Here is a 131,474-nt window from a genome sequence, read left to right on the forward strand (position 1 = left end):
TTGACTCTGGAGAGAATTTCCAACACATAATTAATAAAATAAACAATTAAGCGAGAAAGTAGCTATGTTTGTTTTTAAATACCCTTTCCACAAAAAAAACACACAACACACACACAAATTAACAAACACACACGAAAGAAAGACAAAACAAAATGGCGATTTACAGCTGCAGAAGTAAAGAAGAAACAGAATTTATCTCCCCAACTTCTGCGTAAGTAGGTTATTCTGGTGAAGATTTACGGTAGTCACGTGATTTTGTCATGTAATGTGTATAACATAACATAATCAGTAGAAAACTTGGGGGTTCTCCTGGGATGCATTATATTCATAGCCAAGGCAAATATATCTGTGTGGGGACATATGTAAAGAAGACAAGTATATATGTTTTAGATTCTACGGTCCAACGCAGCTATAGAAACCGATATCATGCAGTAGGCCCTACGGTTTAATGCAGGGAAAAGGAGTAATGAATAATTTAGCACATTATATATGCGTGTGTTTTAACTGAAATAGCCAACAAATTCAAAGAAAGAAAACAGGATTAAAAGCGAAGTACCTTAATCAGATTATTTCTTGCAAGAATATGTACAGTATGTATGTTTATCACACTGGAAACATTGTCGGTTTATGTAAAGACATGTGAGTTATAAAATACTGTCAATCTGTCTAATAGCGATAACAAACTGAAAACTGTGTCAACGAATCAGTTTCAGTGTGTATAAAAACACAGCATCGTATGTTTAACTAAATGTGTTTTTTATCAGATTGCTTTCAGATAGTTCATTGTAACTTTGAAACCAAAGGTTATAAAAATAGAAAATAAATTAAAATGCCTACTAGTTTTACCAGATGTTTTATATCTTCATAGCTATTTATAATCTTCTGTTTAGATATTACTTAATTATGAATGATGTGCCAAGTAGAGTGTTCTAATTGTTTCTTTTATATCTTTCCATAGATTAGATATAACCCTTTATGTACCCTTGTGTAGGACCATTAACTGATGCTTTCTTTAACACAAGCTACTCCGATAATAGAAATGATTTATTTCATCTATAATTCACACGGAATGAAGTCATAGGGTAATTTTCTAAAACTTTGAACACATGTGAAAATATATGTGATATAGTTTACAAAAATTAACATCACGATATTCTACTGAAGGAATAAGGAGACGTGAAAACTAGTTGAAATGACATGGCGTCAAAAAAGTGTTTGTGCTTTCTACGTTTCAGCCACATCTTGCGGTTAACACAGACTTTCAAAATTTCTAAAACAATATTTCAGAGTGTGTAACAAGAGGAGTAATGAACGACTTTAAACAGTTTTTCCATAATTTTAATAAATTTTGGTAAAACAAATCTGCTGGTTGATGCTGGAGAGAACTTCCAACATCTAATTAATAAAATAAACACATCAGCGAGAGATTAGCTAGGTTTGATCTTGAATACAAAACAACAAAGTCATTAGTTGCAGAGTACTATATTGTATTTACGATGTTTCTAAAAGATGAAAAGCAGAAACATGTTTGGTGCCCCAAGTTTTCCCAATGTACGACTGGAGGAATGGCTGAGATTTTAGTTATGGATGTTTCTGTCATATGGAGGAACTGTACATTGAAAGTACAAGCAGAAATATCCTTCCTTTGGGGAGATATAGCTACTAGTTCCTGCGGAAGGCTTCTGGGCCTGAGGCCTTTTCTGGAATTGTCTGACGGTTCTACAATAATAGGGCCTGGCATGGCCTAGCGCGTTAAGGTGTGCGACTCGTAATCCGAGGGTCGCGGGTTCGCGCCCGCGTCGCGCCAAACATGCTCGCCCTCCCAGCCGTGGGGGCGTTATAATGTGACGGTCAATCTTACTTTTCGGTGGTAAAAAAGTAGCCCAAGAGTTGGCGGTGGGTGGTGATGACTAGCTGCCTTCCCTCTAGTCTTACACTGCTAAATTAGGGACGGCTAGCACAGATAGCCCTCGAGTAGCTTTGTGCGAAATTCCAAAAGAAAAAGAAAGAAATCTACAATAATATACTTATACTTTACATTTAGTAATGTTCACCACCCATGAGCAAAAATATTTTATTGAAATTTTAGTGTTAAAAGGAGCTATCACCACAGCAATACATCATAAAGTAGAATTCATTGAAGTATTTTTTTGTAAACACTGTTACCAATGACAGTGCCTTGGTTTTATGTTCAAACAGTCATAGGATTTTCACTAAATTAAAACAAATATTTTTTGTTTATTTTTTGATTGTTTTATATTTAAACCTTTCTCCTTTTTGTAATTTTTATTGATTAAATGCGAAACATATAATTTTTGTTGAAAATTCAATTGTTTTATTTATTGCTTACCTTTAAAAATACTGTCTTGTTATAAAAATAGTACCCAGTTATGATTAGTGCCCGAGATCCGAGTTTTGGACGTATGCATCGCAAGCTTCACTATAATAACATGACTGAACTAAATCCTCCAATATTGCAACGTACAATGATAGATATGAACAGAGGAAGATATTTAAGGTATGATTACACAGGTGGTTCTGAATATTTTTATTGCAGTGAGCAGAATAAAAAAATGATGCAAGTTATTTAGAATGTATAAAATCTAACATTCTGAAGTGACCTTTATCCACTCTGCTAAAGTGTTTTTTAAAAGATACAATGTTCGTTTTCTGAATCGTCTTTTATATTCTTTGCTAACTTGTTCTTTAGAAAAAAGAAGATTTACCAATGTCTCTGAACTGTTCTGTACCCATTGTGCTGTTTGACCTTCAGAGGATGGATTATTTACCTATATGAATTGTTCTGTACCACTCTGCTGTTTGACCTATAGAGAATGAATTACTTATCTGTATGAATTGTTCTGTACCACTCTGCTGTTTGACCTATAGAGAATGAATTACTTATCTGTATGAATTGTTCTGTACCACTCTGCTGTTTGACCTATAGAGAATGAATTACTTATCTGTATGAATTGTTCTGTACCACTCTGCTGTTTGACCTTTAGGGGATGAATTATTTACCTATATGAATTGTTCTGTACACACTGTGTTGTTTGACCTTTAGAATATGAATTATTTAACTATATTAATTGTTTTTACCAACTGGGCTCTTTGACCTTTAGAGGATGAATTATTTAACTATATAAATTGTGCTGTACCAAATGTGCATTTTTACCTTTAGAGGATGAATTATTGAACTCTATGATTTTTTCTGTACTCACTGTGCTGTTTGACTTATAGAGGATAAATTATTTACCCATATGAATTGTTTTGTTCTCACGCTGCTGTTTGACCTTAAGAGGATGAATTATTTAGCTATATGAATATTTCTGTACCCACTTTTCTGTTTGTTCTTTAAAGAATGAATTATTTACAAATATGAATTGCTTTGTACCCACTGTGCTGTTTGTCCTTTGCAGAGTGCACACTATTTACCTTTTTGAATTGTTCTTTACCCATTGTGCTGTTTGATATTTAGAGAATGAATTATTTACCTATGTTTTTGAAATGTTTTGTACCCAATTTTCTGTTTGACTTATATAGGATGGATTATTTGCCTATATGAATTGTTTTGTACCCATTGTGCTGTTTTACCTTCAGAGGATGGATTATTTACCTATATGAATTGTTTTGTTCCCATCCGGTTTACCTGTTATACCTTTCTGAATTATTTTTTATCCACTGTTCTGATTTCTTTTTATATGATAGGATCTCTCTCCCTGTCCTGTTTTGTATCCATTCTGATAGTTTATTCTGAAGTAGATAAAGTATTCAGCTCTATGAATAATTCTTTATTTGCTAAGCTGTTTTTTTCTTTGTGTGATCGAATATTTATTATTTGCCCTCTTCTATATGCATTGTACTGATTTGTTCTTTAGAAGACAAAATATTTATTCCTTTGAAATGATTTTTATTTTCACTGCTGCATTTTATAGAGGTTAGAATATTTATTTATTTAATTCATTCTGTATCCACAGTGCTGGTTTGCTCCTAAAAAGATAAATTGTTGATCTTTCTAAATTGTTTTATATCTACTTTGGTGCCTTTTTCTTTTTAAAATATAACATATCTATATCTATACTTTTTGTTGCATTCAATGTACTCATTTGGTCTTAAGAAAATAGATTAGATGCGTCTATTTCCCTAGTTCTTTGTCTATTCTACTGAATAATATGGGTATCTATATTACTACATTGGTTTCTCTTTATTTTCCTTACTTCTTACAAGAGATATATCTTTTAGTTTCATGTTCGTCCTACATTGATTTGATTTTTAATTGATACATTTCCAAGGAATCTGTTCCTTCTCTTTTGTTCAACATTTATCTAACTTTTCGTTTATTTAGAATAGAGCACCTGTTTTTTTTTTTGTGGCTGTTTCTTTAAATGGTGGACCATACTTTTTTCCTTGCAAACAGATATTGATTCTTTAGAGATTATTAGAAAATAATCTAAAATAACTAAGAATAATTAAATTTCATGTTTTCTAAATATATTTAGACCGAATAATGAGGGAAAAATATAAACAAATATCATCAGAATATAGAGACCTATTAGCTGTGTTATTATTAACTACTGTTATTTTTATACTAATAAGAAGAAATGGAAATTATATAAATAAAACAGTCACTTATTTAACTATTCTCCTACCAAACCAGTTTACTCAATTTTTGATGTTCCAAACATATTATTAAGAAAAATAATCTGATGCTTGTGAATAAAATTATTATTTGTTTCGTAAACTTGATTTACCAACATTACTTTACAATTGGTGAAAGGTCTGATTAGCGCACCACCTGTTCTCAAAAAAATGTAAGTTTGGACAAACTGTGACGCTCATGAACCATTTTGAAAACTGAAAACAGCTTGTCTCTTGTTAAGGAGAATTTAAGATAAAAATTTCCGTCGATATTTATCTGAGCACAGGATAAGTTGATGACTGGGGCGGGACCAGTGTCCAAAAAGAGAAAAAGAAATACCATTTCCCGATTCTTGGTTTAAACTATAGGTTATGAGCAATGCTTCATCATCATTTAGTATCGCTTTCTGCTGCTAGAAAGGAGAAAACGCTATTAGTATACGACAGAATATCACACACTATTCCTCGTGTACTTAATGTGACCAATCAACAAGCGGATCGCCATCAACACGTGAGATACTTAGGAAGATCGTTTCTACAGCTAGAAGATAATTCCAACTGTTTTTAACCCCTTGTTATTAGACGATGACCTGTAACCTGAACAAGATTTTCCTCTAGTGCCTCACCAATTTGGTCTGTACAAGAACGCAGGTAGTTGGGAGAATAGGTACTTGTAACATGAGAAATGACGTCTATATGTTTAACGTTATAAGAATACTCTACAAAAGGGTTAAAAAATAAAAACAAGAGCCTCTAAAACGTCACGCGCGCCTTGCAATTGAGTATTTAAGGGTTTGACGCTTGTATATTGACTTTCAACACCAGTGTTTATTTTATCTAAGAATTTCGCGTTCTAGAATATTTTCATATTAGAATTTACTCAGTTTTAAAACTTACATCTCTCTGTTTTCTTTGTTTAAACCATTGGTTCTGAACCTTGAAATCGAGTGCTGGGAGATAGATCTTAGGCGTTTATCGTGAAAAATAAAATGTATTGGAAATGGCTAAAAACACCTTTTCTTAAACAAGAAAACAGAAAAGGAAACAGATTTTCTGTCGTTATTATAGCTCAACTGAAATAAGTTTATCTTGAGAAAAAAAGAACCACAGTTATTGTGTGTAAACATACTATTCATTGAAAAAGTTCATTATAAAATTTGTAAAAGCTTAAACCTCAAAATAGAACTATTGTATAAAACCCTAAACAAACTTGTCTTACCTGATATTACTACAATAAATTTGTAGTTAACCGTCACTCATCGTTTACTAATCTTTGTCCTTATGGGGAAGGGCTAAAAAGTAATTGATACAGATGTTAATTTTCATTACGGTAATCTCACATTAAGCGAATGATATGTAAATACCTTTTGAACCTTTCAAACACTGTTTTGAAACCATAGTTGCAGTACAATTCTACGGTGTACGATTAACCAAATACTTAAGAAATTTGATGTTGTTGTTTTAGACAAAAATTAATTTTGTTACATTACGATTAGAAAGCATACTAAATGATGACAATAAGTTTATACGTTATTTAATCTCCACCTATGTATATATATATGTATAAAATTATATTGATTTATTTAGCTTTTTGTGAAAAAAAAGGATTTATACAAATTAATGTACTGTCAGTCCTTGTAGTAAAGGCCAAGCCTAGGGAGAAGAAAGAAAATTATTTGGAAAAGTTTTGTTCATAATGACCTTATTGTTTGATCTTTACCTAAATCACACTAAATCTGTTATTAATGAAAGGAATTGTGATTGAAAATTATATATAACTTAGCATAAACAAATGCTTTATTGACTCAAGTAACCTTAAAAGGATTTGATGCACAGCTCTTTCCTTCGCATCAAATTGATATCCAACCATATGATTAGTTTTATATTTTAACATGGATATTGTACATTTACTTGGATAAATAAGAAATTTTATTTACATTGTTGTAATAGTTTCTATCGTTAGGTGGGTTTTTATTATTTGGTAAAATATTTGTAACAGGTTATGTGTTTCTTTGACTGTATCATACAAGTTCTACAAATTTATAAATAACAGTTCACAGCTATAAAAACGTATAGCACTGCATCGGCTGAACAGTTAACTCACTGTCTGATGGTTGACTGACACACTCAGTAATCTATTAATAACATGGTAATCAGATTAATTAACAAATAAAACAAACAGTTGATTGATTTTCTTGTGGTCCCCCAGTGGCACAGCAGTATGTCTGCACGAACTTACAACGCTAGAAACGGCGTTTCGATACCAGTGGTGGGCAGAGCACAGATAGCCCCTTGTGTAGCTCTGTGCTTAATTCAAAACAACATCAAAAACAACGACTTTCTTGTGTTTTCATATATCAAAATATCCCCCCACTTCAATATTTTCCCGAGACGTCTCGTTAACTTTAGATGTTTAGGAAACTTCTAGACATAATACATCATCATTAAGTCATGATAAAACTCCATCAAGCAAAGAGGACAGAATATCTTGATTAAACTATTATAAACATACGAGGTCTGTTCAAAAACTACGCGGACTGACGTCATAAAACAAAATGTACTTTATTTAGAAGTTACAGGTAATGTAATTGTAATGTACAATCCTAAAGTTGTATTCCTGAAGCTTTTGGGCCACCTTCCTACATGGCCTCAGAATTGTAAAAATTCATCAGTTTATTAAATTCTGCATGATCTGTCCAGAGCGTAAACTGTTGCTTATATAGAAAAGGGTGGAAATGACTCATAACTCAAACAATACTTAACAGCTCTTTCAAATTTGCACAAAATATTCTTTTTGCAACATTCACTTGCCTTGCTATGGTAGACAATCACGTGGCATGTTATCATTGTGATAATACTTATATCTGTATAATACTTATATCTTATAAAACAGAGGTGTCTTCAAACGTTGAATACGCTAATACAAGATTAGTGGTTAATTATTTTTTATCAGTTTGTTGAACGCTTATTCGTAATCAGCAGTCCACCAAAACTTATTGTTGTTGTTTTTTTAAACAACTTATGTAGAGAATGAGTTACGTAAGTGATTGATTTTATGAAAGTAAGAAATCCTCTTATCTGAAACAATTTTTGTGGTGTTGGTCAATTCTGGAAACATTCAGCCTTAGCTGAATCTGTAGATTATTTACAGATGTGCTTCAAGAAATTCGCCTATTGACAGAATTATTCACACTTTTTAGTATTTAGAGTAAGATTATCTTTACTTAACCAATAGTGTTTTTTAACCCAGCACAAGTATCATCAAAAGTATTTTGATGTGTGATTGTTCTATCCAAGTAGACAAATACAACATTTTAGGGTAGTCCAAAGAGAACACATTCTTTTAGTTAATGAAATGTAGTACATGCATTACCTAATACAAATGGAAACACAATAAATTGTTTCATCCCATTTATAGTACTAAAGACTATCTTTTCTTTACTTGCTTCATCGACTTGCGCCTGCTAATATCCACTCTTTAGATAGAACAATGAAATTACTTTAAATAAAATATACAAAGTAGAGTCAACTCATGTATCTTTGCTAGTTATCCTTCTTTGTGACATCTTCCAGTAGTTCATGCTGAATTTTATATATATACCATTCTTTGCAATTACAATGGGTGATTATCTCCAGTATTAAGTTGATGAGGCCTTTTTTTTTTTGTCTAGCCTAAATAACAAGGCTATGATGGTCTACTTCTGATAATACTTTGTTGTAGATAGTCAGATTCTCGTAGTTTTCAACTTTATTAAGGTTGTACTTATACCTATAAGAAATTGACTCATACTTATAAACTCAATAAGAAACAGATTTAAAATTGATTTTGTTTTTCACTGACAGCATGACTTCTTCCTTTCTCTCTCCCTTTGTTTGTTTGCTCCTGCATCTACTGGTCTTTTTTTTCTGTTAAACGACTGTCATTTATATTATTTCTTAAAATCTTGTACATCTGTTTTCTGTAATTATGATTATAATACTCATTAACATAAATGATTTCATAAACCTCATAAGAGATGAACAAAAAGGGGATTTATCTCTAAAAAAATTTCCTAACCATTTAATACTGTAGTTTCACATTCTATTAAGCGTAACTGAACGTTGTTTGCTTTTTCAACTCTTTCAACCTCAATATTTTTTTACACCAATCTTAATAAAATTCACGGAGGAAGACACCTTGGTTGTCCTTATGCAAATCATATAATCCATGGGATTGATCAGGTTTAAGACGTCTACAGCTTCAATTGTACAAGTCTTGTAAGTCAGTTGGTAAAATGCTCTCTTTAGGTGAATATGCTCTTACCATATTTTATCTTGAAAGCGGCTATTTCTGACCTTTCATACAAGGATACTAGCTGTACAGCTTATTTCTTGCATTGTCTCACCCAGAACTGATTCGAATGTCACAGTTGTGTTTACGACCGCAGTTATGACATTCTTGTTTTTCAGATCCACGAGAGTTCTTCCAATAAATAATTCCCATGACACACTGAAGCGTTAAGCTGTACTACACTTCATCACTAGATCTGAATATGTTTCAATAAATCTTGGTAAGAAGACTTATCACGAAGCAACTGAGGACCGTTTCACTTCTGGGTAGTAAAATATACTGTTCTTCTTGTTGCCACCGGATGTTCATCCTCTGATGTTGCAATTGTTGGGAACTGCACAAAGCTTTCTTTGCCATGGACTGTGAAACTGTTTGAAGTATCTCTCATCTAACATTCATATTTCTCATGAAGGCTATTCATATACACATTCCTCCTCGATGTCAGTTACATACGTATCATGTTGTATAAAGAAGCTTCCTGTAGCGAGGGGGAACTTCCAATATTCTTCTTGCTGACACTTTGTGTCCAGTTGTTGTTGGCATCAAACGGAAAAAATGAAAGGATTACCACAGGAAAACTGGCTTCGAACGAGGAGCGATAAAGGCTAAGGAGAGAAAAAAGTTGTGGGAGTAAATTGTTGTTTAAAATGCTTTACTAGAAGATACAACTGTGTTAACCGCTTACTTGATAGAGCATAACATCCAAAATCTGCTGCGTTCGAATACGTACCGAAGGAATAATACAATGGAAACTAAGATATTAATGCAATTTAACAATTTTTTATTAGTATGTTGTGTCAAGACGTTTCTCCTTTCGTGTAATATCAAATTCTAACAGAATTGTATAAGTAACAACTAACAAATACAGATTAGTTCTTAAGTAACAAAATTTAATCGTTTACCATTGATCAGGTTTTGTTTACATATACTCGTATCTCTGACCATGGTGATGTAGAATTTCGGTCATCGTGATGTATTAAGATACGAATTTGTCGTTCCTTTTTCCTAGTGTATAAATACACTTTGGATATTAGTCTTCTGATAATACTTGATCTCCCAGTGAAATCATACTTAATCAAAGTAAGTGTTCTAAACACTAAACATTAGTTCTTGTTAACGTCATAGAATAAAATATTTTCAGGTTTTATAATTTGTAATTACAGCAGTACACAGTAAAAAATATAAAACTCCGGCAAAGTAAAAGCACTGAATTTTGAGAAAAGTTGTAGAATGTTCTTTACCGCAGCAGTAAATATTTTAAGGAACCTGATTAAAAAAATATATATATTCTCCGTGATTTAGTAAAATTCTGGAAATATTTTTTTTTAATGTGAATAGGAAGCTGAAAAACTACAAATCACTTCTCAGAAAATTATATTTAAAGGATAATATTTTCATGTGTTAGTATGTCAGAATAATTTTATTGTGTATTAATGTAGTACAAACATTTTTACTCATATTCTAGCAGCTTTACTGGACCATTAGCTTTAATATGTCATTTATTGCATTTAATCTATTTAATCTTTTTTATTACTTGAGATATCACTGACTTGTACTTCTATAGACAGCACAAACATGGCTTGGTTTATATTTATATAGAACTTTGAATCGCAGAATAATACAACACAAAACTGTTTGGTATTGCATGGTAATATAATGTTACTACACTGGGTAAAGTTTAGTTTGTTTGTAATTAAGCACAAAGCTACACAATGCGCTATCTATGCTCTGTCCATTATGAGTATCGAAATACGATTTTTAGCATTGTAAGTCTACAGACATACACATAATCCGTGTCACTAGGGGAGCATCGGGTAAAGAATGGACCTAACTGTCAAATAGAGGATGAAAAAACCGATTAGCTACAAATGAGCCGATTAAATAATTAGAAAATAACGTATAACAAGTCAGTAAACAGATGTGCACAAGGAACTAACCTAATTACCTTTGAACTCAGTGAAATGTTTTTTTGTGTGTAACGAAACCACATAGAACGTCAGTTCCGGACGTTTCATCAACACATGTGTATATCAAACAAAAAATAATTAAAATGCTGTTTTCTACTTCCAGATATCAACAACGACAAATATTTATAACGATAAAAAATTTCATTCGACATGAATCCACGTAGTATCCTTATATATGTATACAGTGTAGTTAGCAGTTAGTAGCTTAAATACAACAAATTATAGTAATTACGTCTTTAGGTTTCCGTAAGCTTTCAAAATCTTAGGTAGGAATAGTCGTTATTCTCACCTCAGTACCATTGACAATAAGTAAGTCAGGGCATAAATATACATTATAATACAGCCATCTGTTAAAGACAGAACACGACATCTGAATATAATAGTGCCTTCGTGAAAACACTGACACGATTTAGACACCCAGTAGGATCACAATTTGTTAAGATACGTGTTCGCTTTACTAAACAGATATATATGTAAATAAATGTACACAAAATATGCACATAATTTTATGTGTACGATTGCACTATATATATCACAGATTACTATACAAAACATGTCTGCGTTGCACTATCATGTATGTTTAGGAATTGCTCTAACTGAAGTCCGTAAATGGCAGTCTTTCTGAGAGTCATAACCTCTGACCTCCATACAGTTAAACATCAGAGTTTCATATGCACTTTAAACACCCCTACCAGGTATATTTGTTTTTCTTCCGCCTGCGTTTGCACTTACGTCTCTAAGGTAAGTCTTGTTTTATCATTAATTTATTTTCACCAAATAAAAAAGAAAAATTACATCTAAAGACCGTAAATTGTATTTTGTGCCCAAACTTTTCACGTTTTCAAAATCTAAAATTGTATTTTATGTGCCACGAAAGTTCAATCTTACATTACTGTTTCCGCTATTCAACTGGTTTTAGTTTACATAAAAGCGTGCAAGATGGAATCTCATTTTCTACGAAGCAATCAAGATAAAATAACCAGGGCGTCAGATTAAAAATGCGCACAGTGTGACAACTTTCGTAGAATGTGCGGTAAATTACATTTTACTCTGAACGACGAATATTTCATAGAATCGAGGATAGTTTTTGGGAGAAAGCGGCAATTAAGCCACGCTTATCAGTTCAAAATTAAATTTCTGGTAATCATGCATTCTTTATTATGTAAGTCTTGTAGCTAATTCTTTTCGAGAATTGATCATGTCGAAGTTCTGTTTGTTGCTCTTCCATTCTTGAGCTGAAAATGTGTTGGATATTAACGCCTTTCATCTCTGTACCATTCGAAACTGTGTTTATTTATCCTCCTCTGTGCGAATTTGTTTATATTCAGAGAGTACTGCTGTGTTTTAAAAGTACGATTAATCATCGTTAGGCTGCGATTCTATAAGGACTTTATTTGGTCGTTGTCGTGACGACGAAATGACCGTTCCCTAACAAACAGATACGTAATCGATATCCATTGATAAAACTAAGCAAAAATAAGGTCGTGTCTTTCACCATCATAGTTTAAAAATTCTAAATATATGAGGATAGTTGTATATAGGCTAATATGTAAATATGTCGAGCGTGTTGTGTGTACGTGTTGCAACAAGGGTCCACACAAATGTGTTAATCAATCATAAAATACAGGAATGCCCTTTATAAGAGAGAACGGGATATAGAACTAGTTTTATTAGAATGAGGTTCTGCCGCTCTGACATGTTCTTATGATCTCACTTCGTAGATGTGATGTGCATTTTCAAAGAATTCCGTAACTTTATAAATTATTCTGCACTTTGTTTTTGTGCTGAGATAAAGTCAGATATAGTCCTCGTAATGTTAACGTGACGTGTATTTTAAATTGCTATGTGCAAGTATTTCACCAATAAAATACAGAATGTCCCTCAGTTTGTTGCGTTATAGAATCCGTTTATGTGCGTATATAGACGCTTATTAAAAGGAGTACACGATTTAATGCTATATGGGCTGGCTTTGTGAATATCCATTACTGATATATATTACTGTTGTTTCTGAAAAACTGACCATATAATGCATTTATTCAATAAAGACAAAAATGATCATTAAATTAGCAAAACTGTGATTCTGTAGCTCTGAAAGAGATAAATAAAACAATGTGTATATAAAGTGTTAGAAAAAATATATAAAGAATAAAGTACCCACGACCCTTCAAATCATTTAAATGTTAATTTATATTTCAACTTCATAAGATTTAGGCCCGACATGGCCAAACGTGTTAAGGCGTTCGACTCGTAACCCGAGGGACGCGGGTTCGAATCCCGGTCGCACCAAACATGCTCGCCCTTTCAGCCGTGGGGGCGTTATAATGTGACGTTGGTAAAAGAGGAGCCCAAGAGTTGGCGGTGGGTGGTGATGACTAGCTGCCTTCCCTCTAGTCTTACACTGCTAGCGCAGATAGTCCTCGAGTAGCTTTGCGCAAAATTAAAAAACAAACAATTATAAGATTTAAGTTGTGCAATGATCTACATATCAATGAGTTTAAATCAAGCTTATGCATCTACATAAAAACATTAAACATAGATTCATGTCAATATACCGAAAATAAAATTACTTGCATTAAATATTTTAAATTTAATCGAGTAAGATTTTCTCACAGATAAAGAGTACCCCAAGGTAATGTTTTCCCACATTCATACAAATATATCAACTGGTTGTATCACGAGATTCTGAAACTGAACAGAAATCAACGCAAATAAATGAATCCAACAAACGGCTGTGTCACGAAATCTTGTGTATATTGAACAGAAATTCACAGGTTTTGGTGTATGTTTACTATCACATCTTGTGGAACGTGCGAGAGTTATTTCGTACGTACGAGAGTCTATTCACAAGGCTATTTAGACATGGTTGTGAAATGCAGGATATTCTTGACTTAGTCACGAGAACTTAGTGCCCAGTTTACACATTAAATACACCTATTTAGGTCTGCACATCCCTAAGGCCTTCATTTATGCGGTGCACGAGCGGTTTACCGTGAATGACTTCGGACAGAGCGGCGTGGCGATGCCGGATGATAAAACTCAGACAGAAAACACTATCCTTTGTTTAAGACCAGCCGGGTCCGTCTAAGAAACGGAGATGGCAGCGCCTAAACACCTTATAGTACACAGTTCTTTTCGATTGTATCTAGGCCTAATTTCTGGCCTTTATCGGTTTGTAGCACGGCACTTTCCCATGGTAACTTACTTGAACAGGATCTGGGGAAAAGTAGAGTTTTGGTTGAAACTCCGTGTAATACCGCTTCGGTATCATCTCGTCACGTCATCTCGTCCAATATCAGGAACAGTAAAAATCACGACTAACAGCGACTCCTGCAGATGAAAGAGAGACAATTTACACTTCTATCGCAAGCAAAGTTTAATAACAAGCTTTTTCTAACATACAAATAGATATTAAGACGGACAGAAGAAAAAAGATAGATACAGGTAAAGCAAATAAGATTATCAGTTTTGTTGTGTATTCAGAAACTACACTATCTTTTTACTTTATAAAACCTAGAGTTCACTTTACGCCTGTACAGCCTATGTTTCGGTATAAGGTATCTGTGCACTACAACGTTTTCTCTGCGTAATATCTGGCTTATTGCGTAGCAACTATTACCATGGCTAAAAAAAGGTGTGCACTCCTATTGCTCACCACATAGAATCTGCAAAAATACATGTAAAGAAACATACGTAGACTGTTTTAAAATAGACAATGTGAACATGTGGCAGAACCAGATTTTACATTTACCACTTGAAATTTTGAACCAATTCAATTTATATATGACTTTTTCAGTAATTTAAATGTATGTTTTAGTTAAGATATATTATTTGGAATTATGCATATCAACTTTATTAAAATTAAAGTATTTTGATTTTTAAAATTATTTCTTGAAAACAATAAAAGAAAGCTGATAAAATGATAATCTGATAGACATTTAACTAAATGTATAAAAATGTACTTTCTTATACTCTAGAACAAATATTATTTCGACATTTTGCAGAAAAAAAATAGATGTCGTTTTATACATTTCTTATATCTATCCTTAGTAATTTGTATAGATTTTGTTAAATGTTTGTTGTGTTGTGCTTTTTCTCGAATTTCGCGCAGAACTAAACGAGGACTATCTGTGCTAGCCGCCCCTAATTTAAAGTGCAAGACTAGAGGGAAGGCAGCTAGTCATCACCACCCACCGCCAAGGCTCCTCTTTTACCAACGAATAGTGGGATTGACCGTCACATTGTAACGCCCCCACAGCTGAAAGGACGAATATTTTTGGAATGACAGGGATTCGTACCTGCGACCCTCAGATTTAGAGTCGAACGCCCTAACAACTTGGCTATGCCGAGCCATTTTATAGAATTATATTTTTACGTTTAACAATTATTAACGTTCTATAATGCTGCTGTGAAAATTAAGGAAATTATGCCCAACAAATGCAGACAAAACCACATGTAACGTGGTGGAATCGGAAGATATAGCTACACTTATAACGAGCTCAAACATGTGTACCTATTCATAATATTTACATTAAAAATCAATTAGAGAATGTTAATTTAAAAGGAAAAATATGGAAAGATAATTTTGATACAAAGAAATATGCTATGATTCACACAAACTTCGTTTTTATTAATGTTGATTATACGATCAAAAGATAGACAATTGAAACAAACAAGGTGTACAGCAAATTGAAAGTTGAATACAGCAAAAACTCAGTGTTTTAAGAAAATAAGTTTATTTAGTGCATTTCACGGACTTCACTCAATACCAACAGGCCTCAATAAAACATTATATTTTAGTTAGATAAAAGTACAAAAGTTTCGATTTAAATGACTAAAAATCGGACGCATTAAACAGCAATAGGACTAAGGGCTGACTTTTGTGATAAAGATCACGTTAATATTCACGTAAAAGGTAGCTTTGCTTTTCACATTTCTCTTAATTTGTCCACTTCGGATTCAAAATTAACGACGATAAAAAAATAGCATTTCAGATCTGTCTTTTGTCTCCTATAAGTCACAGTCGAAGAGTTGTATCATAATTCGCTCTTTAGGCTAGATGATGAAAGACAAAAAGTCTCTACGAAACGCTATTTATATTTGCAGTATAATACTTTAAAAGTTACGGTTTAACTATCGAAAGCTGGCGAAGTATTAAAAACCAATAAAAGTGACAATTGTGATAAAAATGACCATAACTGCAGAACTGGACGAATGGTGAGCTTGGCAGTGATTTGTGGGAGACATGAATGTTATTTTCATACTTCTCTAAATTTTCATTACAAATCTAGTCCCATGTCAAAAGATAAGCAAAATGTACAACAAAATAGCAAGTAAAGTAATACTCACTTCCAATTTCAATTGAATCAAAATAAGATCACAAGTTTGGTTACAAAGAACGTAGTTGCAGAAAAACAAAGTCGTGGTGAGCTGTAAGTGAACACAACAACTTGTTGTATTAAGTATGAAATATACATTACATTTTAAGCCTTAAAATCATCATGTAAACGTTAGTATGATGGTTTAAGTATCAAATGATGTCACCAAAGTGGTCAATCATTATAAATTGGTTGAGAATTGCAAATACATTTAATGGCAACAGCTCAGCACTCAAGTGTCGGTAAATTGGTTTTATAGGGTCAGTATATGGTGTTAGCCTAGTTGTATTCTTAAAAGTATAAAGGGGTGGCCGTGATGTTGGTCGGAGGTGTTATATGTTTTTTACGGATGGAGTTATTAAGCTAGTTAAACACTACAGACTAACCTTATGAAACTGGTTCATTGACTCTTGATATTTAAACTATAACCATTAAATTTATTTATAACTCTCACTTAATTTATAACGACTGACCACTTTGGTTCTTCAGCTATTACACTGAGGTTCCATTACCCTTCTTACGGTTTACACTTAATATTACTGTTTTTATTTTGCTCATTCATAGCGTACCATAATTTTGTTTTCTTCAAATACGTATCTCAACATCTAAATATCTTTTTATTCAGATGATATTGTTAAGTATTTGTTGTTTTACGTATTTTTCAGTTTATTAAAATTATTTCTTCTTTCACCACAATTACAAAGTAAAGTTTTATTGCCCTATTTGTCTGATGGAGCTGAGTTAACTAAGTGAGTCCTAGAAAATAAACTTATTTGGTTCCAATCCTGAATTTTAGCCGTGTTTAAACAACGTTTAGTAAAACACGGTTTTTGCTGAATCTTCACCTTTTATTAGGCTTAAATGACAAGCACAACATGTATAATTGTGCTGTGACAACAGCACCTGACTGTCGAAGGCACTATGAAAAAAATGAATCATTTTGGTAAATAAGAAACTAGTGTTTCTTGGAATGTGAAAAATAAATGTATATTCTTTATTCAGTTGCGCCTTTTAAATAGAGCTTGTGAACAACAGATGTTTATTCTTTATTTAGTCGTGCCTTGTGAACAATAGATGTATATTCTTTATTCAGTTGTGTCTTGTGAACAAACTATGTGAACAATAGACGTACATTCTTTATTTAGTCGTGCATTGTGAGCAAACTATGTGAACAATAAATGTACATTCTTTATTTAGTTGTGCCTTGTGATCAAACTATGTGAACAATAGATGTACATTCTTTATTTAGTTGTGCCTTGTGATCAAACTATGTGAACAATAAATGTACATTCTTTATTTAGTTGTGCCTTGTGATCAAACTATGTGAACAATAGATGTACATTCTTTATTTAGTTGCGCCTTGTGATCAAACTATGTGAACAACAAATGTTTATTCTTTATTTATTGAACAATAATCGAGAACAAATCAAAACCTAAATTTCGGTTATTGATTAAATACCCATTAAAAAACTGTAAATATTAGGTCTTAGAACTGAATAACATAAATTTCTTGAAATAGACAAAAATTGTATACACGGATTACCCTAAAAATAAATATAAAACCAAATGTAGTTAAGTGAGCTAGAATGTGCAGACACTGAAGTCTAATAGTAAGTATCAAAGAAAATCCTTTTTCGTTGTCTTTCATAAAACACCAAGACAAAGGAAACTCAAAGTAAGTAAACAAGTTGTTAACAGCTGGTAAAGGTGACCAGTAATGAATATTACTTCCCTAACTATTATCAATTGATTGATATACTCCGATGTCAGCAGAGAAAAGAAAACTTTGGGCTGTTTTAATCAGATAAGTTTTATCAAACAGTTTAAAATGATGAATAAGATTTCATTAATCATTTTAATTAGATGAAACTTTCCGCTAGGTTTGTACGGGTAGCTAATGATAATAAAAGTAACATCTGTGTGATTTTAAAAAGATGAAACCTCTCAATATGTTCACAAGATGTATGGGATTGAGCGTGATAGCGTGGTTAGCACGCCGAATTGTGGATCCGAGGATTCAAGTTTCATGTCCCGTTATCACACACACACACAAAATAACCTGAAACAAAATGGCACTCTGCACTTTAGGGTCTTGGGTGCGTTGTATGAATGCGTTTAAATTCCACTGTTCGAATGGAGTAGCCCACGATTTGGCAGTAAATGGTGTCGATTAGTTGTCTTTCCTCTGGTTTAACATTTCAAAATTAGTGATAACCAAAGCAACTAGTTATCGAATAGGTATGCGCAAATTCAACAAACAAAGTCATAAGATTAACCAAAGTAAGACAAAAGAGTGTTTAATTATAAATAGTAATGCTTAGGTTTCTTTGATCGGATGATGACTGTACTGACATCCACAGGAGTAGGTGAAATAAGAAAAGATATTTTTAATAAGGTATTTGTATGAATGAGTGATGCAAAAAAAACACCATGAGATTTAAATAAAGCAACCAAAATTGAACAAGATGAAATATACATTCTATGTTATTGAAAGAGAGTGACCGAGAGAAAACAAAAGAAACATTTGGGTTTCTTTAAACATATATAAAGTGGCACGATGCTAAAAGAAAGTAACTAAGGAAAGAGAGGAGGAACGCTTTTTTAACAAATGAAATATATCACAATGTTGGAACAATGGATCTCGGGTAAGACAAGAATAATGTTTAATTTTTATTTGGGGCCGGCATGGCCAAGCGTGTTAAGGCGACTCGTAATCTGAGGGTCGCGGGTTCGCATCCCGGTAGCGCCAAACACGCTCGCCCATTCAGCTGTGGGGGCGTTATAATGTGACGGTCAGTCTCACTATTCGTTGGTAAAAGAGTAGCCCAAGAGTTGGCGGTGGGTGGTGATGACTAGCTGCCTTCCCTCTAGTTTTACACTGCTAAATTAGGGACGGCTAGCGCAGATAGCCCTCGAGTAGCTTTGTGCGAAATTCAAAAAACAAACAAATTTTTATTAAAATTTGATGAAACAAATGAAACATACCGCAACGTTGAAAGTAAACAGCCAGAGAAGGGAGGAACATTTGAGTTTCTTTAAACAGATGAGATATACTTTGATATTGAAAACAAAGTAACTTAAAAAAAGACGAATATTTAGGTAACTAAGGTAAGATAAAACACTTTTGATTTGCCTTAATACAATGAGAACTATAATGCTATTCGCAGGATAGTTTGTAAAAATAGAGACACTTTGGTCAAATCTAATTATACGAGATCTGTCACGACAATAAAGTACCACATATTATACAAGCGGAAGTTAAATAGATGAAAGTTACCACTATGTTGGAAGTGAATAACCGAAGTAAGACATGGAAAATATTGGAGCCTTGTTAAACAAATAAAGCATATTAAAATGTTAAAAGACAATAATTTGGATAAAATAAGAGCAATTTTGAGTTATTATAGTCACACGAAACATTTAATGTTGGAAAACAATAACTAAGGAAAAACAAGAGAAGCATCTCTTGCTTGAATAAGTGCTCTGGAAGAGGAGTGTATACTTCAAAGGCGTTGCTAATCGACATCACCAGCCTAGAAAACTTTGGACAGACGTTTGGTGCTGTTCGTACAGTTCAAAACGTTCTCAGCAAATTTCTAGATAGATGCAGACCATTAAAAACACCTTTTAAAAGGAGCATTTCTGTTTTTTAAACAGCTGAATAGGATAGGAGATATTTGGATAATTCTAATCATATGATAACTACCAAGATGTTTATAAAGGCACAAAAAATAATTTTAATAAACAAAAGTTAAATTAAGTACGGAATGAAATCTTTCTAGTGTTCTGGCTGTAATGTTTTTTAAATGTCCTAGTGTGCATTCTTCACTACCGTTATTATGGCTGAAAAAATGTACATGACCTATATAAGAATACAATATACCACCTAAGAAAAAAATTTAACATTTTAATCTGTTAACTAATTTTTTGTGATTTTTACTCTAAACGGGCATATAAGACGCAGTGTTGGTAAAAATAGTAATTCTTAGCTTCTTATCGCATGAGCTTTTCTGTCACACAATCTGACATAATATTTCCAGTTTTAGAAGTCGTATTTGTGTTTTTTTGTTATAGAGTTTGCAAAAAGAAAGAAAAGTAAAAAGACAGTCTTCCAAAGCTACCAAGTTTTCTTGAATAAACGAAAACCTTACTTCTTGTTTATCTTGTAAGGGACAAACATTGATCAGCTATGACGTCAGACAGTCTCTAATCAGTATCAACAGATGGTAAACAGGTAACGCCTGACGTCAAAGTCACATTTATTGCATGGATCATAGAACAACTTCTCAACATATCATTAATCCTTTTTAAACAACTTCTTTTGTTAAACAAATGAACACAATTAAAATCAAAATGCTTCATTAATAAAGATGAGTGGAGTTAAATGTATTCATTCTATTTATATGATTTTTTCATAACGTTTAAAAATCAAATAATTAAATTGTACAAAAATGAAAGAGACCAAGTGGAACAAAATGTCTTGGATAAAATTTCCTTCCACCTTTTTGATCGAAATGTGTAAAGATAACTATGGTTAACTTTCAATAACAATTTAACTACAATTATCATTTTGAATATCTAACATAGTAGTTATAATTTATTTTGCACTTATATATATTTTGAACGAAATAAAACAAACAAAAAGAGTAATGTTGATAAGAAACACAATTATCACTTCAAGGTAATATCTTTTTAATATTTATTAGGGAAGTTAAAAGAAAAGTACAGAAATATAAAAAAGTATTTTTATCAGTAATGACATAAAACCATGACATTTGCGATCTTCAAGAAAAGAGAAAGAAAGGGAAGGAAGAAAAATAATTTCCTTAATAAATAACTCACCTAAACAATATATTCGTAAAAACAACAGCGTTGGCAACTCGACACAAGGCCTCGTACAATTCAATAATTCATCTTTATAAGCAAATTTTCATATGCAAGTAATGACCTTTAATAAATATCTTCAGATGGTTAAGGCTCTCGACTTGTAATCAAGGGTCGTGGGTTCGAATCTTCGTCACACCAAACATGCTCGCCCTTTCAGCCGTAGGGGCATTATAATGTCACGGTCAATTCCACTATTCTTTGTTAAAAGAGTAGCCCAAGAGTCGGCGGTGGGTGGTGGTGACTAGTTACCTTCCCTCCAGTCTTACGCTGCTAAATTAAGGACGGCTAGCGCAGATAGTCCTCGTATAGCTTTACGCGAAATTAAAAAACAAACGAAGAATATCAGACAGTTACTTATTCAAAAAATTATTTATCATGTAAAATCAAATATTACCGTTATATGTGTATGTTTAGAGAAATATTTCAATATGTGAGCATTATATGGTTCTTCTACTCATTAACATCATAATGAATGTTTCAACACGTACTTTAAACAAACTGAATAGTTTGTGACGCCTGTATAAATCTTCCAGTGGGTACTTTATCTGAATTATGTACTTTGTGAGTTCTACATGAATCTTTCACTCAATAATGTATGGGAATAATGTACATTGTGGCTTCTATTGAATCTTCTACTAGATACTTTATATGAATTATTTACCCTGTGATTTCTATATGAATATTTGACTTGGTACTTTATATAAATTATCCACTCTATGACTTTTGTATGAATATTTCACTAGGTATTTTGTATAAATTATCTTCTCTGTTACTTCTATATGAATGTTTCACGAGGTACTTTACATGAATTATTCACTTTATGACTTGGTACTGTATATGAATTATCCACTCTATGACTTGGTACTGTATATGAATTACCCACTTTATGATTGGGTACTGTATATGAATTATCCACTCTGTGACTTTGTACTTTATATGAATTATCCACTCTATGACTTGGTACTGTATATGAGTTATCCACTCTATGACTTGGTACTGTATATGAATTATCCACTCTGTGACTTGGTACTTTATATGAATTATCCACTCTATGACTTTTGTATGAATATTTCACTAGGTATTTTGTATAAATTATCTTCTCTGTTACTTCTATATGAATGTTTCACGAGGTACTTTACATGAATTATCCACTTTATGACTTGGTACTTTATATGAATTATCCACTTTATGACTTGGTACTGTATATGAATTATCCACTCTATGACTTGGTACTGTATATGAATTACCCACTTTATGATTGGGTACTGTATATGAATTATCCACTCTGTGACTTGGTACTTTATATGAATTATCCACTCTATGACTTGGTACTGTATATGAATTATCCACTCTATGACTTGGTACTGTATATGAATTATCCACTCTGTGACTTGGTACTTTATATGAATTATCCACTCTATGACTTTTGTATAATATTTCACTAGGTATTTTGTATAAATTATCTTCTCTGTTACTTCCATATGAATGTTTCACGAGGTACTTTATATGAATTATCTAGTCTGTGACTTTTGTATGGATGTTTCATTAACTACTCTATACTAATTCTTCTCTGTAATGTGAATTGAAAGTCCTGCTCCGGATGCTTTGACATCAACGTAAAACACCATGACTTGTGTAAAAATCGTCGACAGTATATTTTCAATGTGTTCTTTGCTTTTATATTTCTATATCATTTTCTCTTTCAATGAGAATACATGACAATTTTCAAAACTGTAAAACCTGTATGATCTTAAATAACAATGTCTTATTTCATCAAATAGTTGTGAATTATTGATTCTGAGACTTTCACATTACCCTTCCGTTATGAGACCTTTACATGAATTTTCAGTCTGTTAATTCTACACAGTTCTTCCACACCATGCGTGTTACTATATTTTCCCATTCTGTGAATTTTGTATGACTTGTCTACACTGTGATATATTACAGAGATTCCACCCTGATACTCTTTCATTTTGTTATTAACATACATATCATGCAAGCAGTGACTTTTAAAGGAAGTTTTAAGTCTTTATTTGTCTTTATACATAATAATGTTATATATAGTTTGTTACAACCAAAAAACATTTTGAAACCAAAATAAAAAAAAAAAACGTTGCACCAATTAAAAGGATCCCAGGGTACAAGCTATAATGTGAGACAAAAAATATCATCGGTTTTGGAGGTGGCTCTGAAAGTAGGACCCATAATGTGGTGGGGATTATGTGGTAGGACCCATAATGTGGTGTTTATCAATTTTTAACCTCCATTCGCCAGTCTCACATAAAGAAATAAAATAAATGAATAGCAATAGAATAATAGAAATAGAAATTAGGAGAGCAAAATATGGGTGCTCAAGCCCACAACGTCCCGCATCTATATCACCCTTCACTGCCTGCATACAGTTGTGGGAAGGTGAGTGTTCTCCACAGTAAAAAAAGAAGAATAAAAATAAATATATGTGATAAAATACATAAAAAATAAAAATCAGGTACTATCATTTGGGGTAAGTAAGTTAATTAAACTTACCTCTTGAAGTTAGCATTCCAGCCCCCATTATGATAGTAAGGCACTAATTGGTATATCAGTAAACGAATTATAGTAGTATGGAGGTTCCCATCCACTTATCTAAACTAATTAGTATAACTCCCACCGTATATAGACACCTCTATGTTAACTAACTTTGTTAAAGAACATGTTCAAGCATAAGATTTGCAGTGAATATCTATTTACGTGTATTTGTTCCAGTTTATTGTTGGAAGGCTTGTAATAAAAATATATCGATATTTGTCGATTAAAACAGTGAATCAAGTAACAAAACCTACGAAAGCATTCTTATTCACGATGAAATTGGATCCGTTTTTATTAATAGAACAAATTACAAATTTTTACCGATCTTTACCTCGAGGGAAATTAAGTAGGTGGAAAGATATCTTTGAAATACTATACCTGTAAGGCGCGTTTGAAACAGCGACAACAACCGAACCAATAAGATTTCAGTTTAAAGGCACGTGGTGAGCACGTGGAGCGCAGATGATGTGCGTGTTTGGAGCTCTTGTTTGTGCGCGTGGGATCAATAGTAGTGCATATAGATAGGTATGGTTGTTGTTTAAACAAAGAAAAGTCGCTAAAAAAGTAACGTTGAAAGTATAAATAGATATCATAATCAAAGTTATTAAAATATATCGACCGCTAAAAGACAGCAAATGGAGTAAAATGGGAACAAAAATTATGAAACACCTTGAAAGCTGACAGGATGTTGCAAAACATTTTACCTAGTCATAAATAGTTTGAATATAAAAGAAAATTTACAGTCAGGTAAGAAATAAAGGCGAAAAACTAAATGAATAAAAAGTACATCATCTTTCGTTATGAAACATATGATTATGAATGAGTTTAAAAAGTATGACATTTGTTTTGTTATTGAAATTTTGACAATCTATCCAACTGGACACTTGTTGATGACAGTACATGTGCTTAGTCATGGTATTCGTTTTTTAAATGATTGAATAAATAGAAATAAAAGAAATTAAATAAGAAGTAGATAATAATATAGTACACATTTCAGTTAAAGACAAGTAAATTGAAATATAAAACAAATGGAAATATATATTTGTTTCACATTCTCTTCCTCTTAACTATATTATCGTTTGTGGAAAGTTTAATGCCAAACTCGAACCAAATGATAACTCGACCTTTGAACAAAATTACGAGAGAAGCTCATGGTGTTATACATATAAATATATATATATATATATATACACACATATGCATCATCTGGTCTAATTATAATAATATGAATACAATAACAGATATTATCCTATAATGAGAATCTGTTTCAGTTACTTTGATTCTTCACGTATAAGCGTATATTAATTGTAAGCTAGTTCCTAAGAGAATTCAATACCGCTAGATGTAACTATAACTGAGTTGTTTCTTCGTCCATAACTACGGTGGGGGCTCTTAAGTCTTTGCAACTGTCAAACAAGTAAAGGTGTTGTCCCAGAGTAAAGTTTATGGAAGTCTGAACTATACCAGAGAAAACTCTGATAATTGAGTGAAAAAGCTTGAACAAGGTAAATATACTTAGACTTCGAAAACATAGTATTATATAATCTATTCACACCTTTGTATGTTATAAACAAAACGAAACTCCCATCGTTGAGACATTTGTATACTAGATACAGAAAATCAGATAAACGTCCTTTAAATCGTATCTGAAAAGATTTTTCAAAAGTTTATTAACTTTTGAAAGCCTAAACCAGAAGAAAGATGAAGAACTGTCTATCACAAAATTTTATTTTATTGGTGAGAAGGAACTAAACACTGCTTAAACCCTAGTTGTTAGATAGTTCTCTCTGTTATAAGAATAAGAAAAGTTCTTCCAACTGTATAAACATACGACGAACCAAAAACTGACTAGTGCTGCAAATATGACTCCAAAACGCATGGTATCAAATAGCTGATTGAATTTTAAAATCCATTTCAGTTTATTTAAGATGAAACAGCAGGTAGATGGCAGCAGTTGTTATTGATCATTGATTACAAAATGTCCCTAAATGGTGGGTAAAGGTGATGAAGTCGGATATAATAATAAGGTAGTTTAATAATAGACATCACCATTGGAAAACGTATAAGAGTAATGAAGTGGACAATGTGTGCAAACAGGTTTATTTCTGATACTAATGAAAAAAGCTTCTTATTACTCTTTTTTTTTTGTAAGTTATATTGATCCTTCTATGACCCAGTTAAAAAGGAAGTTGCTAAGGCAGAGGCTCAAAGCAGAATCAGGTCTGATCCTGGAAAGGTCAAGTGTGTTTTTCAGATTCGTAAGCTTGTAAGCTTTGTTTATTTGTTTGATTGAGATATTCGCTAGCCGTTACAAATTTGATTTACAGCGAAAAGGAAAGACAAGTAGACAACAGTACTCACTGTTGACTTTAGGTATATTGTAATAATGAGATTTTACCATTACTCTTATAACGCACCCCACACTTAAAGTGTAGAATGCGATTCATGGACTCTAGGATTCATAATTCATCAATTTCGTCCAGATTTAAAAAAAAATTAAATTTATTTTAGTTTCCTATTTCAAGTCAAATCTTAATAATAACCCACTTTCCTTACTCGAAACTAAAAATTACTAATAACCCAGTCTCTCAAAACAAACCTTAATAACAACTATTTCACCTAATCCAACACTAAACGATAACCCACCCTCTTTCAGAGTGAAAATTAAATGTTTGTTTGTGTTTTTATTAACACAAAGTTACTCAATAGATAATTTGCACTCTACAAACCGCAGAGAATCGAATCCGGATGCTAGTATTGTAAGTCTGTAATCCTATAGTTGATCCATCAGGGGACTCGAAAGTTTATAATGATTTCCTTTCCCAAACCAAAACTTAATACTAACCTACTTTCCATACCTGTAACTAAATAACAGCCTACTGTCCTGAACAGAAACGTAACTATAACCCACTCTACCAGGTCAAACCTTAATACGAACCTACCTGTCACCAAAACTTAATGATAAATTGATCTCTCAAATCAAAACTTTTTCAATTCACTTTCTATAATCAAAACTGAATATTGTTATTTGTACTAATACGGTTCTGAATATTGTTATTTGTACTAATACGAATTTGTTCTGAATATTGTTATTTGTACTAATACGAATTTGTTCTTTCTGAGAGAATAATACAAACTTCATGCTCAAGTAACGTGCATTGTTGCTCAGATAATATTACCGGAATGTTTTTATTTTATTTTATTTGGAGGATATATGTTTGTGTTAAGTATTAAAACACAAATGATTATAAACTTTAGGAACTTACTCAGAGTCATCGTACATTGCTGAGAGAGTCGTTTCGTCTTTCCCACCTCTTCAACCAGTTTATTTCTTTTTCCAGTGAAGGAGCAATACATGTATATTTTGTGTATTTATTAGCATATATTACATATTAGCGTAATTTTTTGTTGTTATCGGATGTGAAACTTGTTACTATCGGCTGTATATCACGTACTTGAAACACAAGAAAATGATTACATGTTCAAACCCCACTATCTACATTCAAAAGTCTAAAATTACCAATAGGGTAAATCAAGGTCTTTGCTCAATATTGAAAATAAATAGTGGAAACGAGACCTATTTTAAAACTGTTTACAATAGCATGTTTCGTGAAAAACTGGGTTTAGCACGTTGAAAGTATGTATGGTTTCATATTGTTTATGTCTCTCAGTGCCAAAACAGAAGTAAGCCCAGGTCGTGGCAGCTGTCCAAGTATATTAAATAGATTACAACAACAAGTATCTATTCGTTTGTTTCAGAATTTCGCGCAAAGCTACATAAAAGTTAACTGCGCATTGCTTTCATAATTTTGAACTGGTATATAAGATGAAGGCACCTAGTCAACAGCAACAATCACCAGCTCTTCGGCTATTATTATCTGATATAAGAATAGGATTTCATCGTCATTTGGTTAGAGAATCTACATTTCAGCACCAACGGATCCTAAACCATGAATTCTCAAACTAACAGTACATGCATGGCAACACTGTGTCACGTGTAACCAGTAACTAATAAATATCTGACAAAGTACTAGTCTTAAAATACATACTTGTAAAATATAAATATTTGTTTGTTTGTAATTAAGCAGAAAGCTACACAATGGATTATATATGTTCTGCTCACCACAGGTATTGAAACCTCGTTTCTAGCGTTGTAAGTTCCCCAAAATACCACTATGCCACCTGGGGGCAACGTAATGAAGCAATAGGTGTTAAAAAAAGTAAATATTTAAAAATGTTGTTACTGTTTAGTTTTTAATAACAATTAACAATTCTAAAAGTAAATGTAAAAATCATTGTTTAAATAAACATTTTTTTACAAATGACAATAGATGTCGATTACTATACTGTTATAAGAAATCTTAGCCATAAAGCTATAAAAAATTACAAATTTTCTTACATAATGGAAATGATATGTTCAAAGCATTAAAGTCGGGTTAAACAATTTATCACGATCTTTTATATTCATTATAAGCTAGAGTAGCATTGAGCAAATGACGTAGGGATTTTGTATTCAATAGAAGATGATATCCTCAGCAATATTTCTGTTTTTTTGAAAGTTTTACACAATTTTGTAATAATACCTAATATATTCACTACTTAAGTTTCTATGGTTATAAGGTTTTCATTGTTTTGGTTTTTTCTGTTTTAATCAGTGGTTACATTGGATTTTGAAAGAGATGGTATTAATTTCTATGATCCAATTTGACATTTTAACCAGAAAACCTGGAATACTAATGGATTACTCAAAAGGCAGAACTCCCTACCGAACAATTCAAGTTTAATCCCTGGTTGGAACTAACGGCTTTGAAAGGTGGATACCGAAGAAGATTGACTGTCAGAGGATTGGAAATGTGATACTAGAGACACTGCTGTCAGGTTTTCTACAGAAAACTGATGTTCGTCGATTTTGAATGACATGTAACTTTCAGGAAAATAACTTATTCTGAGTAAGAGGACAATGTAATGGGAAGAGGATGGTACAGTTGCAAAGAATCGGTTCTATCGCTTGGTGAAAGAATAACGTTGATGATTGCTTGGAGATTACCAGGGTGAAGGCTAAGAAAGAACTAAAGACAGGGGTCTCTGGCATTGCACTGTTTATACAGCAACATATCAGACATGATTACCCTGATCTTACCGTTATCAGCTCCATCATGTATTTGAAGAAAACTTAGTGCTATTCTGATATAAGTCCTTTGAGGAAAAGTATTATTCAATAGAAGTTATAATAATTTACATATATATGTTTCTGTTACATATAAATCGGTGGGATAAAGATCGACATTTAAGCTTAACTTTTCTCGTTTAAGCTGTCTATCATCAGATATCTCGGCTTACTAGTCGAGATCCCAGCGCTGTAATGATTGGGCTAATAACAAATAATGAGCTTTACTTATCGAGTGAAATCAGTTGAAGCCCCTCCCACAGATTACCATTTTCTTTAAATGCTTTTGTTTGTACTCGGCAATTTATGTAGCACTTTTGGCTTCGAAGATAATCTCTCTTAAGAGGTCACGGATTGTATGTATATTCATCACAATGGCTATGAAAGGCCTTTAGCATGTGATTTTGAGAACTTTGCCATGAATTAACAAAATAGCCTCGAAAAAAAAAAGATTCTTCAAAATAAACTACTAGATATAATTTTCATCAATCACGAGGAATGTTTTAGCTCGTGTTTATTTAACAGTTACTTCTATAATTATCTGAAGATGGGTGCTCTTGATACACTGCTGGTGGATCTATCCTCTCGTTCATCTGGTTCCTAAACAGTTTGAAGCTCTAGCCAAAGTTTCTAGAATACAGATTATATCTGTAAACTATAAAGACCGAATTCGTGCTATAACGAAGAAATGGACTGCACCAGGTTTATAATACACAAGTGACTGTTTTATTTAATATGTATGTATATAAATATATGCTGAAGTGATCTCATGATGAGAGACTTGTGAACATGAAACTTCAGGAAAATTTTGACAATTGTCTATTAATTACATCGTAATAGAACATTTGAGAATTTATATGCAATGGAAGATTATAAAATTTGGCATTGTTAATGTCATTCTTAGTGCAAAGTTAACTGCACTATTTACCGCAAAGAATCAAACTCCGGATTTTAACTAAGTCTGTAAAGTTAGCTCTTACCTTCCGAGGAACAATCTAGTAGGTCGTGCCATATTCAAGGTTAAATTATTCGGGTAGAAAACGCGAATGTTTCTTTGCACCTGAATCTATACTAACGATAAGCTATGTTGAAGAATATATTCTTCAATAAGAAGAAAACATATGTCTATACATTTTCGAATAGATACAAAGTTAGTGTTAAAACTTTTGAGGTCAAGTAAGCTTAAAGAACTGAAATAACTTTAGTTTAAAATTACAAAAATAATTCCAGGCCCAAATATAAAATACATATATTGTTTGGACGTTCATTAAGTTTCAGTAATAACAAATGCTTTTTGTCTGGGAGATTTATTAGTATGAAGTGTTGCCTAATTTATCACGTCTAATTTATTTTCAGTATTATTCAAATGCCATTGTTTATCGAAAGTAAACAAGATTTATTTATTTATAAATGGAATGTAATCATTATAGTTTATAGTTTTCTTGCGAGTATATTTTGTAACATTACTATATCTAGTCTGTTTGTTACACTGGACACCCTTCATAAACATATGCATTAAGTTAGTTCGGTTGTTGGTTTTATAAGCTCTTCTTAATTTACCAATGTATGAAAAAAAGATCCTAGTAACCGAGAATTATATTAACGTATTCAGTCCTATATATAAATTGTATATTTATATATATATAATAGCCTTATAGTGGCACAATGTGTCTTCTGCAGACTTACAACACTAGAAGCCAGGTTTCGATACCCGTGGTGCCATGGTGGGCAGAGCACGGATAGTTAAGCACTAAACTACATAATGGTGCTTAACTACGAACAAAACAAACACATATGTATATTTAGATATGAAAATTATCACATTATTATCAGTGAAGCAGACAGGTGGTTCAGTTTTTGGTAGTTTATAATTTTTTACTTTTGCCATCGAAGATTATGGAAAACATTTTCTCGTTGGTCTTTTCTCTTAACTTTATGTTTTATTAAAAATATGGTACAACTACTCAAGTCATGGAAAATAAAGAAACAATGTTAAAAAATGTTAAAACACGTGTTTATCACCAAACATTTTTTATTATTACTTACAGTGTTTCGTGCAGCAGCTCTTCTTTAGTCAGTATAAACAGTGTAACATGGATCAAAAGGTTTAGACAAATTCCCAAGTCTTATTTTTTTCATGTAATATGGTTCGCACTACTTGACGCAGGGCTTCTGCCCAAAATGTTGCAAAGAATAATAAAAAGTTTTGTGTTAGACGTACGTTTTATCATTTTTGAACATTTTTCTACGCTTTGAGGTATTTTCTAATTTGTTTGTTTGTCTGTTTTCTGAATATGGAGCAAAGTTACACGAGGGCTAGCCGTTCCTAATCTAGGAGTGTAAAACTAGAGAGAAAGTAACTAATCATCACCAACTCTTGGGCTACTCTTTTTAATCAACGAATAGTGAAATTGACCATTACTTATAACGCTCCCACTACTGAAAGGGTAGTTATATTTGGGATGACGGGGATTCAAACCCGGTATCCTCAGATTACGAGTCGTGCGCCCTCACCACCTGGCGATGCCAGTTTTGCTTTTTCTTCTATGGAAAATAATAACAAACCGTTACATCAGCCAAATAAACTATTAATCTTTATACTTTTATCTCGATAAAAATATTTAACAACATTATCACACATTCTAAAACACACATATAAATAATATAAATACGAATAACATGTGGAAGCAATGAGAATTTTGTTTATTATAGGGAATTTCAGGTAAGCTACCTCCGCGTGTATTGAATAGTTCTATTGATTAATTTATAGAAATTCTGCTGGATATATGCACTTAAAATGTGTCACAATTACACATTTACAGGGAACCGTAAAGCTGTAGATATTATGAGGTCAAACAACAGGTTTTATCTGTGCCAATTTGCATTCTGAGAATTCAACATTAAAGACGCGAAAACTAGGCAGTAAAATTCTGGATCTGAAATACAGAGATCTGAAGTATACACAAGAGACGCATATGGAAATCTGATGGCGGGAACTATCGATAATGTGAAGTGAGTAATTTGAGTCAGTCACGTTGCGGGTTTCTTGTAATGTATTTTTCATTGCTGAAAATTTCAGCAATGTTAAAGTTCCAATACATGATCTTAGCAAGTACTATATTTATAACTACTGCAAGAAAAGAAATTACTTTTTCCAATACTTTTTTTTTTGTCAGCTGTTATATATAAAACACAATTAGTATTCACATGGACCGTCTGAAAAATAATTTATATTTGTAATAGAAGATAAATATAAAATACTCTGTAAAGTAATTTAAAACAACACTAAGATCCACAATTACGGAACGAGTTTTGACTTTTTTACGTGCCCTCTGATTGTTCCGTTATAGTGGATCTTTACTTAATTTAGACATTGTGTTTGCAATTATGGCAAAAACTACTAATGCTATCCGCTCCCTTTCTAATTTTGAACTACTGACCACATGGAAGACAGGTAGTCAATAGTTTCTTGCTATCTATAATCCACATTAAGAGATTGATTGCCACCCTTATAAAGCACCAACATTTTAAAATTCCAGTTTAATATTGTGGTATCAAATAGATTCGAACGCAGATCTAAAATCCAGAGATTTACTACAAGTCCAGTCCACATTCTAATAAAAATAATGAACTTTATTATCCTTCTCATAATTCGTAACGAAGCATTGAATTTTCATTTTCCCTAAAACTACACAATAACAATTACACGGTAAAATATCGAACGTCAGATAAACAAAAGCTCGGAAGTAAAATTTTTATTTCATTTCATTATGCGTGTATTTTTTTTTCTTATTGAAAAGTCACATTAGGCTATCTGCTGAGCCCACTTCATTATGAGTATATGATTTATACTTAAATTGTTTGAAAATTTTGACCAACATTTCCAATTTTTGAAACGCTAAACATTTTCTTAAAATATGGATCCAGAACGTTTTTTGTAGTTATGAGTACGTATTGTCATTTTGATAACGTTCTTACTTTGTATTTAGTGTTTGGAAATTTCAATTTAAACCTCACCTGATGGGCCTTTGGTTTAAACGGCCAAGTCAGACACTCATAGTTCCAGGCCTAACCATCTCGAATATAGAACCTTTGACCAGAAAGAAAGTCAGTGACAACCGACGGTAACTTTAAGGAGTTACAACTCTAAAATTCGTAGTTCGAGTTACCGTTGTAGACACAGCAGGTATCTCAGTGTGGTTTCGCTCTATAAAAACGAACAAACAGTTAATCTCCGTTTTTTATTCGTATGCGGAAATACATTAGTATAAAAATTCAACAATCATTAAAACTGAAACACTGATAGGCAGTAAGTAAGATACTGAGTATACGGGCTACAGTTAATTTGTGATTAAATGATTATTAAATATATGTAACGCAACACGAAAGGAGTTATAATAATTTTGATCACGTCATTCGTTACTGACTCGAACAGGCTTCCTTTAAGAAAGACGTGATTAAACTTATTATTTCATCTTGAATCAGTAGAGAATGGAGAGGCTAAAATTATAAAAGACTTGTTGTGATGCTTACCAAAACTTAATTCTAACATAGATCAGAATTCAGTATTCAACATAGTGATTATGAAACTTAATTAAAAAAGTGATTAAAACTTATCACTGAAGATTCTGTTAAATATAGTAATTACGGTCCTCACTACAGGTTGCGTCAAAATCATTTAAGGTACCTAATACATCCATTTATAACATTATTTGATATAATCCTTTAGAGAGCTTATTGTCCCTCACATGCAATACTATTAAATATATTATGATTTGGTACACAGTACGCACAAGAGTATTAAGTAAGTGTTTATTTGACACTCGGTGTTTGTAACACATTTAAGTGATTCATAATTTAATTATTTACTACATGTGATAACCAGTACCTGTAATGGTGATCTAAGTACTCAACAGGTGTAACTCTGGTAAGTTAGCAGTAATGTAGGTACTCAGCACATATAAGACTGTTAAATAGATGATGATCTTAATACACAATAGGTGCTATACTAGTAAGTGAATAGTAAAGTACATATAAGACTATTGAATAAGTGGTGATTTAGGTACACAGTAGGTTTAACAAGGATAAGAGAATAGCAGTGTAGGTACTCAGCATATACAGGGATTGTTAAATAAAGGATGATCTGGATACACAGTGGGTGTTATCCTTGTAAGTGAATAGTAAAGTAAGTACTTAGCACGTGTAGGAGCTGATTAAATGGCAATTTAGGTACATAGTGGGTTTAACATTGGTAAGTTAATAGTAATGTAAGTACTTAATACAAACAGCACTGCCAAATAAATGATCTATATACACAGTAGATTTAACAGTGGTAAGTTAATAGTAACGTAGGAACTCAGCACATGTAAGACTGTTAAATAAATGGTGATTTAAGTGCACATTAGGTGTTACACTAGTAAATGCACGGTAAGTTAATACAAGTAAATAAATGTTAAGTAAATGGTGAATTAGGTATACAGCAAGTTTAACACTGGTAAGTGTATAGTAATGTAGGACTGTTAAATAAATGGTGATTTAGGTATACAGCAGGTTTAACACTGGTAAGTGTATAGTAATGTAGGACTGTTAAATAAATGGTGATTTAGGTACAGTAGGTGTTATATCAGCAAGTAAAGAGTAATGTGTATATGTAAAGATGTTGAACAAATAAATAGTGATTTAATTTTTTTCTTAACTCCAAAATTATAAATCTGGACAAGAAAGAAACTTAAAACTCATTCCAGCACCAGGTTCTTTACATGCATAAACTATGCTGATTTTACGAAATGCCAACTTTTATTAATAAGCAGTGCAAATACAGACCCGTTGTAACAATTAAGAGATAACTTAAATGCTTTACACAAAATTAAATGTTAACTAAGATATTCAGCTCATACAATAATGGTAAGTGGACAGTATAAAGTAGACATTCAGTCTTTTTAACAATATTGCAAAAATAAAATAATTAGTAATTTAGGTACTTAATATATGTCATGCCGTTAAAGAAATACTGACGTACTGAGAGAAATAAATATTGTTAAAAGATAGGGATTTATAGTATATACTATGCTGATAAATAACAATAACTTAGCAATTATTACATTAAATATCCCTAAAACATGGGTTTGTTTGTTTGTTTTTGAATTTCGTGCAAAGCTACTCGAGGGTTATCTGCACAACTCGTCCCTAATTTAGCAGTGATAATGGGATTGACCGTAACTTATAACGCACCCACGGCTGAAAGGACGAGCATATTTAGTGCGAGGAGAATACGAACCCTCGACCCTCAGATTACGAGCCAAACACATTAACCCACCTGGCCATGTCGAGTGTAAAACATGGGATTTAGGTTCTTTTGTCAAAGAAATGCGAATGCAGAAGAAACACGTATTATATGTAACATAATCAGATATCAGTTAATTTCATAATCATCCCTCATTAAATAAGGGAAAAATGTTTTGCATTTAATGCTTATATCTTAGTGTAATCATAAATCTCTGTGGACCAAGATTCAACCTACTTTTTCAGAAGTTTACTTTTTACGGTATTTTCATATCACAATTCCTTTGAAAGTACAGCATCTGTTACCATCATAAAATAATTCCTCCAGATGGTTATCCAATTCTTGTGGTTTTCGTGGCTTTCTGTATTTTTCTTTCACTATCCTGCGCTAAAACATTTAAACCAACCACTATATAATAGTTCGCTTACTTAGGTTTTTACTGAGACATAACTATTGTATATCATTCTTCTCGTACTTTTCACTCAACAGTTTAAGCAAATTGAGTTCATTTTGCGGCATTGATGAACAAAACCATAACGTTGTAATGTGATTATAAATACGATAACCACACGTTCGGATCCTGTCTGATTATTAGGGGATTGCGAAATTAAACACGTACAAGCCAAAAACGAAATCAGTGTGGTGGCCTTACTTTAAAATATTGACTAAGGAAGATGAAAAGGTTTACAAATTGTACACTTGCAAACAATTTATAAACGTTGTAAAATGTATTTTTAAACAAAAGACAAAAAAATATTATGATTTTTCCCTCTCTGTCAGCATGTGAAAATTGTCAGTGTTCATTAAGTTATATGTTAATTTTATCTGAAGCATTTTTGTAGTATTAAAATTATATGTTTTTCGTTATTCTTACTAAACGCTGAATCTATAAGTAAAGTTTAAATATCATGCAAAAATTAAGGAAGGCATTAAATGGTCTTATTTTAAATAATATTAATATATATATCAATGCCACCTTAAGAACTGACTTAGTGCGCCCTCGGCCAAGTATAGACTAGGGGACCGCCCCACTGCTGATAAGAAAATACCGTGCACTTTGATTAGTTTTTAGTTTTGTATTTCGCGCAAAGCTACACGAGGGCTATTTGCGCTAGCCATTCTTAATTTAGCAGTGTAAGACTAGAGAGAAGGTAACTAGCCATCACCACCCGCCTCCAACTCTTAGGCTACTCTTTTTATCAATGAATAACGGGACTGATCGTTACATTATAACGCTTCCACGGATGAAAGGGCGAGCATGTTTGGTGTGACGGGGATTCGAACCCGCGACCCTTAGATTAAGAGTTTAGTGCCTTAAACACCTGGCCATGACTGAACGTGCGCAGTGGAAACTGGGCATTTGCTCACTGAATGAAACGGTTCTTATGTATATCAACTTATATTTCTTGAAAACTTTAAAACATTAATGACGTAGATAAAAATTGTCAAACACTTGCAACAAATATATGTCCTCATTAACATCCTTTTCAAAGGCTTCGTCGAGGAGATGAAACTAAATATACACTGTATTATGATAATTATGATGCTTGTATAATAATAGAAATTCAAAATTCTTTCCAGAGTTTATCGGGTATGCGTCAGTTTCTGAAGTTAATACATATTTATGTAGTATGAGTTCTTAAACTGTTTACGGATCTCTAAAACACTTAATTTTAAATTATTTATTTTATTTTTTAGAATAACATGCAAAATATTAAAGCTTGAAATTTTTCAAGCATGAATTCGATAAAAAAGTACTTCTTTTTCAGATGAAAACGTTATTTCTATATATAGTAATGAATAATGCCTTAGGTTTGGAGAGTTACTTGAGTTAATTTAAATTTTATATTCATATATGATCATATCTTCACATTGTAAAAACTAATTAAACGTTGTTGTTGCACATAATGAGTTATCATTACGTTATGAATCATCAACGTTTCATGCTAAAAATAAACGGCGCATTCACGCGGAATTCACTTTTATATTTGTGACTTGTTTACATAGATTTTTCATCCGTTATTTTTATTTGAATCATATTTATTATAATATATATAACCCCAGGAGATAACAAGAAAACCTAATTTTAAAACTGATCTAAGTGCAAAAAATATACTGGAAAATACAAAAGTTCACCTAAAAATAAACGTATAAAATAACTTAAAACGAACAGCATTTCGTCTGAATATTTCTGGATGACCGATCATGTCGTATTCTATTATTTCCTTTCGTATTTTTGGCCCGGCATGGTTAAGGCGTTTGACTCGCAATCTGAGGAACGCAGATTCGAATTTACGTCGGACCAAACATACTCGCCCTTTCAGTCGCGAAAGCATTATAATGTTACGGTCAATCCCATTATTCGTTGGTAAAAGAGTAGCCCAAGAGTTGGCGGTAGGTGGTGATGCCTTTCTTCTTGTCTTACACTCCTAAATTACGGACGGCTAGCGCAGATAGCCCTCGTGTAGCTTTGCGCGAAATTCAAAATTAAAAAAATAAACAAACCTTTCATATTTTGTGTTAAATAATAACCATATAGATGTTTTGTGGTACTCGCTGGAGTTTCGGTGTATGTTTGTTACAATGTAGATTCACACATCTCTTTTAATTTATTTAAAATATCTCGTGCATTTAGTGAAAAAACACACAAATTAATACTCTTTCTTAAACCAGAATTATCACCAGTTTTGCAATAATGCACCTGCCCCTCTGTTTATTTATCGTTTAAACATTACGCCATTTATCATTTGAAAAGTTCGAGAAAACATGATGTTTCTGAAAATTCAAAGTGTTTCTTCAGCTACAAGTTTTTCTGAGCAGTACATACTTGTTTATCTTACCATATCTTAGGATATTCTTAGTCGTAGGCAGAATAAGATGTGTCTTTCTAATTAGAAATATCCAAACTGTAAAATGCAAGTAAATAGCGTTAGATACTGTGTGGTCACTATCTATATGATAAGAAAAGAATATTATTGTACTAGATGAAACAATTGTATATAAATAGCACGTAGAGATGGGAAACAAACTGTTTTCAAAATAAGTAGATCGACAAGAATGAGGTAAGTTATCCAATAAAGTTTCATCGCTAACTTGAATCTATAGAAGGTTTTTTGGCATATACCTAGACAAGTGAAACTCCCATATTTTAATGAATTACGTAGTATTGGGTCTAAAACATAAAACTTTTCTTAAGTTATTCAAACTGCTTTCATACTCTTAAGCACATTTACACTCATTACGTATCTGGTTCATCAGTGCCAGTCTTTGAGGTTTTTCTCTACCAGCTCTGGAACTCTGTCAGCTACTTTATATCACCTTAAACATAAAGAACACAAAATTTGAAACTTACAATTTGTGATACTGTGAAAACAAATAATTAAATCCCACAACAATAAACAAGGAAAGTTACTATTCCATAAACGTGGCTATCACTAACTTGCTTCAAAGAGCTGTATAAACTATGCCAGTAGTATGAACACAGGATCACTCATAATAGCACCAGCTTCATTACGATCAGAATACCGTTTGTCATCACCTACAATCTTCGTAATATTGAGGTCACTGACATACTTCTAATGTTGAGCGTGGACTAATGCTTAACGTATGCGGACCGTGAATTCGAAGATTCACGGTTCGAGTTCCATTATAGCAACAAAGCACATTCCATATTTTGAAAAGTTGAATTTCACTGTTCAGACAGAAACGAGTAGCTCAAAAACTGGCGCCTGGTTTTGTTTTTCAGCTCAATAATATATAGTCTATCAGCTTAAAATTAACAATGATTAAGCGCAGACAGCCATTTCTAAAGTTCTTTTTGTTGCGAAAATGATAAAACAAATGAACGAACAAACAATTTTACGTGCTTCTCAAAATAACTCATATTTTTCTGTTGATTGAGTATGCCACGAGACATAATTTTTATAGTTTTCTGCCCTAAATGTTCTATAGAAACATTCAATCAATACTAAAACTTTATTTAATATCAAGATACCGTTAGGAAAATGACCTGCGATAAAGGTGCTAAACTCCATCCATTCACAGTGACTTCAGAGTGTCCACACAGAGTTTATAATCCATCTACTACAGTAAAAAACATTGTGGTTTCACATACAATTTTATGACATGTTCCGAAGAAAAACCGATTTAGAGAAAAGAGAGGATTTTAGCTGAATGGGTTGATGAACATACTTAAGACATAGAATAACTCTATGTTTTTTCTCGCGATCCTCATTAACATTCCATAAAACTCTTCAAAATCTAAGAATTATCTTTATGTCTAGACAAGTGGATAAACGAAGAGCTTCTTCAAAATAAAATTACTTTTGCATTTGACACCTTCAAAAGGAATATTTAGAGGAAAGCCTTTTTTTAAGCGTTCATTTTCTCTCAGCTTCTTCCACCTGTATATTTTTTCGTTATATCTTTTAATATTTTGAATAACGAGAAATATGCCATTTTAAATAATTTTCGTATTTTTAACATAACTATTTTTACTTAATTTTTGTTATATTATCTAATAACAACGATGCAATTTTAACATATTATTCAAATGTATGACACAATATAATATAATTTAATATATATATTTTATAATATAATTTCTTTAAAATAATTTTTATTCATCGTATCGATTCCAATGTTATTTTCTCCTGTCCTGAATATGTGTTTTTCATTTATTATTATATTTACGGCCAGGCATGGCCCAGTGGTTAGTTGGATTAGCTACAGACTAAAAAGCCCAGAGTTTAGATATAATGTCACTAAACACGCTTCTCAATTTTAGTTGCGGTGTTTTATATCACGTGACAATAAACACTGTTATTTAGGTAAAATAGCAAGATAAAGCTTTGATAATTACCAATTTGAACTTGTGAGATAACTGATCCGACCCTCCCGTGTCATAGTCTATTATTGGTTCAACTAGCTGAGGTAATATTTTTCTCTTTGGGACATCGCGACCAGCATAGCCCGAAAGTGGCTACAGGATTAACATATTTATTAGCCGCGGCAAAGTGGCTCGTAGAATGTCTCTGAGTTTGTTTTTTCGAGTACATACTTTTGGCTCATAGCTCCATTTCTTGACTAATTTGAGATATAAATACACCCTCGGCTATTGAAAATTCCCTCTTGTTTGACTTTAGTTTCTGAGTTTTAAATCTGCAAGCCCAATGCGCCTAAGGTTAATTTTATTTGTTTTAGCACCTAGTTTTCCTCGATACCGAGTTTTAACTTATCTACTGTTTACAGTGTTCGTGTACTGTTACTTACTGTTTGATTTTGTTTATTTTGGAGAGGAACATAGCTGAACAGTTTGTAAACAAACTTATGGAATTATTAAGGTAACAAGATTTCTTATATGGGAGCCATTAAGAGTTACTACTGTGAAGATGCAGCCATCGAACTGCCTTATGTGGTTTCTTTGTTCTGAATTTCGCGCAAAGCTACACGAGGGCTATTTGTGCTAGCCGTCCCTAATTTAGCAGTGTACGTCTAGAGGGAAGGCAGCAGGCATCACCACCCACTGTTAACTCTTGTATTACACTTTTACCCAAAAATAGTGAGATTGACCGTCACATTATAACTCCCCCACGGCTGAATAAGCGTGCATGGCTAGTGTGACGGGGATTCGAACCCGCGACCCTCAGATTACGACTCAAGTGTCTTAACTACCTGGCCATGGCGGGCCACCTTACGTGATAAACGTAGATATCATATGCTACAATAACTGAAACGTCAAACCGTCTCAGCTATACTTCAGTTATCAAATAGTAATAGACGAAGATAGCTTGAATTGCGATACTTGAACTACTAAACTTTCTTATATGATAGACGAATAGTGAACTCATAAAGTATAAACCTTCCTTAAATGATAAGTTAAGTCAGTATGAGCTTCAATACCGAACAGTTAAACTTTTTTATATAATGAACGAAGATAGTTTTATCTCTAGTGCTCGAACTTTCAAGCTTTCTTATATTATAAGCGTAGATAAATATTCGGTGATAACCATATTTAAATCTGTCGTATTCTTTTAAGCTTCTGGTTAATTGTTTAACTGGTTTACGCGCTAATCTACACGAGAGAAATCCACACTAGCCATTCTTAGTTTTGAATCAATAGACAAGAGAGAAATCAGCTAGTCAGTATCACCTACCAATATCTTTCGGAATACATTTCTACAAACCATGTAGTGGTATCTAACCATCGCTCCTAACAGCTCACCCATGGCACTGTTTTCTTTTTGTTGTTGTTTTCAGTAAAGGGACCGAAATCATGGACTCTTGGTTTGGTGGTACAGCTCACTAACCACTGGGTCGTGCTCAGTCAGATGTAGGGTTAATTACTATTTTGTTGGTTTTTGTATTAAATATGTTTAAACAATAGGCGTAACTATTCTTATTATAAGAAAAGAGAAAGTTCGTTTATCTTTTAGCATTAGGATGAATAGTTTAAAACAGGAAACTCAAAAGACGCATCATTGAACAGATAAGGTAAATTCTATATTAATTTAGCTAATGTTTAACTTCTAAAGTGTTAATTAAAAAAGTCTCTCAAAAATTCATAGATTGTGTTTTTTTGCGCAAAAACACTGTTTTTTTTCTCCCAAAATAAGCATATAACGTTTTTATGATTATGTTTCTAAAGTAGAAGTAACAGGTGAAATTGTTGTGAACATATCTGAAATAACAAGAGGAAATCTTCAATAGTAACAGCAACTGAAATTCTTTTAGACATAATTAGAATAAAGTAACATATGATACCTTTAAATCCATATTTTTGCCTAAATATAAGTCTAAAAAGCTGCCAAAGTATATATTAAATTTTACACATTTGTGATTGTGGATTTTTTGTTTGAAGACAAGTACAAAGCACCACAATATGCTATCTGTGCTCTGTCCATCGCGGGTACCAAAACCCAGTTTCTAACATTGTAAGTAAGCAGACATACCACTGTGCCGCTGGGGGGCGATTATGGTTTTAATTCTTAATTCATCACTCTTTATAGCAGGACTTCTACTTCATTTTAAAATTCTTAACTTTTCAGTACTCTTGTTATATGTATTTCTTACCTATATATACTAATTTTGGGGATATCTCTCCATTTATATACATTTGTGGAATATGTTTGTTAACTTACACACTTGGCGTGAACTGTCATTTTGTTAGCAGTTTATTTCAACGTTATTATTGAAATCACACCTTTTGTGCTTAAAATGTAATTGTATACCTAGTAGTTAAACTTTCTTTGTTGTTTTTAGAACAATAGTATACAAAAGGGTATCAGAGGTCTGCTTACTACGGGGATCGAACCAAAATTTTACCAATGTAATTTCACAAACTTACCGCTTACATAATGATTCTGGTTTACAAAAGGTCTGATAAGTAATTTAAACTCAAATATTACGATAAACCTAAATTATACATTTCCTATTTAATTATTGTAATTTTTCTAATTTTATAAAATAGTTGTTTTAGTTTCAACAGGTAATGAGTTTGAAAGATTATCCGAATACCTAAAAACTGATAAATTAACATGACAACTAGGCACGTCTGGAAAGTTTCATACACGGTTTTGTTTTGCTCCTAAAATGATTTATTAACAACATCCAAAGTCTAATCAATACGACTCCAATGGTAAATTTCCGAGTCACACAAATGCCACCATACGTTAAACATGTGTTGGCAACATGATTAACGGTTACTCTTACATCCTCATTTCATTAAAATAGGATCAATATAACACGCGACTTTATGGTTTTATGGTAGCATTATTGATAATTTGAAAAATTGTAAAAAATACAATCTTAAAATTGTTGTCATATAAAGATATTTATTTTTAGCTTGCAAAAAATCAACTCAGATTAGTCTGACTACAATATATAATTCGCTGAAATGACCTTTTACAGATGACAGTCATTTCAGCGCAAGAACTATTGATAGAATTAATTACAGTTAGATGATGTGCACAAAAATAGAAACCAATAATAAGTTTATTGTGAATTTTAGGTAATATTTACTCAAAATTAAAGTAGTATTAGGCTATGCATGTGGTTTTATGTATAAAACATGACACTTAAAATTATATTTTTATGAATATCAAACTGGGATATCACTGAATCAATCGACTGGAATAGGATAGGAAGTAAGAAAGGCAAATCGCTTTTTAACTTTTTTCAGGCATGGATTGTGATTATTTATTAAACATAGGTGGCGCTAGAAAGTGACAATGGCAAATACCTGAAGCTGTTCAAGAGCTCTGCGTTTTCAGTGAGACTTATGTATGTCGAATCCTTTTCAGTCGGATAGCAAACTGACATTAGAGGAAGTGAGATAGATATAAATGCAATAAAATCTGTTTATTTCTGTTCTTCTGTCAATATTCTAAATTTGAAAAGTAAGCTTTAAAGGATACAAAACTCATGTAAATCTCTTATTAACCCTATCGCTATGAATTTCAAAATATTAAAAACACTGAGGCTTAAGGAAGAAACACTCAACCATTGTAAAAATATAGTGTATTTTCATGCCTTAATAAAGTTAGAAGAATTGGAAAACAGAACATATATACAATGAAATAAAGGGTTCAGACTCTGATGGCATTAAAAATTGTGTTAGAATTCGAATTATTGTGTAGTTATTTAGAACTATGTATACAGAAAAAATATATAATTTTGCTTCTTTTTTGTTCTCTAATATTGTTTTCTTACGTTGCAATAAGTCAGCATCATGAAAATGGATTTACTCACCTTTCATTCACGAGTTTTAGTAACTTTGGATTTGATACAAGCCCATAGGATTTTACAATTTGTTTGTAAAGTAAATGAAAGGAGTTCTTAATTATAAAAATCTAAGTCGAACTACATAGAGCAGACTAATATTTTGGTTGAATTACATAAACAAGAGAGCATTATTTTGTTCTTAAAAATATATATGAGACGCAACTCTTTTCCTTCACTTGCAATTTAGATAATTTCAAGATGTCTATCTAACTGACGTGATACCTTTTAAGCTCTTTGGTTATTCCTTTTACTATTATAACAATAAAAACAGCTTTTCTTGTTGATTAGATATTTTAATTTCTCTGAAACATTTTTTGATGATACGATTATTTTTGTGTGTGAAGAAAGAACAGAAGATTTTATATCTTTTGTGTTGATTTTAATGTTATTTAATGTTTTCAAAATAGTTTCGTAAATCTAGAAATTAATTAACCTAAATTAAATATTTTACTTTTTATTTGTTTATTAAATAAATTTTATTTCAACTTAGTTTTCATTGTAACGAAACTATTTTATTAAGAAAGATTTTATTTAGTGAATAGAAAAGATACAAATTATACGTTTGAAGACTTAACCTGTAATTTCGAAACTAAATTTTGAACAGGCGCTTATAAAACAAGAAGCATCATATGTTTTTATAATGATGAAAAATTTCCAAATTTATGTTACGTTCAAAAGCTGTTAATTTATAACATAATTACATTATTTTATTTATTAGGCAGTATATAATGTGACTTTTTGTTTGATTCTTCAATTTTGCACAAAGCTACTCTAGGACAATCTGTTTCCAATTAAAAGTGATTAACTAAATGGGAAACATCGCCTACCGCCAACTCTTGAGCTATACTTTAACACGAATGGTAGGTTTCTCTGTCACATTATGATGCCATTACGGTTGAAAGTGTGAGTGTATTCTATAAAGAGATTCGAACCCGCAGATTGCAAGAAGCATCATATGTTTTTATAATGATGAAAAATTTCCAAATTTATGTTACGTTCAAAAGCTGTTAATTTATAACATAATTACATTATTTTATTTATTAGGCAGTATATAATGTGACTTTTTGTTTGATTCTTCAATTTTGCACAAAGCTACTCTAGGACAATCTGTTTCCAATTAAAAGTGATTAACTAAATGGGAAACATCGCCTACCGCCAACTCTTGAGCTATACTTTAACACGAATGGTAGGTTTCTCTGTCACATTATGATGCCATTACAGTTGAAAGTGTGAGTATATTCTATAAAGAGATTCGAACCCGCAGATTGCAAATCGAGCGTCCTAACCGTCAAATCTCATGTGACGTAACCAATGAAATGTTAGTTTTAATATCTACCTTTAAATCAAAACTAAAACATAGTTTTTTATCGTGCATTTTTCAAACATTTTGTTGTTTATTACAGGTGAATCTCACCTATTATAATTTCATTCAGAATTATTTCATGTTGTTATCACACAATGGGCTATTTGCGCTCTTGAACCGTGGGGAATTGAGTTCCTAATATTATTGTTGTAATCCCATAAACTTAATGTTGACCCACCAGAAGAGGGCGTCACATAACAGCTTGCTTTCGTCAGACTTACATTTAGAACCTTAGAAAGTTGGTATATTATCTTATGCCATTTTATGTACGTCTACATAAATGAAAACGTATACCCAAAATAATTCAAGACCATATCTCTGTTTGTTGCGCATGCTCTGAAGCATATGGGTCGTCAGAGATTTCGTGGTTTTCTCAAGACGGTAATCGACGGGTTTTTGAAAAATGCTCGTCAGCCTTAAAAGCTTAAAATCGGTTTATTATCATTTCGTGACGTGACAGTTTTAATGGTAACTAAAGGAAGAAGCTAAAAAAAAACATATTTATATGCTGCAGTTTCGGAATTTCACTGAAATAGTCTTAAATGCATCGAGCTAAAGCAATCATAATGAAAGTTCTCAGATAATTACTTAACTAAGCAATGAGTTAATATTGAAAGGATATTAACAGAAAAATGCTCCAAGATATTTCATCATTAAAAACATGAATTATTTTGCATGAAAGTTTAATAAACCATCCGTCTGTTAATTAAAATAACGTAAACACTTCATTTAGAAACTTTGTGTTTTGGTACAAGCCAAATAATTTGACGGAGTTTTATTTTACGGATAAATATATTCAGATATGATGATTTTTTTCAGTCTACACTAATGTATTATATCCACTTCGTACATATTTTCAGTGATTATCTATATAAACTCTTTTTAAGCTCAAAAAGTTCAGTTACTAACGTAACACAAAAACTAGAATCACCTTTTGTAAAAAAAAACAAAAACAAAACAGCTTTTTAAGCATTTGTGTTCGAATCAAAAACAAATAATCACTTGGTGTCAGCTACCTTATCTCGATCTCCAAATTTTGATTTTATGGGGTTTTTAACTAATATGTCAATATCTGTATAAAATAAAAGGTTCCAAACAGTTATGGCCAGGTGACTAAGGCGCTCGGTTCGTAATGCGAGGGTTGCGGGTGCGAACCTTCCTTACACCAAACATGCTCGCTCTTTCAGCTGTAGGGGCATTATAATGTGACGGTCAATCCCATTATTCGTTGGTAAAGAGTAGCTCAAGTGTTGACGGTGGGTAGTGATGACTAGCTGCCTTCCCTCTAGTCTTACACTGCTAAATTAAGGACGGCTAGCGCAGATAGCCCTCATGTAGCTTCGCGCGAAATTCAAAACAAACCAAACAAACCTAAATCTAAAGGTAAGACTAAGGTCATATTTAGTTTTGAGAGAATATGTTCCAGGAGCTGAAATGTTCTTTCAAATCAGAGAGTTTTATTGAGTTAATAACAAAATAGTCTCTTGAACCGACTTGTTAATTAGAATATGAGTATGAGGCTGACGATGTGATATTTTCAACTCATGTGTAAGAACTTGGTTGTTTTAACTGTTTCAGATCTAAAAAACATTTCTCTAATTACTGTTGTTGCATCTGTGTCGAAACACACAAGCCAAAATAGATAAATAAAATTACTTTACTAAATGAGTTTATATTTTTCAGAAGTACTAGCTGTTAGCTATTAACACTTCATTACAGGAAAACATCTGGAACGGCCATTTTTTATTGTTCAACAAGTGACTGAATTTATTTAATTTTAAATTAATTTGAATACTTTATTTTGTTTTAGGGTAGTCCATTAGCTTATATAGTTCTATGTAACCAGATAGTTATGCATAATACAAAACACCTGTTATGTATTTGTAACGTGAATGCTTTTTTCTTTTTTTCACATTTAAAGACTTTCGGTATGTCGTTTAATTGCTGACGAAATGAAAGATGCTTTCATTTAAATCTGATGAACATGCGACAGAAAAAAAGTAAATGTGACAAAATATTTCGTTGGTGTAACTGATACTTAAAACTATCTTAAACGTTTTTTTTCCCGCAAAAACCGTGGCCAGTATTTAATCCAAGGTAATACAGTAATTTTGTTTATAGTGATGTAGTTTAGTAACAGCATCTATAATGTTCACTATAATTTTTGGAATTAACGATTTTTCTCTAAACTATTATATTTGAAACATATGTTCTTTAAAAAGCAAACAAAATGTTCTTCCTAATGATTTTAATAAACACATGTTTATTCGGCTGGCAAAATGTGAAACTATTTCATAACCTGGGTGATGTTTGACCGGCTTTGCCTCCAGAAGGCGTAAGGTGTTACAAGTTTACTCACATGGAGTTCAAAGCAGGCGAACATCTGTTTCAGTTCAAAATATACCAGCAGGTATATATATGTAAGTAAATCATCATATCTAAAAGTTTACCCTCAAACAACTGCATGCATTGCTATTTCTTTTAATATTGAAGTTTCAACTTGCATAAGATGTCCAAGAAGGCTAACAGGTGTGCCGTCAGAGAACGACGACCCAAAGTCCAGTTCCATATGGGCAGAGGTTCAGGGAGGGGTAAGCCACTGACCTGCACAGATTAGAGTGGAAAACTTTTCTCCTCCCTTGTCGTGGGACACAGGTCTACATACGAAGGGCGGTGCTCCAAACTGGCTAGTTTCAACTCAAATTTGGCCCTGAGTCTACCAAATAAGGTGACGCCAAAATGACGTCATCGAACCCAGATACCCGAGGTTCCCAATCAAGTAAAGAACGAAGACAAGAATCACGAGGTAGCTTTCCTTGTGACTAAGAAAGGACACCGATCGTTTAAGATCTCACACAGCCACAGGTATACCTACTCTCACCCCCTCCGGGCAATCTTTTAGGACCCTCTTTGTGCTCGCATCCTTGCGTCTAAGTGAAGTATAATTTGTGAGATAGAAAAGCCCACCATTCTGATGTGAGGTAACCATATATAGAAATCTTTAATGTTTCTCCAAAAACTCTTGAATGGAAAACAAGCTCCCCAACTTTTGCAAACGAGTACAGATTTCTTTGCATAATAATTTTTCTAAACTGTTAAAATAAAGGCACTTTCCATTTCACATAAAATAATACTTTAAGAAAAAATAAAGTTCATATTTCGTTCTTGTTTGAGGTCCGTTATAATTACTTGTGTCTAACATTGGGTAAGAAGTTTAGAACAAGCATATATTACTGATCGCTTTCACTTTTTTTAGTGGGTATTTTTTTATGGATTTAATAATTCATTAAAACGCACAAGCTAAAAATCAAAATACTTATAATTTAGTTATGCTGATTTAATCACGTTTAAATGTTGATACAAGAACGATGGTGTCATGAAGTGTCTTGCTGATCCAAATTGTTCCTGTTTTCAGATTTTATTGTAGATGAACTGTTTGATGTATTCGCTTAGAACGAAATTTAAGGTTTAACGGAGTATAAGAATAACTTTATTTTTACAAGAACAATTTCACGTTTTTAACATCAACCATGCTGTGAGTGCACCAGCTATATTATGCTTCAGTATCTTACGGGTGCTTAGAATTTGAAGTTTTTATGATTAATATGAACGTCTTATTGACGCTAGCAAGCTACTTACATAGATCTGAACTAAACCCCAATCCAGCGATTATATTGTTCTTACTTATAAGGATTATAACACATTGTTTTATCAGTTGATGCCTTTGTAGTTAAGGGTATTTTCGTCAGTAATCCCTATAATATCGCAAGAGATTCGCCCAGCTTAGGAGATTTACGTTGATGATAAATCCATATACTATGTTAACAATGCAAAACAATCATTACGACAAAAATATTAAATACATATATATTATTCATTTTAACCAATACCATTAATGAAAGTAATATTAAAGAAACGAAAAGGATGCGTAAATATTAGTGGTTTGCTTCATGCACTATAGAAAATGTTACGTTTCTTGAAGAACATTACATACAACATTAAGAGTAAAAATTTCAGAAATGTAATGCTTTCTGTTAAAAATGTAATGCTATTACAAACGTGATAATTATTTGCTCATACATATAAAAACTGTTTATAATACACTAATCTCATTTTGACGCACAGCTGTTACACTTTACCAATTAAATAAACTTCTTCCTTATAAATATATTATCATCACAACAATTATTTTTCTCGCAGAAAAGTGGAATAATAATATAGCAGTTCTATTAATAACACAAAAATTTACCCACAGATATGACAGAATAGAAACCACGACCATCCATAAATTTACTCTTGACCCACCGGGTGACGCGTCTCCATTAAATGTTGTCTCATAATTTGTAAATTCTTACAGACATTATAGCATCACTAACAAAGAAATACAAGTCATACCTTATTTATAAATTGGAAAAATTTGGTTACCTAAGAATATAAAAAATTGTGTGACATCTGTGAATATCTTATCATAATATATAAGTTGATTTATGTAATTAAATATATTTAAAGTTTTTCAGTCTTATTTTTCTAGTTCGATTCTTATTTGCTTTTGAATTTGCTTTTTGAATTTCGTGCAAAGCTACTCGAGGGCTATTTGCGCTAGCCGTCCCTAATTTAGCAGTGTAAGACTAGAGGGAAGGCAGCTAGTCATCACCACTCACCGCCAACTCTTGGGCTACTCTTTTACCAAAGATTAGTGGGATTGACCGTCACATTATAACGCCCCACGGCTGAAAGGGTGAGCATGTTTGGTGCGACTGGGATTCGAACCCGCGACCCTCGGATTACGCGTCGAACGTCTTAACACACTTGGCCATGCCGGTGTAACGATTTCAAACTACCCCCTGTAAATATTACCCCCCGGTAATTTGAATTCGTTTTCATATTAGCGGTGATAGGACAAAATCGATTTCAGGTTACTCCCGGGGGTAGCTGAAATCGATTTCGTCTTACCCCCTTGATTTCAAACTACCCCCTTCCCGATAGACTTGTTTTAACGGTTTGTTAAGATACTGGACGTTTTTATCGCACTCAGTTTGTGTAAATGAAATTAACACATTAATAATAATGTAAAAATTCGAATATTTGTCATGTTCTATATCTCATGCTACCAATCACTCATTTTTATTTCAGTGTGCATAAAGAAATATATAAAAAAAAATATGTATAAATTACAATATATTGAATGAAGACAGTATGTAGTCCTTGTGGTCTGGATGAGCCCTTAAAATGCCTTTTGTTTTATATAAATCATCAATTTTAATAAAAAGAAATAAAATATATTTGGTGGAAATAATAATTATTTTTGACCGCGAGCGGACGCAGTGACGTTTTCTGATCGATTATATATATATCGACTTTGAAAGGAACAAAGAGTGTTAAATGGTGTAAAAAGTGTCAGTGTCAGATTTGACCAAATAAAATCGCTGTTCACGAAAAAGACTTTGTTATTTATTTAGAAAAAAACGTATTGTCACCTACTCACCCCCGAATACTTCACATGTGAACTCCTTATTTTATGTAAACCCCGTCTGTTTTTTTGCCTTTTGCCTATTATCATGTACTTAGATACGTACTCAGCACGCACTACAAATATTAAAAGCAATCATTATGTTTGTCATTTTGGTGTTAGAAGAGGGGGGTAATTTGAAATCAAAGGGGGTAATCTAAAATCGCTTTCATGTTACTCCCACGGTACTCTGAAAACGATTTCATATTACCGGTGAGTAACTTGAAAACGGGTGTAATTTGAAATCGTTACACCGGGCCCAGTTTTATTCTTTTCATTGTACTAAAAACAAGATTCCCATGTCTTTAGCAGTTCGAAATTACATTTGTGGTTAATGATAGGTAATATAAGATAATTTGATACGCCTATTGAATGGAACAAAAACGTGGGTTTATTTTGACTCGTTTTAATCGAGTAGGTAGTTAAAATAAAATCAAGCATTACAAAAACGTATAACTGTAGCTTAAAAGTTATTATTTAATATTTATTATCATACAATATAATTCCTTTCTTCAATATAAGGACTATCAGCAACTTATGCAAAAATCGACATTTAAATAAATAATTATTACATGTAAATAATTAGAAACCTTATATAGATTTGAGGTTCTTCTATATAAATACGTCTTTTAAAACGCAGATATGCAATACTTTAATGCTTGAAAGTATAACAACAACTTATTTACGTATTTATTTAAGCTTCGAATCAAACTTGAGCTTATTTTAAAGTTGTTAACATCAAGTTTACTGCTGCAACAAGAAGCTAATCGCATGAACTAAAATGTATTTGAGTGAAATTGATCGAATAGCTTGTGCGTTATCTACATAAACCAAACATTTTTTTGTTTCTAGTTCTTTATGAAACCTACACGTGGAACATATAACTGTATTAAAACTAAAAAATATATGAAATTAATATAATTTTTAGGGATAATGCTTCATTCTATCTTTGCATTTCAGCTTTGACGTCTCGCTTGGACAGGCAAAAAAAAAAAGTTCACCAGTTAAAGTGTATAAACAACATGTTATTCTTGGAACTTTGAAGGTAATTAAATCGCGTATGCGATTTTTTCCCGAAAACATTTATAATTAAAAACATTAATCAGACTGTAAAGAAAACCTCCGTGATGAAACTTCTAGTAAACAGAATCGATTTCTAACCAATCTTATGATACTGGTTTAAAATATTAGGTCTTAACACATTGTCTTGCAATCGACTACAGTTTTCCTAACGTGCTACGACTGATCAAATTGGCCATAATGAATTTCGTGATATTTCTTTACATTTACCTAAATATCATATACTTTAAAAACTGTGCATTCTGAATATACTCGTTATTAATATTTTGAAATGGTAACTAGAACTCCAAGAACAAAAATAACAAGCAGGACTCCAAATACAAAAAATGGTAAATACGATTCCAACAATATATATATGGTAAATAGAATTCCAAGAATGAAAAACAGTAAATTGGACTCCAACATTAAAAAAATAATAGTTTCATTTATTATTTAATGCTATAATTAAGTTGAAATAACTTAGTTTCGTAAAATATGTCTTCAGTAAACTATTTCTTTGTTTTTATTTAAATTTTCAGTAACTTCTCCCCCCGGTGGACTCAGCAGATAGCCCGATGTGGCTTTGCTATATGAAAAAAAAACACACACAATAACTGCTATGACATTAGTGGTTAATGTATTGTCAACTCTTTGATTTCGTTAGAAAATGAGTCAGCTTTAATTTTCATAAGCATTACAAATTCTTATAGATTTATATTTTATTCAGAACGAAATGTATTTGGATCTAGGTGTGTGTAAATCAAGTCAATTTATGTATATGGTTACTGTTTTAGTGCAATGCTACACAATAGACTATGCGAGCTCCGTCAACTGTGGAAAATCGAATCCTGGATTTTAATGGTATAAATTTATGAAAATACCGCTGATCCACCAGAAGAATCTGTTTAAGTCATTCTCTGTGACTATAAAGAGCAGTTCTTAAAAATCGCTTCAAATAAAGACTAGTCCGTAACATGTTAGACAGAAATGACTAGTTTTTATTTCGTCTTATCTAACTCTTCTTTAGTTTTTGGACGATTCTATTACTTGAAACATATTCACCCTTTTTTAACATTTCTCTATTTCAGTAAAATAGAGATTGAGATCCCGTGATTCGTGACATTGAGATCATAAAAACGGACATGTTATGAACATCGTATGAACAACGAGCATGGCTTGTCTTTTCCTGTTTGCAAGCTGTGTAAGTACAAAAATGAAGTAAATAATAGGTGCTAATATCATACATCGCATATGTAAAATAGATACTCTATTTGAATAATTAAAAGTACACACTGACAGTTAATCGAACTTCATAACAACGATGTTCGAGAACCAGTTTTACTCTTGGAATTACGTCCTACTTCGTTGATATTTCTGAGTCCAAGGACTACGATTGTCCATTGTTACCTCAGATAGCAGTTTTCATTCTAACAAGCTTCTACGAAAGACAGTGAGGTTAATTTAATTTCAGATATCTTATCAAACTTTTCACAGCCTCTCCACTGTACAGAGACATCGGCTTTCAAAACCGTGCATAACCATACTGAAGACACAAAAACCTATTGAAGATGCATCTGGCTACTTTGTAGAGATGTGTAGAACGGAATTACTGTTGTGACAGTTTATTCAACTACTTTTCTTACGATTTCGAGATGTGACCAGAAGTTTGATAACTTGTGACTTCTTTGTCAACTCCAGATCTTTGATCGGTATCTTATTAACGGTGACATAAGATATATTCTACTTCACCACAATGATCTTCTTGGTGGCGTGGCATGGACTAGTGGTTTAGTCACTCGAACGCAATTTGAGAGTTACGGGCTCGAATCCCCCATCATTGAACATACTCTAACTTTCGGTTGTGGAGTCATTATATATATCGGTCATTACCACTATTTGTTGATAAAAGAGTAGCCCAAGAATTGAAGATAGATGGAGTTGACTAGCTGCTTTCTTTCTAGTCTATCAATGCTGAATTAGGGACGGCTACCACAGATAGCCCTTGTATTGCTTTGCACGAGATTCCTAACAAGATTAAAGGATTCTTGTTTGCAACTATTGCTTCCATTTTACGAATAAGAAAGAATTTCTTCGGACTTACTGGAGGCGAGGTTTCAGAACTTGTTGCTGACCTAAACTCTCTGATGCGCAAGTTATTCAAGAAGTTCATGCAGATTATTAAAACTATCTTTATTTTGAAATGTTATGTCCTGTGGCTTTATGCCATTTAACAATCTCTTGATAAAATAATTTTTTGGCAAACACAGTGAGGCATTTCTCTAGTTATAAATCAGCTCATCGCAGCGTTGCATTGTCGAATAGTCGGGAATTTTGAGTGCCTTTAACCTGTTATAATAACTCGTTTTTGCGTGGGTAAAAGTATTCTGTCGAAGGACTGTTTATTAACTGTGATGACTACTCCATTTTCTCAGTACCGATGTCTATTAAAATTCAAATTTCCTGAACACTAACAAACTGTAATAATTTGTTTGACTTAAAGAAGCAATTGTCGATGATTATTATTCACCCTCCAGACATGTGTGCACTATAATGAAAATCTAGTTAAACTGTAGCTGCAACTTTGTTTGATATAGTTATGAGGATTGTACCGTTAACTCCTGATGCTTCTCGCTGTGTAAATAAATGTAGCCATTTCTTATTAGTAACTTTTATTTTCTTTATTTTAAAATAATGTAAAATAAAAACAAAACATGTCTACTAAATTGAATATTATTTAAAATTGGGTTTTGACATCACAAATGATGACAATATAAATTCAAGGTGTATCTGTGTAAACATGTGTGCTAGCGTATGCAAGAAACACAGCAGTTTCTTTGAAATGTTCTTGTACTTTGAACATAAGTATTAAAACTGTCTGTATCAAGGTAGAAATGAATATATATTTATAATCAAAGAAAAGACATTTTGACCAAGATTCAATTTGTATTTTTGTATTTAGAACAAACATATTAAGGCTATCGACTGCTTTTCCTAATTTTGGACTACTGACTGGAGGAAAGGCAAGCTTGTCAACAGTACCCTACCGTCCATCATCTATGTTAACAGATTAGCTGTTGCTCTTATAATGCACCCATAGATTGAAGATCGGATTCTAACCCAAATTGCAAGTTCGAAATCCAGAATTCTTCCATAAGACCAACCAACGCTCCCATGATTACAAGAGAAAACTCATTGAACCGCCAAAGTATCTACTTGCTTGTGATGTAGCCACGATAGTAATATGCTTGTAACGTATAGGTGGAAAAGGAGAGCAAAAGAAATGTGATTATGCATGTGTTAATTTTAAAATAACATTTTATATCAATAAAAAACGTATTTTAATCTTTATTAACAGGTGTATAGATTTGCTGAATCAATGAACTTGTTTTGGATCACTGTACTTTATTTACTTATTGCGTGATATCGCACTGAAATTTTCAGAAACAGTTGTTGTACATAAGAGTTCTATTGATTCTTCAGTGTTTATGACCATCTTCATTTACAGTGGCTTCTCTTCCATTCAAGAAAAGAAACAAGTGAGTTTTTGAACAGCTTTTTGTGGAAACCTTGGGTAAAGCTTGAATCCGAACAGCCCCATTTTCATCAGGCATATACTCTTGTTTAAGGCGATTCATTATTTCTATCCTTATTTTACGAAGTAAATGTACAGCTACATAAATACCCACGGAGCTAGCAGGAGGGAAACTCTACATGCTGAGATGTGCGTGCATTCGTGCGTGTGTATGTAGGGGTCCGAGACTATCAGGGAAAGTTACGTGGGTTCGAACACTCAGTCTGCTGTAGGCTGTGAAAGATAACTCTGACTTTTTAGGTCGGTTCTCCTCGTTCTTGTGACACCGCTTACCCCACACATCATGAGCAAGGTGGCTGTTTGGTTTCAAGGTATGTTTTAGAACGATCAAATATTCTGATAAGGAGTATTATCTTTCTAGTCTAAAAAAAGTGACTAATAGTTATTTGAGTTTTCTCTAACGAAATTTTTTCGCACAAATTTTCGTCGTTAGACATTAAGTTATTTAAAAATGATATATGCAGCATAGTATAGATGCTTGTTACTTTTCTTTAGATAGTTCCGGAGGGTAGAAGGTATTTTAGTAGCTATACTGTAAATCTAAAAATAGATCGGTGACGTTGTTAGGGGAATTTGCTCTGAGTTTCATATGTCTACTAAAAATAAGTTTGTTTAACAATTGGAACTATTTCGTTTTCATACACTGCTATTATTATTTTTTGGAATATAATTTAATCAAGGAGATTTAGTTTCAGATATTCTTGTTTCACTTTTATATTAAATTTTAAATCACTCTCAAACGAAATTTGGTTTATTGCTAAAACTATGATGAAGAGGTAGACATTTTCTAGAGGGAGATACATGCAAAGGAAGTATACTTCCATTGAAACTGAATATAAATATGTAGATACATGGAGAAGAGATATTTGGAACATCGGAGTTATTCTATATATATATCTTAAAATATATTAATTTATTTTAACTAAGCCTGACGCACTGTTTCATATAGCGCTTACAAAGTCACATATATTCCAACCTATGGATTAACCTGTAAATTAACAAGCACACGCACACACTTGAAAATAAACAAACTAATTATTGAAAGACGTTTCAAGCTGGATCGAGAATAAGATGGAAATAAAAAGCGGCTTCTTCCCCTCCACGAATATTTCAAATGTTTAAAATCTACCCCATTTTGTGTCTTAAAGAAGTAATACCTTCTGTTGAATATATATAGACTTTCAAACTTCTTTATCCTTCAATCCATTTATTACTATTTCATCCTTAAACTTATATTAATCTACTGAGGTTCATACTGTTATTCTTATCCATCATTAGTTAATTTTCACACACCTAACTATTTCAATTCGATATTTCATCCACATCTACCACTTTACACTTTTATTCAGAACCAATTTATTCAACAATTAAGATGCGACCTTCTTTCCCTTCACTCATTCTATCTGCGGTGGATCATATCTTCTGTCGTCATCTGTACTTTATGTCATACAAACCTATCAAGTTGACATCTTGTAATCATTTTTCACATTCATTTACACTTTCAAATCTTAAACTCTTCTGCCATGTATTTTCTTCTTTAAAATAGAATGCTTAAAGATTACTTTTCAATATTTTTATGTGTACTGCCAACAATATCAAACGCTAACTCATAATCTGAAATTGCATTATTAGGCTTAGGGGCTGTTATTGAAGTACATAGGATTTTAACTCTTGTCATGGATATATGTATATAAACAAATAAAACAGAAGAACTTTGTGTTTTATTTGATAAACACAAACATAACTGATAAGTGATACACCATCGTGATGCAATAGAATTTCATATTTATAAATGGTAGCATTTCTAAGAACTTGTAATGCCATTCCTAACAGCTCAACAAATCAAAAGGCACAAGTCTACGCCCTCTTCTTAGTGGGCTAGGGCATCGACATTGAGCTCACTCATGGCACTGACCGTGCCATCAACCTTCATAAATATATTGAAAAATTTAAAGAGAAATTAAATTTCCAAATATAAAGAAGAGAATTTCTTTCAATGTATAATCTGGTACAGTTTTGAATTAACACACAGTATTTAAAACATTGATATTACACTTAGAAAACCTAATGTCAATAACACCTATACTATGTGTTCATCATTTATGTGAAACACAATAAGCTTTATAATATTTTAATGACAAAAAAACATACTTTATTAGCCTCAGTCGACTATTTATTAAAAATAAATAAGTAAAGAACTGGATTCGAAGCTATGGATGTATAAAAGCATATTTTCTGAAAGGTCTGGTCTCACTGAAAGCTTTCTGAACTCTGTCTTAATATTATCTATATACAGCTATCATAAGTTTTTGTAAAATTAATGGTTATGATCTTGTATGATTGTCTCTCTCTTTATGAAAAATTACTTCAGTAACCTATCAAATCCACCGTAATGTCGTCTTTAGAATCAGCTCCACATGTTCGGAACAAAAGTGTACTAACCGAACGCAATATTTTTGTCTATTGATAAGATAGTTATAATTCATTGTGGCGAATTATTCGAACGGTTATATAATTTTCACCCAACTCCTAGATTCTAGATATTTTCAACTGTGTAAATTTGAGCAAGGAAAAACAGAACTCTTTAACATGAAGGAGGAACATATTTGTAGTTTTAATGGTGAAATTTCTTCTGGTTATAAAGGACTGAGAATTAACTGAATTCATGCTTTATAAGACATAATAAACCTCCACTAAATATAGAACGATCGTTAATAAATACTTCTACTTATTTACTGTTGTTGTTTTTCTCAGAATGTTGCAGAAACAAACCTCCATTATGCCTTGTTGCTTTGCGTGACCAGGAAAAGAGCGTTCTTGAGGTGCTAACCATTGTTTTATCATAACAAAAATCTTATATATTGAATAAGTATTTACAAATAATATTTTAACCATACCAAGAATATTCTTTGTGATACAGTTTCTCAAGCTAACATTTTGTTTTCTGCCATATTTTTCATTTAAAGTTTCATCTAGGACTGGGAAACCATGTAAATGTGATTTCTTTCCTAAGTTCAACAAGTTTGAAAAAATTACAAATGATCTAAAAAAACATAATAGTTGGATTAAGGAATGTTTTTGGGAATGACCATTTAACAAATAACATTATCACGCCAACAGACGCATAACTAACTCCGTAACCTCTTGTGGTTGAAGAAAATTGTTTTAACGTGAAATATCATTTATTTTAGGCTGATTCTATCTCTCCAAAGATTAAGGTTATCAATTTTAGCACGTTAATATTTGACACTTCTAGACTGATATCGTAACTATGTTAAACATGCAGGGAGTTATTTTATTATAACTATATTAAACACTTTTAGACCCACCCCGCAACTCTAACAAACATGAAGAATGGCATTCTAACATTGCAAATCTGGCACTTATGGCTAACCGCGTAAACCTAATAAATATACAAAAAGTCATACTAACGTTTCAATATTTAACGCTTGTATGCGACCTCATTACACTGCCAAACATAAAGTATGTCATTCCAAAATTGCAATATTATTACTTTTACGTTGACGCTGTAAACCTATAAAACATGAAAAATACCTATCTAACATTACAGTATTTCAGAAATTTTGGCTGACTCTAGCCCTAACAAACAGACGGAATATGATTGCAAAATTTGAAGGTCTATCAAACATAAATAATATCATTCTAACATTAAAATATTTGACACTTGTAGGCTTACGAAACACGAAAAACGTTATTGCAAATTTGAATGTTTGTTGCTTGTAAACTGACATCGTAGTAATTTTAAACATGCAGAAAGTTGTTACGAAATTACTATATTTGATGCTTGTAAGGTCACACTGTAAGTAATAAAAATGAAAAATGTCATTTTACTGTTGGGATTTTTACACTTGTATTTTGACTACATAAATCTAGCAAACACGAAAAACGTTTTTATAACATTTAAAAATTTGATTGGTAGACTGATTTCGCAACTATCTTAAACATGCAGCAGATATTTGGCAATTATAGGCTAAGTTTGTAACCCTAACTCACATGAAGAGTTTCTTTCTAATATTACAATATTTGATACGCTCAATTCATAATTTTCTCATTTAGAATTTGATTATAATATTTCAGTATTTCCAAAAATATGGAAAATGTAATTTTAACATTACAGCATTCAATTCTTGCAGACTGATTCTTTAACTGAACCAAACATGAATAAGGTTCTTTTACGATTACGATCTTTGACACTTACAATTGACGACGTAAACCTATCAAACATAAAAAAGGTTATCCTAGTATCACAGTTTGAACTTTTAGGCTAGCATAGTAAGCTTACAAAACATGAGAACTTTCATTGCAATATTACAATATTGACACTAATCTGACACTAATAGACTGACTCAATAGCTCTAAGAAATACAAAGAATGTCATCCTAGCATTACAATATATGACAGTTGTCGGCTGACTCCGTATCCCTAATAAACATGATGAATGTAATTCTAAAACCGCAACATTTGACACTTGTAAGTTGACAACGGAGCTCTTCCAAACCTGATGAATTTATTTATAATATTACAACATTTAACAATGGTAGATTCACTCTGTAAACCTCTCAACCGTTCAGAATGCGATTCTTAGATTACAGTATTAACATTTGTAAACTAACACCTTAACCCGATTAAACCTAAAAAATGTTATTGTAAGATTTCTGTGTTGGATACTTGTAACTGAAAATATTACGTAATGAAACACGAAGACTGCTATCTAAGCATTACAATCATTGTAATGTTGTTCTTTTGACATGTAGATACTTTTAAATTATTTGAAATTCAAATTTCAGTCCATTTAACTATAACATGTTAGTATGTTTTTTGTTTATTGTTTCAACTAGTACACTGTTTTACCTGAGGGATCAAGTGAGTACACGCGATAACTAATACTCATCAAAATATTTCAATGGAAGTTTACCACTGAACACAAAACTGACTGATTCACTACTATCTTACTAATTGATTCTTTGTTTCGAATTTCGCGCAAAGATACTCAAGAGCTATCTGCGCTGGCCGTCCCTAATTTAGCAGTGTAAAACTAGAGGGAAGGCAGCTAGTCATCACCACCCACCGCCAACTCTTGGGCTACTCTTTTACCAACGAATAGTAGGATTGACTGTCACATTGTAACGCCCCCAAGGCTGAAAGGGCGAGCATGTTCAGTGCGACGGGAATTCGAACCTGCGCCCCTCAGATTACGAGTCGAACGTCTTGATCCACTTGGGCACGTCAACTAATTGAATGACTCACCAGTATTATATCTGATGTCTCAATTGTAAAAAGTCACTAAATTTTCGTGACGTCATAAAGATATCTCTAGGAACCCAAGGCCTGTTTTTATAAACCTATCAAACCTTACGTCAGGTAACCTCTACCTAGTATCTACATTAAAACATTGAACTGGTAACACAGTGTTATAATGGTATTCTTCATTTTGGCTGGGTTACGTATCCAGCCTACGGATGTCACAATACTGTGTTTTAAGCTATATTTTAATGCTTTAATTTAGATGTTAGCTAGAAGACGTATGAGATTAATGGCTTTTACTTATGTTTGTTATTAATTGAATACACATCTGTTAAATGTTATGGGTGTATTAAGCCTACAACTCGAGTAAACTCGAACGTAGTATATAACAAAGGTTACTGAAGAAATAAATTAGTTCGTTATCATTACGTGTTCTGTGCTTTCCATTATTTTAAACAAATAATCTAAAAAGCTAAACAGTACAATTAATAAAACACTTTACAGCAACCAGTGTCAAGAGAGGGATTATTTTGATAAAAATAAATTAGAACTTTGACTAAATGTACACTTCAACTATTTCAGATGACAATAACAAGAGCATATATATATGACACACAAGGTATGCAAAATATGCTCTGCTAGCACACTGGTCTTCAATAGTTACCTGCGTCAGATAATGTTTCAACCCTTTACACCTGAATACCCAAGACAAGTGAGCGCAACCCAGTTTTGCTGCAATGTACTGAGCAGGTTGTTATTTGCTCTGTCAAGTAGCATCTCGTCTCCGAAAAGCTAAATTGAAGTGTTTCTTACCCCTTCTGCATTACTTCTATGCTTTTTGTTTTTGTTTTGTCCTACAGTCCTATGTTAGTAAATATCCTCATAGTAGAATTTCCATTAAATCTTCGACAACTGATCTCGACTTTGTAAAAATCATCAATTCTTACACTGGCACTATACTACTTACCCCTTGTGCTTTATTCACTACAACTGATGTGATGCATTCATATTAACATCCAATGGGAATGGGAGTATATGAAAGAAGCCTGATCGTAGATTAGTTAATCGTATGGCCTCTACAAATTGAAGGGTATAGTCTAAACCAACACGCTTGTTCCAGTCTCTTCCCACAAATAAAACTCCCTTCTGCTTAAGCCTTCTTACTCTCCAGATTTCACAAACCGAACGGGACTAGAGTTATTTTTGTTTGCTTATTAGCTTTAGTCCTCTGCTAGGTCCCATTAAGAGAGAACTTAACCACCCTTGCAGAAGGATTGTCTAATTATCTTACTCAGACAATTTTTGTGAAATGATGAATTCGTTGACGATGATATGAAATATAGATTTAAGAAAAATAAGAGCAAATCTTTGTAAAAAGTTTTACAGTTGATGATGGAACTTGAACACATTAAAGTTGCAGATAAATAGCTAAAAACCATCTAAAATTATGTGAATATCAGATTCTGTAGCATTGAAACGTCAACTTTACTCTATTGATAGTGTAAATTTGATTCATTGATTATTTGGAACTAAGCACAATGGGCTGTCTGTGCTCTGTCCCTCACTGGTATCGAAACCCAGTTTCTAGTGGTGTAAGTCTCCAGACTTACTGCTGTACCACTAGAGGACAAAAGTGTAAAAGAACTGAAATAATTAATCAAAAAGCTAGTTTTGAAGGTTGGAGGAAATAAACTACAAGAAAATCGGTATGGCAAATTTAACTTTAAAGGACATATTGCGAGAAACTGTAGATTAAAGCTTTTAAGTAATAAGAAATCAACCATTGTTAATACACCAAGAAGACAATACACTAATGGTAAGTCTTGAAATCCAACCACGTCAAAAGAACAACAAAGAACCGACATTGATAAAACAGGAATTAGTTGGATTTACGGTGCAAGTCTTAAATAGAAATACTTCATATACAACAAATAAGATAGGATGAGTATTACTGGAGAAAAACCATCATTGGATTATTGATGAAAACCCTGATAATGAAACTCGGGAAGTCGTCTTCTATGATGAATAAAGTAGGTAGGGCAATGTTATCAGCAAGTGTAGATGAAGTTATAGCAGGAGAAAAGCTAGAATTTGCCCTTAATATAAGAAAATTCTCTACACCTCGGAATGTGTGAGTAACTGACATCGAGTAACAGTGCATCTTGGAAACTGACTTGATGCAGCGTCATGGATGCAAGGTTGATGTAACTTTAAATATCTTCACAGTCTGTGACTCCTGTGCACTATATGGTGATTACTATACCAGTGAACAAACTTTCAGTGTCTTCAAGAGTGGTGATAATTATATGAATACAAAGTGAAATACTTACATCAGAAGTTATCTTTACATCTTGTAACTGGTGAGTAGAAAAACCAAACATTCTAGTCTGTCTAAAGGGATTGATGATTGGAAGAGTGGTCAAGGACCTGAAGAATGAAGATTTCATACCTAACTTCACCAACAAGAGTCTTAAATAATCTTCTAGTAACATGAAATTTTGCTATAATTTTAATGCATATAAAACCAGATTTTACTAATGTGACATAGTATGATTGAAAATTCGTGAAGATTAATTCCAATTTAAGCCAAACTTCGGAATAGAATTTGTCAGTAGAAACTCAGCTAGCTGACAAATCCAGAGTTTCTGTCGAGACCTCTTCCAAAGGATAAAAAAGAATATAGCACTCAATAGATTCACTTGGCCACCTACCCAGAATGACTTCTCTTAGCAAGAAACATATGGTCATCCCATCTGCAAATCATGACCCTCGAAAAGAAAAACTGCCGCAAAGAGTTGGAGGATAGACAATTAAGTGTAGTGTTTTATCTTTGCATTAGAAAATTCAAACGGACTTCACAATAGAGGAAGGGAGAGTGTCATAAGTTGTATTTTCAATGTCTTGATTTAAATATTAACCAGAGATCATATAAAGCTAAGATCTAGTAAATACGATTAATATCTAGATTATGCATGAGTTATAAATACGAACAAGCAGTTATTAGAATCGGAATTCTGGACAGTCGGTAAAATATTTACTGAAACGTTATTGAGTTGCGATTGATAATGTCATGACATATTCATTACGTAAAAGATCGACTAGTTGATAATCATATAAAGTTAATCAATAAATTAGTCAGATTTTTATCAATTAAATAAATTTCTCTTAAATGATATTAGTATATTAGGCTTGCAGCTGTTTTTGAGATTATATAGAAAAGTTTGTCTGTGCTACGCCACCTGTAGCAAATGTTTTTAAAGAAATAAATTAATTCGTTATCGTTACATAGACTGGAATTCATAATATTTTCACCAAATTCTCTAAAATAACCAGCCAAATGATATAATTGATACAACACGTTAGAAAAGTGAAAACTTTAACACTTTTACGCTGACTCTATAACTCGACTAAACATGAGAAAAATGTTATTCTGATATCACAATATTTGATACTTGTAGATACACTCTATAATCCGTTCCCCCCTGCACAGTGGTAAGTTCACGAATTTACAACGCTAAGAACAGGAGTTCGATTCCCCTTGGTGATCACAGCAGATAGCCCGATGTGGGTTCGCTAATAGATAACCACATACACGCACACTCTATAATCCTACCAAATGTGAAGAATGTCATTGTAACATTACAACATTTTTTAAGTGTACGCTAACTCCGTAACTCTACAAAACATGAAGAATCCCACTCTAACATTATTATAGTTGAGACTTATAAGTTGATTACGTGGCGATATCAGACCTGAGGAATCCCAGTCTCTCACTGTAATATTTGACACATGAAAGCTGGCTCTGTAAATGTGGCAAACTTGAAGAAAGGTGTTTTAACATTACAATATTTGACACTTGTAGACTGATTCATAACACTACCAAACATGAAGAAGATTCTTCTAGCCTTACTGCCTCCCAGTGACTCAGCTGTAAGTCTGAGGGCAATAACCCTGAAAATTGGGTTTCAATAACCGTGATGGTTAAAACACAGAGATCCCATTGCAAACCTTGTGTTTCATGACAAGCAAACAAAATATAACGTTAGAATAATCATATCCATAAGCTTAAAGCCTTCCCAACTTTAGCCATTGATTGCTTCAAAGACTTTGTTTTGGTCTTAAAACATAATCATTTTTTGGTTTGTAGTTGAAAGTCCCTATAATCGTCTAGTTAGGATCCTAAACATAATTTTTCACATATAACTTTTGTTTTAATTTATTGGGCTTTATTCCAAAGATACTTTCAGAGACAATCAACAGACTTAGGTTTATTTGTTTTTGTTTTCTATTGGCCGATCGAGAGTCAACTCATCACTCCTTCATTGCCCACAAAACATATAACTATAGCCTATCAACGTATTATCTCATTCAAACCTTTCCACGCACAACAGTTCTCTAATAACTAATTGTAGTATCATAATACGATAGCTATTTATGCTGAAATAGATTAGAAGGTCTGCTCTAAGCGTTTAACGTAATGGTAGATACTGATTCAAAAGTTCTAGCAAAAACAAAAATTGTTTTACTTATTTCCTTTGTAAACTACGTAAGTCACGCATGGCCAAGTAATTAGGGTGTTTGACTCGCAATCTGAGGATCATGGATTCGAATCCCCGTCTCACCAAACATCCTCGTCCCTTTCACACCATGGGTCGTTATAATGTAACTGTCAATCCCGTTAGTCGTTGGTAAAAGAGTAACCTAAGAGTTGGCAGTGAGTGGTGTTGATTAGCTTCATGCTCTCTCTAGTCTTACACTGTTAAATTAGGGAAGGCTAGCGCAGATAGCCCTCGCGTAGCTTTGCACGAAATTCAAAACAAGGAAAACAAACTGGACTAAGTAAGTTGTAAAGTAGCTGTTTTCTTCAGAAACAAAGGCCACCCAGACAACTCTTTTTATCAGTAGTTTCTTTGAACACACCATGGAATTGAAGCATAGTGGGAGAATGCGAGGTAAAACATCATATGCTTTACTTATCATAAACAAAGTGTAGTGTTTTACAATATCTGATGAAAGATGCATCTTTTTTTTAACATCGTGACAATCAATTCAGTTGGTGAAATGCTATATACGATTCTTATGTTTCAGAAAAATTATCTACTCGTGAATGTGAATACTTGTAAAAAAAAGATATATGAGTGTACACGTGTACATGAAGGAAAGAAATTTACGTACGTGCTTGAGTATGTGTGTCTTTGTATATGTAACTTCCAGCATATTCTTGCAGATCTAAGAATGTTCACCTTTGCACTATTCCAGTTTCCAACCTGATCTTTTTTAGGTCAAGTCACTAACTTGAACGGACGCATATTCTCTTAACTTTTGTTACAACTGAAAGTCTTAAGCGAACGGTTATAACTAAGTTTTTCTAATATTCAAATCCATTACATTCCTATACTTGAATGTTTTAGTCATTATAATCAGTAAATAGCGAGTATCAAAGGCATTTTTAGCTTAATTCATAACAAGCACGCGCACAAGCGCGAGGTATAACTCAAAAAAATATTTTAATTCAGTTTAATATTAATTTATTCATGATAATACACATAAGAACAATTAGTACTGCCGCCTAATTACCAAATATCCTTACACATCATTGTTTAGTTCTTCAAAAGCATAATTATTTGCATGTTGTAGTAGTAAAGGAATATCGTGGCTCCCAAAGCAGTTTGTTAACTACAATCTCCCATTTTTACTTTGGACGGAGACCGTCAGGCTGTGTTAATTACAACAGCGTCTTGATAGAAGATTTAACCATTCCACTGATTCCCCACCTCTTGTTATAGACCAGTAATGTCTCGATTACAAATGAATACAAGAAGTTGTCGTAGCAGTGTTCGATCGTCAACACATAAAACGTGGTGAATCACGCAGGCCTAACTCATAAATTTATGTCTTTACTATTCTCTGATTAAAAATCAAATAATAGTAAACCGGTTTAAAGATATTCATTTTTGCTATGTATTTTATACATTATTACATTACCAGATATAATAATTTATAAATGATGTATGCGCTGTTGGTGATAATAGCTCGACATATGGACAAGGGTAAGATTGTCAGTTTGTTTTTCATACTGAATGAGGAAAAAACTTCGGATGCCCTTTATGAAAATATGTATATAAACCGCTTTTGTAATATACTGTATCTAAAGCTTATTTTTCAGTTATTTCTCAGTTAATAGCGATCTTTAGAACACCAATTCAATATTGCACTCTTAATTATTCACTTGTAAAAGGAATACGAGAAACTTTTTTTTTCAAATATTGTAACGCACGAATAAAAATGTTGTCTATATTAAGATCTACACCCTCAGTTGTAGAACATAATTTATTAATTTTCCAGTATTGTTAAGTGAAAAATAGTCCTGGTGAAACAGTGGAAGCCTTTGGATTTACAAAGCTAAAATCACAGGTTCGATTTATCTTGGAGGAGACAGAAAATAGCAACGTGTGGCTTGGCTATGAGTAAACATATATACAAGTGAAAAAAATTACGGATAAAATTTGCCGGAATACATTTTCATTGATCTTTGTCGCACGTGATTTTATGAAAAATATTTATAACAGAATTACATGAATGGTTTTAAAAATATATAAAGCTTGTGGAAGGTATAGAAGTGTAAAATCTCTAAGCCTAATTTTCAATTAACTTGTCCCTTTGTGGGTCAGAGGTAAGATTACGGACTTACAACTCTAAAATTCGATTCCCCCACGGTTGACAGAACGGAGATATACCACTGTGTGGGTTTGCGCTAAAAACGCTTAATAAATAACTGTTTCTAAAAATATCAAACATTATTAAACCTCGCTTCTTAAACGGCCGCCAGGTGGTTATTGCGTTTGACTCGTAATCTGAGGTTTGTGGTTTCGAATCCCCGTCACACTAAACATGTTAGCCCTTTCAGCTGTGGGGGAGTTATAGTGTATCGGTCAATCCCACTATTCGTTGGTAAAAGAGTAGCCCAAGAGTTGGGGGTGATTGGTAATGACTAACTGCCTTCGCTCTAGTCTCACACTGTTAAATTAGGTTCAGTAGCGCGTACTTCAAAACAAACAAACAAACTGAACCAAGTAAGTTTGTGAGTAGCTGCCTTCTTCAAAATTATGTCTTCTGAAGGTGAAATTTAAATATATATATATATATGTTCAGCTGCCTTTCCTCTAGTGTTACACTAGAAAATTATTGACGGCTAGCGTAGACGGTCCTTGTGTTGCTGTACGCGAAATTCAAAACAAACAAACAGCATGTAAAAATGATTTATTATAAGCTTTGAAGGTGTACATACTTCTTCAGTCAAAACTTTGATATTTCAATTTCGTAATTTTTTTCTGTAATAAACTGTACATATTTTTTATTATTCATGTAGGACTTTAAACAATATAGAATGGAAAAGTCTGTGAGCTTTCTCTTCTTGGAGTTTAGAGTCAGATTACATTTCAGTCGACCAGAACCTGAAGATTTGTTTGTTTGTTTGTTTTGGAATTTCGCACAAAGCTACTCGAGGGCTATCTGTGCTAGCCGTCCCTAATTTAGCAGTGTAAGACTAGATGGAAGGCAGCTAGTCATCACCACCCACCGCCAACTCTTGGGCTACTCTTTTACCAACGAATAGTGGGATTGACCGTCACATTATAACGCCCCCACGGCTGGGAGGGCGAGCATGCTTAGCGCGACGCGGGCGCGAACCCGCGACCCTCGAATTACGAGTCGCACGCCCTACGCGCTAGGCCATGCCGGGCCGAACATGAAGAATACGTTTGATTGAAATGCCGTCCATTTCAAGACTGTAAGCAATGAAAGTCTAAAGAATTTTCCTGTCGTAAAAACTGTTCAGTTCACCTCATAAACTTTATATCGTATAAAAATTTAATTTAGCTGTCTCAGTGATCTGTTTACAACCACCAGGTGATTCTCTGAAAGTATTGTGTTCCTATTGATAAAATTATATTAAACTATACTCTTTCAATGGTTTTACATTCAAAATACAAGTATTCGTTCGTTTGAAATGTAACTTTCTATTTACTCACTTTATTGTTAATTATCATTTCTACAGTTAATTAGGTAACGAGAAACTAAAACAAAAACTTACATATTTTAATCGATGTTTTTATTACAAAAGTAATTTTGTTTGTTTTGGAATTTCGCACAAAGCTACTCGAGGACTATCTGTGCTAGCCGTCCCTAATTTAGCAGTGTAAGACGAGAAGGAAGGCAGCTAGTCATCACCACCAACCGCCAACCCTTGGGCTACTCTTTTACCAACGAAAAGTGGGATTGACCGTCGCATTATAACGCCCCCACGGCTGGGAGGGCGAGCATGTTTAGCGCGACGTGGGCGCGAACCCGCGGATTACGAGTCGCACGCCTTACGCGCTAGCCCATGCCGGGCCCTAGTAATTTTTTACATATTGTATTTCGTTAAAGAAAATTACTTCGCACTTCATTCGATATTACATAAAATTTCTGCTATATTAGTTATTATATTACATCAAAAAGTCTGTTTATTTACCCGTTCTAATTAAATGCTAATTTGCTACACAACTGATGTGAATAGAACAATACACTAAAGATATTCGGTGCATAATACGTATTTAATTTTACTTACTTCTTCTGTTAAAGCGAAGAACATCATTGTCGGGAAATACATTATTTGGTTGCTAAATTAGTTTTGATTCAGATGACAAACCACAAATTTAATATTTCTAGCTCACTGGATTTTATACTTGATAGGAAGGTTATTGAACTTGTATTTTGAATCTTCATGAACGAAACATAAGTTTCAGAAAGTGAGCTTTTAAGTAGTTTCCGAAACTAAGCTTTGAAACCTTTACCGTTTCACGATAAAGAAAACGTATTAAATGTGATTGAAGACAACAAAGCATTTCATCAATTAACTGAAGAACAGTATCATACGTATATTAACGAATGGTTAAAAATTAAGAATTCAACAGGTGCTAAGAATGTTCGTTCTGACTATGATGTACCTAAGTTAATGATTTTTGGTGTAGATAAAGTGATAAAATATAAACTAGTGAAGTAGAAGCCAGAGATTTAGTACCTGTACGCAGAATGTTTGAAGGGGAAGGGGTCAAATTTGTCAGATCAAAAGACAATAAATATTGTGCTAAGCATAATTAGCATGCTGATGCTACAGGACTCTGGTGTCATGCTTCCCAGAGAACTTGTTAGAAATAGGTGCTAAGTTTAGATTTGGAATATATTTTGCAAGAAGTATAGCTAAGCAATTGCATAGCTGTTTATAAAATCTTCATAAGCATTTTGTTTTTCATCATAAGAATATGGGTTTGACTGAACTGCCGCCCCCACGCCTACGTGCATGTTTTAAAAATTGCGTGATAGAATTAAAATCTTTCATTAAAACTGTCAAACTGCGATAGTAGATTTTTGTACTAACGTACATGGTGTACGAATGTGTTAGTAAAGCATATAAAACGTGAGTACGACACTAGTGGGGCCCGGCATGGCCAAGCGTGTCAAGGCGTGCGACTCGTAATCTGAGGGTTGCGGGTTCGCATCCACGTCGCGCCAAACATGTTCGCCCTTTCAGCCATGGGGGCGTTATAATGTGACGGTCAATCCCACTATTCGTTGGTATAAGAGTAGCCCAAGAGTTGGCGGTGGGTGGTGATGACTAGCTGCCTTCCCTCTAGTCTTACACTGCTAAATTAGGGACGGCTAGCACAGATAGTCCTCGAATAGCTTTGTGCGAAATTCAAAAACAAACAAACGACACTGGTATATTTACAATTGAAAGAAATACAACCTTAAAATCAATACACAATAATTAATTATTAAAACCAAGGAATTGCCCTAATAATATTCTACATTTGTATCGTTGTCCTATGACACCATATCCAGGAGACTGAAACATATTTAATAATTTTTAGGGCAAGTACGTGTCTTCAATAACTATTTGTTGTGTAATGATTTTAACGTTGTATTTCTTTTAATTTTAAATAGATTTTTTACACATTTATATGTGTTTTAAGTCAATTATAACACTGGTTACTGAAATCATTATTTGAAGATTAGGTAAGAGCATAATATTCTACTCGATCTGCACATGTTGAACGTCGTAAATACATGTTATAATAATAAAACGAGAAAAAAATAGGTTGCTTTCAGAGGATATAAAATATATTTGGTATTTTGAAATAAATACGTACAAACAGACCAAGTACGAAAATAAACTCTTAAATTATATTGTCGATTAACAACGTCTATGACGTCAAGACTCCGTAAAAAAAAAAAAAGAGAGAAAGATTAGATTCTCTCAAGAAGCCCCCAATTTACTTTTGCAAGCTTTAGAACATCACATGACGTAGACCAATAGGTGGCTGTTTAACTGTGGAGTCGAATAACAACCGAACGAGAATAAAAGCGTATATTTATTAAATTAGTCTGTACGTCGAAGTATAAATCTGATTTCAAATAGCAACAAACATTAAGAAAGCACGATTTCAGGCATGAGGGAAAACAGACAAATTCATAAAGCTTGTACATTTTCTTCTTGCATGTATTTCAAAAATGTCAATCGGTCATATAGAGACTTGCGAGCATAGAAAACTTTTCTCTTACATAAAAACCTTTGCCTGAAAAGCAAAACAGTATTTTACCCGCAACAAAAATTCACTTGATAATGAAGAAAATATTTTTCAAATTATTTGAAATGAGAATATGAACATTATGTACTCATTGGTGAAAAGTGTCTGTTAGAGTAATTCGTAGCAGAAACAACAGTGGGAGATTAATGTAACAATTTCTGTTACCTCAAAAATCTCGAGCTAAAAATAACTCGTTAAAATTTCTGTTAAACTTGGTAAACTCAATTAAGAAATAAGTCCATAACGTCTGTACTTGTTTGTTTAAATTTAAGTTATTACGTCAATTTAAGTTCTCTGGACAGGTTTGTTTTGAATTTCTTGAAAAGCTACACGAGTTCTTTCTGCACTAGCCGTCCCTAACATAGTAGTGTAAGACCTAGAGAGAAGGTAGCTAGTCGTCTCCACCCACCGCCAAATTTTGGCTACTCTTTACCAACGAATAGTGGGATAGACTGTTATATTATAACGCTTCTAGGGCTCAGAAGGCGAGCATTTTTGGTGCGACGGGGATTCGAACCCACGATCCTCGGATAACGAGTCGAGTGCCTAAACCACCTGGCCATGCCGGGCCAACGTCTGTGTTAAATGTTTTACTTCGCTTATTATAGTTTGGGATAATTTCTGTTAAATTGAGGCGAGGTTAAATGTGACATAATGTAAAATTGTTTCAAAATTAGTGACTTGTCTTAAATATTATACTTAGAAAAGTGTTTGGAACATTTTGAAACTCGATTTCAAAAATGTAGGATGGGAAAAAATCTGTCAGAGTCTCGACTTCAAAACTTGGGGCTAGATACTAGATATACTTCCAAAGGGTCCCCGAAAGTGTTCTGTTTAAAGAGTAAATCAAACCAAAATTAAAATAGTGAATATTTTTTACTTTTTACGTTCATATGTGTTGTAGCCTACAGAGTGCATAATTCTTCTTTTGATTCTTGGCATGCACATGTTTTAGTAACGTCACTATAATACAAATTGAAATGTTATGTTCCATATGTGACGTAATTTAATGTCTACTCATTGACTGACAGACAACACACTACTTTACAATGGTGCGAATAGTTAAAACAATCGTCTCCTCCATGCGGCCTCCGGCTCTCTTTTGAGAAAATTACAGTTTTGAAATGTTGATACTTGTGACTTGACTTGGATATGACAGATCATAAATGTTAAAACTAGTGACTCGAATTAGATATGGCAGATTGAGAATTTTAATACAATTAGACGTGACAGCGTCAAAATGTTTACACTGGTGACTAGACTTGAATATGACAAATTAGAGATGTTAAAGCCAATAACTCAATTTAGATATGACAGATTAGAGATGTTAAAACTATTGTTTGTTGGTTTGCTTTTTCTTTAATTTCTTGCAAAGCTACTCGAGGGCTATCTGCGATAGCCGTCCCTAATGTAGCAGTGTAAGATCTAGAGGGAAGGCAGCTTGTCGTCTCCACTCACGGCCAACTCTCAGGCTACTCTTTTACCAACGAATAGTGGGATTGACCGTCACGTTACAATGCCCCAACGGCTAAAAGGGCGAGCATGTTTGGTGCGGGGGGGATTCGAATTCGCGACCCTCATATTACGAGTCGAACGCCTTAACACACCTGGCCATGCCGGGCCATTAAACCTATTGACTTAGATATGACAAATTACAGATGTTAAAACTATTGACTCGGTCTATTAAATTAGATTCGCAAGTATCCGCTACAAAAAGATGTTGATATAATTTACAAACGACAGCTTTGGTACGTATTACTTCAATTTCGAAAGTTTACTTCATATTGTTGTCGCCCCCCGCTAGTACAGCGGTATGTCTCCGGATTTACAACGCTAAAATCAGGGGTTCGATTCCCCTCGGTGGGCTGAGCAGATAGCTCTTTGTGGCTTTGCTATAAGAAAAACACACAAAAGCATTGTTAAATGTTATTAACCCGACTAGTAAGTGATGGGTTAGGATAGTATATTGTAAGAAGTTAAGAAAATAATGAATAATGTGGCAATATGTTGACCACACCATATCTGTTATATTCAACACCAACGAGGCCTTTCGGTTAAAGCCATGACTCATCCGCTTGGCTGGGATACAATTACTTAAACAGCGACTCTTTTGATAAAAATTAGACAAAGATAGTGAACTATAATTTTTATTTAAGCAATCAAAGTTCACAATTATGCTTTTTATTCACATCACATCGCTGAAAGGGCGATTCGAATCCGCGACTCTCAGATTGTGAGCCAAGCGCCCTAACCACCTGGCCATGCAGATATGAAAATGTTCAGAAAAGACAAAACAAAAATACATTTTTTACTATAAGTTAAAAACTAGGGGCATTATTTAAGATAGAGTGTAATCAGTCTGCTATTACGAAAATAACGAGCTAAGACGTTTGCTGGGGGATCTTGACTCATTTTAGTGCCAGGAGGCTGCATTTCATCAGTTGAGCTAGCCAGCGAGTACGTCTCGACCAGATAACTCCCGTCTTAACCATTAAACCATTTTCATAAGTTTTAAAGAGTTAACAGGTTGTTTGTGATACTTGGTAAGCCAAGGTATACAAAACAAAATGTTTGGCTCTAAGTTAAGAGGGTAAGAAAACAAATAAATAGGTTATAGAGTGGAAGGAAATGAATTGAAATTCAAGAAAGGTGTATGAAAGTAAATGGACAGCAAAGTGACTAAAGAATACTAAAAGAGTTAAGTTAGGGTAGGAGTCCTCATTATTATTATTATTAGCTCTGCCTATGAGCTATGAATGATGCAAAGCTATTCTAATCATTAATATTTAATTTAAAGAATAATTAGTAAAGGTATCGATAAAATTTGGTTCAATATTTTTTGGGACAAAGTTGTAACTTTCAATTTTAGTAAGATCACCAAAATGCTAGTATGGTAGAAAAACGTGATGACATAGTGATATATAAGAAACAGTTCAATATATTATTACTCTAGTAATATAAACTAATATCGTTCTTACGCATGTAATCTGAATTAGCAACTGTCTGAATATATCTGAACATTTATGTGAGTGGCCAAGATACCTTAATTTTATGTAGCAATAACACAACATATAAAAAAATCTTTAAAATATACTAAACATTTGTTCATTAAAAGGCATAGATTAGAATACATGAATATGCAAAACATATAGAAAAGAAATCTATCTCTTAATAATTCGTCTGAAAAAAAATCACTTACCGGATTTTATTGAGTTGTATCAGAAGCAGGTACATGTTGTTCGAATAAAACGTTTCTCTTTCGATAATAAATGATATATATATATATATATGTGTGTGTATGTAAAATCCAATACATAGATAGTTCTCATCGCAGTATCATAGTTTAGTCAGTAGGTATCTCGGACTAGGTTAAACCTTACCTCTTGTAATAGCACGTAACTTGTGGCATCGTTCCCCCGTGTTTCTCCTCCCTCGCAGTTCTCCCACGCACTTATTCTGATCCGTTAGAAAACAATCCAAAGGAATGGCATGGCAGATAACTAATGCACTTAGTTTTTACGAAACCACGCACTAAAATCTCGTAAAAGAAAAGAACAAATCATGGTATGTACTTGTAGAGAAAATCTACTGGGATTTATAAAAGTGGCTTCAAAAATTAAGTTCAGGATTTAAAAAAAAAAGGCTTCGAAAGTTGGGATACTTAAATCTATCAATAAGGAAGGACCTAAAATTAAAAACTGATAGGAGAAAAGAGAACATGTCAGACGCCAAGGTTACTTTCAGTTTGTCTTGTCTTCGAGAGGAAAGTATTTCTACTAGTATTACTATGCTGTTAGTTGATAACCCTTCCACTATAGCAACAGTTGAAAACAACACGCTATGCGCTTCTAAGAAAATGACGTTGAGTTGAAGCTACCCACGTGAGTTCGTGCAGACAGTTAGTGTGAGTAAGTAATCATATTTTTACCTTATGCATGTGTTTTAAACACTTGCATCTTAACTGCAAAGCCCTCTTTAAGAACACTTGATGTTTTTTGTTGTTTTTTTATTTTTTGTATCACGGGAAAGATAATCATGCAAGATGTGCTTTTCATCAAGAACGATTTCCATGCTGTTCTTCCGGTCACAATATGACCCGTAAACAGTGACGTCACTGAGACGCCATCTCTATAAATAGTCGTATGATTCACACTGCTTGTTGGTGTTTCATAAAATAGCTTTTTTTTTCGCGATTTAACGTTTGGTTTTAAGTTCTTTCCATATAAATCTGAAACCATGGTAAATATGACTTCCAGATTATATATCATTGTGCTTTCACAGTGAGTTACCAGCTGAAATATGCTATAACATTCAAAATTAGTTTACGACGTAGGCCTAGATAAGAAAAACGATTCGAGTTTAAAAACCACCGTAGCAAGCAACATGTCAGTGGGAAAGTGCTCGAGAGATGGGCCAAACAGTGTGATGATGTCATCTTTAAATGTAAATCAAGCACGAGCCTATGAGTAGACAGATAGAGATATGTGTGTTAAAAAGCGACAAACAAAACGTCTTAAGGAAGGATTCACGTCGGACGAAAATTCTCTTGCAATAAAAAGAAGTTTTTATACGTTAAAGTTATGGGAAAAAGTTGAGTGTAAGGCATTAAGTCAAGACTTTCTGTGTTTGTTTACACCATCACTTAAAGGATCAGTAACAAAATATCGTTACTTAGATTTTTGCTACACAATGATATACCTCTGTTTAGTGTTATAAGCCTACAAACTTACACCTGAACTGCCGGAAGCCTATTGAGAAGTTAAAATGAACCTGTGTAAATGTATATATTTTAGTCTTTGTATTACTATTACTTCGCTCATTCAACATGCACGTGGATGTTTTTCTTTGCGGTTGGCATGTCTCTGTATTATTTATTACTTCTTATTACAAATACCAACATCATATTTAAACATAAGAGATTAACGGGAGTTCGAACAGAACCCATGTTGGAATACAACTTCCAACTCTGCCACAGCGAACGTTGAAAATGTTGCATGCATTCTATTACTGAAAGGTCACGTTGATTTCATTGTACAAGTGGCTCTGACTACAATAATAAGTTATCATTAGATTTATAGTTCATTATAGCGTGTAGCGTAAAAAGGTTTTATCACTCTTTTTACCCTAAGCGGAAGTTTCTTGTTTTGTTTTTTTCAGAGTCAAGCGTGGCCTAGTGGTTAACATGTGCGGACTGTGAAACCGAAAGCTCACTGTTCGCCTGCCGTTGTCTCAAATGAGCTTTTCACATTTGGGGTCGTGGGTGCGTTACAAGAGTGACAGTTAAATCTCACGAAGACAAGAGTGGCCAAAGAGTTTGGAGTTGGTGCTGTAGGTTATCTTCTTTCCCTCTAATGAGTCTAATCTGTTAGATCAAAATTAAAGACGGCTCTTTTTGGTGCTTTGAGCTAAAATTATGAAATAAATAAATAAATCCTTGTGTAATATTGCGAGGAAATTCTAAATACAAGAACAACACCGTTTTTATTTTTGTTAACCTTTAATTTAAATTAATTAATTATTATTATTATAAACATTAAAAGGTTACATATTGCATCCTGATCGCTATCATTCCTCGAAATGCTAGAAACAATAACAGTAATATTTGTTCTATGTGTGTGTGTGTGTGTGTTTCGTATAGCAAAGCCACAAAGAGCTATCTGCTCAGCTCACCGAGGGGAATCGAACCCCTGATTTTAGCGTTGTAAATCCGGAGAAATATTTGTTTTAACTGTATTCATATATTACATTTCTTTATATATATTCATTAATAAACTTTTTTTGAAGTTGCTGTAACAAAGAGAAAAAATCGAGAGTAACTGTGACTTGCTTTTATTTATCTTTTCATCAATATCCGTTAGAGCCCCTACAACAACCATGGTTAGATCGTTTTGCTCTATTACAAGGTGATGATATAAATATTGTTATGCATCGAAAATAATATTTCTCTTGTGCTTTTTATGACACTTCAGAAGTTGTACAAATATCATACAACTGTCTTATCTTTACTGATTAAGAGCTGTCTTCGTATCATATTGTAACTATACTTTCGACATTATTATACGTAATATAAAAAAATAAATAATTTTCAGCGTATTTTTATGACCATCCCTATGACCACCAAGAAAATAGTAACAAATGTCTTATCATTACTGACACACAAGATATCGTTAAAACGTCTTCTAAACTGCTATTTTGACACTATTATTACGTAAAAAAGGTAAAATGGTTTTTCAAGTAAAGTGTGTAATAATTTCCGAAGGTTATAAAGCTCATATCGTCTTATTTTTTAAGTTATCTAAATCACTTACTAAATCATCATATATATGTATATATATATATGTGTGTGTGTGTGTGCTTAAACAATTTTAAGCTTACTGTTTTTTTGTTTTGAATTTCGCGCAAAACCATCTGCGGTAGCTGTCCCTAATTTAGCAGCGTAAGGCTAGAGGGAAGGCAATTAGTTATCACCATTCACCGCCAACTCTTGGGCTACTCTTCTACTAACGAATACTGGTATTGACCGTAACGTTATAACGCACCCACGGCTGAAGGGACGAGCACATTTAGTGTGACGGGGATTCGAACCCGCGACTCTCGGATTACGGGTCGATCGCTTTAAACACTTTACCATGGCGGGCCTTAAGCTTACGAAAAATGTTTTTAATGTAGTTACTTACCATTTCTACGAAGACAAAATGTCTTAGTCTGAAAACATTAGCATCGACTGGCATTAAATCGTTTTATAAGCTGCTGTATCAGTATCATAATAATAACTTCCTTCGAGGAATTTCCACTGCAGTCCTCAAGGCTCGTATGACAATATGTATGTCGTTTTATTCTTCAATATAGCACAATTAACAAATCTTTCATACTACAAAATTAACTTATCTAACTGTCATTCTTGTAACGCTCCATTTGTCCTAAAATAAGGATCGTGATTTGTGTTTTGAAGAAACGGGATACGAACTACCAATTTTCATATCTACATTCCAGCACGCAAAATGATAGGGCCTATTGTCTTGGAAGGAGTGATGTTGTAATAAGAATTATGTATTTTTTAGAATGTATTTACCTTGAAGACGTATTTATATACGTATATATCCCAAGGTTGATTCAGACCAGCCACAATGGTTTTAATTCATAAACTGAAGATATCGGCTTTGTCATTAGCGTCTACTTTCGACCGAATGATTGACTTAAAAAAGAAATAACTTTTTGACTAAGCCTATGTCGTCGACATAGTAGCATAATGTTCCTTAACGTTTGTTTCTTACTTTCTTTTAATGATAGTCGAATGTAATTCGTGAATCATAGCGAATCTGCTATTTTTCTCCTATGCTGGCAAAACGAAGCTCCTAAAGTGAAATAGGAAAATTTATTAGGATCTCATGTTAGATTCAGGGCGTTAAACATGGGTCATTACTAGAGGAAAGACATGTTAATAGTGAGCAAATAAGACACTGCTTTACACGAAGATTCTAAAACGAATAATACTATCGAACGTTGTGAATTTATAATTATTTTTCTTTCACATGTTTCTATTCACACTTCTAAGCTTCTTTTAAAGGGATACAAAATTAAGATATACAACACAGAGTAACTTAAACTTGTACAGCAACTTTTGAGAAAATGCAGCACAGATATTAAGATTTTTCTAGTTTGCAATACCAGAGAAGGAAATTTTATCAGTAACAAGCGGGCTCATCTAAGTAAAACACTTATAATTAGTGTTAAACCCGAGAAAATAAAGATTGAAGTTGGCGTATTCCTTACGTACTCTGATTCCTATATACTCGTGATGTGCTGCAGTTCCTATATCTCTTGGACACGTCTTTTAACGCAGGTTAAAAAATGAGTTCTTAAACGTAGAAACCTCTACTTCTGTAGAAAACGCCGCAGTATTTGTGTAGATGAATACCACAAGTGACTTGATACTGAATATGTCTATGAAACTAAATAGTAATATGAAGTTCATTTTGTACAATTTTAGTTCTTACATAAAAGAAGGGTTCTGTTAAGGTGTTGAGAGGAAGGAAGTAGTATTAACTCATACCTTCTTCCTGTTTTTCTAAACAAAGATTCCAAAACATACGCCTTTACCTAGAACGTTTCTATCAATTAACATTTCTCTTGGTAATTTTGTCAGTCTACCATTATTTAATATTTCATTGTGTTTATCACAAATGATTACTTTGCGGTATTGATCATGTACGAGTTCTGAGAAAATAGCTCATAAGAGTTAAATGTCAAACAAAAAGGCATATTTTGTAAATAGCAAACAAAAGGGCAAATGATGAAAAGTAGAAGAGGGAATGTTACTTGACAAACAATAGGGGGTTCATTATTTATGTTCAATCCACTCTCTTAAGATACGTCAGTACGTCATAATCCACGCGAAAACAACCTCAAAGATGTTATCTTTTACACGATCATAAAATCGGCCATAGATTTAAAGGATATTTGAGATTTCTACAATTAATGATAGTTATTTGTGACAAGTTTATCGATTTTCATATCAAATATCCTGGACTTTAAAAACAGGTTTTCATCTCTTAAAATAAGTATTATCTTTTTTACTTCATCATGCGAAAATAGTAAGTCAATCTCACTCAGTAATTGGATTTGTCACTTTTGTTTGTGTATGGGTACGTGTTTTAAAAATTCTTCGTGGCTTGGCCTTCGACTGTTGCCTAGCAACACCAACTTGTTCTCGAAATCAGTCTCCGGAACTGAACTGTTGACGACAGCGACCGAAGTACATTCGGTAGCATCTACTTCAACAGCATTCTTACGAACTTCGTTTTTGACGTCAGTTTGACGTCTAATAATCGGAAAACTTCGGATATATTCGTTTACCTAATATGGGTATAAACTCCGTCTTCGGTTGATAGATGTAGATCTCATAGAATTTTAATAATGTCTTTTTTCTTCATATTTTAGGGGTTCTCTAGGGTCTTACATAGCTTTTCAAAACTAAACCTTGTTGGGTAGGTATTGATGATAGCCAATAAACCTTTAGTGACCACAGATTCGCCAACTCCGCCCTGTTACGTCGGAAACCAGTTGTCGAGAGATAGTCGGCCTCTAGCTGCGCGCGTCTCTCAAGCAAACGCGTACATCACGCAAGAACAAAAAACAAGCTCAGCTATCTCTCAGCCTGCATGTCATTTTGACGTCACGGCACTGTTACAAAAATCATTGGCGCGCTTCTCATTGGTCGAAATTAAGTTCCGGTTGCCAAATATGGAACTAGCTACATGACAGACTCCATTCATGAACGATAAGAGTATAAGAGGAAGGGTTCATTCATCTAGCTAGACTTTACGAGACAACAAGGACTCAAATGTCAAACGATTCTTCTCCAAGTAATGTAAGCGATAACGACGTAGTGTCGACTGTATCTTATTGTAATAGATCTACATAAACTGTGTCACGGACGTTCATTTCTTAAACTTGCTTTCGCCGAGTACCGCTACATCAGTATCTATCTTTCTGAGTCTTCGCGAAAGCTTCGAAGACATACAAAAAGCCGTTAGCATGATTATGGACGGGTTAGACACGCTTTCTCAGGTCGCCTTGATTAATCAACAGAATTATCGCGTTAGTTTCGATATGCTTAGTCCATTAATCACATCTGATGATGATCAACTCTCGCCCCAGCACGAAAAACCTGATGATTCTTCCCGGGAAACTCCTGGTTCAACCACGGCTGCAATGCCGGAAAGTGCCGACGACAGCCTCAACACACCGGTATCAACTGGGAACGGTTTTCTGAACTCTTTTTTCCCATCTGAGGACATCCTTTCAGACCCAGTACCCATTACAGGTAAGCATATTTGATAGAAATATTTTACGTACATTTTAAACGGTACTTTACACAAATGTGTTTAATATTATTACAGTGTTGAAACGTTAGTTCAATACGTAAATCATCAAGAGACGTTTATTTTGTTCGATTAACACTTGTCTAAAATTTGTGTGCAGATTCGTAGATCTGGTATATACTTTCTATAATTACCAGTCAGTTTTACCTACTGATATCTACAAATTCACGTACACCTTTATTTAACTTAAAATGTTATTTCATCACTGTGTGTACTGTTTATAACCTAAAATTTCAATTTTAATGTTTAAATAATAGAAGCTATGATATCCTAGATCCTTAGTAACCTGATTTAAACAGTTGTCTGAACAAGTTTTACTTAGAAAGTATGAAGTGATGACCTGAATTCAGGTGTTCTTATTCAAAAATATAATACATAATCGCAGCTGGTAAGGCACGGAATCTAAAGACATGCCCTCTTCTATCTGGATGCTGGCTTCACCATGATACTTCTTTCCGTCACGACTTTTAGTCTCAGTGACGTGTGGTTGACGTAAACGGGCAGTTAGGCGTAACGCAGATAGACGTCAAACTATATACTCTCGTTTGCAGATGGCTCGAATTCTTTCTCTTCAGAAAAACAATATAAGGTATAACTTAAATTCTAGGAGATTGTACTAATTCATTTGGTTTTATCATGGGCATTTTATAACGCTAGATTTCATTTGTACACTCCAGAATATCTGGTGATCGAGAGTACGAGTGCGCCAGGACGAGTTTATTCTATTTATAGGGATGCTCGATATATTGCAGGGGATAAAATTAAAAGTTCTCCAATCATAGTTTTCAGCGTAACCTGCTACACTCCACACTTTTTTAGAGTTCGTATTTTCAGAGCACAACGGAAAGTCTTACTTCTTATGAAAACGAGATTTTGACTAGAGGTTAAAAACGTAAAGAAAGAGAAGAGAGCTCATTTTTTAGTGTTATTGGTTGTCAGCGCTTGGCAAGTGTTATAAAAAAATAACAAAAACATGAGTTAATAATTATAACAACCATGTGTTAAAGCTAGAAGACAGCACGAAAATAATTTAATCAGTGACAAGCAGTTGAAAGCATTCATTTCACTGGACATATTTTTAGGATTTTGTTTTGATGCATAGCAGTGTACAGATTCAAGAGAAAGTATCAACATCTCTTAAGTACGAAGTTAGGAATTTGATGGCTTTATTTGGATAATTCATTCTAAGGATCTTGTCGTCTAAAGTAAATAATATCCTAAAATGTTGAAGTTTAAATACATGTGTGGTATTTATCTATCTATTTATTTTTTACGTGCTTGTCTTTTGTTACCTGAAATGCATAGAGGGCATAGTAAAGAATATGAAAAAATAAAAAATGACGATATACAAAATGGTATGGTGTTTTTCCCTATGACATCTGATATGACAACATATCTTAACAGATGTTATGGCATGTGTAATTTAAACATTTGAACATACTGATGCGTTAGTACAGAGTTTGTATATTTTTTTTTGTAGAACGTTGGGACACAACAATAAAAAGTAACAAGTGTGCTGTCTGATTGAAACCTTCCCTTAAATTTATTATTTTTTATGACCACACAACATTTATATATTATTTTTCATATATGAAGAAGGTCAAAAACCAAGCCTTAAAAACACAGATCTCGAAAATACAAAACATTATGTTGTAGTTCTCAGCAAAATCTAGAGTCTAGTGCTTATAAAGTTTAGAACCAAGTAAGGAATTAGGCCCCAGGAAATAAGTGTGATTCTGGGAGTTTGGAAGATACAATGTATATTTAAGTTCTGCGTGTGCCTCTTTTTAGGCTGTTGAAGTGTTTCAAATATTAAGTTTTAAAATCCATGAAAAACTTTAATTGGACTATAGTTAAAATATATTTTGAGATTGCTTCTAACATTGTCGTGTGTATTTAAATAGTAGCCTGTTCTTCGTGTTATCTTACGGTACTGTTACTAAAGTATATAAGGATAATTCTGGTAGATTTCTAATTGTATTTGCTCTTTGATGGCGAACTAAAGCTTGTAAACTTGCTGATATTAGGTGTTGGCAACAGTTAGAAATCTCTCGTGAAATGATGCAGCTTGTGCCTTTCTGATATCCAAAGCACATCGAGATGAAACGTTTAAGGTGTGAAATGGGCTAGATTGATAGTTTCATTACCAGTAAAACTAATTAGGTATGGGTCTAAAGACAGAAAAGCAGTATATTAAACTAATTAACATCAATTTAGGCCAGTTTTATAACGTAATCGATTTTAAATTCATGTACACATGTAACTATTATTTTGAGTATACATCTACTAAATTTTTCAGGCCAAATAAAAATTGATTAAATCTTGTTTGACAACAACTGTTTTTGTTTATTTTTTATTTTATTTTCCATATTGAACTTAAAATTTGGAGTATTTTCTTTTTGCCTTTGTTTGATAGATTGGGTTACTTTTGGCGTGCAGCTAAGTCAACAGATGCGAAGGTATAACATTTGTTATTCAAGCACCACTTTTGATATTTGATGTAATGTATAGGAATAGCAAATGTGTGTTGAGAAACGGGAATGCTCCTTTGATAAAACTAGAATATCGCTCATCGTTAACTGAGACTGGAGTCCTTAATTGTCAACATATCATAATGATACATTTCTGTTGTGATTTGTTAGGGTCGACTTCTTGGTCTATACGAAAATTATTGCCTGTTGTTAAGTTGTTGTGTTGAAAGCGCCCACGAGATCTCGCCAGTCCAGTATATCACGCTGTTTTGAACTGCAGTAAGCACCGTCGAGTACTGTGAGCAATTAGTCTCCACAAGCTGGCCAGCAGATTGGTTGGTTCTTCTATCACCATGATACCCTAGCAAAGGAGACTTGTTTCTTTGTTTACATTCTAACAGTAGTGTTGGCTTGGGCTATAGGATACAAATCTCTCCGTTTCTTGCCATATGCCGTACGCACGACGTAGCACAGCCCTGTCCCAAGACAGCCCTCCTCGCTTTCGGGCTTCTTGCAGTTGGGACCGCCATCCGCCATGCCCTTGTAGGTACTCCATGCCGCCCCCGGCTTCGCCTTCAGTTCGCATTTGGCCAAGTCGATTCTGGCAATACCGACGCCCGCACAGTGGTAAGTTTCTGAATGATATATAAACAACAGGTTGTTTGTCGTTCTTGTCTGCTGTTCCTTTTGTTTTTTTCTAACACCCAAAATGCGTCAAAAACTGGAGTTATTAATTATCAAACACACCTTTTTCGTTGTTTAAAACATAGGTTTGTATCCCTTACAGATGTCACTGAGTTTATGTAGTGTTTTGTTGTAGGCTTGTCTTTAAAATCGGTATCAAAACATCAAGCTAAATAATTCAAGTCTATTAAAATAAATACAACAAATAATGAATTTAGTCCAAATATTTCTTGCATCGGAAATTGGTAACTTGTGTTTGTTTTCGGGTTTAGGTTACTTTAGGTAAACACTATAAGCACATTTTAAAAAATAATGAAACGCAAGTATTACGTTCAAGTAAGAGTGAAAAGTTGAAGAATGAAAGTTAGAAGTAGAAACCTGATACAGGTTAAACCTAATGGTTATTATATAGTGATTACCGGATTTCGTTGGGTAGGGGTGGATTTATTTTTTAGTTTATCTGTCTCTGCTCCTAGAAACAAATGTTGGAAACTCCTATTAAAATAATAGTTTATGAGGGATAAACTGCTATTGGTAAAAATCACTTTATCACACGTTTGATCCTAGTTTACATGTGAATTAAACAAGGTAAACGATGTCCTAACAATAACATTATAAAAATGATTTTTTTTACCTGAAAGTGCGAGTCAGTGTATTAATTAGTATTTTGGTATCAACTTACACACATCAACATTCGTCAATGACTAAAATGAGTCCAATAATTAACCAACCGGAAATAAATTATTCACAGTATGACATGTATTTAAGTTATTTACAAAACATTTACAGACTTGCGTGAAAATTACGTTTTTGTTGTTTTTTAAAATAATTTTCTAGTTTTCCTGACTAAATGTCTGCACTTTTAAAACCTTTAAAGTTAATAACTGACGAAACTATACTCTGGACGTGACGTGGACGGTTGTCCGTATCGTAGTTTGTAAGAGTTAGGCCTAAGACTTTTAAGTAGTTATGCTAGATGATAAAATATTTATTTAACTGATAAAAGTTTAAGAATGATGTATGTTGAGAACATTACATCATTAAAATGACATTTAGTTTTAGGCTACAATGTACCTTTTGTGATTTTTAACTTGAGAACCTCTAAAACATTTGAAGAATATATGTTTATACTTTGTTGTTTGAAGTTCTTTAGTTTTGAGATCCATAACATAAGTAAGAACAATACTAACAATAATTAGTTTATTTTCCTTCTATACCAAAATGTAGCCTACCATTTGTCAGTTATAGTACATAATTTCTGTGGTGTGTGTTTTTCAATTTTAGTTATGCTTCTATCTACAAAAAGCAGTTTGTTTTTATCGAGCACTGATGTTATGGTTTCAAGATGTTGTATGTGGTGAAATCGTAAGATATTTTACAGCCACTGCAAGTACTTTCATTTGTGGACTTAGTGAACTTCGTACATTTTGAGTCAATTTGTTTCTTTGATTCTGAGTTTAGCCTACATTTACATGCTAAATATGTATAAATCTTCATTAATTATTTTGATGTAATAATATTCATTTAAAGTGAAGGGTATCAAATATATTTTCTTAATGATTTTATTCGAGGGTTTCTTGTGCAGGATATATTTGTTTACTTGTAGTAAATATTTATTTAGTGATATATCTGGTTGATTTCTATCGTCATGATTTATGTGAAACTAACTTGAAGATATATGCAGTGCAAATATATATATATATACACACACATCTACTTACAGCCTGGGAATTAACCACCTGGACAAGGCTGAAATTGTCATCATTAACATTAAATTCTTGATAGCAGTAATTTTCAGAATTATTTTTTAAATACACATTTTATTTTCCATTTCTTAAAGTACAGTATCTTTGACATCTAGTATTTATGATTGTAGCAACATCTATTGAATCCAGTGGCATTAAAGAAAGGTTAAGCTTCCTATGTGAATTGATACATGTTCGGATGCAATTTTTAAAGCAGGCTAAATAATATTCTTATTATTTGTGTGAAGAACTCGTACAGGTAATATTTGTTCGTTTGTTTTGAAATTCGCGCAAAGATACGTGAGGAATATCTGCGCTAGCCGAACCTAATTTAGCAGTGTAAGACTAGAGGGAAGGCAGTTAGTCATCACTACCCACCACCAACTCGTGGGTCACTATTTTACCAACGAATATTAAGATTCATCATAAAATTACAATGCTTCCACGGCTGAAAGTGTGAGCATGTTTGGTGTGACGGGGATTCGAACTCGCGACTTTCAGATTACGAATCGAGCGCTATAACCGCCTGGCCATACCTGACCCGTTCACATAATGAACAACAGGACATCTTTTACTTTCATTATTATTTCTAGCGGAAGTTTTTCTTCTTTTTAGCATTGGAATTGCTATCCACAGGTGCATTTTTAGAAAATTAACGAAATGTTTTATGTTCAGGTAAAAAGGTGGGACGATATTGAGTATTGATACTTTTTACATCGAATACGATGTTAAATAATTGGTCTGTTTTGTCTTGCGCCTACCACTGATTAAGCACTGACCATTCCTGACCCCGGACACAGCGCGTATCTCGTGGGCGATTATATATATGACGTCACAGCCATCATGTTACGAACTGATCTGTCGCGAGAAATAATGGCGACACGAGCTCATCTAACGATAGAAATGATTAAACATCTGACGTTGTGCTAAGGTTTTTTTTCAGTCTAACGGTTTTTGTTTTGTTTTGTTTCAGAATGTAGAGACAAAGTAATATTTTATCAGATTGCCAAGATATTAACGTTTCTATGTGATGCTATTTTTACAGCATGTATATTCAAATTTAGCTGAAGCTGTGGCAATCTTAGTTATAAGAAATCGTGCCGAAGTTGGTCATCATATTCTTAGGTAAAGGTGGTGTAGATATACATTAAGTGTTGATTTTGTTGACTGGAATAGAGGTTATACTTTTAAATCTATTGAATCAGATGTTTCCCCTTTCTTAGACTTTTAAGAATTGTACTGACTGTTATATTGCATTTATTTATATTTTTTCTTTACAGCAGAGGCTACCGTATCACTTCCAGAGAAGCTGGAAGGAGAAATGTTCTCCACCTCCTGTCAACAACAGATGACCAACACTACTACCACCTCTTCGCCCACCCCCCAGGGCGCACCCGCTGGTTCTTGGATCTGCAGTGATAAGGCATCATCAGTGTTTTTACCTTTCTTGAACATTCCAACCCAAGTTTCTTCTCCAGCATCTTCGGCTGCACCGACACCTCCTGCTCCTTCTGTCAGTGTGCCCTCTCCTGCTCCCTCATCTCATTTTTCTGCTTCACCAGCTTCAACGCCTTACGACCCCACCTCCCATGAAGCCGTATCTCTAGAACAAAATTTTGGATCCCCTGTGGGTCAAGCTGAGTTGCTTTTACAAGTGAATGCCCCACCCCAGTTTGATCCCACCACTGGGGCGTTCCTTATGAAGCAGCCACCTGTGTACACCACCCAGGAAAATGTCCAAACCTCAGAAGGCACTTTGACAACCTTGGTAGCAACTAGCATCCAACCTTTTGTGGTTCAACAGAATTTTGAGGACGATTTATTCAGGACGGGGCCAACACCATTCTCTAAGTATCAATGGTCTACTACCTTGCCGGAGTATGGAACCTTCAGTACTGTTCAACTGACTCCTCCTTTAGTCACAACTGCTATAGTGCCAAAGCAGGAACCAGGTCAAATAATGGAAGGAGGATTTGTGACAACTGCTAACCTTGCTGACTATAACCAGTCGACCAGCAAGGGCCACGAGATTCTGAGTCAGGCTTATCAGAACAGTCCAGCACCATTGAAGATAGTACCCATGAAGCCACGAAAGTACCCCAACAGACCAAGCAAGACGCCTGTCCATGAAAGGCCATATGCTTGTCCCATTGAGGGTTGTGACCGTCGGTTTTCTCGGAGTGACGAGCTCACCAGACACATTCGTATTCATACTGGTCAGAAACCTTTTCAGTGCCGGATCTGTATGAGATCCTTCAGCCGAAGTGATCATTTGACCACTCACATCCGAACCCATACAGGAGAAAAACCCTTTTCTTGTGACATGTGTGGTCGAAAGTTTGCCCGCAGTGATGAGAAGAAGAGGCATGCCAAGGTTCATCTGAAACAAAAACAGAGAAAAGAAAACAAAGCCAGTGGTCAAGGCTCGGCAGAGTCAGGGTCAGGTAGTGGCCTCTTGACTTTGTCATCACATGCCTCCATTTCTAGTCTTGTCCCTGGTAGTTCGTTTTCTCCAGAGTCTGTGATTACTACAGCTCTACCATGAGGTCCTTTAAACGAACAGTGTGTTCTCATGACTCTCAACTCTTGTTTAGGGTCGAGCTGTCAAAGGCTAGCTCCTCATCTGGGCTCTTCAGGCACCACACTCGTTCCTTCTCCAGCAGGGAATCCAGTAAACTGATGGTCAGCGCAAGTTTCGTAACTGTGTCTAAAGAAAGCTTTGCTAGCTCACCAGGGGAGAATGCTTTTGATGAAATCAAACACAAGCCTCTTGAAATTAACAATCGCTCTTATGAACTGAGTCAAGAGGAAGGAACATCTACGATTTGTTTAGATGTCTTATACTTCAGTGGCCATATCATCCCCTCCTCAAGCCTCATCCAGTGCCTGAGTTCATGAAAGACCAGAGATGTTCCCTTTGTGTTTTAATCCACTGCTACAGTTTTACTGATAAGAAATAACGTTAATTTTTTCCCGAAAAAATTCAACAACAATAGAAAACGGTTATGTGTGAGTTATATTCATTCCAAAATTACTCTCAACCGTGAATATATAACTTACTATAATTATTTTGTTCTTGTTTTCCTGGAAAGAGATGAAAAGATTTAGTTTTGCTTTACCGTTACATAACACATTTATTCGTGAAAGATTGAGACTGGATGTCATTTTTACCGTGTATGTGTTGTTGACGGGTTACCAAACTGTTCGATACTTTATTGTTAAAATATATTCGTACCAAAACGTTGATTCTTCACTCGACTTGTAAATGTGATTTATGTAAATAACTTCCTCTTTATATATATATATAAGTTGTTATTTTTGTACTAGTACGCCATCTACACCTAAAGTCCTTACAATTTTCAGCGCAGTCAGATACTAGACACTAAAACTTTAATTCTTATGGGCAAATGATATTTGAAGATTGAAAAATATCTTCTTTTACATAGTTAAGCCAAAAACATCAGTTTTGTAACTATAAACCAATCATTATAATCATATCGTTAAGAGTATAAGTTATCGTATTAATACTAATGTTTCTCTAATTTGTTTTGGCACTGATAATGTGAAAAATAAATTCGATTGTCTTTTCTTACTTAAATTAGCTGATTGAATAAAATTATAATTTAAAACAATCAAACAATTTTATAGATCTAGATATCAAAAAATCACAAATTGTGAAATTCAGTTTTGAGGACTAAGCCTAAATACCCTAAAACTGTTTTAGAGAAACAAGTACAATCACATATTTAAAAAAAAAAATATATATATATACTTTGATAACTCAAAGAATTGCCCTTCATTATCAAGAATAAAAACCACATCCTCTGATATTGATAAATATACTGGTGCTTCGGCTTTAATGGGTGCCATGAATGTTTTTTAAAAATCGAATATTTAGTGTTTTTCTTTTTTTTTCTACACGAAAGTTAATTTTTAAAATCATTACGGCTGACCAAACAGTTTATCTCGTTGCTAAGCCTAGATTTTATTGTTTTTCTTGTTACCATGCTACGGTACCTCTTTGATAATTGTGGTATGACTACTATCATATTAATTCTAAAGTGTTTGGATTCATTGTGAATTCATTGCTGTATTAATGAACCTAAAATGTATGGTTTGTCGTGAATTAATTTTATAAGAGTACAGATGTGTTGCAGAGTATGGCGTGATATTTTGAACATAATTTGAAGACACGAGTCTCATCAGTGTGACCGTATTGTCTAATGTAGTGCGATACAGAGTATGCTGTTTTCATGAAATGAAGTCGGACGAAGGGTAATTGCCCGAAAAAAAACTGCATGAAATGAAATATTAATCGTTGTTGGCTTTACTACCTTTTTCTTCTTGTTAAGAGTACATTTTTATACGTGTTTCCACTTGCATTTTTATGTAAACTAAATGAAAGTATAAATTAACTTTCTATTAACATTTCTTTCTCACAGACAAAACAATGAAAAAAGGTTATCTTATAGTTTTGAGGTAATTGTTACAATACATGAAAACAAGATCAGTTGATTTTTATTTTGTGATGATCTCATAAAGAGAAGCATCAGAGACGCAGCTATGTGAAACTTCTCATAATGATAAGGAAAAGTTTTAAACTCTAAGTAACATGAGATATGACCTCAAAATGTGATCATTTTCTTTATAGTTGACGCTCAATGTGCTTAGTTAAATTCTGGAATGACAGATATTTTTCTATTTTTGTCAACTAAGCAGACGTCTTAAATTTTTTAGATCTGTGATCTCTAACAAAATATTTTAGTTCATGTTATTTTATTGATTGTTTGTCGCGTGTTTGATCTTTGCAAAGCCAATTGTGTCTGCGCACAAAATAACAAAGAAAGGATTGTTGTAGCTGTTAAAAGTAAGAGAAAAAAAAGACAGTGGCCAATAATGATAATTTGGTCCAGATATGTCGTTTGTGAAACTTAAATGTGCGAATATGTATTTTTCTTTTGTCAAAGCCTGTTAATTTGAAAGTTACCTAACGGATAGTATAATAGTGTTAAGAAGATCTTATTTGTAGTCATATTTCCGGTGTGTTTACTCTCGATATGAAATGCAGTGTTGTATGAAGTTTATAATGTTATATGTAGAATATTCCCTTCATTTTATAAGATACAAATAAATAGTTTAAAAGATGCTTTATAAATACTTGAACTACTAAATTATAATAATTATATATTCCCCGTGTAGTGACAGTCTTCAGAAGTTCAAAGAAATAATCTTTCTTGTGTTATAATTATCTGTTTGTTTTGAAAACGTTATTCTGTATTTTAAATGTGTATATTTACTAGTTGTTCATAGATAACCGTTGTAAACAACTTTGGTGCCTCAACTGTTTATTGTATAAATAAAGCACCCTAACATTACTATCAACTCGGTGATTCTTTTTCTGTGGTATATTATGAGTAAATGTTTCTCTTTCAGCCAAAGTCTTCATGTCACTGGAGGTTTTGTTTGTGTTTCGCACCAGTTTTTCGTGTAATTGTTGTCAATTTCTCATTAGATGGGCGCCATCTGTGAAGAAGAATGTATATTTAGTTTTATGAAAAATATTAAATTTAATAAAATTATATATGATACAGAAATTATAAAGTTTGAGTTGTGAGTATTTTTTACCTGTACTAAAGTTTTCATTCAAAGCGGATAAAAGTTACATGAATGTATTACAAAAATAAAATACTCGTTAACTGCCGAAACTTAAAATGTAAAGTTTAAATAAAATTACGCGCAGCACACAAAAAAAAACACACTGTCTGAGTGCGATAACTATTTTTTACATACTAAACTCTTTTCATGACAAATGTTTAATGGTATACAAGGCAAGTATGTAACAGTTTGAAAATCTATTTAATTGTCTAAAGTTTTCACGACAGCATATGAATAACTAAAGTTGTAGACATATACATAAAAAAGACGAAAATCTTGTTAATTTGAGTATTTTCACCTAATGATGTTTCTGCTAACATTTTGAAAACATAAAACATATCTTATAAGAACGAATCAAAACGTTTTCTTTTGAAGTCCCTTAAGTACTGAAGTTCACACTTAGAAGTGAAAAAGAAAATTAATAAAAAGTAAGTGCTCATCATAGAAGCGACTTTATCGAGTACTTTAGTATAACAGTCTTTAAGAGCATTTAGAATAATTAAATTTACATGTGACATAGAAAAACGTCATTTTTATGATGGGTATTATTATTGATTGGTGTGATGAAACAACCAGTAAAAATTGAAGAAGAGAATGAACTAAGCCTGGCATGGCCAGGTAGGTGGTTAAGGCATTCGACTCCTAATCCGAGAGTCACGGGTTCGAATTCCCGTTACACCAAACATGTTTGCCCTTTCAACTTTGGAGACGTTATAATGTGATGGTCAATCCCAGTACTCGTTAGTAAAAAAGAGTAGTCCAAAAGTTGGTGATGGATGGTGATGGCTACCTGCCTCCCCTCTAGTTTTACACTGTTAAATTAGGAACCGCTAGCGCAGATAGCCCTCGTGTAGATTTGCGCGGGCCCGGCATGGCCAAGCGTGTTAAGGCGTGCGACTTGTAATCTTAGGGTTGCGGGTTCGCATCCCTGTCGCGCCAAACATGCTCGCCCTTCAGCCGTGGGGGCGTTACCACTATTTGTTGGTAAAAGAGTAGCCCAAGAGTTGGCGGTGGGTGGTGATGACTAGCTGCCTTCTCTCTAGTCTTACACTGCAAAATTAGGGACGGCTAGCACAGATAGCCCTCGAGTAGCTTTGTGTGAAATTCAAAAACAAATAAGCAAACAGATTTGCGCGAAATTCAAAACCAAACCAGAGTGAACTTTAACATTATAGTTATATAAATATACACAAACAAAATATTCCAAAGCCTCACTGTCTACAACGTAGATTAACGTTCACGAACAAACACTGAACAATGACAACACCAGTTTGACATATTCATTCATCAGTTATATATGAATCACAAATTTGTTTTTCTTTTTACTTGCGCATTAAAGTTTTCTTCCGAGCTAATAAATAGCAAATAATGTATTTAAATAACAAACAACAGAATAATATTATAGTACATAAGATTTGAACAAGATAAATGCAGAATACCTGTAAAACCACGCTGTTTGTTACTAAATTTAATACAGTTGCTATTAAACGTTAAAGGTATATTTACTATTTCCAGTATGTTCTTTAAATGTATGAGTAAAATGAACTCAACTTTTATTACTATAAGTTATAAATGATTTAAACAGACAGAAGCAATAAAATTGCACGTGCAATAAGAATTGAAGACTTTTCTGCTAGGGGTATTATTAAATATAAAAATTTTAGTAAAAATAAAAACCTTACCTCTCAATAAGATATTTGGTATAATAATTACATATAAAATTATTATTTTGGCCTGTTAATTTAGTGATTTTTTTAAGGTTTTAAGTAAACGCTATATCATGTGAAGGTATGACCATACAAAACTGGCTAAAGTAAATGGTTTTAACTCCGAAAGGTATGTTAAGAGTTCAACAGTATTTTTTTTTGGAATATTTATGCCATAAGAATTATAAAATATGCTTGATATAAGTTTGTTTGAAGAAACTACAATTTTTGTTATTATTGGAAAAATATCAAATTATTCATTTTTCAGAAATTGTACATTTTGTTTTCCTAAAAGAAATCAAATACTTAATATTTGCATTAAACTGTTTTGTAAAATAGTTTACAGATCTCTGTGGAGTTTTGAGTTCGTTTTACTTTATCATATAGTAAGCTAAACTTATTTAGATATTTGAATAATGTTATAACATTTCATCAATATTTTCAAGTATGGGTGTTATAGATATTTGTTAATAGATTCTAGTACTGTTTGGCTCGTTCGTTTGATGTTAAACACAAAGCTACAGAATGGGCTATCTGTGCTCTGCCCACCACGGGTATCAAAACACAGTTTCTGATGTTGCAAATCTACAGATATACTACTGTGCCATTGCAGGCAGTATTATTTGAAAAACGTAATTGCTGAATAATAGTTTCATTTTAATATATTTTGTTCATGACCGAAGAAAGTTTTAGATTCTCGGAAAGCTCTGGTATGATTCTGTTCACTGAGGTTTTGATAATAATTTACAGTTATATGTTTCAGAAGGATCAAAGTGTTGATAGTCTAAACTTTTACTCTTTAAACATTCTACAAAAACAAACTGAATTCTGTCTATTTGTCACTCTGAATTCTGAATTTCATTTCTCAATCACACGTTAATTATTGACCAAATATTAATATAAAATTATTTACTTATCAATGTATGTATGTGTATGCGAGGATATACATTTATTTTTATAGATATTGTTAGAGATTTTTAATTCTATCGTATTACAAGGAATTTGTTTCGGAAAATATCTGTGCTTCAGAGTTTCGTGCCATTTTAAAGACTTCTGTCGCATCTAAACAGTAAATATCGATCCATTACCTAAAATTATTTGAATAGATGCCTGATTGCACATCACTAAATAAATCAGTACATAAAAATCCAAAGTAGTCTTCCTTATGTAAAAGGTAATGACAGACCTTTTATAAGCACGCGGAGGAAAGATCAAGTGACCTATGTTCAGTAAAAAAAAAAAAACTGTTCTAAAAATAGAAATAAGTTGTTTTGAAACGTTGTGTACAAGTGATGTCCTATGAAATACACGTGCTAAGGCAAAAGAAAAAATCTGATTTCAGAAAATGCTACTAACTTGTTATTTGAAAGTCAGAGCAACAAGCTATGAGGCTGACGTGTTGTAACATGATCTTTCAGAAGAATTTTAGTGTTTCATATCAAATTATGTCTAAGCCACAGTTACGTGTGCTTGAAAGTAATATAATAACTAATAAAAACGAATTCAGTAGTAGAGTGTTATAAAGCTCTATACAATAACTAATATACATATATATGTAATTACACCTTTTAGAAAATTTAATGACATAATCATATTACTACCCAATCAATAGACAAATAGCAAACATGATTACCCCTGTCAAAATGTTTTCACCGCGACATAGTAATACACTCTATTGATCTAGCAAAAACATTCTTTAAATTTTACTTTCGTTTCCGATGCTTTTCAGATAAGAGAGTGTTCCTTTATTAAATTATTTTTCTTAACGAAATATTTAAACCAAATTTTCAGTAATAACGAACAAACGAAGAAACTTATTGTTCACATTTGTTCTGGAATAATAGATAAACTTCCTATAAATAGAATTTCACGTAATAAATCCTGAAATAATAACATAGAATTTAGTTTGTCTTGTAAACAGTAAATGTTGCATTTTTTTACATAAAGTGTCTAAACTCGAATTATGTCTGAGAAATACCCACGTTTAGGTGTATACAATAAATAACAACGAATCTAAAAATAAAAGCACTTGTAATAACACCATAACTAAATACCTTCGCAAATAACAATAACAAGCGTTCATAGGACTAAATAACAGTAATCAACTAAGAACAAATTGATTACAGGCTTTAAGTGCCAGTAGTTTATCTTAATTTTCGTTAATTTTATTTTCCGCGCCAAAACATCAAACAGTTTAGTTTGGATTTGTTTCTAAACTTAGCCAAAGTGTTGGATTTAGAAAGGAAACGACAACTTGTTGCCATGGTGAAATATGTTAAAGGAGATATATTCAGCTCACCGCTAGCCATTTTATTTGCAACATTGTTTGCTAAGAGATACGTGTTGCGGTTCTCTACGTCAATGGCCGACAACAGACGTAAGAGTTCTCGCAACGGCACGTTTGTGTGACGCAAATATCCATTGATCAGCTCGACCATACTGGCCAATAGCCTTTCTGCTAGACCTTTTCATTCACAATATCGTGCACGCTACAAGATACGCACGATATCTTAAAACTGAATATACCATGAATGTTTTTTTTATTCTTTCAAAGAATATTTATAATCTATATAATAAAATGTAAATTTATGAATAATCACACTGTTAAATTATTTTAATTGATTATTTAACCATAATATAATTGTATATTTAACATACAAACATAAAACTCTCATATTCGAATTTCTTCAGTTCCTTTATCTAATTATAAACAATATGTTTTACTCTAACATATAGACTTTAATAAAACTTTTAACATTGATCTTGAGTGATTTAGATAAATTGAATATGTTAAAGTCTTGTTGTCTTATACAGAGTCAAACTACTTGTACCTGCGTACACACATGTTAGTTCGGAAACTAATCTATTATTGCTCCGTTACGACAGTGGAAGAACGACTTTCGATCAATACATCATTCCTTTCACAGACTTCGTACCATTTTAGACAGCTTTATATACTGTGTAATGTCTGAATTCTGTTTGTCAGTTGAACTGGCTTGGTTATACTTCTGTCAATTATATTGATCAGAGTTTCAAATTACTCTTATGGGGCGTGCCTTTTTTTTAGAAATATATATATATATATATCTGTCTATAAAGGTACTTCTTTAACCACACAACAAACCCAAAAGAGGCAATTTCACCGAATTCTGATGTAAATTTCAGAGATTAAATAAAAAGTTACCTGGGGTTATATGGCAACACTAGACTGCGTAATTTCGGTTATACAAATCAGAAAACAGGAATGAAATCATTTAACAAATAAAACGACTCGTGCATAACGTAAAAGTAGTAATTAAAGTAGTAATTAAAAAGTAGTAATTAAAAAAAATACATATCTATCTTTTGGACTGGCTTTCTGTTCGTCTGCTTTTCGGCAGATAAAAGTACCAAGTTTGGGAGATGATTTGTATGTTGTAAAGTAATTATGAAAGGTGGAGAAATGCAGTCAATAACTATATGGATCAGAAATAAGTCTATCCAGTACGTATTGAAACATAAAAACAATCTTAGGTTCTAATTCCTCCTATTTATATGGTGATCTCATAGACATTATAACTACCCTACCTGAACAAAAATGTTTTTGTTAGAATTTTAAAACAGATTGTTAGTTTTATCTCAGATGGCTGATGTTTAAATCCGTGGCTCCTTCCAACGACGTCTACGGCTTATTATTGGACTTTTATCCTTTCCAAAAATAGCTCCACACTATTCATTCACAAACAGCCTTGCGAGACCTTAAAATCGATCTGTTAGTGTCTTGTAGTTCAAAGCGTTACCTTCAGTGCGACATTTTCTTCTTCTTGATAAACGAGAGCAAAAGGGAAAATAAATTCTATACAACAAACGATAGAATAACACCTTATAATTCCAAAACAAAAATCAATGAGCAAAATAAAACAACTACTTTTTATTTCAAAAACTGATCCGAAGAACAAATTATCTTGACTTAGAAAGTGAAAACATTATTTTTCTATCTTTATAAACGTGTTTTTGACACCTTGAGTTACACTGCGGTATTTATAGCAAAGTCTATATATTGTTGTTTTTTCTTTCACACATATACTCCTTATACCAATGTCATATAGCTCTCACGCACCTTATTGAACGAACGGCTTTTGTTGAAGACATAATGTGAATTGGTATTTTTAGATTACATTGATCTGTCTGGTTCTATATAGCACAACTTTTAACACGTTTAATGGTACGGCAACGAGAACTAAGACAACATGTATTTCTTTTAACCATCTTATGAAATATTACGTTCTATTGTTCATAATTTTATTTTAGTTCCGTTTCGTTTTTTTTTTATAAAACATGAAAGTATTATGAAACATTCATCACATTTAAATAATTAAGTATATCTGCCAATATCTGACGATGCAAAAATTGATTTTAACATTTGCCAACAGATGGAGCTTAAAACAGCATTTCGAAAATTAGTAATTTTAGTGTTATAGGACTCAACGAAAATAGAATGGAAGAAAAAAAAGAAACGGTATGATGTTTTAATACTAAACACCTCTATATTCTGATTCTGGAGTTTTAAATTTGAACAAGTTAGATTTGTGATGGACATGAAAGTTTATCGTATTTCTTAATCAGTTTAAATACCAATAAAACAAATCACAATTGGTTTAATAATCGGTAATGTTTAGAATTACAACCATCTTGAGAAAGTTAGATAATGTAAATTGATCTTGAAAACAAAATTGCAGAGTACGATTAGAAAGTTACGAATTTGTCTTCAAAGCACCTTCGTAATGTCGGTATTCAAATTTTACTGTTCTAAGGTTTTGGTAAACACAAACAAATAAAAGCGTGCAGTAATAATATGCACTTGTGAGTAAAATTGTATAATAATTTGTGTATTTAACCTAAATTTTAATAATTTAATCCCATCTTACACATATTCGGCAATTAGGCTGGATTTAAAAGTACACAGAAAATAGCATGTGCTTAAAATTATACAAGTCCATACTGGAACCTAAAACAAATTAAGATTTAACCACTAGAACAGTATTACTAAAATAAAGGATATTAAAACAAAGTAGCTTATTTAAAATGGGTGTTTCTACATAAACAAATCTACCAATAAGAAGCTTAAAAATCTGAAACTCTTTTATTGTTTAACGGGCTAAAGCAAAAGCATAGCTTCGCCAGTTGTATCATCTATGTATATATAGTTTGACCTCCTCACTTGAGTACCTCTAATAAAACTTGATTACTTAAATATTAGAAATTAGTAAAGGATACTTGATTCCAGCAGCTAGTGTTGTTATTGGATGAAGTCTTGTATTATTTGTTTGGTTAAAAATCTCAGATAACTCATTTAAAAACATGTAGGTATTTGAGAGAGGGCGTAACGAATAGATTTAATTTACTCAAGATCTTCCCTCACATGAACGTCAAAACCGAAAGTTTAACAACTAAAACAATCTGTAACATATAAGATAAGCATCACTTTGGCAACTAACAAGGATGTACTGTTTATATGAGTGTTATGTGCTCTACCCACTGTGAATATCCTATCCCGATTTTTAGCATTATAAGTTAATGGATTTACACAGTTAATTTTTAGTAAACTTGTGCTTTCGTGGCAATTTGTAATATCGAATAACTTAACGAAAAGAACAACCTATTGTGAAATTGCTTACGTTATTTTACTATTCATATCTTCACATACACACGGAGAACCGAAACTACTTATTCCAGCTGAGAATTTTGTCACGAAGTGGGTAACAAACTGACTTATTTATAGCTTCCTCCCAAATCTCTTTTCTTTTATCTGTACTCAGAGTATTGAGTCCACGAGTGTGTCGGTGGTTAGTGAAACGTCTAACAATTGGAGTCAAGACGAGCGTGCATTGAAGACATAAAAGCGGACCTTGTACAAAGAGTCATACTGAAAGTGAGACAGTAAGTTTTACCTTCTTTTGTGTTGTAGACATAAATACATACACAAAAGTATGTATATATATATATATATAAAATGACTTAACAATGTAGAGCCTTTTACACACGACAAAAATAAATGAAGTTGTAAACAAATAATTTAAAACTTACTTGTACTCACCATTGTTGAATCTCGAGGTCCTTGGGGGTTTTTACACTCTTTTTATTACACAATCTCTCTTAACTGGAGTTTATTGCCAGAATGTACGTGTTCAAGGTTATTTTTGCGTGTGTGTTGAGGCCTGTGTTTCAACAAGCAAGTGATCGTTGCCAGGTTCTTCCCTTGGGCTTTGAAACTTTACCATGAAAACCATTGTTCGCTAGAAAACAATATTTTATACCTTGAAATATGAAGGAAGTTTATTCATATCCGATGAGCCAGTAACAGTTCTTTATGAACCAGATTAAAAATGAAACTAATACCAAACAACTGGATTTTACAGTAAATAATGTAAAGTACGTACTACAAGACATTTTGTAATAATAATAGCAAAGTAATTCATGTAATTTTTTTAAATTTTCATACATGTACAGTTGCTCAACGACTTGGTTTCACTCGGGTTACTTTTGTACTTTTATAAAGTTATGGATTATAATATTCTGAAAAAGCGGTAAAATATTATAACTTTTAAAAAAAATTAATTACTAGTTTAAATTTATGAGTTAGTTATAACGGTAGTTCCTACACTGTTTGATACGTTACAAATGATATTTATTTAACCATTGTTTCTACGCAGCAATAAGAATATCAAATGCTGCTTTTCCTAATTCAGTTGCTATACAAAAACTCTGGCTACATTTGGAGTGACTAGTGTCAAAGTGACTCCGAATATTAAATTATGAATCTTTGAAAATTGCAAATTCAGTGAAAAAAAGGATGGTCAAACACACCTACGGAATCGAAAGAAACTTACTATATACTAACAAATATTGGCGAATCTGATTGATATAACTGATTTGAGACACCCTAGGTTTCGGACCATCCGTTTACGTCTTCTTTCGAGTTTTTATATAAAACATATCGTTACATTACAAACTAATTTGTTTTTATATATTTATTTCAGTTGAAAATCCAAAAATAATAAACATTTTCTAACTTCTCCAAGCATTCTTTAATGAGTTTATAGATTAATAATTATTCTTATATTACATTTGTATTATTTGTCTACTAAGCTATTCAATTTTATATAATCTTGTTACAAGTAGGCCATGACAAATGGTTTACTAATGTCACGGCTACATTAAATTATATAAAAAATTGGTTGTTTTCTATTGAAAATTTTTCTATTGCTTGTGGAAATAGATAAACTAATTTTATTTGTTTTTCTTGAAAGTATAATGAGTATATTTTCAATGATTGTTAACAGCTTATTTGTTCAGAATTAAAAAGTTTTACATTCCTCTTTCTTATATATAATAGAACCAGTTTCAAGTTTTAATGATACAATGTTTCCATCTGCTGTGAAAAATTTAAACTAAACATATATTCTATTTATTACAAAGTTTAATGTAATCCTTTTGTATCAATACGTTTTTATATTTTAAATAACATTATACACACACACACACATACATGTATATATATTATTTTTTACCGAATAAAATATAAGAACGTCTAAAGGGTCTGATATAAAATATAAGAACGTCTAAAGAGTCTGATATAGACGAAACCCTAAGTGTCGAAACTTTAATATTTTTTTTGTTTTTTCAGCTTATATTTCTGGTATTCCCATTTTTATGAGTGTATGTACTTAAAACAATTTTTATAATTTTTTGGGCTATTCGAATTCAATATATAATGAGATGACACGATTTACTAATTATTTTTGAATTATTCTTACCCTACTATAAATTATGAACAACATAAAAGCAGACTTGTTGTAATGTACAACTTCTTTTTTATTCTAATAGACACTAGGAGATACGTTTGTGCTTCGCGTACGATGTAAATACTTAAATTATTTGACGACTGAAACATTACTCATAAAATATGGTTATAGACGGGACTGAGTCCTTAAACTTCCGCACACTGAAGGCGTGTTGTATCATATGAACCAAGGTCGAAGGATTTTTTACCCACATGCAATATTATTAAGTGGAATACGATATATTTTGGAAGGGTGTATGTTCCGAATAGATAAATCCTTTAAATAATATTGTATTATATAATGAATAAAACAAAACTTACTAAGCAGAATATAGAGTTGTATTTAGAGTTAAAGTAAAGATGTGTAAAAAACTGGAATGTTAATAAACGAAATATATTTCAATATGTAACATTTTTTGTACAAACTCGTTGTTTGTCTTTTACTAAGATCTCGAGATCTTTCTCATCTAACTATTGATAAAGCGACGTTATAAAATAATAAAGATTTAAACTTATGGTGTTAAAAGTGCACAAATTAACTATAGATGTAATTTTAGTGCGTATATGTGTCTAAATCGCATTTGTATATCACATGAAACCTGTAATTATTTTTTCGTCAGAATATGTTAATTATAGATTATCGAAAATGAATCAATTTGTACAAGTGATTATTAAATAGATTATACAGTAGGAAAACTCTTGCTTCACATATGAAGGGTATTTAAACTTAGGCCTGATTTTTAATTTTTAGGTGGTTATTGGAATTTGTATTGAGATGCAATGGTATTACATTATTTACAAGCCATGGAAAGGTAAAGGTAAAAAAAAATCTATTTGTATCAAACTAAGGTAATAATTGTTAGTTTGGGTGTTAAACACAAAACTATACAATGGGCTATCTATGCCCACCATGGGTATCAAAACCCTGCATTTAGCATTATAAACCCTCAAACTTACCCCTGAACCACTGATGTGCAATAACATAACGTTTTGGGACAGCATTGGACCTGTTGGTCCATCTCGGCTGTTCACATTCTCTAAACTAAACTGAAACTATTAATAAATAATTTAACAAAAACATTGATTCTATACTTCATGTAAAAGTCTTAAATTTCATATTCATATGCATTATAGCTTTGAATTTAACCTTGAAATAAACTCTTTAATAGTATAGGAAACGAGGATTGTCCAGTTTTATTGATATTAAAAACGACTAAACTTGATATAGGACAATATTTTTTGGGTGCAAAGATGACTTCGGCCTTTTGCTTTTATTACTGTATCATCATACTACATGGAAAGTTTCAGGCTTTGTATTCTAGAACTTTCTTGTTCATTGTATATCTAACCATACATAATTTGAGGCTATGTAGCTTAAACACCAAATTTGATTTGTCATAAATTTTTACACTTATTTTTAACGCAACGTTATAGAGGTGAAGTCATATTATCTATTATGATTTATTCTAACTTCAATACAATAAATAATATGAAAGAGTAAGCAAATACATGGATAGCGAAGAGTAAATTTGAAAGCTGAAATGATTTCACATTTTCTGACTATAAGACAACTTTATTAAACGTTTACATATAAAAAGTTCCAATTGAACTATTGAGATATGAAATACTATTATGTTGACCATAATTTTATACATGTTATTAGATATCTTAAGGATGCATGAAACATAAAAGCTTTACACTTAACAAATAAAAAAATACCCCAGCGAATTCTTAAAACGTCTTATTTTTACGGTAAAAAAGAACACAAAATTCATACATATTTACATACATATAAATTATGAAATAAAACAACCCCAACTTGTGATTTTACCTCACATATAAAATATTATAACGTTAATGTCTATTTGAAAGGAATGATAGAAATAACTATCGAGTTTTATGAAGATCATGTTTTAGTTTTTTTATAAATCTGTTCAAAAAGTATTTTCTTAGCAATAATCGGCTTTTGATAAAATGATGCATTTCTCTAGATGTTGTCTAAAATTATAAAAATCCATTTATATATATATATATATTGTTTTCTCTTGTTGAAAGAAAGTAGATTAAATATTATACTACAGCCAAATTTTATGCAACCAGACATTAGTGCGTTATTTTTCAAGCGCTAAAACTAAGTTAGAGTACATAAATATGAAGAAAACAAACAAAATCAGTTTTTGATTTAATTGCAAACAAACAGTTAACAGTAATGAAGATGTTATTTAATGTGTTTATAATTTTTAATTCAATACGTTTGTTTAACTAAGTATTACTTTGATGTCACCGTCTTGTTAATATTATCAAACTGACATTACTATGAAACATGAGCAGGCTTCTTTAACTGAATGCTTTTAAAAGTATTTATTAAACGAGTAAAAGAAATAGGATATTTACATAAAGCTATTTATCCAGTTTAATTTTAAATGTATCTCCTTTGATTTTTTAAAACCTTTTGAGCATTTATGTCGAAATCTTTCGTTGTTCGTTTTTGTGCTTGGTATCTTATAAGCTTCCATTATATTAATAATATTAAATAATAAGTGACGATCGCTTCATTTATTTAAGTAAATCCCTCGAATCGCGTCTGAATGATTAAGTTTGATTCGATATAAAGTAAGAGCATGTTTTGTTTTTTAATACGAAAAACAAGGGCAAATATAGCCTTTTTGCTTGCAATAAACGAATGCTGTAAATTACACCTTTCCAAGGTAAATGATAATTATTTTTATGTTTCAATCACCAAGGTAAACATTAATTAATTTCTATGTTTCAATCACCAAGGTAAATAATGATGATTTTTAATGCTTCAATCACCAAGGTAAACATTAATTAATTTCTATGTTTCAATCACCAAGATAAATAATGACGATGTTTTAATGTTTCAATCACCAAGGTAAACATTAATTAATTTTTATGTTTCAATCACCAAGGTAAATAATGATGAATTTTTATGTTTCAATCACCAAGGTAAATAATGATGATTTTTACGTTTCAATCACCAATGTAAATAATGATGATTTTTTTATGTTTCAATCACCAAGGTAAATAATGATGATTTTTATGTTTCTATCATACGTTCAACAGTTTTATAAACGTATATCATGAATTTCTACTGAGTTCCTTAGGAATGAGATCTAATGTATTTTTACAAAGTTAATCATTTCGTTTCCTGGTGCCCCCGAGTGGCACAGCAGCATGCCTGCGGACTTGCAACGCCAGAAACCGGGTTTCGCTACACATGGTGGGCGCAGCACAGTTAGCCCATTGTCTAGTCTTGTGCCTATCTATGAATAAACAACAATCATTTCAGGGTAATTAACAAATGTTTGAAACGAGTTAAACATAGTACAGTGATTTTAATGTATTAAAATGTTTGCCCACATCTCACTTAATTTTAACAAACTGATAAATTTATTTCATCTCTGGATTGTATAAAATTAAATTTAAATATTTTGATAGCGAAAGTTTACCAGCATTGTTTTTAAACAAACAGACATAACAATGATAAATTTTTGTGTGTGACCTTACTTCACAATTAGAAGCACATACTTCAAATATTTTCAGCAAGTGGCATTGCTACTTAAAACACATTTTTGTTTCGTTATGCAGAATACGAAATGTTAATCCAGTTTTTTCGTCTTGTAAAGCGCGAAAATAATTTAAACCTACACAGGGGGCTATTTGTATCCTGCCTACCACGGGGATTGAAAATCTATATTTAGAATCGTAAGTTTATAGATTTATCCCTGAGTCACTATGGGTGTCTGTGTATGAAGGGTAATTATTAAATCATTCATTTTTTTTCATATCATTTACTACCAGTATGATTTACGTATTGTATCATGTTGATTGTTGTTATACTTTAGATTTCTTTTACTATTTAATACTTAAAATAAAGAACTGACCAAAAGTAAAACTGGATGAATTATTTGCTCTCTACGTGATATGTAAGGGGAAACATTACAGCATTTTAAAAATATTTGCTGTGTGGTTCATATTAAGGATCCTGAAACCAGAGCGTTACGGGTTTACAAGCAAGTTGGTGTATAAACAGTTTACAAAAATCTGTTTAAAAACCTATAGGGTCTCAGTGCATCGGTTATCCTAGGATTAAATTAGTGTAATAAATATAGAAAACTTAATTCATGCCTTGTATCTAGGAAGAAATGAGGAATATTATTTAGGTTAATCTGTAATTGGTATAAAACAACAAGTCTATTTTTGTAACCAATACACAAAATGGAGTTTTAAAAATATATGTTGAAATACTCTATATTGCTATTTTAAAACCAGAAATATATGTATTAAAAAAGAAACATCTTAGGTTACAAATTTTCTTTATATTTATTTAAAAACTAAAGAAGCTGTTATTGTATTGATATTTTACTTAAACTGCTTATATTTTACTTCTTTTCACTCAATCTGCAGAGTTAACAAAACTAAAGTTTTAACCTTTGAAATAATTACAATCATGGGTTTACAGATTGACCTAGACGTGTATTACAATAGCTGTTACAATGTTTTCAGGCAAGAGGTTATTTATTATATATATAAAAAAACTTTTCAATGTTACATATCTAAAACTTTGATTTTTTTTCATGGTGGCTCAATGATAAGCTTAAGAGCGTATCGGGCTCGAATTCGGAGTTCGATCCCTGTGACGGACAAAATCCAAATTACTCTTTGTGCTTAACGGTAAACAAACATTTTAGCATCTTTTTGTGTTAAATTTTAAGTGCGTTACGTTATATAAAATGCAGCTTGAAATAGTTACGTTTAATTAGCATGTTGGTGTTTATCAATTAAAAAATTGTATACAATATAGAGAAGCAAATCTTAGGTGTTTTAAATATTTCTTTGCTTTCCAACTAAAGCAGCAGCCATCAGACGCAAACAAAAATAATTCTTATTCGGAGCATAATGTAAACAGGTTTAGTTTGCATTATATTTAATTGTATCGAGTTTCCTAAGAAAAAGCATATGCTTTATCTTATAATAACGCATTTATTTTGTGAGGTTCTTTCTAACTTTTAACACTGAAAAATTTTACTGAATATCAATTGCAGTGTTCGTATATTTTACTTGGTCGAGTAACCATGGTGCATTTTACCTTTGGGACAGCAAACATTTTACTTGGTTATCTACGGCCATTAAATAGGATTACTTACAAATTCGGTGTAGTTTGAAGGTGTGAAACATTGAGTAGACTCCTTTTTACGAAGTTTAGTTATCTTGTTGCACAATACGTTTATTTTAGATAAGTTATTGCGTTAAAGATATAGTTTAACTGAATCTTATTTAAAAGTGTAAGAGTGAGACACACAATAGTGATGAAATTTGGTCACATATAAATAAAATTGACAAAATGTTGAGTTTGTTTTTGAATTTCGCGGAAAGCTACACGAGGGCTGTTTGTGCTAGCCGTCCCTAATTTGGCAGTGTAAGACTAGAGGGAAGGTAGCTAGTCATCACCACCCACCGCAACTCTTAGGTTACTCTTTTACCAACGAATAGTGGGAGTGACTGACACTTTATAACATCCCCACGGTTGAAAGGGTAAGCATGTGTGGCGTGAGGGGGATTAGAACCCGCGACCTTCAGATTACGAGTGGAGTGCCTTAACCACCTGGCCATGCCGGGTAAATATTGAGTTTATCTCAAAAGTAAATGATAACATTTTAAAAGTAATTACAATCAATTTCATGTCCTGGCACATTTTATGATAATTTATATAAACCTTTCACAAGTAAGTCAGTTGTGTTGCCGATAAGAGGCACACTAGCACAATTTCACTTCAAATTTGGCTTTTGTCTGAAATATATAAATTTATGAGATTTTTATTATGTACGGCCAGACATGGCTAAGTGGTTAGGGCACTCAACTCGTAAGCTGAGGGTTAAAATCCCCGTTACACCATAAATGATCGTCCTTTCAGTCGTGGGAGCGTTATAATGACGTGCAATCTCATTATTCGTTAGTAAAAGAGTAGCCCAAGACTTGGCGGTTGATGGTGATGACTAGCTGCCTTTTCTCTAATCTTACACTGCTATCGCAGATAGTCCTCGTGTAGCTTTGCGCGAAATTCGAAACAAACCTTACGCTGCTAAATTAGCTGTCGTGTAGCTTTGCGTTAAATTCAATCTAATCAAACCAATCTATTATGCATATATAAATATTTTGTATTGAGTGTTATAGTGACATCTAGTGACAAGAATTTCAACTATAATTTATAAATTTCCTTTCGAATATCCTGTGAAATAAAACTTTTTTCTTTTTTTGAATTTAGTTGAAATATTTTATTTGAGGATTAGTGATTGAGAATCTTCATAGCTAACGTAAATATGGAAATAAACAGCTTTTGTGTTGGCTTTCTTGACCTCAAATCCACTTCTAAGATAAACAGTTGAAGCACATAAGGAAATAAAAAGAATTATTGTACTGTCTTTTCCTGACGATAAATGTGCTTGTACGACAAACAGTTGAAATGTGTAAGGAATCTAAGAAGTTTTTTAATTTTCCTTGTAGGACAAACAGCTCAATGAGATAGGAGAATAAAAGAGTTTTTTTGCTAATTCTTCTGAATGCAAATGCTCCTGCAGGACAAACAGCTCAAGGAAATGTGAGACTAAAATGGGTTTTGTATTGGCTTTTGTGATTGTATATGCTTCTACAGAACATACAGTAGAACTAAATAGGGAACTTAAGGAGTTTTTGTGCTGTGTCTTCTGACGACAAACCTCCCTGTAGGACAAACAGTTGTAGCACATAAAGAAGTAAAAAAAATTTTTTTTTTATGCCAACTTCCCTTACGATAAATATCACTGTAGGACAAACAGCTGAGCTAAATGGGGAATTAAAATAGTTTTCACGCTTTCTCTTCTAGTCATAAATGGCCGTGTAGGACAAACATCCTGAGAGAAGTCTACTGTCCTTACCATCCACTTATTGTAAATTAACCTTTTCATGAATAATAATTTATAATTCTGGTAAATATAATTAGTTTTCAAACAATATATGTAAATATAAATCTTCAGATGAAATGTTAATAAGAAATACAATTTTTGCAGTAGTCATGATTATGTCGCTTGTCATGCGAAGGGAAAAGAAGTAGTTTTTTTTAAGTTGAACATATTATCTTACTGTGTCGCTTGTCATGCGAAGGGAAAAGAAGTAGTTTTTTTTTAAGTTGAACATATTATCTTACTGTGTCGCTTGTCATGCGAAGGGAAAAGAAGTAGTTTTTTTTTAAGTTGAACATATTATTTTACTGTGTCGCTTGTCATGCGAAGGGAAAAGAAGTAGTTTTTTTTAAGTTGAACATATTATCTTACTGTGTCGCTTGTCATGCGAAGGGAAAAGAAGTAGTTTTTTTTTAAGTTGAACATATTATCTTACTGTCCTGATAAACTAGAAGCTTTACAATAAATCAAGTCAGGCATTACAGAATATAAAGTAACTTGAAAAAGTGCTTTTTAATATTTCATTAGCTTCAAATTATTCGCAATTTGACATATGATGGTCCTAAGATAAGCTAAATTTTACCTTTTCATTCAAATGCACACTTATCCAGAAATATATATATATAATTCAAAAAAAGGATTTAAAAGTGCGCAACAAATACTATAACAACACAAACTATGCCCAAGCAACAAGAGATACATTAACACATATTTATATGTATGCAAGATATGTAGTTTCTGAGCCTCACATCTTAAACAGTTTAGTTTAAAACAGAATTGGGTAAATTATAAAGTGATAAAGATCATAATTGTATCAAACGTTGTCTGTAACCTCGATTCAATGTTCCACTCTTACAATCTACGTTTTCAGAGATATTCATTGGATTTTTCTTCTTCTTCTTCATATGAATCACCTAAAGAAATATTGAAAGAGTCAAAATTAACGTATATCATTTACAACATTACTATTACAATTCATTAGAATCGAGTAGTACATTTCAGTGTTAAGTGTGAATTTAGATTTTCATAAGTAATCAAATAAGTCCATATAGCCATTCTCGTTGCTGGTAGTAAAACACTTGACGCGATGTGGTTGACAAACTAAGTAATAGTTTTTAAGTACACGTGTGTGACATTTGGAAACTAGCAATTTCTCAAGAATGCTTTCTCAATGCAACAACATGCATGGTCTAGAGAATGTGCATTAAAATCCCAGAGATCGATTCACGATATGACATTGAAAACTACATACTTCAGCTGTGTGAACTTTATAAATGTGACAATAAATCTAACCCTTTGGTTAAGTCTAGATCCATAGGCGTTAGGGGCTACTAAATGGTAGCCCTTCTTTTGGTCAGTAATTATAAATGAACGATGACTATGCCGGAATCTTAGAAATATCTGGCCTGCGCATTTAGCCCTTGTACAATATAAGGGACTATTCAAACTAATGATACTAAATAGAACATTTGTTAAAACTTGCATACTTCTAATTCCAATTAACCTTAAATTTATTTTTACAGAGCACCCTTTCCTTTCTGATGACTAGATCATCATTTGAGATTTCTCGGTCTTCTGGGTTCTTCGACGATGATCTAAGGGATAATATTACTAAGATTGCATTTATGTAAGGTCCAAAATTACTTAGAAGATATACATAGTTATATTCAAAACAACAAAGTTGGGCCAATCAAATAAGTTAATCTTTCGCAGCGAACATTTGGTGTGTGTGTGTATTATCTCTAGCATATTCCCATCTTAAAGACTACCAAATTTATGTAACACCATATCAGTTTCAAAGCAACCTCTGACAGAGAAAAAGTAACACAAGAAATATTTTTAGTATTACTGATAGGTACAAAAAGTATACCTTTTACAGGAGCATCCAGAACGATAACTCTTGCTGACCCAGAAACTTCGCCATATTCGTTTTTACCCAAGCACCAATAGGTGGCAGCATCATCCTCAGTTAGATTCAAAATTTGCAACCAGCCTGTTACCTTGTAGTTGCTGGGGCCACCTCGACTTTGAACAGCAATGTGAGAGTCGTCCGCTAATGTTATTCATACAATTAGAGAAAGTTGACAAATAAATAAATTTTCAAGTATACAACATGATTAAAGTAACAACATGATTAAAACATGTGATGCAAAAGTGAAGAAAATCATGTTACTTCTTTGCACTTTAATTAACTCGAAACGTGATTATTCGTACAAATTTATTTACAAAACAACTCTTTATCTTTCTGAACCTCCGGATTTACAACGCTAAAATCAGGGGTTCGATTTCCCTCGATGGGCTGAGCAGATAGCCTTTGTGGCTTTGCTAAAAGAAAAACAAACACACTTTCTGAACATGTATGTGTACGAACTCTTTCACTGCTTTTCAGGTTTTGCTAAACCTAAAGTAATTGAAATGTTAATATAATATCATGTCTACAATTTACGTTTTCAAGCAGGACGCTATGAGGGCAAACATTGTATATACATATATATATTTCAAAATATACTAGTATATAATCTTATCTGTCAACGCACATGGTAGAAGTTCTTGAACCCCATTTGGTCTGTCAACTAGCCAGTGGACTGCAGGTATTGGCCAACCGGAAACTTCACAAGAGAATATTACGTTACTTCCTATCGTGTTGTGAATGTCTTCTGGTGCGAAGTCAATATGTGGTGCTATTGGAGTATAAAACACACCAATTCAGTGTTAAAATTACAAATTATTCTACTTCAAACTTACCAACCTGAACTGAATATATAATAGAAAGTGTTCTTAAGGTTTAACAGGTTGGAAACATACGTTTCCGTGCCTAGCCTCTGGAATATTATATTTGATTGCTTTGCAAAGTTAATGACAGTAATAGAAATATACTACAAAGTGCAGGAGAACACAGTATTTTTTAATGACAGTAATAGAAATATACTACAAACTGCAGAAGAACACAGTATTTTTTTAATGACAGTAATAGAAATATACTACAAACTGCAGGAGAACACAGTATTTTTTTAATGACAGTAAAAGAAATATACTACAAACTGCAGGAGAACACAGTATTTTTTTAATGACAGTAAAAGAAATATACTACAAACTGTAGGAGAATACAGTATTTTTTTAATGACAGTAAAAGAAATATACTACAAACTGCAGGAGAACACAATATTTTTTTAATGACAGTAAAATAAATATACTACAAACTGCAGGAGAACACAGTATTTTTTTAATGACAGTAAAAGAAATATACTACAAACTGCAGAAGAACACAGTATTTTTTTAATGACAGTAAAAGAAATATACTACAAACTGCAGGAGAACACAGTATTTTTTTAATGACAGTAAAAGAAATATACTACAAACTGCAGGAGAACACAATATTTTTTTAATGACAGTAAAAGAAATATACTACAAACTGCAGGAGAACACAGTATTTTTTTAATGACAGTAAAAGAAATATACTACAAACTGCAGGAGAACACAATATTTTTTTAATGACAGTAAAATAAATATACTACAAACTGCAGGAGAACACAGTATTTTTTAATGACAGTAAAAGAAATATACTACAAACTGCAGGAGAACACAATATTTTTTAAAAATAAAAATGTGACTAAAGAAGGTATTACGTGTTTAACCGAAAATTTAACTATAAAACAAGAAGCTGGTACTTTTCAATACATTATGTATCAATGAACTTAAAGTTAACTCTGTGTAATACCATTCATTTTATGTAGGAGATAAACACAGGTATGTGTGGATCTACGTTTGAGAGGGGAATAAATATAATTACATAGCAATATAACTATACAGGTTATTTACTTATTCTTATTAGATCCAAAGTGCAACTATAATATAATGTAATGTCATATTAATCTATATTACCTTAGAAGGTAGTTAGTGTGAACAACTGGTTATTTTGTTGCCCAATAATAATAATTACTGATAACCAATAACTTATAAGTTACTTGTTTTAAAAATGTTTCAAAAGAGTGTCTTCGTCTACATTCCAGAAAACCTACAGGAGAGCTATCTTCTTTAGTTGTTCTTAATTTTCAACTGATATACTAAAAACAAAAATAGTAAAAGTACCCGCTACTAAAAGTTTGGGTTACTCTAATGATTACTGAAATTTGACGGCTTCTAATATAATGTACCCAATGTGCAGAGCGTGAATTTTTTATGCAATAGAATGCGAACGATTTATTTTCGGATTTATAATCCGACACACTAACTACTAGGCCCAGCTTGACAAAATCCGACACACTAACTACTAGGCCCAGCTTGACCAAATCCGACACACTAACTACTAGGCTCAGCTTGACCAAATCCGACACACTAACTACTAGGCCCAGCTTGACCAAATCCGACACACTAACTACTAGTCCCAGCTTGACAAAATCCGACACACTAACTACTAGGCCCAGCTTGACCAAATCCGACACACTAACTACTAGGCTCAGCTTGACCAAATCCGACACACTAACTACTAGGCCCAGCTTGACCAAATCCGACACACTAACTACTAGGCCCAGCTTGACCAAATCCGACACACTAACTACTAGGCCCAGCTTAACCAAATCCGACACACTAACTACTAGGCTCAACTTGACCAAATCCGACACACTAACTACTAGGCCCAGCTTAACCATAAATGAGGGTAGCTTTAGTTAAATATTAAATATATTAGAAATGAGGTTTTAGTCCTAATTCTAGTTTTATTTTTCCAGACATATAAAGGTTCAAATCGACAAATCTACAGTCTTAATATTTAGCACAGTTTCTGGAACATTTGCTGTAAAGCAACAAAGTTATTGGTTTGATTCAGTATTCAGTATATAGAGCTTGTTTTGAATCTAAAATATATAAAAAATCGTTTCTAATTTACAGTATTTTACAGGAGTTAAAAGTATTCCACAATTCCAAATCGTAAATACTTGTTGACCAAAATAGTTGCATGTGATATCTTAGGATATATTATAGAATGTAGAAAATTTAATTAATAGATGGAAATAGAAATTACCAGCTAGGTTTGGATTACTCACCGGACTTACAAGGTCCTGTTGATTTGATCTGGAGACCATCTTGCCACTTGTTCCTTGCTTCAATTAACTGACATTCATTTTTGTAAGTCTGACCATCGCTTCCACATACGGGCTTCTGGTGAATACAAACACATAGAGCCTCTGGGGGTTCTTCAGGGGGCAAGTCTGTCCTCAATCTACATTCCAGTTTCTCTCCACAATAGCCAAATGTGTTTTTATAAGGAAGGGGAAGTGTGACGTCATCGCATCTTTCCCCTTCCGTCAGACCACACACCTGACAACAACCACAGTGATCCTTCACCGTACCTGCCAAACATCCCACTGGCACTGGACAGGCTATGGGGTCACAGACCCTACATTTTTCTTTCTCTAAAGTTGCCTTCACATTAAGAGTCAGCCCAATCAAAAATAAAGCCTGCATGAAAATTAACCCGTTTAATTTCATATTAAGCCTCAGTAATCCCTAAGCAATGCTACTTGACGTAATTCACTTCGAAGCTGAATGTGCTTTGCCTGTGGTATTTCAATACAAAAGACACACACATATACGTACAAGCTTGTCAAATAGTACAGTATGAATGTTTTACGTCAAGAGGGCGCTGCTTGAAATTTTAATAATATCTTGGTAAATGTGAAACATGGGTTCGCGCATGTCTAATACAATTATATTTGCTTAACAAGACTTTTGCTCACGATTCCACCTACGTATACGAGCCCACATTAAAAAACAAAACAAAAAATATTAACGTGCTGAGTTAATATGGAGATGACAATTTCCTGATTGGACTGATGTGGGTCTTTCACCAGTAAAAAATACTCGCGTCCTTCTACAAGCAGTACACCTACTTATCCAAGACATAACATTCAGCCAGTCTGTCATGCCACTTAATTCTATTGTGTGAAATCTGCCGTACATCGTTGCCCTATACCACATAATCTATCATTATATCAATCCAATAATTGTACGTTTTATTCTCCAACTATATTTAAGATTTATATGTAAGACTTTCATTGCTAAATATAATCACTATTATAATACTTCGTGTTACTATAATATCTAAACATAACTCGATAAATGGTCAGAAAGTACTGTCATTCTAATTTTCTATAAAACTTACTTAGAGCAAGCTAGATTATTAACTTCAATATAGAAGTGTTATATTCTATGATTTTTAAGGTGTTTAGATGCAAATGTTGCACTGTTGAATTAAATGTAACGTTTACATGTTTGGGAGACAGTTATAAGTAAGCATAGTTTTCATAATCAAATGACACAAAGCATCATATGTAAAACAAGCTGTTTTTATATTCTAGCGCTACTGCAAATATTGTAATAAAATATACTTCATCAGTAAGTAAACACAAAACGAAAATATTACCAATCTATATTCTTCAGGCTTGCGAAGCAGTTACAAGTAAACATAACCTTCATAAAAATAACATCTTAAAATAAGTTGTTTTTTAACCGTACTGCAACAGCCTGAGCTCTACAATTCTGGTTAAAATATGAACATTCGACACACTGGGGATTGAATGTCTTGTATTCTCTGATGTCTGAGAATATGAGTTAGTTTGACTTGTCTGGAAGATAAGAGCAATAACATAAACTATAGGTTGCACGACGGAAACTGAAGACCAGAAAAACATCACATATTCATTTATAGTTTAGTCTAAGTTTGATACATAAATAAATACATTCTGCAGCACTCTCTAGTTAATTTTATTGTTTACAATTTGTTAAATACAAATCATTCTGGTAACTGGTAGAAGTTCTGTAAATCTGAGAATTCCTGATTCTCATTCCTTTACTACAAAAAACGTGTTTTCATTTTCGATTTGTAGATGATTTATAAAAGTGAAGGTTTAGATCATGCTATTCATTTACTTTAGATGATTCTTACGTGGTTTTGCGTGAAAATACTTAATAATCAAATCTGTTTACATTGTTGCACAATGTTAAACTTACTCATTTCGCAATTCTAAGATGTTATTTAGTATACAATTACAAGTTTTAGTTATAATCTGAAGTTATTAATAACTATAAAATGTTTATACGATAAATTATTTCATTATTAGCTTGGCTGATGTTACACCTTAATCATTTTGTTTGTTTCAAGTTAAGCACAGAGCTATGTAAAGAGTTCTCTGTGCTCTGCCTACCATGGGTATCGAAACCCAGTTTCTAGCATTGTAAGAAATGCGCTTGTTGGAGATCCGGAAACTTCTGAGTGTATAAAAAATAATCAGACGTAGTTTGCTAATCAATGTGAGAAAAAAATAAATGGACGATGAACAAAGTGAAGTATATTATTATATATATGGAGTATATTACAGATATATATGTATGGAGTATATTACAGATATATACATATGGAGTATATTACAGATATTTATATATGGACTATATTACAGATATATACATTCATATATATATTCAAAACAAACTCAATATTTACAGTTTTTTGTGTTTTTTTTCTGAATCAAAGAGGCATAACCGTATTGAGATTCACCGTTGAATTAGGTGGTTATGGACTTTTGAAAGCGCTAATTTTCAAACAATGCGAATGGGAATTACTGTAGAGATTAAATCGTGTTTTTTTTTAATGCTATATATCATTAACGGAAGTTAAATTTTAAGGTCGAGCTTAATTCTTTTGTGCTACTAAGCTATTCAACATAAAAGTTCCTCGATAAGGTTGTATTATGGGTTACGCGATTCTGATAAGCTAAAGGTGAAGGTTAACATCATCCAGAGTTGATGAAAATGAGCTTAAAAATGACTTTTAATTTTGAGCTGATTATTTGACCATTTGACCATTACTTAACCATTTGACGTTTTGATTAATGATGTGCGAGGAATATAATTTGGGAAAGTTTGTTTGTACAAACATATATATATATATATATTACATGGTTCACATTGATTTTCTGTATAATTACTTCCTACAGTTTATAGCTTTGAGAATGTTATGAAATAATTATATATCCTTAATTTTAATTGGATTAGTGCTTGAAAATATTTTGAATCGCCAGTAGACACAACTGTTAGTCACTTATCTGTTATGTAGAATTATTTTACAATTCACATAACATTAGCCCGTTCCTATTTTGATTAAGTAACAGTAATCCATTTTCACTGTCAATATGGTAATGTTGCGATCTGGTGGATTAGGTGTTCTCTTGTTTTTAGAATCTGTGACTATGACATAGACTGAGTCATTTATTTGAGTTCCGACGTTTGGTCTTTTAACCGTTGTCGTTTATCGATATTGTGTTTTCTTCTTTCTCTGGTTGCTCTTCGTACAGAGGAAATTTGAAGTTGTGTGTGTTTTTCAACCTGGTAAGTTAAACGTCACATGAATACTACTCCTATGGACCAAGTGTCAAATGTAATAACTGCAAGTTTAACGAATTTTCAAAATGAAATTGAATGGTGACCCTACAAATAAAAACCATACCAAATTTAAAGAAAAATCAGAGAAGCGATACATCAATCATTTTAATTTACGTTTACCTGCAGACCTGAAACCAGTTATGGAATAATGGTTAAATCTGTCTTAATATTTATTGACTCTTGTAGAATGTCTGAATATAATGAGTTATGTCAGTTATAAGGTACATTACGTCATCGTTGTTCTTTTCACAGTGTTTTATTTACAGTTAATTATAATAAAATACTATTAATAAGAGCTCAGCTGAGCCTTTGGATTTATTCATCACTGCAATGAGTATGTTCCATATAGAATATTTCATAAAATTTTATGAAAATATAGCCAGTACTCAAACACTCATAATATACCAGGGTTATGAACAGTTTAACTGATCATGTTTAATTTCAAGTAACTAACAGAATGGAATTTTAGTGACTCAGTCAGTTGTGAGAGGCCGCTTATAACCAAAGGAAGTAAATGTCACGACATTATACGTAATATAAACATGTAAGTATGGTCTCTGTATGACTCATACCTTTCTCTCAAGCTTAAAAAATGGAGGCAGACGTGCTATTAGTTGCTAGAAATGCAGTTAATTTATAAATAGTTACTCACTTTTATTTTAACCAGAGTTTAATCGTTCAGACACTACGAACATAAGGTGAAGGAAGCGACCTTAGAACATCTGCGAACTCGTTTCATCAGTGTGAAGAGTGATGCCAGTACTTTGTACGATGCATCCAATCCTCAAAAACAAACAAAAACATTCGAGACGAATACACTACAAACTTGTTACGTGATACACTTTAAGAAGAGTAGAAGTGCAAAAAAAATTTGATGAAGGATTTTGTGAAACACAGAAACAATAGCAACGATAACGTACAATGATAAAGAAAAACAATTTGTGCAATTCCAATGAGATGGAGTTTGTACAAGTAAAATATGATACCTCTATATCAGTCCGGCATGGCCAGGTAGTTAAGGTGCTCTAATCCGAGGGTCGCGGGTTCGAATCCCTCTCACACCAAACGTGCTTGTGCTTTCAGCCGTCGGGGCGTTATAATGTTACGGTCAATCCAACTATTCGTTGGTAAAAGAGTAGTCCAAGAGTTGACAGTGCGTGGTGATGACTAGCTGCCTTTCTTCTAGTCTTTCACTGCTAAATTAGGGACGGCTAGTGCAGATAGCCATCGTGTAGCTTTGCGTGAAATTCAAAATCAACCAAACAAATACCTGTGTATCAGATGTAGACGTTATCTTTTAGAAGAATCTTAACGTTATGAAGTTAAGTTATACTAGACATACCTTCATATATTAATTTGAAAGAATGCTCGTATAGACGAAGTATTAAGGTTATTTTAGTCTCTATCTTGTGATTTATTAGCATATATTTTTTATTTTTGAACTTTGGTATTTTTCATTGCACTTTCAACTTACCTGTTTACAAGGAAAAAATAATGAAGATTGATTACAAATCATTCAAAAAGGTTTAAAATTTAATATTTTACCATCATTTTGAGCTTTGTTATTATATAATTAAACGTGTAGAATATGATAAAAACATCGAGTATATAATAAAGATGAAAAATCATATTAGTGTAATATAACAAGCTAAGACTACTGTTGTGACAGAGTTAACATGTTCTCTTTTTACAAATGGTAAATATTCAGGGATTATTTTTATTTTAAACATTGCTAATATTTTGTTTAAATTTTAAAGTTTTTAGATTCAAATGAACACACTGGATTGACGTATTTTACAAAATTAATCAGTCCTACGAAATTGGCTAATTATGAAAGACGACAGTATTGTTAAATTAAAACGAATTTTCCTAGTAATTAACATCATGATAAAATTCCACAGCTCATGAGCACTGATGTAATTTACTAGAAAATACTTTTACATCCAAAAAAATTCCCTATTTTCTGAAGTAATACGCATGTTGAATTACCATTCTTTAACCGAAATGTAAAGGTTTTGCATTTGTTTGTACCAAACACAGAACTTTGTTAATGATTATTTCTTTCTTAGTAAACTTAATGAGCGGAGAAAAGCCACTGTCTCTTGCTGCTTAGATTGCTGAGTACTTCTAACTCACAACATCAAATATCTATCGTTTTTATATAACAAACTTACAGGAAGTAAGAAGATAATCTTTCCATACTATTTGCATGGAGTTAAGAGTTGTTATTTTTATATTTTTTAATGTGACAAAGATTTAGCTGCATTATTAACCCAGCAATAATTACTTCTGAAAGCTAACAACGCTAAAACTCAGGTTTCGATACTTGTGGTGGGCAGAGCACATTTTGTAGTTTTGTGCTTAACAAAAACAAATAAATGAAGATTTAACTTTTAGCTTCCACACTTTTAGAGCTTTCCTATAAAGTGTATCATTCTGAGAAATAAAGTTCTTTCTTATAAAGTGTAGTTCTTTCTTATAAAGTGTATCATTTTAAGAAATGAAGTTTTTTCCTATAAAGTGTATCATTCTGAGAAATGAGGTTCTTTCCTATAAAGTGTATCATTCTGAGAAATGAGGTTCTTTCCTATAAAGTGTATCATTCTGAGAAATGAGGTTCTTTCCTATAAAGTGTAGCATTCTGAGAAATGAGGTTCTTTGCCCTTGATTCTGCGTGACTACGTGTAATCGAACATGCTATTGTAACTTTTCTAAGGAATGTGAAATATATGTACAATGATAAAAGCAAACACAAACGATAGACTTTATAATTCCTGACTGACTATCCCCACTCCTTCTCCACCCTCCCGCATTAACTAAGCTGACTAAATATTGATACAAGCAAATAATAGTCATGTGCGAGACGGTATCTTACTTTAAACTATTCTGGAAATAGTTTATACTTAAATTTCTAGAAAGAGTGAAAGTATCAGTAAGTTACCTTAAGCTTGAGACATAAATGTACAAGTTTTTCGTGCATGCGAAAAAAGGTTTAGTTTGTTTTGTTGTTAAGCGCAAAGCTGCAAAATTCACTCTGTTTGTGCGCTCTACGGGTGCATAAATCTGGTTTTTATTGTTGCGAGTTTTCAGATTTACTGCTTAGCGATGGAGTGTATACGAAAGATGGCACTAGATGGCGCAACCATATAACGTTATATTTCTTAAAGCGAAGGGCAAATATAAATTAAATAGGCGGAATTAAACTCCGTAACATCATAATGGTAACAAACTGTATTCACTAATTTACTGTACAGAGAAATGTATAAAATGTATGTCCTCGATGTACAACCCGTTGAAGTTAAATTAGTAACATTGTTCTGTTTTTCTCTAAGTTTCGAGCCTGCTTACTGCGAAATATTTCCATACACAGTAGAAAAACAAAGATATATTATATTTTCCCGCTTTTATTAGCTCAGCCGAAGTGGGTTTTCTGCTTTATTCACTGCAGTCAATCGAACCCCGGGTTTTAACGTTGTACGTTCGTAGACTTACCACTGTTCCGCTATATCACTGCTTATTTAGTATGGAAATGTCTCTCTCTCGATATTGGGATGATCTTATGTACCCTGGAGGGTCAGGTACGCTTTGACCTCTTCCTTCTTCCTTCACTTTCATGATCATGCAGCATGGTTTAGTTTAGTTTAATGTGTTTTGAATTTCCTGTAAAACTACAGGAGTGCTATCTGCGCTACCCAACCTTAATTTAGCAGTGTAAGACTAGAGGAAAGACAGCTCGTCAGCACCACCCACCACCAATTCTTGGGCTACTCTTTTACCAACGACTAGTGGGACTGACCATCACATTATAATGCCCCACGATTGAAAGGGCGAGCATGCTTGGTGCGAGGGGGATTACGAATCGAATGCCTTAACTACCTGGCCATGCTGGACCTCATGAGATGTGAGTAGGTATAGCTACTACTTTAGGATCAAAGTAGTCTGAGTTAACTCCGATCTTTTTCAGGGCAATGTCGATGTACTATTTTCGTACATTTAGTGATATGAATTTGACCTATCAGCAGGAAGTCTAATTTGATGGTGGCCTTTTTTATCCCTTTTAATATTATTTTATTTAGTTTTTTTAAAATTTATTTTTGTGTTTAAGATATATGTTGATCGAGGGGTGATGTTTAGCACTATCTTCATCATGTATGCGGTATCTGACTAGTTTGCTTAATAATTCATTTTTCATCCTATTTTTTCAAAATACGTTATTGTACTATGTAGGAGTCTCTCCACTATCGTTGGTATGTTTGAATATTTGTGTATGAAGTTAGATGTTGTGGTTCTGGGAACTTTGTATGCTGTCGTGAGTTGTGTGTTTTGTATTGTTTGCAGCTTGGTTTTGATTATCTTATCGCTTACATTAATCTACACTTATTGATCTGATGTATGTTTTGTAAATTTTTAGTATATTGTCTGTTGACTGACGCTCCACTTTTGAAATGTTTTGGATTCTTTGGTTTGTTTTGAATTTCGAGCAAAGCTACACGAGAGCTATCTGAACAAATGCTACCAGTTATAAGCCACAGTTCAAGACATACCTCAAACAGTTTGTTAATAAGTAAGTATTAGCTTGTTTTGAACTTCGCGCAAAGCTACAAGAGGGCTATATGCGCTAGCCGTCCCTAATTTTGCAGTGTGAGACGAGAGAGAAGGCAGCTAGTCATCACTACCCACCGCCAACTCTTGAGTTACTCTTTTACCAACGAATAGTGGGATTGACCGTCACATTATAACGCCCTCATGATTGAAAAGGTGAGCACGTTTGGCGCGACAGGAATTCGAAACTGCGACCCTTAGATTACGAGTCGGACGCCTTAACCCACCTGGCCGTGCTGGGCCTATTAAGTAAGGAGGTCGTCGTTAAAAGTAAATATAACTAGAAATGAACATTTTATTGTCAGTTAGTAAATTATCACAAGCTAATAACGATTTCTGTATACGAAGGTTTAAAGAATAATGTTAAAAAATTGTAATTTTTACCATTTTGAAACTAATATGACAAATATTATGAAGATAAGAAATGATTAATCACACAATCTGAGTATCTGTAAAATATAAAATATCACAAAGTTATTACAAACTTATCTGTTTATAGAAATTTATATTCACATCATTATGATGTTTTCCTTCGTAATATTACAAAGTGCGTGTGTATGCACGCGGTTATGCAAATGAATTATTTTCTTGCTTAGCATTAGCAGAAATTCTTTAGAACAACTAGCATTTCATTATAAGGTGTAGATAATATTACACGACAATTATTAGTATTAATAAAAGGAATTTCAATTTTACTTACATACGTTAAATAAAGGTCAAGATATAAAATTATAGTAGCAAAAACACAATTAGAAAACTTTTTTATCTGTCTTTTTCTCGAACCATCATGATATAGTTTTTTTTCAGATAAATCTCTAGCACTTCAGTACTTGTGTCTTTACAGAAATCACTATAGTAATTTCATTTGCGGATAAAAGTTGAGTAGAAACTGAATTTTCCGTGACCATAGCCCATTCTAACTTGCGACAGTAATAAATACACTTTACAGGTGAAAGTTCCACCACTAATTGAACAGGTCAAATCTTCGTGTTCGGTTTTTTGAGCTCTCCGCTAGTACAGCAGTATGTCTACGGATTTACAACGCAAAATCAGCGGTTCGATTCCTCTCGGTGGGCTCAGCAGATAGTCCGATGTAGCTTTGTTCTAAGAAAACACACACACACTATTTCTTTAATTTCAGCGTTTACATTTATGTTAAAATTTTATTATTTGTGTTGTGCTGTAAGCGTAAGAGAAATTTATTAAAATGTGAGAATAATGAAAATGAGTACCAGTTGAGAAACCTGATTCAAACGCGAAAATTATTTATCATTCACTGGCACCCATGCGTAATCCAAGGATTTATGACTCACACCTCGTGTAGCAAAACTGCCCTCTGCACTTTGGGGTTTTGAGTATTTGATAAGAGTGATGGTAAAATTCTGGTATTAGAGTAGCCAGATAGTTGTTGCTGGTTGTTGATTTTTAACTGACTTGTCAGTATACAAACAATTGTTGTTGGTTGTTGATGATTAACTGACTTGTCAGTAGTCAAATAGTTGTGGCAGTTGATGATGGTTAACTGACTTGACAGTAGACAAATAGCTGTTGTTTGTTGCTGATGATTAACTGATTTGTCAGTAGCCAAATAGGTTTTGGTAGTTGATGATGTTTAACTAAATTGTCAGTAGACAAATAGTTCTTGGTGGTTGCTGATGATTAACTGACTTGTCAATAGCCAAATAGTTGTTTGTAGTTGATAATGTTTAACTGATTTGACTGTAGATTATCATTTGAAAATTAGGGACAGCTAGACTGCTGAAATTATCAAACAAACATTTTTCACCGAAGTTTGGCATGTTAAAAAAAATAGACAGGATTTTACAACAGTTTATATTGTATTATAAGTATAATAGGAATATTAGAAAATGTGGATACAAAAATTGTATTATCTTACATGTATTATACATGTGCATGTTATTGAATCTTCACTGTCTCTTGTCAGTTTTATGTTAATCATAATTTAATATGAAAAGCTGCTGTTTTTTAAGCTAAAAATAAAAGTTTTTGTGTAGATTGGAGGCATTCTTGGTATGTTAGCTGTGTTGTTTTGTTTCATAATGCATAAATTATAAGGAAACTGAACTTATTGACAATATAGTATAAACATATAGAGGTATTCACCTGAGTTCTTGCTTGCATAAATAAATTGTGGACGGATAGAAAACTGGATCTTGTAGGCATGTGTGGGCGATGAAGTGTCGGATTACTCAATTTGTGATATTAGTTATAAACAAAAGGAATTTTAATGTATTCGATTCAAAATTTGTAAATTGTAACTGAAAAAAGGTAAGTGGTAAACTGGTCTCACAGTGGTATCATCTGGTATAATAATATTTTGACAAGCTAGAGAAACAATTTTCTCATGCGTTTAACGACGTTGCACTAAACGATTATTTAATCTATTGCTAGAAAAATAAAATAGTCATGTAAATACGATGACTGATATTGTTTCAGCCCACAGAGACTCTGCGTGGCTGATGTCGTTTCATCAAGAACAGTGCAATTTTCTGTCACTGTTTATCTCATTTAATTGGAATATTTATTCGAGTTAGCATAACTTCGTACTTTTGAAAGTCAATTATTATTCTGCTTTATTAAGCCTAGTTATGCATTTCTCACGATAAATTAAGCCTAAAGCTTGTTTGTTTGTTTTTTTAATTTCTCGCAAAGCTACACGAAGGCTATCTGCGGTAGTCGTACCTAATTTAACAGTGTAAGATTACAGGGAAGGCAGCTAGTCATCACCACCCACCGCCAACTCTTGGGATACTCTTTTAACAACGAATAGAATGGAATTGACCGTCCAATTATAACGCCTCTACGGCTAAAGGGGCGAGCATGTTTGGTGTGTGGGGATTCGAACCCACAACTCTCGGTTTATGAGTCGAGTGCCTTAACCATAAGTCCATGCCGGGTCAAACCTAAAGTTATGCGCAAATGTGTCATCAATGTTATGTATAACATTAATAACGGTGTTATTCTTGCTTCATTTTAGTCTCCTTTCAGTTTTAACAAGGGTTTGTAACATAAACTCTTTTTCGAGGGGCCTAACTTCTCGTGTAAAGTTCTGGGAAGGTCCATATTTATGACATACATAGAATTTACCCATTTGTTTTTTACGTGTAAAACTGTAAAATGTACTGTCTGCTATGCACACATTGCAGGGATCGAGCCCCGGATTTTAGCGTTATAAACTCTCAAGTTTATCTTTGAACTACCGGGAGACGACTTTATCAGTAATCCAGACGATTAATTTATTTACTCAACATAACATAATTTTGCGCTTCTCATATTATAGAATAATTTTTTCTTAACCTAGCAACATAGTTTGATACGTTTGCTGGATGAAAATTAATTTTGTATCATATTTTCATATTATTATAAGTTGTAATTACAACAGCGCTGACTTTGATTTTATAACAAGTAAATCCTCAAATGTTGGACAGAAATGAAAGGCAGCTGGTCTAACATTTGCAGATCTGAGTCAAAACCATTACATTTTTATGGCATATTGTTCATACAAATTTTTGTATAAAATTTTAACTCTGATTTCAGGTATTATTTCATTGCTAACTAGAAACTAGCCCAAAAGAGGAGCAGCAATAAATTAAATGGTTATTTACATTATTCACCAAAGTAAAATAAGTGAAACATTTTAAAGGTAAAGTATAGAATTTCCTATCAAACTTTGAGGTTTATTAAATTTAATTGATAGCCAAATTTTATATTTATTGTTTCATTGTTGAATAATTAAAAATTGGAAATAAAATGTAAAAAACGGTAAAAACTGAAAGGTTTTTGCCATTGACTCATATTTAAAAACAACTTTCTCTTAAATAAATGGTAATTCTGGCATAATTATCCTTAAGAATTTAAACATTTTTTTGGATATGAAAAATGGTTACGTACATACGAATTGACACATAAGTTAACTCGTATATGTCACAGAAAGTGCTTAAAGAAAACGTGGAATTTACACATCTAAATTTACGCCGTGGAACAGATCTCACTAAGAGCGAAAACACACGATTAAAAACGTCAAATACTCAGTTTAGTCAGAAATCAACAATAATGTAAGAGAAACCGTTTTAAAATGGTTTAATTTAATAAAACAAGTAGAAATATTTGATACTTTAGGGTTATGAAACTGTAGAATCAAGACTGCGAAAGAGATCCACCATATTGATTAACGGATGTAACTAGGTTTACTTATGATGAAACATAAGTAGAGTTAGGAAAACAGGGCCTGCATGGGCAGGTGGTTAAGACACTCGACTCGTAATCTGGAGGTTTAGGGTTCGAATCCCGGTCTCACCAAACATGCTCGATCTTTCAGCCTTGGGGACATTAAAGAGTGACGATCAATCCCTCTATTCGTTGATAAAATAGTAGCCCAAGAGTTGGCGGTGGGTAGTGATGCCTTTCCTCTAATCTTACACTGCTAAAATAGGGAGGGCTAACGTAGATAGAATTCATGTAACCTTGCGCGAAATTCAACAACAAATAAACCAACCCAATATTTTGTCAATTTTATTTATGTGACCAAATTTTATAACTGTCGTGTATATTACCCTTACACTTTTAAATAAGCTTTAGTTGATCTAAATCTTTGGATTATGTGGCACTACTTTTTAACGAAATAACCCACGTGTAGTTTTTCTCGAAATTCAAAAACCAAACTCCTGAAAATTTTACAATTTTACTAACTTTTTGTTTAAAATAAAGATTTTATTTTATCTGAACGATTATTTCTTAGTCACTGGTTTTGCACAAAAATTAGGCCAAGGGTTGGCTCTGTGGTAGATTTATTTGTTTGTTATTAAGCATAATGTTACACTATGGATTATCTATGCTGTGTCCACCGTGTGTATCGAAACCTGGTTTTTATCGTTGTAAGTCTTCAAACTTACCGCTGAGTCATTAGGGGACCCCTGTCGTAGAACCTTAGATTTCGGTCTTGTTAGGTCATGTTAAAATGTGTCTGATACTACAAAATATCTCCATCTAGAACTTACACGAACGTTAGAACGTTGTGGAAGTTACAGTCATTTCATTAGCGTGGGTAGCGAGTGGCAGGGTGTGCTGACTTGCTGTCTCCTGTCTGGTCATCACTTCAAATTTAGGAACGGAGGCTTGTTAAATTTGTCATAAATATAAATACGTTGCATTTGTATATTACTTTCATATGGGAGTCTTAGAAAATAAGTTTTATTCTTTGAATTGAAAAAACAATAAAGAAAAACCTCAGTTCAACGAGTTTTACTGAAAGCGAGGGATGCTGTTCGCCTCAATGTTAATTAGTAGGAACCGAGTGTACTTACTGAAATTAGGTCTGTTTCAAGTCCCTAAAGATCTCAAATATTTCGATGTTGTTTTTTAATTAAATTATATTTTTTAAAAATACTACTCACTCAAGACGCTAACATTCTATTGAAGTAAGTATCATGGCGACTCTTGTTAATTGGTAAGACCCAATAGAACTAACAAAGTGACACAATAGTATAATTTTATACAAAACAAACGACTTTCACCGATAGTTAAAACTATATGACTGGGGTTCAGCTTTCTTTATTTAAAATAAGGAAAAAGATGGTTAATCATGCAAAAAAAAAAAACATGTTTTCATAATAAAACTGTTAGAATGTCGATAGCAGTCTGTATATAATGGTACACAAATATTGATAGGTCCAGAATGGCTAGATGGTTAGATCGCTCGACTCATAATCTGAGGGCCGTGTGTTCTAATTCCTATCATGTAAAACATGCTCTCCCTTTCAGCTGTTGGGCCGTTATAATGTGGTGGTCAATCGTATTATTAGTTGGTATAAGAGTAGTCCAAGATTTGGCGGCGAGTGGTGATGACTAGCTGTCTTCCCTTTAATGTTACGCTGCTAAATTAGGGAACGCTAGCGCAGATTGCCCTCATATAGCTTTGTGAAAAATTCAAAACAAACAGATACTGACCTAAAGTATTGATTATGTGATTATTATCTCCATTGTCGTACTATTAGAAAAGAAGTTTTATTCTTTGAGTTGGAGAAACAATGAAGAAAAACGAAAGTTCAACGAGTTTTACAAATGGCTTAAGATTTTAAAGGAGGTCAAAATAACTTTTTTGAATTTACTTGAGGTTTACGGACTAAAAGCATCTAATAAAATGACCTTTATTTTACCTAACAGTTGACCCGGTATGGCCAAGTGGTTAGGGCGCGCGAATCTCTGTCCCACTAAACATGTTGGGCCCGGCATGGCCAAGTGTGTTAAGGCATTCGACTCGTAATCCGGGTTCGAATTCCGGTCGCACCAAATATGCTCGCCCTTTCAGCCGTGAGGGCGTTTTAATGTGACGGTCAATCCCACTATTCGTTGGTAAAAGAGTAGCCCAAGAGTTGGTGGTGGGTGGTGATGACTAGCTGCCTTCCATCTAGTCTTACACTGCTAAATTAGGGACGGCTAGCACAGATAGCCCTCGAGTAGCTTTGTGCGAAATTCAAAAACAAACAAACAAACAGTTTAAGCTGGAGCTTAGGCCCGTCATGACCAGGTGGTTAAGGCGCTTGACTCGTAATCTGAGGGTCGCGGGTTCGAATTCACGTCACACCAAACACGCTTGCCATTTCAGCCTTGGGGCGTTATAATGTGACAGCCAATCCCATTATTCGTTGGTGAAAGTGTAGCCCAAGAGTTGGCGGTGGGTGGTGATGACTAGCTGCCTTCCTCTAGTCTTACACTACTAAATTAGGGACGTCTAGCGCAGATAGCCCTCGAATAGCTTTGCGCGAAATTAAAAAGAACAAGAACAAAAAACAACTAAAAATGTTCTCCCTTTTAGCCGTGGGGACATTATTATGTGACGGCCAGCTCTACTATACGTTGGTAAAAGAGTTGGTGGTGATGACTAGCCGCCTTCTCTCTAGGCTTAGACTGGTAAATTAGAAACTGCTAGCGCAGATAGCCCTGGTATTGTTTAGCGCGAACTTCTAAGACAAAGAAACAAATAGCTAACAGTCAACGTTTTCTTACAATTCATCGTTTTACGACCGAGTTAACAAATATCTCTTACAAAGGAAAAATAACTTGAATTTAAGGGTTTACTATTATCTGTTTGTTTTTAGAGCTTTCTGCTGTATCTACCGCAGAGAATTGAACCATAAATTTTAGTGTTGTAAGTTTGTAGAGTTATCGCTGTCTTACCAGGGAATGTTGAAGGTTTACCAAAGACAGATTGGTGCTGGAAAAGAGCTAGGAATTTCCGCTTTTTTAAACTGCTCTCTCATGAGTTTAGGTGAGGGTGGTTACCGAAAAATGTGAACAGGGTGGGGATCTTAATGCCAAATAGACTAAAATAAGAATTCATTTAGTTTGTCGTTAAGCACAAAGATGGGCTATCTGTGCTATGCCCACCACGTGTATCGAAACGCGATTGTTAGTGTTAAAAATCCACGTTCTCACTGCTGAGCCATTGGAGTGCCTTTTCAATTAGAATCAAATGTTCAGTGCATTTATTATCCATATTAGTAAACTATAGATTACGTATATGATCACAAAATTACATTATATGAAACCAATTCATACACAACAAATTTTAAAAGTATAATATCACTACCCATCTATCGTTTGTTCTTTGTATAAGCCTTAATCGGCTACCGGACTCTTGAATTAAGCCCAATTTAAAAGACGTATCAAATCTTTTTCCACTTTGTTCGATGAACCTTGTCCCGTCATTCCAATCTTCCCGTGATTTCTTTGTTTTGAATTAAGAATAAAGCTGCACAATTGGCCATCCGTGTTCTGCCACTACGGGTATTGAAACCCGGTTTTTAGCGGTGCGAGTCCGCGGACACGCCGTTGTGCCACTTTTGTAAAGGTAATCTAATCTGTTATTGCTTTGTTGTTCGCCAGCTATTCTTTCTTACTCGCTGTACAAGGTTTTATAGGCTAATTATTTCTAATTTGTAAAAGTTTTCAATGAAACTGTAAATTCCGACTACTACAAGAAAATCCACAATGAAAGCAAGCTAAAACAATAAGCTTACTTTATCGCACCTAATGTGTAAAAAATGTTTGTAAAACTTATGGTAAAAATATATACATCTATACTTCCATGTGAGTAACTGTGCAAACAAAATCTTATTGTCTATTTCCCTAAATTTAAATTGTAAAGTGAAAATATTATAATTTTGAATATTTCCTTTGTAATGGAGAAGATAAAAATAAAGTTCTCTGAAAAGAGTTTGTTTTTTGAATTTCGCGCAAAGCTACTCGAGGACTATCTGCGCTGTCTAAAGAGAGAGAAAATATTATTTTTTCACTGAAAAACTTTATTCCCAAAACATGTGTAGTTTCGTACTGTAAACATTTTCCCTTTCCCTTAAACAAAAACTTTCGAATAATCTATTTTATACGAATGGCTTCCTGGTAGGTAAGCGGTAAGTTTGAGGGCTTATAGCAATAAAAATCAGTTTCCGATACTCGCGGTGGGCATAGCATAGATACTCCATGATACAATATTTTGGCTTAACAACAAATGAACAAATTATATACAAGCGCAAATCTTTAAACAGTTTACTACCTTTTACTTTACCGAATTATTTTTAATAAGTAAGATTCAATTTGTGATTTTCACTCAATTAAGTTACTCTGAAAAATATTCCAGTTACTTATATAATAAAGAATATTTATTGTTAATAATTGTGAAAATTCCTGTAGAATTTTAGCAGCTCTTCTGCTTTATTACATAACAATATTTTATATGACATATGATAGAAGATGCTGCGCATATATACGTGGGTAAAATAGGATATGAGTGTGTTGATTATGTGAGATATAAAACACGACCACAAACAGTTTCAGGTTCAAGTCTGTTAATTAGCAGTTTAACCGCAAGTTACTTAAGCTGTTTGTAGTTATACTGCATGGACATGGAGCAGTGGCCAGCGTGAAGCACTAAGTTCGGGTTCATGGTTCGCGTCCGTTTATAACAGCGGTAATCAAATCCCATTATTCGCTTAGAATAACCCCAGGAATAGTAGCTAGTGCTAGTTGACTTTCTCCTAATTTATCACCTCAAAATTAGCGACGTCTAATACAGATATTTCTGATATAGTTTTGCGGGAATACCCAAAAGACATCAAAAGCATAGTGTTGAAGAAAGTGATTGATCATGTGTAGCCACATTTAACTTTTTTTTTTTTTGTTATTTTGTTTGAGTACAAGGGGTGATCTCTCTGTCCACCCACAGAGAATAATCTCCGAATTTTATCGCCGTAGGATCGTAAACGTACTGTTGACTCACTGTAACTTCTGCACATATAATTTAAAATACGCCTTGTTTGCTTTGTTTTTATAACCACCATTTATGCAGACGTGATGACGAGAAACCCACTTGAAGTAAGATATATCTCAGGACAGCTGGTACGGGTTTTAACAATTTTACTAATCAAGCAGAGAACAATGTTTTGATCTTTTTAGGTTATCGTCAGGTTAACCTGAGTTTGTCTTACAACTGAAAAGCTACACAGTGGACCCTATACTCCAAAGCTAGATTTAAGCTTACCGTTGAAACACCGAAGAGGGAGCTGTGATAACAAAAATGTACGAACTAATTATCATCACGGAAGATTCCTAACAGACATTCAGGTTCCACTGACGAGCTTGCTCGTATGACAAACTACTAATAAGACAATAATATTAGATCACGACATTGATTATTGCAGGTCATTTCCGTACATTACAAGAGTTTTAAATGCAAGATGGCGTTATTCACACGCAATAATGTTCACATATTACAAATAGTGTTAATGCTAACAAATTATTCCTCACGTATTCCCACGTCAAGGTTGTCGTTTCATACGTAAAGCGACTTCCTGATTCTACCACATGATGGAATCATTTGAGAGAAAAACTGCATTTGTTTATTGTTAAGAACAAAGCTACAGTTATATCTGTTGTGCCAACCATGGGTATCGAAATTCGATTTTTAGCATTATAAGCCGTCTGATTCACCGTTGAGACATTGTGAGCTGTTTGTGTGTGTATAAATATATATATATTCCAGTAGAGTTTGTTCTCTTAAACTGTACAAAATATTTAAAA

General features: G+C 33.0%; 2 protein-coding genes and 2 long non-coding RNA genes across 11 annotated transcripts; 1 reads left to right on the plus strand and 3 right to left on the minus strand.

The window, feature by feature from the left end:
- Positions 1-7,184: 7,184 nt before the first annotated feature.
- Positions 7,185-75,556, minus strand: LOC143255691 (uncharacterized). 4 transcript variants are annotated; one of them, XR_013030793.1, is made up of 5 exons: positions 74,793-75,556; positions 35,453-35,602; positions 32,950-33,139; positions 14,138-14,262; positions 7,185-9,573 (listed from the first exon to the last, which is right to left on the minus strand). It is a non-coding gene; the product is annotated as an uncharacterized LOC143255691 (long non-coding RNA). The 4 variants fall into 4 exon arrangements; XR_013030791.1 differs by lacking the exon at positions 35,453-35,602 and adding an exon at positions 16,282-16,362 and having other exon boundaries at positions 74,793-75,551; XR_013030790.1 differs by lacking the exon at positions 35,453-35,602 and having other exon boundaries at positions 74,793-75,497.
- On the plus strand, positions 24,230-91,790 carry LOC143255690 (uncharacterized). Of its 4 annotated transcripts, XM_076511751.1 has the most exons (4): positions 24,230-24,512; positions 54,887-55,830; positions 81,073-81,238; positions 87,477-91,790. In XM_076511751.1, exons 3-4 carry the CDS (start codon positions 81,127-81,129, stop codon positions 88,739-88,741), a joined length of 1,377 nt encoding a protein of 458 aa, XP_076367866.1. In that variant the 5' UTR covers positions 24,230-24,512; positions 54,887-55,830; positions 81,073-81,126; the 3' UTR covers positions 88,742-91,790. The 4 variants fall into 4 exon arrangements, with proteins under 4 accessions (XP_076367866.1, XP_076367863.1, XP_076367864.1 ...); XM_076511748.1 differs by lacking the exons at positions 24,230-24,512; positions 54,887-55,830 and having other exon boundaries at positions 76,989-81,238; XM_076511749.1 differs by lacking the exons at positions 24,230-24,512; positions 54,887-55,830 and having other exon boundaries at positions 80,010-81,238; positions 87,480-91,790.
- Positions 91,329-99,722, minus strand: LOC143255692 (uncharacterized). Of its 2 annotated transcripts, none has more exons than XR_013030794.1 (3): positions 99,634-99,722; positions 97,125-97,359; positions 91,329-91,719 (listed from the first exon to the last, which is right to left on the minus strand). It is a non-coding gene; the product is annotated as an uncharacterized LOC143255692 (long non-coding RNA). The 2 variants fall into 2 exon arrangements; XR_013030795.1 differs by having other exon boundaries at positions 99,624-99,715.
- Positions 99,723-108,827: 9,105 nt separating this feature from the next.
- Positions 108,828-113,958, minus strand: LOC143255687 (insulin-like growth factor-binding protein-related protein 1). Its single transcript, XM_076511743.1, has 4 exons — positions 113,381-113,958; positions 110,876-111,019; positions 110,209-110,391; positions 108,828-109,252 (listed from the first exon to the last, which is right to left on the minus strand). Exons 1-4 carry the CDS (start codon positions 113,823-113,825, stop codon positions 109,206-109,208), a joined length of 819 nt encoding a protein of 272 aa, XP_076367858.1. The 5' UTR covers positions 113,826-113,958; the 3' UTR covers positions 108,828-109,205.
- Between the last annotated feature and the right edge of the window lie 17,516 nt (positions 113,959-131,474).

The sequence above is a fragment of the Tachypleus tridentatus genome, chromosome 7 (genome assembly GCF_004210375.1).
Source record: "Tachypleus tridentatus isolate NWPU-2018 chromosome 7, ASM421037v1, whole genome shotgun sequence".
NCBI lineage: Eukaryota > Metazoa > Arthropoda > Merostomata > Xiphosura > Limulidae > Tachypleus > Tachypleus tridentatus.

Coding starts and splice junctions, on each gene's coding strand:
- LOC143255690 (XM_076511748.1), top strand. CDS start 80,950: ATGATTATGGACGGGTTAGACACGCTTTCTCAGGTCGCCTTGATTAAT. Junction 81,239..87,476: donor AGACCCAGTACCCATTACAG/GTAAGCATATTT, acceptor TTTTCTTTACAG/CAGAGGCTACCGTATCACTT.
- LOC143255687 (XM_076511743.1), bottom strand. CDS start 113,825: ATGAAATTAAACGGGTTAATTTTCATGCAGGCTTTATTTTTGATTGGG. Junction 110,392..110,875: donor GGTTCAAGAACTTCTACCAT/GTGCGTTGACAG, acceptor GAATAACATTAG/CGGACGACTCTCACATTGCT. Junction 109,253..110,208: donor TCTGGATGCTCCTGTAAAAG/GTATACTTTTTG, acceptor ATATTTCTTTAG/GTGATTCATATGAAGAAGAA.